Source organism: Balearica regulorum, chromosome 3 (genome assembly GCF_011004875.1).
Source record: "Balearica regulorum gibbericeps isolate bBalReg1 chromosome 3, bBalReg1.pri, whole genome shotgun sequence".
Lineage (NCBI taxonomy): Eukaryota > Metazoa > Chordata > Aves > Gruiformes > Gruidae > Balearica > Balearica regulorum.
This window is the reverse complement of record NC_046186.1, coordinates 54,638,258-54,756,724: the sequence shown is the minus strand read 5'-3', so window position 1 is coordinate 54,756,724 and position 118,467 is coordinate 54,638,258. Positions and strand designations below refer to the sequence as shown.

Sequence of the window (118,467 nt, the reverse complement as noted above, 5' to 3'; positions counted from 1 at the left end):
TTGGTACCTGCATGGTGTGTCTGTGGTAATTTACTGGCACTGTGGAACTCCAAATATGGTCTGCCAAACCCAGGGAAAAAACCCAGGGAGTTGTCCACAGGTTTGTAGTCTCACGTTATTTTCTTTGTCACTTTGCAATTTTCTTTGTAACTTCTTCAAAAATAATGATACCTTCACAGTCTTGGAACTAAAACAATTTCCATAGCTTTGGTCTTCATCTTCAATCTCATTTATTTCAGTCCTTGTTACCTTTTGTTCAGACTATTCCTGCTTCCATCCAGTTCCTGCCATTCTCTTTGTACCACGTCGCTTCCATTTTCAAGTCCATTTACCAGTCTGTTGAGCCAGAGTTCAACTCTGCCTGCAGTGACACCTTTGCTATTATTTCTGTTCATTTGCCTGACTTCCCTAGAGCCTTTGCCTCACTAATGCATTCTGAAGTATCTATTCCAGCATAAGCCAATCTTCATGAGTCCATCTTCTGTTTACTGGACCTTAAATGTGAGAAATTCTCATACCTGCCTATTGAAGGTGTTGATTTGAGGTGACTGAAAAGGTCTCTTCTAAAATAACTAGCACACTCTTTTTATCTCAAGGGGTTAATTCATAGTTTCCTGTTGTTTGATGTAATCTCAGAAGCATTCATCCTGATGGAAAGGTCATATTTCATATAAACAAAACATACTGCTTTCGTTATTGCTTAGCATTCTTATCCTTGTACTATCTGCCAAGGCTAGTATCATGGCTAGAAAAGTGCTCTGAGTCCTTTTTAGCAAACACCTCTGAGCTGCAGCCCCCAAAGCTTCAAAACTTATTCCATGTTAGAAACAAATCTTCAGGATCTAACTCAAGTTTTAAGCTATGGTCCATCTATAGCCTCAATATGTTTAGAAGAATGGACTCTTGGAATAACCCTCCTGCAGCAGGGACTGCTTTTCTCCCTGCACTGTGTGCAAATCAGCACAGCAGCATCTAACAAATAATGCAGCAGATGGGAAGAATATCCCCATACTTCAGCTGACTACAGGTAGATGTTCTATAGGTGTCTTAGGAATCAAAGAAGCAGTAATTTTAGAGCACGATGTTTCGTATTTTGCCTAAAAAACCTCAGATGTTTAAGCTAGTAATGTCATAAGAAAGAAAAGCCTTTACAACAGGTTAAATCTGATTCTCATCTGTGTTTCAAACACTTACTGCCACAGCAAAGAGGTAGGTTTCAGTTTCCCAGGAAGCTGGGAACACAGCTCCCATCCTGTATTAGTCAGGAAGTTGGTTTCTGCTAAGCAGTGCCTTAGACCCGGGATGGGAAGCGGATGTTCCGCATTTCCTGACACTAGAATCAAACAGTGCTGTGCACTGCTGAACTGTCTGGAGATGACGCCAAGGAGGCTCAGGGTGGTTTGTGTTGGCCTGGGATATAATTTTCTTTTTCGCATCATTAACTCCACATTTGAGCTCTTGGTGACTTTGTTGTTTCGTACAGGCTGCAGAATAAAGTGAGCCAGAAGGAACTGGGACCTCCTAGTCCTCTTCTCGCGTTCCCAGGATTAAGAAACTGACCATCCCAGCACAACACTGCTCCTTCCCTCAATCCTCTTTTGAGATCTACAGACCCCCTCTGAGCAGCAACTCTGCTCAGGAGGGACACCAAAAACTATGGCAGGTGGGCAATCTTAACCCTACTGCTGGAGTGGACAGTCCACCCAAGATGTATGTATGTGGAGACCAGTGACAAGGGGTGTTCCTCAGGGTTCGATATTGAGACTGGTGCTGTTTAACATCTTTGTCAGTGACATTGACAGTGGGATTGAGTGGACCCTCAGCAAGTTTGTGGATGACACCAAGCTGTGTGGTGTGGTTGACACACTGGAGGGAAGGGATGCCATCCAGAGGGACCTTGACAGGCTGGAGAGGTGGGCCCGTGTGAATCGCATGAAACTCAACAAGGCCAAGTGCAAGGTCCTGCACATGGGTCAGCACAATCCCAAGCACAACTATAGGCTGGACAGAGAATGGATTGAGAGTAGCCCTGAGGAGAAAGACTTGGGGGTGTTGGTGGACGACAAACAAGGTGCACTTGCAGCCCAGGAAACCAACCATACCCTGGGCTGCATCGAAAGAAGTGTGACCAGCAGGTCGAGGGAGGTGATTCTGCCCCTCTACTCTGCTCTGGTGAGATCCCACCTGGAGTACTGCGTCCAGCTGTGGGGGCCCCAGTACAGGACAGACATGGAGCTGTTGGAGAGAGTCCAGAGGAGGGCCACGAAGCTGATCAGAGGGCTGGAGCACCTCTCCTATGAGGACAGGCTGAGAGAGTTGGGGTTGTTCAGCCTGGAGAAGAGAAGGCTCCGGGGAGATCTAATTGCAGCTTACCAGTACCTGAAGGGGCCTACAGGAAAGATGGTGAGGGACTGTTTACAAAGGCATGTAGGGATAGGACAAGGCATAATGGGTTTAAGCTAAAAGAGGGTAGATTTGGATTAGATGTTAGGAAGAAATTCTTTCTTGTGAGGGTGGTGAGGCACTGGAACACATTGCCCAGAGAGGCTGTGGAGGCCCCATCCCTGGAAGTCTTCAAGGCCAGGTTGGATGGGGCTTTGGGCAACGTGGTCCAGTCGAGGGTGACTCTGCCCATAGCAAGGGGGTTGGAACTAGATGATCTTTGAGGTCCCTTCCAACCCAAACCATTCTATGATTCTACGATTCTATGATACCTCTTGTCTAACTTTGTCTCAGAGTTAGTTTTCTGAGTCTAATCTGGTCACCTCAGTCTCCCTTTACAACCAGCGGAGGACAAGTGTCTCCCAGGCATAATTCATGCCAGGCACATCACCAACAGAAACAAATTGTCCCCTTGCAAATGTGTTTCTCTTCCTTTTCTGTACTGAGAGCCTAGGAGGTCTTGCTTAGTTTTAGGTGAATTTTTTAATGGTGTAATCCCACCAAAATTCAACAGATTCTGCTATACAGCCTGGAGTAAATGCTTAGATACATGTGCTCTGCAGCACAGTAGAATTATATTTCGATGATTTACATGTGAAATATCTTTTATATTGACACTCAGGTATTCCACGATTTCATCTTGCTGCAATGTTCCTTTTTCTTGTTGCCAACACAGCACATCATTGAAACAAAATGTTCTCAACTTTATTTATATCAGTGTGGCCTGCCAGTAACAACAAACTACTTGAGGCATTCTGTGTGTTGAATTGAAAAAGCTTTGGAAGATAAATGTAGCAACAGAAATACAATTTGTTATTGATCTGTTCCTGTGTAACTTCATGATGTTTGCGTAAGTGTTGGAAACTGTTTCACCTCCTGTCCTCCCAAGACAAATGAATTACACAGAAGCTCTGATACAGTGTTGATGTCAGGACTATTTGGTAGACTCTACACCTATTTCTTTCTAAATATGCTGACAGTACAATAAAAGTACGGTATGGTACATACCAGTATTCCACAAGGAAATAATAATTTCTCATTATCTTCAGTACTTGTCATTCTCTCTGCCTTGATGCAGCATGAATCTAGCTCTCTCCAAAGCTCCTTTTCAGATTTCCCATGACTCACTACAAGGAATGTTTTTAGCTACTAACAATTCAAACAAGTTAACTTGCCCTTTTTTTTTTTGGTCCTTGCCACATCTCAGTGTTTACTTTTTGAGAGTATTTTGCTCTTGACAAAAAAAATAATAAAACCAGAATCAGTGCACTGAGCTAAAAGCCCCTGTGCGTTTAGCCCTGATGCTGCCAATGCCTTTTAAAAGGATATAACCAGGAATAATTCACAGTTTTCTATCTGTGAATTAAAGGATCAAAGCATTGAATAATCCTCCATAACCTTAGGTTTGTTGTTTCCAATAGTTATCCAGTCATTCCTTCTAGTAATTAATTGCAATGATGGCTTTAGAACAACACTCACTAGAAGGAAAATTTCTTTGCCTTTGCAAGTTTATTGCAGCTTTTTTTTTTTTTTCCCCAAGCCCTTCCCAAGATGCTTATACCTCAGTAACTTTATCTACATAATTTCTCTAAAGCATTTATTTAGTTCTGGTGGCTTGAGTCACTGGCAGTGTGAATGCAACCAAACGAAGCCTTAGAGAAAGCAAAGGAAAAGAGGAGGACCCTCAAAGTTTTAGGACTTCTCCATTAGATCTTTCTTCTACCACAGCAGAGGACACTTGTATCATCCCTTACTGCCACACAGTGCTGTGGCTTCTCTGAAGCTTGGAGAAAAAAGGAAGTGGGGAGACATGCAAAGGGGGGGCATCAGGCAAGGAAAGGGCCATCCCCAAATGAGAGCACAGGGAGTTCTGTCCTCCGAGGGGAAGGGAAGGGGCACCCTTCACCACCCAGCAGGGCCAGCCCAGCGGCTGCAGCAGGGGAGGGCAACCTGCACCAGTGTCTTTTGCCCTCAGCAAGCTCTGTGAGCCTTGTTGCTAGTCCCGATGCTGTAAAATCACACAAATATTGTTGAACTTCATCTGTGCAGCCAGGAGAGTGAGCAGATAATGTTCAAAACTATGGAACTGTAGTCAGCACGAGCTAGCCAGGGGGATGGCCGTGCAGCTCCGTGCTGTGCATGTGTGTGTCTGCATCTACACAAACATACCCAAAGTAAACAAACTGATTACCCAAAGGATGCTATTGCCTGACTACCACCATCTTCTTTTTTTAAGTTCCCATTGTGGGTTATTAAACTTTTCACAGCCTGTGTTATATCACCCTGAACTTTTTGAGTTTGTTTTCATAATGCTGAAAATCTTTTTCCAACCTGGTTCTGAAAAGGTCCACAAACCTTGGCCTGCCAATAACTGTACAAGCAGTGTCCGACCTGTGAAAGCAGAGGCTTGTCTGATGACTTAATTCAGCATAGAAGCTCAAGGTTCCCTTTGTAAAGAACAAATGTGTTCATCCAGTAGATGGTGATGTTTAATAAAGTATTTCCTGCTCCGCCTCCGGCTGATAAAGCCAGACATGTCTGTCTGTTTCTCTACATTTGAGTGTTTTACTTATTTCCTGTTCTTACAATCTTTAAATGAAAACCTATTCTGTTTTGTATGGCTTCTGTTTTTCTGCCCAGAGACCAATCTTCAAAATAAATAAACTATCTTCATGTATCTTTATGTGTTACACTGACCTCTTCACAGTTCATGTGTCTCCATCTTCTACCAACACAGGGAGACTCTACACTCGGTAGGTATTGGAGGTAAACTGCAGGTAGGGACTTCATAACCTGACCTTATGTAGCTACATGGAAGTAAAAATTTCCTGTGCTTACCTCTCTCTTGAGTTGATGTTAGACAGTTATCTCAGGTTGCTTATCTTGATTTTAAAATGCCATTTTTTCAGTATGCATTCTTTTTTCCTTTGCCAAATTGGGAGAAAATGTTTGTATTCATATAAGTACATGCTCCTACAAGCTTGCAGATTGAAAAGCCACTTCACTATTTGTGTATTTACACTGTGCTTTGGTGGGCAGCATCCAGAAAAAGAAAAGTAAGGAGGCCAGCTGAGTTTTTCCCTGGTCAGCTATACAAACATCTCCAGTTTTGCTGTGAATGATCCAAGAATAGAGCTGAGGTTGGAGAATATGTTCACCTTTGAAGAAGTGGTCTTGAGGGTTTCTGCAGATACTCCAAGCAGCTCTATTAGCAACACTTGTTCTTGTATACCTAGCCTATCTGCAAATAACTGCTAAATAGGTGTTAACAGAAGCAAACCACTAAAGTCAAGGGACTATTCTCTTTATGCAAAACTGAGTCCTAAAGGCTCTGCCACCGGTTGGGTACAGCTCCCTAAGGTGCAGCCAGCATTCTCGGATGGCTCACCGCTGCTGAAAACAGGTTGTTTTCCCCTTCTGTGTCTCTCTGTCCACCCTGTTGCCGGCCACACACTCCCACTGCTGACCTTGTGCCAGCTTCAGCGCTTGTAAGACACGTCTGTGAGCCAGTTTAACTCACTGAAATAATGGAAAACAAGACCAGGAAAAAAAAACAATGAACAGTTTTCTGACATTTCAATGAATTAAATCAGCCAGGGAGTGTGATGAGAGCCAGAGTATGGGTGGGACAGTGCAGCTGGGACTGAGGGAAAGGGAAGGGGGACAGGGTAGGATAGAGGAGGGAGAGGGTGTGTGAGAATGGAGGGGAGCTAGATTTCTTCAGTTCTGCAGCAATAAGATCTGCTGAACTGCCTGTGGAACCACAGACCTATTCATAGTGCTCATGGGTGATGTGCATCTGGCAAAAGATGCTTTTTAGGTTTATGCACAGTTACTGTGTGCAACTTTACAGCTTTGTAATGTATAACTAACCTCTTCCTTATTTTTTCTTTCTTTATTTTTTCTTTTTTTTTTAATCCCAGGCTTGGCTTTCCATCTTTTATGGAGTATTACCAATGTTCTTCCTGCTAGGCGTGAACAGAAGCTTGCTGCGCTAGAAATCTACTAAGTGCTATGACTGGCTGTTTCTGAGTCTGGTGTTCTGTTGCTTTGGATAATTCTGGTTTTCACTCCATAAAATCTTTTTCTCTTGAGATTGATTAGCCACAGCTCACAGAAAACCTCAGGGACAGACAGTGCCTTCACTTTGTAGTTGCTCAGGCCCTCAGTTAACCTGGAAACAGGACTTATGCTTGCTTTTTTGCATATTCCCATTTCTACCATATGCTTTATATTGAGATGCAGGGGTGAGGCTTTGAATCTGTTTCCTGGATGGAGAGAGATTCATGCACTTCCTAGTCTCTGAGTTATAATTACTCCAGAAAAGTTTTCTAGGGTTTGGAACCAAGTGTTTGCAGTCACCTGTCCCTGATTGTTACTGACACAATGGTGCTTGCCAGAAATCGATATATTATAGTCAGTTATTTTTAAATTCTGGGACAGAATAAAAAATCACTATGTTTTTCTGCATAGTATATTTGGACAATATTTTTTAAAGCATTTTTTATATATTTTATACGTAAGGATAGACAATGTCAGAGCAATTCAATGCCTGATCCAGAGGCAATAGTATTCTTCCCACTGCCCTCAATGGGGTCTTGATTAGGTTCTTATTTGCTAAGTAAACAGTAGATAAAAGCTCAGCTTGTCACATTTACACAGTCACAGAAGCATTGTGCTCTAGGTAAAACCACAGGGGTTTGCCGGTAACAGATTCTGGAATCTGCTCAGGAGGAAAATGGACTCTGATGCCCGTGTCAGAGAAGCAATGTTGCTCATTGTCAAAGATCTCTTATCTTCAACCACAAAGTGGCCGCATTGCTTTCAGAGCTTTTGAGCGTAAATCCTGGCCAAAGACAAGGTCCTTGGGGTAGATGGCATAGTGGACAGAAAACCTGGGGAGGGGACAGTGTGAAGCCTCACATGCTTCTCTCACAGGACTGAGAGGTCTGTGTTGATACAGGTTGCTTGGCACAGGGACACTAGATGTAACAGTCAGGTTCCCGGTGAGCAGGGCACTTTCCAAACCACTGGCGTTAAATAATCAAGCTTGCTTGTTTCCTACTCTGCTTAATACACCAAGCCAAAGCAGGGCAAGGATCACCTCAGCCCCAGCCAGCCTCAGCTAGTCCTTTCCTTTACCCAGAACACCATCAGCACCACCTGTTCAACCTGCCACGTGTTTTGAAAACATCAGAAAGGTCTTTGCTGTGTCTCTTATCAACAGAATAAGCGAACAGAATATTTGTGCAGGATTTAGCAGTACATCCCACTGCAATCTGAACAAACGTGTGCTCAAGTTAATGGCGTACTGAAGTGATGGGTGGGTTATTGTGATGGTACTTGGTAAAGGGTGTTACTATAAGAGGCAGGTCTCACTGCTTGCTTCCAGCACGTCTGATTTGCCCTTGGAAAAGTCACCTGTTCCAGCGATAAAATAAAGTCAAATGGGTCCTTGGGTTTAGTTAGCTTGTAAATCTTTTGGGGGAAGAACTGTTTCTTATTACGTGTAGTGCCTAGTATGCTATATATGCTTATAGTCTCAAACTACTGAAATATTACAAGTAATAGTATATGCTGATATTTATGAAAAGGGCTACCACAATTACCTTGCACAGAACAAAGAAGTTCTTAAATTTTTATAAGCATAGATTTTCTGACATTTCCATGCAACCCTCCTATTATTCTTTATCAGGACTTCACCAAAGATTTTCTTATAATAGTTTTATTTCAACAATAAGGGGAATCCCATAAAGAACTTTGTTGATCCCATAATACTTTCTATTTTGGGGTAAGAAAATGATAAGATGTGGTAACAAAGACCAGCCTTTGGTCTTTATCTAGCCACATTTTTAATTTTTCATATATATGCATATAAACTTGCAGAAAACAGACATGGATTTATCTGCTCATTTATCTAAATTCTAATCAAATGCTACTGCTACACTTCATTAAAAACAAGGCACTTGGACATGCACTGTTTACAAATGGGAATTAACATAAATAAACCAGACCAAATAAGAGCTAGTCCTGGTGAGAACAGGAAAGCTCTCATGAGAATGAAATTATTGATCAGAAACTCTGGAGATTATGTTTCTTCAAAATATTTTGTGTTAGATGATTGATGGGATTAAACAATTCTGACCCTAAAATTCACATATGAAACTTTTGTTGAATACCTACATATGCATTTAGGAATGGGTTGGGGTTTTTTGTCTGGTATTTTATATAGCTCACAACAGGCACATTAATGGCTATTGAAACAGCAGCAACTTCCTCAAATCCTCTATTAATGTAGTCCTGGAAAGGCAGTTTGAAGAAATGCTTTTAAAATTTCTGTGCTTAAGTTATTCTTCAAACAAGGATATTACCTATAATGTGAGCATAGAGGAAGCTATGTACTTATTTGCAAAAGGGATAAGGAGAGACAGTGACAGAGACGGTGCATCTCTGTGAAATCCTCTGAAACATACTTTTCCAATTAGTGAACATGAACAAGAAATGTTTTCCGTTTAACCTCTTATCTCACAGAATAAAATTAATTTTAAAGTGAATATTTGTTTGAATAGATCCCCTTTACTTCAATTTTGAATGGCTCTTCAATTTGCATTTTCTGATTACTACGTGGTTATTATGCCAGAAAATGCAGGATGACTCCACGCCTAGAGAAGCATGACTTGGGGCAACATCTGGAGGGCAGAGTTTGGGAATTTCTGTGCAAAACTGCTATAGAGAATTCCAATCATCTTGTTAGCGTAGATCACTGTCCAGAGGTGAAGAGGCCCAGGATGAGTGCTCCTTTTTCTTGTCCTATTATAAAGGAGTTTTGCTGTTGTTGGTAACAGGTAGGCTAGGTGATACACAATCATTGTCTGGCTCAGTGATATCTAGTGTCATGTTGGGCAACTAGGAAAAAATTAGATCAAGTTCACATATTCCTCCATCTCTTCATTCTGCCTCCCTTCAGAGACTACACTATTTAAGAGTTTCACCATTAGCAAGTCTATTTAATTCTTAAAGCACTTCATGCCAGTACTGGCAGGGAAGGGGATTTGTTTTGCCTGTCATCTAACAGTGAACTAGTCAAAATAAAGGCTGTATAATAATTACTACTAAGAAGATTCACTTGCAATTATAGTTGAATTTTTTGTTGTTGTTTTGGGTTTGTTTTTTTTGTGCATGAGAAACAATAATGGTGCCATCGAAGTCTTGGACTATTTAAATACAAGTTGCTCTTTCACTGGCATTCAGACTTGACTTCTCATTTTCTACAGCTCTACTACTTTATATTTTAAACCAGTCCACCAGCGAGCATTGAACATTAGTCTGTGATCAAAATGCATGACCTGTGCAAGGACAGAGGATGGGAGGGGTAGGGAACTGTTTGACCTACATGTACAGAATGATGTGTCAGGAATACTATAACATAACAGACAGCATACTCATGACAAAATAATTTTGTAATTGTTTTCCTTGTTCTAGCTCCTTGCTTTTGCTTGCTACTTGGATACATATACAAAGCTAGTATTTCTTGAAGAGGAGCTATTTCCATTTCTATTCTTTTCTTTTGTTCTTCCATTAACATTTATATCTTAATATTGCAATGCATATGTTACATTGCCATATATTAAAAATGCTGTCTTCAAAGACCTTGGTAGTTAACAGATTGCATTGTGTTTTGAATTTGAATGTACATTGGTGCATTCCTAAACATGATAGTCTCATAGTTAATCTGGAGATCTGTCATGGTACAGTCCAGGAGGATACAGATCAGTCTCGTGTAGCCAAAACACCTTTGTAGAATTAAGCTGTGAATTACTCTGGTGTAATTCAGGAAAGAATTCAGTTTTCTGTTTCCTAATTTCTCACTAATGAGATGATAGGACTAGATGTGGTACCTGTGCAGAGGCCTTTCCTACTGCCTCACTTCTTGGAATCATGTAATTATGAATTACCTTTCATTAACCTCTAGATATATTCACAGACTCTAATGAGAACTAATGGGAATGCTACCTACCACCATCATCATCATCAATAATCAATCATCATCATCATCATCATCATCATCATCATGTTTTTATTGTGCCTGGTTGATGATTTATGAATGCTTGTATGTGGAGATAACAACATTACCTTTTAAAAACCAAACATTGTCTCAAGAACAATGAGAAAAAATTTCTGGCCTTTCAATATACAATGGGCGTTTACAAGAAAGATGGAGACTTTTTACCAAGACCTGTAGTGACAGGACAAGAGGTAATGGGTTTAAGCTGAAGGAGGGTTGATTTAGATTAGATGTTAGAAAGAAATTCTTTACTGTTAGAGTGGTGAGATTGCCAACTGGAACAGGTTGCCCAGAGAGGTTGTGGATGTCCCATCCCTGGAAGTGTTCAAGACCAGGTTGGATGGGGCTTTGGGCAATGTGGTCTAGTGGAGGGTGTCCCTGCCTGCAGCAGGGGGGTTGGAACTAGATGGTCTTCAAAGTCCCTTCCAACCCAAACCATTCCATGAGTCTCAGAATCTGCTGCCCACATACAACTTCTTAGACAAATGTATGTTAAAGAATTTTGCATCCACGTAAACAAGAACATTTATTCTATAGTTTTAGAGAAAGTAACATCTGCATTTCAATGTATTTGAGGTAGATGAAGGATTTTAACAAGTTTTGATATTAAAGTTGTTATTAGTTCATAGTACAACTTTGGCAGCCATTGGTTATGAAATTGCATCTGTAGTTTCCTTTAAATTAAGACTTTTTTTTTAAGTTTATGTTTTGGTTTTCTGAGGTGCCTCACAAATATTATTCTTCCTATCACTAGGAATAAAGTGAAAATAGGACTTCTGCAATGAGTGATGGAAATCTATGTAAACAAGTTGATGTGTGAAAAGAAAAAAACCATACTGATTTAAAAAAAACAACCAACCAACCAAACTAAAAAACCACCCCACAACAAAAAACAGATAGGAAAACACTACATGCACTGGCCTCAAACTTCTGAAGTTCTTTTTTCCTCTCTGCCCCTCAGTATTATAAAGCTGATATAAACCCCTTTCGCTGTTGAAGCAAGGGAAATCTTTAGAGGAACTTGTAGTACAAGGTTTTATGCTCATCCTTTCAGGTTTTAAACTGGGTCCATCTAACAGAAAACAGTGGTAAAGGAAGTAACCTTTTAAAAATACAGATATTCAAATACGCCTCTGGTAATTTTTGTTTTTCTTTTTTTAAATAAAACTTTTTACTATGATTTTTTTTCTATGATTTTTCTATGAAATCATGTGATTTCTGTCTTGTAGTGTGGCAATAACCACTTCATCAACATAGGTCATGATGGGAGTACCTCAAAATTGCAGGAAATTGCATGCCTAAAAGTCTACTCTGGAGAGATGTAAAATAAAAAGCTGAAAAATTCATTTAGCTGATGCCTTTTTCTTTCTGTCCTTTGTTGATTCTAGTCAATTCTCACTGTTTTTGGATAGCTGCTGACATACCTTGTCTCTTCTTCCAATTAATTAAGGTAATGATAGTTTTTCTACCACCCTCAGCTCTAAAGGCTGGGTGATTGCAAAGAGATTTAACACCAAACTTAAGATCAATCATGGTTTTATGTACTGTTAACTACTTTGTATTGTATTCCTAAAAGATGTGGAGAACCAGAATGCTTGGGGATGTAACTGCAGATTAATGATTTTATCCATTCTTGTACGTCTTCAAAGACAATTTCTTGTCAGGGAGCACAAATGACTTAAAGCAATTTTCTTGTTAGCCAAAGTGCAGTATTTTTGCATATGTAAACTCTCCTTAACCAACAGTGCACGATATTCTGTAGGAAGTGTGTAGAGTGATACATTATTCTACAAGATTTTAAGAGTGAACATTTTAGCAGGAACCGTTCCCAATGGTTTTAATTTGTGGAACTTTTTTTTTTCCCCTCAGTCTTTAACTCTGAAGATTGAAGTCAGTCTCCAGAGTGACTCCTGCAGATATGCTGTTTGGGGTTCTTTTCCTTATCTGAAAGGAATTTTTATGAGTGTCACCTGTTCTGCTTGTACTCTCTTTGCAGATGTATGTTTACTTTTATAACACAATCAGTTAAACCTTGTAAGGTGAGCTGAGATCTTTTAAGATCTCAAAAGAAAACCAAAATAAATTAGAAAAGTCCAGAATAAGGGTGGCAATGACAACCTTGAAAAAAATTCTCAAAAAATTTACAAAATAAGTTGAGAGCTGGAGTCCTAGGGTTGAAAAAGTTTTAGAGTCAATGCTAAATGTATTTAAGCATCAAACCTGAACTGAGTTAACTAAGGCATAAAACCTATCTGCCTTCAGGAATCTTGGCCCTTGCCTGCAGATCTCCTTACAGCCGAGTAAGGAGCTCCTAACAGCTTACCTGCTGTGCAAACTGAAGGAGCTTTAGGTTCCCCAAAACAGGGTCCCCCAAGGCCAGCTGGCTGAGCTCAGGACTGCCTACAGTAGCCAGTACTGAGAGGAGCCTCAAATCCCACTCAGATCTTCTACAGTTTGACACCTATGGACACCAGCCCCTCCCCAAAAACACCGCTGGAATTAGCATTATCACAGAATCGCACAAAAGTTGAGGCTGGAAGGGACCATTGGAGAGCATCTAGTCCAACCCCAAATTATCTTTCTCTGTGTCAAATAGCTCAGTGTTCAGGGAGAAGGTAAACACATATGTACTTGCTCAGATACGTGGTTTCAAAATGGTGACAAGATGGTGACTCATATGAAATCAGGGCAAGCGAAAACCAGCCCTTTCCCTGGTGTCCTGTTCCATATGCTGTCAGCCAGCACATTTGGGAGACATGGACTCAATCTGCTTTTCCAGCTGAAGGGGTTTAAACCCTTGTTTTCCAAAAGTGTTCATGATAAAGTGTGCTGAGGAAGGCAAGCAAATGAGCTCTCATTCTTTCCTATGCTGATATTTGCACAGAGTAATTGAAGTCTTGGGATAGAGAGAAATCTAGTATTTCCATGTCTTTTAGTGATGAAGGCATTGCCTTAAAAGTAGGGTCCACCTGACTTTCAGTCCTTCCTCCCAAAACTGAACCTTTGTTCATGTCTCTTATTCTAATTATTGTTTAATATTATCATTTCTGTTTCAGCTCCAAAATGACAGAAGCAAAGTGCCCATATATTTAAAAGAATTTATGTGGGACAAGTACTGTAAGAGTTAAAAAAATTGCTAAATGCTATTTACAAAAGTGATTCAATGAGAATAAGCACAAGGTCACCAAAACAGCTGTTTGGATTTAGGTAGCTAGCTGTCCCTTTAACAGTCTATATCCAAAACTAAGACCCTTAGATCCCCCACAGTCAATTGGAGATGTCTAAAACCTGTAACCACTTATATTTTTAAACTCAAAACCACTGTAAATCTGATTTTATTTTAAGGTGTGTTCAGTATGAATAATGTCGAAAAGTTTGGCATCAACTTCTTATCTGCTTGCCATCAATATTTTCATGTGAGATGATCTCCAGCCTGACTTTCTTGCCAACAGGCATTTCCAGAACACACCTAATATACTAGGCAATACACCCCCAGCAGTTTCTGAATATATCGACTCTCTGAGGAGGGTTCCTAACACTCAGGCTAGAAGGGATTTCTCAAACAAATCATCAATGACATTCCGATGAGTAGAGGGCACTGGGAGCAGAAAGACTTGAGTCCCTTTCTGTAGCAATGGTCTCGCTATAGGATGGTGGGCAGAGGGGCCTCCAGCCTCTCGGGAGAAAGCCCAAATATCTAGGCTAGAGGTTTTCTTTCCCTCTGGGTGTTCCTTTTACTACAGGTTGGGCCCAAATGTTTGCACAGCCAGTAGATGAATGACATTTTTGCTCACTTGTTTTCCAATTGAAAGAAGAGGAGATGGAACAAAGGAGAGTAATAAAACCTAATGAAGAAATCTGAAAATAGCAGCCCAATCAACTGGGTCATGCCTGCCATGCTGGCTTTAATGCAAAATTGTCCTGCATCCATCCTGATACCTGACTGTCTTCTTGGCTGGGTGGGATATGAGCAGCCTTGCTAGATTATTTGAAAAAAAGCCAAAACAAACAAAAACCAACCCCAAAACAGTTCATTTATAGAGAAATTCAATTTTGGAATGGCTAAAAATACTTGTCCTCAACATCAGAAAAGTCAAATCCATTCAATCTTTCTTTTCAAAATTATATTTGACTTGAAGATTAAGCATATAAAAATATTAGAGAAGATAAATGAAACAAAAATCTCTGCTGTGAACCAAAAAAAAAAAAAAAAAAGTAGAATTTAGTTGTATTCCCCCCTTCACAACTCTGCTTCCATTTCTTATAGCTCTTTTGTAGCACAAATAGCAGAGGTGCACTGAACATACACAACACTGACTATCAACTTAAACACATTCTGAAAAAGAAATTACTGTGGGTCTGCCCAGGACTGCCCTAACAGTGTGGGCAGGAGGCTCTTTGAAGGCACTGTCACAGCTCTCCTCTAGGCAGACTTTCCAGCATCTCAGTATTCCACCAGAAATACTCCAACAAGGCCATATGCATCAGGGGAAAATTCAGCTTTCAGAGGAGATCAGGAGGCACATTATAACATTGTGACCTGAGAGAAAAAAACCGGGACTCATCCTCCCCATCATGCAGCTCAGCTGACACGCTCTAGAGGACAAACCCAATGAACTTGAAAATTGAGTTAGTTTGTTTTTCAGGAATTAATGTGACCACTTGGCTTCCATCCAAATTCCATTTTGTTGTTGGTGTGTTTTTAATTTTGAAGTTGTCTTTTTTTATATAACAGACCACAAATCAAAATAATGGGTATTCTCCTTCCCATTCTTTATTTTTAATATTTAATATTAAGCTATGTAGGTTCTCAGCAAATAGAAGAATTTTTAAAAAGATAATTAAAATTAAGTAATGCAATACGTGCTGGTTTTTGGTTTTTTCCCTCTCCATTATTTAAACTTCCTTAAAAGAAACTGAGTAATCTAAAATCATTGGGTTAAATATAATGGTTCTATTGGTCTAGAAAACTGGCAATCCTAACCAATATTTACTCTTCTTAATGTTTTGACCTCAGCACTATCTGCTGTCTTTATTTGTGTAGACGTATTTTATCACATTGAAAGGAAATGGCTCCATGAACTGCTTGCATGGAAAATAAAATTACTTCACAAGGGACAATTCCTTGGAAAGACAATGTTGCTTTCTGTTTCACAGATATGATATGAATCAGAAGGTGAAATCTAGAGTTTCAAGGCATTTTGGCACTACTTCATTTGAGAGAGAAGGAGCCTTGCAGAAACTGGGAAGCCACGACAGTCTGTGCAGATCAGGCACCAGAAGTCAGTGGTAGAACTGGGAACAAACCACTCGGTTCATGGCTCTAAAATTATGGCTCATTTTCCTGTCTCATGTCTTCCCCAGGAACAATACAAGAAGAGGTGGTCACTCTTAGCTTACACGAGCATCAGCTTCCCTACAAATGACAGGATTTTATGTGAATGCTGCTGGGTTGTCCAAACAGGACAATCTCCCTTCTAACAGGTTAGTCCTGTCCTGAGGAAGGAGGGGTTATCCTGCTCTTTTGAATAACAGAATATCCAAAGTCCCCCTGGCTTCTCTCTCACATCTTGGCTTGTGGGGCCTTTCAATAGGTGTGGCACTGCTGCCAAAAAACTGTTAATTTACAAGAAGTCACCAGCAGGATCAGTGGTGAACTTGACAGGGCTGCCTTCCAAAACCCACCTGTTCTGGTCCTTCCCAAAGGGAACCTGCAGCCCAAGTGGAAGAAGTAACCATTTTGGGATGGCAGCAGGTAACTTTGGGGCATACAGAGACACTAACAGAGTATCTCTGTCTCCCACCAGCTCCTCCAAAGCCTCCTGGAATTCATCTGTGGCTCTCAGAGCAGCTCCAGGTGTGGTAGGTCATGTTTTAGTCCACTGAAGGCTGTTTTCTAGAGATGATGGTACTTCAGGAACTCCCCTGAACCTTACACTTGATTCTACCTGCCAGAAAATACTCCTGTACAGATGACTGTGAAAGTCTAGTGATGTTACAGTACTACGTCACTAAATTTTAAGCAAAGAACATATTGTACTATACACTTATTTCTATTGGTATATAAGTGTCAATGAAAACGAGTATTTGCAAACACAGTCAATTCTGCAGATTAGGCTCAGCTATCTCAGTAATGCTTCTAAGTACTTCTCATCTCTAGCAATAATTATGAAATATAGGTCTTGAAAACAAACAGTAACAATAAAAACCCTTCCCTGGGAAAATACTCTATACTGTGATGTAAACTCAATGTAGTTGAATTTGAAGCTCAGCTCATTTCATGGTGTTTTTATAAATAACATGAAATTATGCACCAATTATATGTGATGTTTATTTTGTCAACTTCCACTTTCCAAAGTGACCAAGTAAGGATTTTTGTTTGTGGGTAAAATCCTCTTCTACAGAAATTAATAGCTTTTTAGAGACTGGCCAGAGTACAGTTTCTTTTCTGCTTCTAATCATAAATTATAACAAATTTGAAGTTTCAAATTATCAGTACTGTATTTCCATTGAATCCCTCATGCAATACTTAGTGTTAGATCCTTACAAGTTACATTTTATACTAGAAACATATGGCTGAATATTCTTGTGGCTTGCTTAAGGAAATGACTAGATCCAATCTTATACTTTAACAACATAAAGTATCGTTTGGCAGGAGGTTTATATGCAAAGTCAGGGAAAAGGAAACACTGAGTCCATGGAGCCAGGCTTTAAGGTGCCTTACCTGGACGGAAAGGAATGAGTACGTGAATATTTACAAGCAGACGTCTCATAACTCAGGGTCAGAGTCTGACTACCCTTACGCTGCTGTAAGTCAAGAGGAAAACCTTTGGAATATCTGGAATTTTTGCGAATCAGTGCAGAAGCAGAATCAACTGGTGTTGTCATTTGCCCATAAATGCATGTGATTAGATACCTTAAAGAAAATGCAGGCAGCTATTTACTATATACCCTGACCCAGCGGTGAGCAAACCACATGGAAAGAAAGAAGGCAGATGAAAGAAACACAAGCTGTTATATTATAACAAAGAGGCTGAATGGTGACTTAACTGGGGATTAACATTTGCACTTGCAAGAAATATCTCTGTTGTAAATGGATACTCTACCTATGAAGAGACTAGTGAGGAAAAAAAGCAAGGTATAATAATTCAAATAATTTGTATGGTATGCGTTATGCTTGTCAGAAAGAATATGTAACAGCCAGCCCATTTCTCTTTTTTGCTTGCCAGGAAACAATTCTTGATTCAAATTTTCTGTGTAAACCCCAGCTTTTTTATAGCATAATCATAAGCAATAAACACTATGACTGACCCCATTCTTCCGAAAAGTGTTTTGGCATACTACTAAAAGAAGCATAATCTGAAGAAGCCATTATAAGAAACTAGAGAAATAAGCCAATGTCAAGAACAGAAAAGGATTATTATCAAATCTGTGCCTCTTATGTAAAATGGCATTGTTTAGTAGCATCAGTCATGTTTCTGTCCTAAAGAGGTTCACTTTGGTGTTTGTGGTTGGAAAGCTGAGTCCAACCTCCGCTTTTTTTTTTTTTTCTCTTTTCCCCCAGTTCCCTTCTGGCACAGCATCCAATTCCTGCAAACCTGGGGGGAACGGTGGCACCGAGCACAGCTGCTTCCCGGGCCTCCCACGGCACAGGGGCTGCTGCTGCTCAGGTGCTGGTGTCCTCCCTCAGAGAGGGAAGAGAGCGTGCTTCCCTCCTGTCAAAAAAATAGGACTAGTATTATGTTTTCCCACTGTTCTGTGTTTATCAGGTTAACCAGCAGCAGACGTGGCCTGGCTTGTAAATACAGAACCTGATCCAACGCCCACTGAAGTCCTCAGGAGCTGTGCGTGCATCAGAACCGTGAATATCAACTTATCCAAACCATTTTTATATGAGGATTTTAAAAATTATAAGAAAATCTTTGAGAGAAAAGCAGTCTTTTGATAGGTTTGGGGTGGGGTTTGCCACACTGTGGCAAGGGGGTCTTTTTTTCAGTACTCTCTGGACCAGACCCTTAAAATGCAGTTGCAGGAATATCACTATTTTATTACATGTTTGCTTATTCACACAGTGTGCTCAGTTGGAAGGTATTCAAGACAAACCCAAATTTATACCAAAAATATTTGCTATGTGTTTCAGGTAAGGTATAATAAACTTTGACCACAGCAAAACAGATTTTATGTCCAATATTTCCTTTTAAACTCCTTTATCTTTTTCCCTCCCTCTTCACTCTCACACCCCTACACCCTCACATTTTACGTGACAGCGTTGCTTTAGTACCTTCAATAAAATAACCTCTGCCAGTGAAGCAAATACAAGCACCTTATGAGGTGTGACTAACTTTTGAGTGCAGCCCTTTTCCTTCGCTGCTGTTTATAGATGACATAGGAGCCCTTGCTGGCCCCAGCTCGCTTGACTGACTTAAAGCTGGTAGTGAGCAAGTGAAATAATAGAAACATGGCATTTGTTAGCTTTTTGATCCCCTGCTTTGTGATCGGCACTGATATCGCTTACTCTTGCCAGAATACTGATGATTTTGTGGGCGCTAGTTCTCCGGGGGACATTGTTATTGGAGGCTTGTTTGCAGTTCACAGTGAAATGCTGCGTCCAGAAGAATATCCCATCAAGCCAGTAATTCAGAATTGCGCTGGGTGAGTAATACTGGAAATTACATATACAACAAAGAAGAAATCACTGACATTGGGCATGTATGTCTTATATGAAGATTGATAAAATCTGTTGCTCTCGCATTTCTTAGTCTTTAAAAAGACATTGGACATCACATAAATTGTGTGTAACATACTACAGGATGACAAAGTATGGCAAAGTTACAGTAAAAAATATTGTGGCTGCCTGAGGGAGGCAATGAGTATTTGATCCTATTTCAATCTTTCTTTATATATAATCAAAAAGCCTTGGAGGTTTGTGCTGAACAGTCATTTAATTTAATAAATACTAATTTGTTGCTGTATGTCTGAAGTTCTCTGCCGTGCAGTTGTTCATTATTTGATACGAAGTTGAATCTAGATGACTCGAAAACAGGCAGAATGTTCCGTTTTGTGCTAACACAGTTCTGAGTGTTATAATATCTGCTGGGGATAAGGGGAATAGCTGTACTAACTTCAGCAGGTTTAGAGAGGATTTTAGGAACATTGATGCAACTGCTAGAAGACCTCAATCTCTGAAATATTTTCTTCTATTCTGAAATATTTAGTCTTTTCTCTGTTTCATGCTTTTGGTGAAAATAAATACATTTTTTTAAAAGTTTATTGGGCAAATGGAGTGAACTGGAACAGTCCCACTGACTTTGACAGATGCTTCCTGAAGATACAACTTGCAATTTTTTATGTACTAAGAAAATTCGGGGTTTGGTACCTGTTGTTTCATTTTTATTCAGGTATATTTTAAATTTTGTGTTTATTTTGCTTAATTTCCCACTTAGGTGAGACAAATGTATGATTTCTAATCTTTTGTACACCAGGCAAATCACACAAAACATACTATCCATAATTTCTTTTCAGTAGTTTTCAAGTTCTAAAGGATATGCTCAAAATAGGCTTTGCTTTGGCCTTGTTCCCAGCAATGTTTTCCTAAAGTAAAACTTCTGTGTTTCCTGACAGCTTCGAAATTCAAATTTTTCTTCAGACACTTGCAATGATACATGCTATTGAAACAATCAACAACTCAACGCTGTTATCTGGAGTTACTCTGGGCTACGAAATCTATGACACCTGTGCAGAAGTTACAAAAGCCATGGCGTCTGCCCTGAGGTTTCTGCCTAAGTTCAATTCTTCTGAGGATGTTGTAGAGTTCAAGTGTAACTACTCAGACTACGTCCCAAGAATTAAAGCAGTCACTGGAGCCAGCTACTCGGAGGAGTCGATGGCAGTTTCAAGGCTGTTGGCTTTGCAACTAATCCCACAGGTAGGTTTGAGGGAATTGTTTTGGACAGAGGGCCAGGTTTGCCATGCTCAGAATAAAGTTGTGGCTCTGATCGTAGGGATTGCAAAAGCCGCGTGTTTGCTACAGGGCAGGATTTGGCTCCACCTAAGGACATCAGGAGGGGTGGGATTCAGCTCTGAACGGAGGGCTTGATTCGCTTGCCTAAACAAAGGCAGTAAGGGCTATTTTATATGCCTGAGGCACATGCCTCCGAGGGCTATTTCAGGATGATTCTGGGCTCTTGTCAGCCTGGCAGGGCCATTAGCCAGTCCTGAGTGGCTGTGCCAGTTACTCCAGTGTACCTTGGGTGACACTCAGGCCTTTGTGCAGGCAACCAAGCTACACCCACCATGTCTAGTCTGGCTGGTGGTGAATATGACAATACCTAATGTCAAACTGGGGGCTGGGGGGGGAAGACCAAATCAGATTTGACCAGAAATTTGGAAATTCTCTCCTGCCTGAGAGAGGTTAGATTTTGGAATCTGTTATAACTATGTTCAAGGAAGTGAGGAATATTGCTCTAAAACACAGTTTTACTCCTGTTACTCGTCAAGCAGTTGTACAAAAGAGGGAATACAACTCTATAGCTCCGCACTGATCCTTCCCAAAACATTCTTCTCTATTTCTGACCTCTCCAGCACTGGTAAAGTCCCACACTTGCACTTAAGCCAGTGCTTACATTTCTACTTTCACCATTGTAAAAGAGTTGGAGTCAAGAATAGGACCAACAAGAAAAAAGGAGATCCACTTCCACACCATCCTGTGTTGCCAGTTGGGTTTGGCAATTTGACATAGATTACCTCACTGTAAAGTAGCAACATAGTACACAAACACGTGGAAAAGACATAAAGTCTGAACTAAACATAACTTCTAACTGAACCTTCTCCTCTGCAACAGTAGGAAGTAATTATGACCTCCAGCTCCACCACAGGAGCTATAGTAAGTATGACAATTAAAATGCCACACTTGAACATAATCAAAAGAAAAGTGATGAAACCAATCTGCATTGGGACATAGAAATGGGAACGGTGACCCAGCGGATTTTTCTCATTGATAGCATCTGTAATCTTCTGAAATCGCTAAGATTTGGTATCTCCTCCAGATAGGTGACTGTCATTTTGGTAACCTTAGGTTTATTTTTTAAGAACTGTCAAGCAATGTAGGACATATAAATATAGGGAAAAAAGCTCCTACAATCAAATAGAAAAGAATTAAAAATAGAGGGATTTAAACAACAATGCTATTTTTCTAGCTACATTCACAAGAAAAATGTAATAAATCTTTTATATGAAAGAATTACAGCATTCTGTAGTATTGGTTACCATTTGTTTTTCTGGGAAGTAGTTCTAACAAACTTAATGTTCCTTTTAAAATAGAGTCATTAAGTCTTGGAGAGAAAATATATATGTGGGTGAACCATACTAACATACTCAGTGATAGAAAAATACTGCAAGAGGTAAGGGTACTAGCAATTTGAACAATAACTAAAAAAATACTTAGTGCTTCCAATGTTTTAAATATTGTTTTGAATAGCATGTTGATGGTATCTGAACAGAGTAAAACAAAATCCTTATACCAGCATAATTGTCATATCCATTTTGAAAGGTCCTATTCTCTGCCTTCGCTGAAGTAATTATGTGGATGAGGATGAAAAAGGTGGAACTGGTACTGGGCATGAGTCTGCATCTGAATATCAGGGTGAGGGAACCTGCCCATTTGGCTGCACCTTGTTGATGCTCACTCGCAGGAGGAGGGAGCCTGGGTCAGGCTGCATGAAAGAGCAATCGTGGCAGCTTTGGATCTCTTGGTGTCCTTTGAAGGAGACTGCCTCCATAACTGAATTGTTCACTCTTCCTAGGTCAGTCCTGCATCATCAGCTGAAATCCTCAGTGACAAAATCCGGTTTCCTTCTTTCTTCAGGACTATCCCCAGTGATTTTCATCAGACAAAAGCAATGGCCCACTTGATCTGTGAGTCTGGGTGGAATTGGATTGGAGTAATAGCCACTGATGATGACAACGGGCGGTTTGCTCTGGAGAGCTTTGGAGTCCAGGCCATGGCAAACAACGTTTGCATAGCTTTTAAAGAAATGCTGCCCGCCTATCTCTATGACAACACCTTTCACACCAAAGTTGATCACGCAATTGAGAAGATTGTCAAGGAAACCAGAGTAAATGTTATTGTTGTCTTTATGAGACAGTTCCATGTGCTCAAACTATTTAAGAAGGCGATTGAGAGGAATGTAAAAAAAATCTGGATTGCAAGTGATAACTGGTCGGCTGCAGTCAAAATCAGTACAATTCCCAATATCAGACAGCTGGGAACCATTGTTGGATTTGGATTTAAAAGCGGAGATGTCTCCACATTCCAAAACTTCTTGAGAAACCTTCATGAAAAGCCCACCGACAACAACAAGTTTCTACGTGAATATATTATGCTTTTGTCAGTCTGTGCACACCTGGAATATCATGATTTTCAAATGTGCATTTCAAACCAGTCCCAGGATGATCTATTGGAAAATGTTGAGAATAAACATCAGATCTGGAGACATGATTTTTTGAATGCTAACGTTGAGTCAGGATTTATCCACAGTACTATACTTGCAGTCTATGCCATTGCTCACGCCATTAAAGGGCAATGCAAAGACAGAAACTGCAAGGATCCCTCTGCCTTCACTCCCTGGGAGGTATGTTGTTAATTCTTTCAGGTCTCATTCTCTCTGCACAATTTTCATCTCATGTTTGCTCCCACATTCCTGGATTTACTATCTTGGTCCTTTTACTAAATGACTTTTTATTCCTGTTCCTGCTTTTCTTCACCAACTGAAATCACGGAATGTGTGCTAGAGCAGCAGAATCTAACTGCTGCAGTGATGACAACTAGACTCCAGTTTTGTCTCCCTTTTTTTGGCCCAGGTAGATGCAGAGACTCCTGGTGCTAAGCCATGGCTGTGTTCTGCTGTAGATAGAGAATGACTATTGCATTTCACGTACAGATAGCTAACTGAGGGTGAATAACTGCATACCCACCATCTCCTCCTTCCACAGGTGCAGAAGGGATCTTTAGCTGCTGGGCTTCATTAGCTACCCTAACACTTCCCCCATCACTTCCAAGAGCACACAGAGTAGGCACCAGCTTGAATGAAGGCTCCAGTCTGTAGTCTCCTTGCTGGAACATCTTGCTAGCTACTCACATGGGATAGAATAAAAATGTATAGTCAATCTACAGTTGATTTATCAGCTACTCAGCTACTAATGGTTGGTCCTGTTGCTGCAAACCACTGTAATAATACACAGCAATGAGTGCTCTTTATAGATGGGGATGTTACAGAAGAGGAGCATTCACCAAAGAGTTTCAGTTTCCCTCTCTTTCTCTCTGAACATTGTTTTGTTTTGTCTGAATTCAGGTATTTTCCTCTATAATGAATTTTTACGGGAAAGTGAAAATGCAACAGACTATTCTTCTGTTTGATCTTGATTTATACTGAAGTGACTGGTAGGAAAATTAGACACAAACTTTAAGATGGTTGAGGTACTTGTTATCAAACTCTACTGCGTGGGAAGAAAAATCAGACAAGTAAACCTGACCTGACCTTTTACCCAAGAACCTGCTCGGGAGTATTCACTTTTACACACTTTTACTCAGAGGATTAAACAAAGTTCATTTAAAAGTCAAACAAGCACTGAAGCACTCTGACCTGCTCTGACCGTTTATCCTAGGTCAGGGCAGGTCAAACCAAGATACGGGATTTGAAAAAAATAAAACAACCAGTAACAACCAGATTCTTGCATGAATTTGTAAATGCAAACAGGACAAATTCAGGAATTCTCTACAGGGGATGTAACTTTATAGAGCTGCATTTACATCATTGTGAAGTTAAATCCCAAATCACCCAAATTAAAAGTCCTGTTACGATGCTAAGAACTCATGAAGAAAATTGAAAGAGATAGTTACTCCCCCTGTGCTCTTTTAATAATATATTTGCTCTACACTAAATTTAACCCTCCAGAAATGAGTATGTATAAAGCATAGGATGCAAATAATCCATACCACACATCTCCACATACAGAGAAAAGACAGTCATTAGTGCTACAGATCTTGCAAAAATAACCATCAATTAAATCAAAATGTTGCTAATTATTAGCCCCTTCTGTTTGAAGCTCCAAATGTATTCCCAGAAGCTCTATCGTTCCCATATTGTTAGAGAAATTGGAAAAAGTGTAGAAAAGAAAGCCTAAATGACTAGTCTGAGGATATAGAATACAAAATTTCTCGTTCAGACCCATATGAATATGCAACATCTAACTCAGATGAAATATTGGTTAGAAGCATACTTTGGTTCTTCATAAATTAGTAGAGATGCAATGAAAGTATATGAACTCTCAAAAAATGATGTTGTACATGAAAAAATGACGTTATGTACACCGAATATGTTATATACGTATATATGCCAGAGCAAATGGAAGTGCTATACATGTCAGTATGTTTTTTAAATACTAGAAATTTCACAAAAAGATCCATGTAAGAGTGTGCTTTTCAAGAGGCAGTTAAATTCAGCCTTTCACCAACACCTTGGCGTTTTTTCTTGTAATTAATCCCTATTGCCAAAAATTGTTAGGCCTGCAAAGGGATAAGGCCTCTACTTCAGTTACAAATCAGTGCAGCTAATGGAAGTCCTGTTACGGTCTCCCCAGGAACTGGGAGTGGTTTATATGTGCCTTAACCTGCCCTTTTCTAGATTCATGCAGAACTTTTCAATCTGGCTGTTTGTGATGAGGGAGAGAGAAATTTTACCTTATTGAACAGAATGGCTTGCAATATTAAACCAAACAGTTACCTTATCAAAGCCTGCTTGTTCTAGTAGTTCCTATGATTTATCAAATGTGGCCTTGCTGTTTATTGCCCTTGTGCCACTGATCACTTCACCTGAACAAACTGGCATTTATTGTTCATTTAGCAGTTGAGTCTCACCTTGCAATACACAATATCAGTCAACATCACCATTACAAAGATACCCTTTAATTTTAAGATTTCTTTTACTCCTAAAAAGCAACATTTCTTTTTAACTTGATATTATCATACAGATGTTAAACTATTGCATTTATCACACTGACATGATACTGATGTATGTTATTGGTCCTTATACTTATGTTCAGCTCCTTGAAGAACTTAAAAAAGTTACAGTCACTGATGATGATAAAGAAATCAAGTTTGACTCCAATGGAGATATGAGCACCAGTTACGATGTACTTCTTTGGGAAGAAATTGATGGCCACATGGAAATCACCACTATGGCAGAATATGACCCAGAGAAAGGTGACTTCATCTTTGAAGATGAGGGAAAAAAAAAACAATTTCTAGATTTAAAGGTAACTTTTAATTTGTTGACATAACATGTGAAATTTGCTTCATATGGTTTCTTCTCCCCTCAGTATAGTCCCGGTTTTGGCTGGGGCAGAGTTAATTTTCTTTCTAGCAGTTGGTATAGTGTTGTGTTTTGGATTTAGGATGAGAATAATGTGGATAACACACTGATATTTTGCTGGGCAATGTTTACACCAAGTCAAGGACTTTTCAGCTTCTCACACTACCCCACCAGCAAGAAGGCTGGGGGTGCACAAGAAGCTGGCAGGGGACACAGCCAGGACAGCTGACCCAAACTGGCCAAGGGATGTTCCATACCATATGATGTCATGCTCAGTGTATATACTGAGGGAACCTGGCTGGGATCAGGACCGCTGCTTGGGAACTAGCTGGGCATCAGTGGTCTGTGGGTAGTGAGCAATTGTATTGGGCATAACTTGTTTTGTTTATTATTGTTGTTGTTGTTGTTGTTGTTGTTATTATTGTTTTCTTTTTCTGTCATATTAAACTGTCTTTATCTCCACCCACGAGTTTTACCTTTTTCTTTTTTTTTCCTGATTCTCTCCACCATCCCACTGGGGTGGGGGAGCGAGCAAATGGCTGTGGTTGTTTTAGCTACTTGCCAGGTTAAATCACAACAAGTATTTACAACTGAAGCATGTGTCAGCTAGAAATTCCTCCTGTGGTTTCATGTTCCCCTTTTAGAGCAAAGAATCCTCTCCAGGTTTGTTCAACCACCTTCATGCACCCTGAGAAGCACATGAGCCTGTAGGCAGGCTCAGTGATTTGAAATTGAGCTATTTCTCCAGAATGCTCCTAGAAAGTTTCCTAAGATGAGTAAATCAGTCTGTCCTAAGGGTGCTATTCCACAATCTTGAAAAGGGGTTTTAAAATAAAAAATGACTGTGCATAAAAGCCCCCTCTCCTACACACCACCACCATTTATTTGGTACACAAATTTTCATATCTGTTGACTTTATTTTTTAAAAGAAAAAAAAAAGAAAAAAGTCTTGTTTATATGATTTTTTTGATTATTTACTCCTGTTAGAGCTGGGGTCAGCACAGCTACAGGAGTCTGAGGTATGTGGCACCACCTGGACTGGTGTAGTCAGGACTAGTGGGTGGCCTGGGCCAGTTCCAGCTGGATAATCTGTCATCTGTGCACAGGTGGAGGTCTTGGTTCATCGTGCAGCTCTGGGCTGCAAAGCATCCACCACTAATGGGATGGGGAGAGGCTGCTTAAAAGTGGGCTGAATTTGGGTCTCAGCGTGTGGACTCAGCTGGTAGAAAAGGCTGAGGACAGAAGAAAACCTCAAATCTTGCCCTTCTTTGTGGCACTGCCCAGGATGGCAAGGAAATGTCTCCACCTGTTTGTCAGCACCATCTTGGAGGGAGAAGAAATAGTGGTGTCCCTCAGGACTGCTTCTCCATTTTACAAAAAAGTTGTCTTTGGAAGGAGGACCTGAATTCAGACCTCAAGAGAAAGCCCTGATCACCCCCGCGGAGTGTTGTTTCACGATTCAGGGGTGAGCTGCCGAGGGTCAGGAATGTCAGAGCGGCCATCGCAGAGCACCTGCCGAGGTGTCTCCACCGAGCCCAGGTGTCTCCCCAGGGCTCAGAGCAGCCGAGCAGGGTTTCAGGATCTACCTTGTGAAGCAGCCCATTCGAATCCCCCATCAGGTGCTTCTGGGCTTTCTTTGGAGCTGATCCTCAGCAGTCTAAATTTCAGGTTCAAAGGTGGATGAGACACTTTGATCTGGATTTTAAAGGTATAGTCAGTTCCACTGATAAATAAATAAAATTATCAGCTAGATAATACCCATCCCATCACTTGTTGACCATGTGGAGAAAATACAAGAAATATGAAGCCTACAATGCCTTTTTTCAGCATCATTTTCAGATTCCCTTAAAATATGTTAGATACAAAAAGAGAATGCAAATTGCAGAATTACTGGAGGTTTATTTTAATGATTCTTAGTAATTAGTTGTGCCTGAGATGATTTTTTGTTTGTTTGTTTGTTTGTTTTCTGCATACTGCAGAAAGTTCAATCAACATGCTCCCAGCACTGCAGGCCAGGACAGATGAAAAAGGTTACAGAAAGTCCACACACATGCTGCTATGAGTGTGTTTACTGCCCAGAAAACCATTACAGCAATCAAACAGGTAAGGAATTGTGATCCAAATAAAGGTTTATTTAGACATCAATACAATTATTTTGTTTGGGTATAATGTGCCTTGGCAACCTTGGGTATAACTTTGGAATGGGATTAATGTATCTGTTTATGTTCAGTTTCCCAAATATGAGTGTTTGGCCTATAAAACTTGGTTTAAATGCTTTTTAGAAGACCAAACATAAAGCAATTAGATTTTCCAAGTGACTAGCATTATCTTTTGTTAGGATGGAAAGTCTATCATCTGATTTATTGGTGAGACTGATTCTCATTAAAATAGACCCTTGCTTCTCTGTCTTTCCACAGTACATCCAGTCCAATAAGGAAGAGATTTTTTTTACGATGAGGGTGGTGAGGCACTGGAACAGGTTGCCCAGAGAAGTTGTGGATGTTCCATCCCTGGAAGTGTTCAAGGCCAGGTTGGATGGAGCTTTGGGCAACCTGGTCTAGTGGAGGGTGTCCCTGCCCATGGCAGGGCATTGGAGTAGATGATCTTTGAAAGTCCCTTCCAGCCCAAACCATTCTGTGAGTCTACTAAGTTCAAGAGTTATGTATTTTGCTTACCAGCATATTCTTCATCTTACCAGGGAGTGCTGAGAAGTTTGATATAACTGTACAGTAATATTTTCTAGTATCAAATCTGACGTGTACTTTCATAGAATCATAGAATCACATCAGTCAGAATCAACACCTCCAAGTCCTTCTCCTCAGGGCGGCTCTCAATCCATTCTCCACCCAGCCTGTAGTTGTGCTTGGGTTATAGTTTACCACTGGTTCATTCGTAGGTTCGAGCAGAAATTTTTAAATAGGAAAATTAAATATGGAGGAGAGAGATGGAATTAAGAAAATCGTGGTACAATGTACTTTTAATATCCTGAGGGCAGAAGGAAATTAAATTTTATCTTTTTAATTCAAATAATTGTGATATTTCTCCATATCAGAGGAGACAGCAATTTTAAAGCAAAAGTAACCCTTCAAAGCATAATCTAAAGCAATATTTATTCTTGCTGTTGTATTTCAAAAGATCTCTATAAAGAGAAAGCTGGATCTTTTTTTCTTGTCCAAAGAGGTAAACAAAAGAAACATACTTCCAACTTCTGCAAGAGAATTGATTCACGCTCAAGTCATTGTTCAGGTTTCAGTTAAAGTTTGCCTGTCCAGAGCTCCGGCCAGGTCACATCTCGGGGGTCAGCGATGACCAAGGCAGTTTTAGGTCCCTGGCCATCCCCCGTGTCCCCCCTGCCCTGGCTGCAGGCAGCCGCAGTCCCAGGTGGCAGGCATCCCTCCCGGGCTGCTCCAGCCGCTGCCACCGCTGCCCTGCAGCTCCTCCGCCTGGATGGCGACAGCAGTAGTGGGAAGCAACCATCAGCCCTGTCTGTCCCTGAGCATCCCTTCCCACATTGCTCCTGTATCTCAAGCCTCGATAATCCATTTCCCACTTTATTTACTTCGGGTTTCTAAGTTATCTTGTTTGTTTTGTTTGTTTTTTTTTCCTGCTTTCAGATGTGGATTACTGCTACCGATGTAACAACAAAACCTACTGGGCTCCCGTCAACAGTACCACATGCTACAGAAAGACAATCCATTTCCTTGCCTGGACTGACTGGTTTGCTATTTTCCTCCTCCTCCTCTCTGCTTTTGGGGTCGTGTTGGTTTTGTCAATTAGTGTAATATTTACTAAAAACTTGAACACGCCGGTTGTAAAGGCATCTGGAGGTCTAACCGTCTGCTATATCATTCTCTTCAGCCACTTCTTAATCTTTTTAAGCACTGTCTTCTTCATAGATGAACCCACAGAATTCAAGTGTAAAACCAGGCAAGCCCTCTTTGGCATAAGTTTTGCGCTCTGCATTTCATGTATTTTAATAAAGTCACTAAAAATTTTACTAGCCTTCAGCTTTGATCCCAAGCTGCAGAATTTCCTGAAATGTGTATATAAACCTGTTCCCACTGTGGTCACCTGCACTGGAATTCAAGTTATCATTTGCACCTTCTGGCTAATATTTAGGACGCCTTTTGTAAAGCAAAATTTCTCAATCCCTAGAGCAATAATTCTGGAGTGCAATGAGGGCTCCATTGTGGCTTTTGGGATTATGTTGGGCTACATCGCTGCCCTAGCTTTCATTTGCTTTATATTTGCCTTTAAAGGTAGGAAGTTACCAGAGAACTACAACGAAGCTAAATTCATCACCTTTGGCATGCTAATTTACTTTATAGCATGGATCGTATTTATCCCTGTCTATGCAACTACATTTGGCAAATACCTGCCGGCAGTGGAAATCATCGTTGTGTTAATATCCAATTATGGAATCCTCTGCTGCACTTTTCTTCCAAAGTGCTACATCATCATTTACAAGCAAGAAACAAACACAAAATCTGCCTTTCTCAAAATGATTTACACATATTCCTCCAAGAGCGCAGGCAGCGTTGCTGTTAGTCAGATTTCTCTGGATTCAAAGTCTTCCAGTTCCCGAGCTGCCATCTCAGACTCGTGTAAATCTGAGAAAAACTCTGTGAATGGAAACTGCCATTTCCAGGTGCCTGGGCAGAGACTAATAAAAGGGAAAGTTCTTCCTAAAAATACTGCAAGGACTCTGGCAAGGAAAAGACTCTCCAGCATATGACTGAGCAGCGTTAAAGCACTAGAAGATGAAAAGCCATCTTTGGGAGCCATTCCTCTTTCAGGTCTCTCTCCTTTTGGCATCCCCAAGGAGAGCAGGCCACACAAAATGCCTTCTCCTCCAGTACTTACTTAGGCAGTTATCCATCACCAGATTTCCAAGGCTCTTCTTGCTCACGGAGTCCATCCCCCGCTCCTGCGGGCACCACGAGGTGCAGTCCCCTACAGCAGCTCCCTTCCGTCCCCGGCCCACTCATGTAGACCTGCAGGAACATCATCCACAATCTCAATTCCCTGAGTGACGCAGAAGCATCAGGAAATTATTTCTCACAGACATGTAGGTGGGAACATATGGATTTACCTCACTTTTTTTGCGTCTTTGATGCTCAATTGTTTAAGAAGCTCTTCTTCTCACCTGGCTCTGTTTTACAGATCAAACAGAACCCTCTCCCAGTCTTTGTTTGCTAGGACAAACAAGCCCAGTCCTTTAGTCTCCACTTTTAAGATAGGCTTTCCATTCTCCTGAACATCCAAAAGTAACCCTTTTCACCTGGTATCGTGAATCTTTTTTTTTTTTTTTTTCCTCCCCCAAATTGCACACCTTATTCCAGACAAGTGCTGCAGTAACTTTTAAAGTTCCTTGTATTTCCCTGGATGGTAATGAACTAGAGACAGGTCTATTTAAAAATTTAAGAATTTCTCAGGAGCTCTGTAGTTATATGTATGTCCATCTACTTTTTTCCCCCCATACTCAGAGGAAATAATACACTAATTCACCTCATGCACTTCCTCTGATGTGTAAGGAAAGAGGACCCACCTGTCCCCATGTGTCCTCTCAGTTGAGGATGTAATGTCAAAACTTATAAAATTCATTGTTTCCTCTCATTAGCATAAATAATCTAATGACAAAGATTGGCATGAGCGCATCCTGGGAATTTTAGCTTTTTTGATACATATTTTAAAAATCTGATTTTCAACAAGAAGATGACAATGCACCATTCCAATATGTTGAAATGGCACAAGATTGAACTGATATGAGCTGCGCTGGATGAGTCTCTGCTCTGTAGCTCCATCAGTACAGCTGTGCTTTCCCTTCTGTACAAGAGGCAAAAGGCACAGTCAGAGAAGGAGGAATTTTTCTGTCAGGACAATGATACCACAGAACTTTTTCAAGCTCTAAACAGCAGAGCTATGTTGCCAATCCAGGACCATGAAAAATACTGTTCATAAAGCCCAGGCCATAGAAACTTTGCTATGACAACTTCTGTGCCATGTTACTGTGAAATAATACTAAATTCCTTGAGTTTTGTTCATGTGTCTGTCTAGATCTGGAATAACTGGATGTTGTGACAGGCCAAAATAAAGTTCAGTAGATTTGGTGTTACACAGGTGCATTGTATTATTGTTATGTACAATATGTCTATTTTTCTATCATATCTATGTTGTAACCCTTATCCGTATGATTTTTCTATGCATATTTTGTTAAATACAGCTATAAATCACATTTCAACAATGGACACGGAATGAAATTACTGTGACATGTAGAGTATATATGTGATATATATCTGTGAAGGCGTTTTTAAAGTAATTTGAATGGCAAGGGTGCAATTTACATACATATTTGAGTAATTATGTTAAGTTCTGTAGCTGGTTGGAAGAATGAAGGTTTACGCACATATATTTATATGATGGATGCTGTTCATACATCAGTTGTTGCAAATCCTGTTCTGAATAGGAAGTTATGTATGACAAGGTTAAAATTCCTGCAATTTGACTGCCAATGCAGCAAGAAGTGTCTCCCTAAAAGAGAGGAGCAAAGCTTACATTGCACAATGACTGTCGGCATTCAGCTGGTTAGAAAAGTTAATTTGGCTTAGACATTGTACCTGTATTTATTGTTTTCAAAAGTGTTGAGTATATCATGTCTTGAAGATACATGAAAGGGAATAATTAAAGCCATATTGTTATTTAAAATTGAGTTTGCTTACTTCGTTTCCTTACCTCTCCCCATAAACTTCGGTTTGGCCCTGACCAGCAGCAATACACACACCTGTGCAGTGCTTCCGCTGTAGAGCTCAGTCTGCTCCTTAGAAACGTCCTTAAGGTAGAAAGCCAAGTATGGCTACACGTCCCTAGAGAACAACGGGGAAAGTGCCTTGAGGAACAGGGTGTGGTGACAGCAATGTGAAGGTCTCTACGGAGGTATCTTTAAGGAAAGGTATCACAGATGGCAGAATTTCAAAGGAGTCCTACATGCTACGTCTGCCTCTCCAGCTACTCAGATCTCCTGTGCAAAGCACAGTCAACGGTGGAGCTGAGAGGATGCAACAGATTTGCTAGCTAGACTTGGCAGAAAAAAGAGATGCTATACCAAGCTGCGTTACACATGTTTTTAAATGCTTTGTCTGCAAGAAGCAAGTGAACATGTGCAGGTAGAACACAATGTAGGATTTTGCTACCCTATACAGAGTGTAAAAAAACCTGAAAATAGGGGTTCCTGATGCTAAAGGGAGCATTTGCACACATCCCCCTGCCCAGAACAGTATTCCAGCAATCTGTTACCAAGCATGGGGACATTAAATGAACCTGAAACAGATTTTCATCCCTAGAGCACAGAACAGGAATCACCTTCCTGAGTCATAGCAAAGTCTCGGCACGGCCCCCCTGGAGCCATGGCCCATAGGTCAGACCGTGCGGGGCTGAAGGGTTTGGCTCTTTTTTCTGGCTCAGAGCATGCTCTGCTCCCTTACTTGGGGAAAATCCCAACGCCACTTCCCAAAATGCTAACATCCGTATGTGCCCACCTGCAGGTTTTCCATCTCCGAGAGCAATAGAGAGGACACATGCCCCCAGATAGTGCCGTCCGCAGAGGAGTCAAGTGTGAAAATGCCATTTGTTGACATCATTGGGAGGCTGCTCTGGATGTAACCACTGTTTAACCTTTTGGGGGTTTATGTCATTCATTGTTAATAATGCTAAATGATGCGTTCTGAAGCCACTATGTACACGGTGTACAGCAACTTTAGGGAGAATGAAGACTGTGAAGGCCACTAAGTTTTTCAAGTCCTCTCCTCCAGGGCATAATTCCCTCAGGACTTCAGCAGCTCTAGCTGTGCAGATGCCTTTAGAGCAGCATAATCTTTAGAGCAGTTCTTTGGCGAGTGCTGGGAACCATTTACACGAGCTCCAGGCTTCCTCCCAGCTTTGCTGATGGTGGTTGGAACTACAATGACTCTAAATGCGTGGGCTACCAGCACGACTGGCAACTAACAGCCGTGTTTGGGATGCTGCTCGTAAAGTACGATGCTGAGCAACTCTTCCCAGCGCTGCGTCTCCAGGGACAAGGAGCACTGCTTGACACTGCACCGCTCTCTTTGAGCAGGAAGGCAGCAAAGGGGCTGCTGGCAGACTATAACCCCAGAATCACCTTCTATTTCTATTGAAAGCTATTCTTCATCTCCCCAACAATGTTCTGAAATAGGGCAGAGCTGCGGGGGAGGGGGGGGGGTGTCTGTGTGTGCAGAGAGGAGCATTCTCTTCCTTTTTGCTATTTTTAGAAGGACATGAGAAAGCCGGTGTGGAGTTTTGATTCAGGCAGTTGGGTTCTTCTGTTTAGAGAATGGCTCATTTGCAAACAGAATTTTTTTTTTTCTGAAATGGAATGTGGGAAGATTGATTATTTTTTTAACTTTTTTTTTAAGTTGGTATGAGTTAAATGGATTGGAATGGCTTCGATGTTTTACCAATAATAAGGACATTTTGTTACTTCAGTGAACTTGGAATAACTGTACATGTGTGAATAAGAAACATTAATGTGGGATTACTTACTGAAAAGAAAATACTTTTTTTAATCTCTTTCCAGAATAAAATGTTGCCCAAATAGCATTTTAAAAAACCTTTTAATATCGAGGATGCTGGGACTCACTTTGGTGACAAATTTCTGATTTCCTCTGCTCAAATATTTGCTTTCAGAAGAAGCCACTTCTGGCTCCGCTCCTGAAAATGGATAACTGGCTACGAATGGTTCAAGACTCCTCATTCGTGCTGTCACGTTGTGCACAGGGCTTCAGCTGCTGCCGGGCAGTCATCCATCCCAGGGGAGCGGGGCTTCCTCCGTTCATCCGCAGGCATTCTGGCGTTGGTTGACAGATGTAAAATCCTCCACTGCGCAGTGCGTCGGACACACTTCTGTTGAGACACTGTGTTACGCTGGCACTGGTATCGTGCTGGCACAGGCTGTTGCTTACTAAATATGTTTTCTGTGCAGACTTTTCTGAGTTATTTTTTTCAAGGATATGTTTCTACTGATGATTTTTTTTAATAAAGGTTTATTCTGTCCAAGACGTGAAAGGAAAAAAATAAGGGGTTTCAACTGAAGTAAACAGAAAAGAGTGTTGATGAGAATTGGTAAGTTCGAACCTCCTGGAAGTGGTAAAATGACAGTAACACTGATGCGGGCAGGTCTGTGTGCGGGACCCGAGTCCACCTTGCGCTGAGTCGTGAAGCTGAACAGCGGCGGCTGTTTCTTTAACCGAGTTTTGACTTAACGTTGAAGCGTCCGTGCGGGCGATGCAGCACGTCGGAGCGTTAGCTGAGCAGGATGGCTTCTCAGGAGCACCGACCCCCCCCTCGCCGGGGGCCGCCCCGCCTCGCCTCGCCTCCGGGCGGTGGCTGGAGGGGTCCGCGGGGCGGGGCGGGGGCAGGCGGGGCCGGACCGGCACCGGGACCGGGGCTGGGAGCGGGGCGGCTCCCGCCGAGGCAGAGGGTCCCGCCGCTCCGCGCTGCCCCCCGCCGCCCTGGCCATGCTGCCGGCGCGCCTCCGCCCGGGGCGGCTCCTGTCCGCCGCACCGCTCCGCCTGCCCGCGCCGCGGGGAGCCGCCGGCGGGGACCCCGCCCGGAGCCCGGGCATCACCCGCGGTAAGGGGTGCGGGGCCGCGGAGGGGGCTGGCACCGCGGCGCCGGCAGCGCCTCGGGACTGACAGGGAGGTTTGGCGGGCGGAGCGGGGCTGGGGCTGCCCGCCGGTGGGGCCCGCAGCGCGGCCCGCGGGTGGCACCGCGGCTGGAGTGGTCCCAGGCGTTCTCCTGCTGGCTCGGGTACCCGCAGGCTGCGGGGAGGTCGAACCAGACCCGCAGAGACTCCCATTGCATGCGGGGCTGTTCAGGAGACCGCCTGGAGATAACTCCGCGTAGGGCAGACCTGAATTTGAATCCCTGAGTGACTCTTCCAACGAGCAGGATGGGCAGGGGTTTTCCCCCTCCACCCTTACTACCACCCATCGTTAGCTCTTAGTGCATGGCTTGACAAAGTGTTTTTTCCCTAATCTTTAAGCTGAGCAGGCTCACAAGGTGGTTGCAAGTTACAAACCTTCGAAGTTTGACAAAAAGATCCTCCTCTGGACTGGACGTTTCAAGACCGAAGAAGAGATTCCTCTGAGAATCCCGTAAGTGCGCTGCTCTTGTCTGAGGGGAACATGGAGCTGAAGGGAAAGTGGTGGCCTGATTATGATCTAAAGCTTTTCCACAGACTTTGAACTGGTCAGTTTTTCAACACTGAAAACTTGGAAACAAATTAGAGGGCAAAAGAATTTCCTGTCCTGGTTAGAGGTTAAGATGAAAAAATGTTCCTTACTGGGGTCCCCAGAGCCTGGGATTAAGAACTGGATCCATCTGAGTAGATAGCTTCGGTTACATTTATGTACTGGCTTGTTTATTTTGCTTATTCCTAATGTGCAATCAGAGAAGGATGTTATTGGTAAACAATATTTTCCATTTATAACTCTCATAAACAGTTCTAAGGGAGCTGACTGTCACCGAATGATTACGTCCAACCAATTATGATTTATTATAGAATTTAAGGAAAAATAGACAAGGACGTTATGAGAGAAACATCCCTCACCAAGGAAGACCAAGTATTTAACATAGCCTTAACCCCCCATTCTTGATGACCCACTGGACTAGATGATCTTTGAAGGTCCCTTCCCACCCAAACCCCACTGATTCAGTGGTTCTCTGACTTGCTGAAAGTTAGCAACCCCCGAAGGAGTTGGTCACTGAACACATGAAACCCCTCTAATGCCAGTTACTGCCTTTTTCTTAGGATGTTCGATAGTGTGTTAGATGTCTCTCTCCAGGTCACTATGTTTTATCATCACAGTATGTCCTTGTCTGAAGTGCTACATTGAGCGTAAGCAGTGTACAGGGCTGCGTCAAGCAACAGCTACATCCTCTACCTGTTCCTGTTGGTTCCTGACAGTTTCACTTGCATTTGCTGAGCTGGATGGTGGCTTTCTAAGGGCTCCCACCTCTCTTGCGCTGTGTTAGTCCCACCATCTTTCCCTAGAGAAAGGTTCAGACAGGTCTCAGAAGCTCTGAAAGCTATTCAAGTCATGGGGAGGTGTTTATAAAGACACTCGCGTTCGCCAGTCCGCACGCACGCACACAGATTGCTTGTTTCTGTGTAGCAGTTGGCCTGCCAAGTGCGTGTCACCATTTTGTGCTTTCTGGGAGAGCAAAGTCTTTTTAGAACTGTAAGATCATAGATAGTGATACACTAGAAGTAGTTAATTGTGAGGCATTGAAGCTGAACTGTGTCACTGCTTTCACTATTAAAAAAAAAGAATTGCAAGATATTGTTCCCTGTGAACACAGTCTAGCTGCTGAAGATAGTTTGTACTAAGGGTCAAATCTGCAGTTGTTGGGTTGTTGTGATTTGTTGTTGGTTTTGGTTTGGGTTTTTTTTGAACAGCTGTTATTGACTTCAGCAGAGGTTTACCCAGAGTCTTGATTAAGGACTGAGTAGCAAAGACCCTAATGTGCAATTAGGGAAGAACATAATCAGGCCTGTTTTCCTTAAAGCAGAGGCAGAAAGCAGGGAGAAAGTGAAAATCTGCTTCAGAAGAGTTTCAATTAGTGCATTGTGAAATATGATTAGGCTAACAAGCCAGACTAATAACATTTATGGTTTTGCTTTTGTTGCTACAAATGGATTAGTGGATTAATGATTTTACATGCTAGTCTGATGTGCGGTTTGTTTCAAAGATGACGTATACCATTGCACAAAACAAAAGCAGCTGCTTAGAACTGCAGGCATCGTCAGTCATCTGCAAGAAACGTGGCACGTACAACACGTGCGTGTGCGCGCGTTGGTGGGGATGGGGGTGATATGGCACAGCCGCTCGTCAGACTCGCCCTCTTCTGTTGCACTGAGCTTTCAAGAGAAGCTCTCCAGCCCTCAGGCTTGGTACACGCTTCCCTGGGCAGAACTTCCACTGTGAACGCTCCAGCTCTGCCCCATTCCACCACTCATCCTCTTTGAAGTAAAGGTAAAGGCGTTTTGGGGGAAAGAGATAATTACAAGGGCTTTGTTCACAACATAAAATCAATTCTTTATGCATCTATCCTTTTTACATATATATGTATAAACCCATAATTATATATTATTTATATTCTATGTCTTATGAATACATATATTTATACATATAAAGCGTTCCCATGTGATTTATGAAAGGAAAATAGTGTACAGCCAGCATTATAATGAACATCCTAAAACCAGTACTCCCAAGTATAATGTCTGACTCAGGAAAATGCCTTAGCTGAAGGTTTTGAGACCATTTTTGCAATGGGGAGATTTCCTGTGCTCCTGGTTCTTGGAAGTACGCAGCCTCAGAGCAGAGCTGAGCCAACGGAGCTGCTGGGCCGTACAATGCCTCTCTCGCAGCAACCACCGCCAAACGCGGGGCAGAAGTTTCATTGCTTTTGCCTTTGATGACCAGCAAAAATAATCCCATAGATTGTTCTTGTTTAGGCGTGTGTTCCTGTAATAGTTGCTAAGGCTGGCATCAGCCGCCCACTTGAAATAAAGCTGCTGCTTTTCTAAAGAACTAAAACCTCCTAACTCGTAGCAGTACAAACTCTGCTTTAATCTCCTCCCCCCGAGGGTAAAGTCCCTAGCCTATAGTATACAGGATGCCATCTAAACAGGGTAGATATGACAGTAATTAATTTGTAAAGTTCATTTTGAATAAAAGGAATGTGTGCTCATCACATCCAGTTGACACAACATACACTTCTCCATCTGTTTAAAATAAATAAACACCCTTCGATTTCATTACATTTAAAGAGATTTCTGGTGTATTTACCCCAATTATTAAAGTGCAAATATTTATTGCATGAACTTTTTTTTTCCCCCAACTTAAAAAAAAAAAAAATCACCTTAAATTCATTAAATGTTACTTTTCATTGGAAATGGTTTAGGGTCAGAAAATGCAAAGTTCTTGGGTGGTACAGAAAGCAGTCATGGCAAGCTGAAGGTGATTGTTTTAGGTGCTAATTCTATTTTTATTTTTCAATGGTGATGTTACATTTGTGATGCTTTGAAGAAAAGATACTTCACAGCTTTGTAATGATTCACTAACTTTAATTGCAGGCCAGAGATGCTAGACAGGGCAAGAAACAAAGCTCGAGTTAAAGCTTGTTACATCATGATTGGACTCTCGATTGTTGCCTGTTTTGCAGTGATTGCCTCAGCTAAAAAGGTGAGTACAGCCCTAGCTGGCATGTAGCACGCTTACAAATGTAGTTCTGTGCAAAGCAGACAAACCTGAGCAGGCAGCGGCAGCTTACACCTACCCGAGTTTTAGCTAACCTCTGTCCCCATCACCCTGACACCAAAGTAGTTGTTGGCTGTTCCAGAGCTCAGGTAGGTTTCCCCGAGGAGCATCGTTACTCCTACTATGCTACTCTGAAGTAGATGCTTTACTCCCACAGGCTGCTGCACGTCACGAGTCCTTAACAAGCTGGAACTTGGCAAAGAAGGCCAAGTGGCGCAAAGAGGCTGCGCTAGCAGCGGAGTCGAAGACAAAGTAACTTCGTATGAAATGCCCAGTGCCCTTGGAGGAGAAAAATTAGCAGTTCCTGAGAGCAATTAGTGAATTTCACCAGTAAATGGTTAACTGTAGTATTGCAGAGACTGGAGCCAACTAGGGTAGTTGCACAACCACAGAAAGAAATAGAAGGTCTTTTTTATTAGAGAGATACTCAATGCACTTGTTGCATATACTTCAAATTAGTTAGACTGTTTTTTTGCACATGATTAAAACCAGTAACTAATTTCAAAGGAGATGAGGTGGTTTCCTAAGAACATCAGGTATGGGGCAGCCAAGTCTCCACTATCTTAAAACCTTTCTTTCAGGCTTGAGCTCTGTTACACAGATAGAAGTTCCCTACAGGAAAACTAGAAGTTTTCAACAAAAGGTTAAATACAGCAAAGACCAAGCAGTAGCGAAGTGACAGTACAAAAACTGCAAAACCAAGGAGACTTACGCAATTCACTTTTGTAATTCTAGTTAAAGAACAAGCTGTACTCAGCCAGAATATCACAAATCTTAAACTCTGAGGTTTGGAGAAGCGAGGGGAGGGGAAATGGCCCGATAATCCCACCAACTCTCAAGTCCTTACAACCTTCACGAGAACTCCCATCGCAGTGGCCAGTCCTGCTGGCAGAGACAGGACTGCAGTTATCGTACAAGTATATGCTTGGTTAGATGTGTACAAAACGTATTTAAACCCCGAAAGTTCTCCAGTAACAGTGCATGTTTTTACAGTGCACATATCATCGAGTTTGAATTCATTTGCCTCGATGCTGTATTCAAAATGGCATTTGTGTTTTCTAGTTTAAGAAGCCACACTTAGTGAACCACTAAATAAATACAATAAACATCTGTAAAATAGGTTTTATTGGTTTCTGTATGGTATTTGGAGATTTAACATTCCATAATATTGCATACTACTCATAGGTGTTCTGTTACAGTAACGGGCCTTTGGCCTGGATTTAAAGATGCACTATTACTACCTGAAGTCAGTATAGGTATTTTAGTTTGCACACGTTATATGAAGATATTGTGCCAGAAGTAACTGAAATTTCTCAATCTGGATTTCAGTGAACTCTTGAGGTCACAGTTAAACTTCACATACCAATTGGCAGACCCATTACAAAAATCCTCAGTTGTACAATTTAATAAATTTTAAACAGCTGAGATCTAACCATTTAGGAAAGACAATAGTGCATCTTTTCTATTTTTTTCTTTTTAAAAGACAGACCCGACAATAAATATTTTCCAGTTGCAAACTTGTTCTACAGCTAACTTATTTCTGTGCCAATATTATTACTATTTTTGATTGCTACTAGCAACAGTGTTTAAAGCAAATACTATAAAATTAAAAAGCTGTATGAACCAGTCCTCAGACAAAAGTGCAACGATGAAAAAATTAGATATGATTCAGTGTATCAAGAGTAGGGAACTAAAAAAAAAATAAAATCTTATGCTTTGCATAGTTGCATAGATTAGCTAGTTAGTATTCACATTTAAGCAGAACAAATGGTACCCTTTTTAATTAAAGCCAAAACCATAAAACCCAAACCCTTGTATTTTTAAACAGATTTAGTAATGGATGGGGCACTTGAGAGTCCATATAGAATACCAAACTTTATTTTCTTCTCTCAGTTATTTTTTTTTGTCCACACTGGTTTCATAATGTTTAGAGAACATCATTATATCCATGCCCCTACCTGCAAATGACTATACCAGAGCTGACCTTAAGTCATCACCTCTAGTTTTATATTGTTCATTTATGTGCTTTTAAGAAAGTGTGATGTAAAGCCAGTGATAAAATAGGAGAGGCCATCCTGTACATTTATCCTCTAAAGAAAAATTTTCATTAAAAATTTTTAACAATTTTAGGGTAAACCAAATGTTGAGTTTAAATAATGATTTTCATTAGCCAAAGTCCATCAATTTTAGTTCCCTTTTAAACTGTTACATTTAAATGTATCAGAGGCATGAAATATAGTTAATCTAAATGCATAAAGTGCAGTCACTAACCGTTCACACATACAGAACAATATATCCACAAAACTGAAGGCATTCTTTCAAAACAAATATAATACTTTAAATGTCCCCTCTTCTCTTTATTTTCAAGTGTTTTAATCAAGATTTTTATAGTTCAGATTTGGTTTGAATTCGAGAGGCTTACAAATGCAGTTTTTACAGGGTTCTCCAAATAAAAAGCAGGCACAGCTGGTTATGGTATCAAAACAAGGTTGTTAGAAACAATGGAATACCCTGTTACCTGAATAATTTTCATACACTAGAAGAACATTGAAATTCAGCATTTACTAGTAATGCTGGTAGATTCCATGATTGTTACCCTGTACTTTGAACAGATGGGGGGGCACAGGAGAAGGAAGGTCGGTATTTGAAAACCTAAAACTATGAGAGTAAAAAGGGCACAAATACAATCATCTAACATTATATGAAAATTTGGCAGCTTTACTCAATAATATCACACTATTCAAAACTGTTGTATGCTGTACAAATCTAGGTTTAAAGTGTCATTTGCTAAAATATCTCATTATTCAGAGTTCATAAAGTAACAGCACTCCTATATACACTTCTTACACTTCTATCTTCCACTACAAAGACTTCAAAAAGAGGTTTTTTCCCCTCCCAGTTACATCTTAGTCAAAACTGACCATTAATCCACTTCAAGTCCCACATTCAATTACAATATAGTATATATTGCTGTAACATCAAAGTGAAACATCTTAGAATCTTAACTTGCATGTAAAAAAAATTCTAAATATAAAATGGTACTGTAAATGATACCACCTTTAACCTGTATTTTTCAGTGCATTAAAATATTGTTTAGTGACAAGCACAGTGCCATGGGGTAAGTAATTTGAAGTTTAAATTGCCGCTTTCTATGAAGCATGAAATGCTCTCATATGTCAAGGACTTCACTTAACCCAGGAGTTTGATGTTAATACATTAGTTACAGGTAATAAAAAATAAACATACTTCAGAGTTAACCCAAAGTATTAATTTCTCCAAATGAGATATATTACTAATACACCAGAAACACTACTTTTATGCAAGTCAAAGCAGAGCATACATTTTTCTGTATTCAAAATTGTTAACGCAAATATTAGAATTCTATTTCTTTTAGTGTTTAACAGCAAACACTGTATACTGTAGAGCCTAAATATTTAGATGACAATAACTTCTAGTTAGTTTTGGTGTCCACATACTTAATGCTATTTACAGTACAACAAACTTTTCCTTCAACTGGAAAGGAGTGATTCACTATTCATTCTTCACTGCAGTATTTCTATTGTCTTACAAAAAGAAAACAGAGTTAGTTAACTTAAAGAACAATTCAAGTGGCGGTAGCATATTTGGTCAAAAAAACCCCCCACCTACTGTCTAAACTTTTAAGAAGCTACTGTACTAGAAAGGCAAACACTGCAATGTTTCTCAAACTAAAGTGGTGTTACCACGTTTTGACAGGAGACAGCTGTAAACCATCTGTTTGGCAATTTGTGCAAATCACCATCTCTGTCATTCATAATCGTAACGTTCTTGTGGTAACTACAGCAACTGCTTCCACTGCAAAGTACTGCATTTGCGGCTGACTTTTAACGCCATTTAGCAGCTTTAATTACAGAGCCAACATCAAATGACCAGCAAGCTCTCTGCTGATTCCAATCTGAAAACCTCTGAAATAGTCCTCTTCCCACAGAATTCAGAAAACGCTTTTTCTTATATTCAATATTATATTAGGTAATTAGCATTATATATGTATATCTATTATGTTTTTAAATACATTTTATAAATAAATTCCAACACTGTGTTGTAAAGTAATGCATAAAAGTTTAACAAGTTAAATAAATATTTTTCACATTCCAATTCAGCTTCTTACAAGCTCATCTTTATTTCATGCCTTAGTTCTGAAGCAATGTTTTCGCTTCAATACAAGAGGTAGATTTGATAGAGACTGGGCAAGTCAAGCCTACTGCCAAAAATGCAACTGTCAGTAACTGTATTGCTGATATGCAGTTTGAGACTACATGAAAAATTCAGAACTACTACCTAAAATTCTACCAAGTCTTAGCTTAACAGTTCTTGTTAAATCACATTTAATGCTTTACTTTAGACATGATTACTCACAGTTGTTTTCTGTACATGAGAGATAATGAAAAACACATATACAAAACAAAGAACAGTTGTATCTAACACAATATACGAAAGTGCACGAGCTGCTTCTTCATCTATTTCTGCAAAACATATTTGACTCTTCCTTTAACTTTGGCCATAAAGAAAAGACCTCTGGGGGAAAAAAAAAACACCAAACCACCAACAAACAAAACCCTACAAGTGTTTACATTTTATGCTTGTCTTCACTTGAATAGTTTACAGCTGAAACCCCTCCATTGGAGCCTCCTGCTGTTGAAACACAAACTGCTGCTGACTTTCATCCACCTGAGGTGCAATACTGGAATCCTCTTCTTCAACACCAAAGTAATGTTCTATGAGTTCAAAAGCCTTTTGGTAGATCTCTTGGTTTTCATGCCTCTGAAGAAATTCAATTTTATCGAGTCCTAAATTCAAAACAAAACATATTCAAAATCTAGTTGCTTAAATGAATGATGAATTCAAAGGGAAAAGCTTACAGTATAGCAGTACTACTTAGATTTAAAAAAAAAAAAAAAAAAAAGCAATCCCAAATCATCTCAGTCCATTTAACACCATTGATTCTTAATTTCCTAACCCATGTATTTCTAGTCTTCACTTTCTGCAGCATTTTCTGCTGTCCAAACTAGTTTTAAAACTATGCTAAATAATATCAATTAAACTAAGGACAAAGAGGAGTCTGTAGTATCTCCAAAGAAATATGCCATGTCTACAAAGACATCGAATCTGTATTGAATTAGGATAGAATAAAACTGTTCGCTATAGCAATTTCCAATATCCCCATTTCTTTTCTTTTACTCTTTCAGTCTTCCCCAACTCTAAATTCTATCCCCTATTACAGAGTTGTCACTGGGCACAATCTGGTATCATACCAGTCTGGTATCATACCACTCAGTGGATAAGGAATTGGCTGGATGGTCGCAAAGAGTTGTGGTCAACAGTTCAATGTCCAAGTGGAGAACAGTGACGAGTGGTGTTCCTCAGGGGTCAGTATCGGGACCGGCACTGTTCAACATCTTTGTCAGTGACATGGACAGTGGGATCGAGTGCACCCTCAGCAAGTCTGCTGACGACACCAAGCTGTGTGGTGTGGTTGACATGCTGGAGGGAAGGGATGCCATCCAGAGGGACCTTGACAGGCTGGAGAGGTGGGCCTGTGCGAACCGCACGAGGTTCAACAAGGCCAAGTGCAAGGTCCTGCACATGGGTCGGCACAATCCCAAGCACAACTATAGGCTGCACAAGGAATGGATTGAAAGCAGCCCTGAGGAGAAGGACTCGGGGGTGTTGATAGATGAGAAGCTCAACAGCGTGCGCTTGCAGCCCAGAAAGCCAACCATGTCCTGGGCTGCATCAAAAGAGGTGTGACCAGCAGGTCAAGGGAGGTGATCCTGCCCCTCTACTCTGCTCTGGTGAGACCCCACCTGGAGTACTGCGTCCAGCTCTGGGGGCACCAGTACAGGAGAGACATGGAGCTGTTGGAGCGAGTCCAGAGGAGGGCCACGAAGCTGATCAGAGGGATGGAGCACCTCTCCTATGAAGACAGGCTGAGGGAGTTGGGATTGTTCAGCCTGGAGAAAAGAAGGCTCCGGGGAGATCTAATTGCGGCCTTCCAGTACCTGAAGGGGCCTACAGGAAAGCTGGTGAGGGACTGTTTACAAGGGCATGGAGTGACAGGACAAGGGGTAATGGGTTCAAGCTGAAGGAGGGTCGATTTAGATTAGATATTAGAAAGAAATTATTCACTGTGAGGGTGGTGAGGCACTGGAACAGGTTGCCCAGAGAGGCTGTGGAGGCCCCATCCCTGGAAGTGTTCAAGGCCAGGTTGGATGGGGCTTTGGGCAACGTGGTCTAGTGGAGGGTGTCCCTGCCCATGGCAGGGGGGTTGGAACTAGATGATCTTTAAGGTCCCTTCCAACCCAAACCATTTTATGATTCTGTGATCATTTTTCAAATTTAATTTTAAGATTTGAAGATATTATCTTTCCAAGGGCTTATCGTTTGCAAGCTAGAGGACATAACTTCTGCTCTGCTGGCAGAATTAAGTTCTTGGGAGTCAATTAGGTTAATTCAAAACTCCTTTTTAGCTATTTAAAATAATTCAGTTTTCACTTAAGTTGGATTTGGAAGAGCTCATACAAACCCTTCTGGTGACTACAGAGGCCAAAGCAATGAGGGTGATATAATTAGCTGTTTTCTGCATTTAACCACTTTCCCACCATGTTACATTACTTAATTTATGATCCTTTAATGCCCACTTATGCTTGAATTCTTATACTAATACTAAACTTACCTACAAATTTCACAATGGTTCACAATGGTTATGTTTTTACAGCCTGACATAAGGAAGTTCAGACATGTAGTTTTAGAAGTAATTTCTTACCATATGCTTCCTCTATAAGGGCACAATAAGGATTAATGCCCATTCCATTTTGCTTAGACTCTTGTTCTCCAAGACGCAGAATATTTTCAAGTCCATTTAGAGCCACCTGGACTATTTTTGAATCCATCACAGTCAGGAGGTCACAAAGAGGCTTGGTACAACCTAGTGCTACCAAATACCTTTATAACAGCAGAAAAACAGAGCGGGGTGGGGGGGAGAAAAGAACGACTGAAAATCCAGCATATTTATTCTGACATGCCAGTCTGTCACTATTGGTCCTTATTTTTGCTAAAAAAAGTGGCTGAAACAAACAAACAAACATGTAAAACATTCAACAACACAAAGATAAGCTCAGTCTGAAATTGAATACATATTCTAATTTATCCTAATAAGAAAATTTAATGTGCATATTCCTAACTGGAGTGTGGAATTTGCAGTCTTTTCAACTCCTTTTCACTTATGATCTTCACATGAGTTTAAATGAATGTGAGAGAAAAAGTTTGTTTTACGAGTAAGTTCTTTTCTTCAGCATTTGAAATTTTGTAATGGTAAAAATATCGAGTAAACACACTAGAGACAGATAAGAACACTGGACACTGCTCTGTGCTAATTTTAATTTTTTACACTTGTAAATATCAAAAAATACTAGGATTCTGAGTATGCTATTCCTTTTTCCAATTTTGCACAAAATTGTGTACGAACTTTTAGAAGTCAGAACCTGTGTCCTTGTTTCTAGCGTGAGAGAATGAAGTAAAATGAAGACAATAATGTTTGTCTGCATTAAAAGGTTGCTTAAATATAGTTTTAGTGTCTTTAAAATATCCTACAGTTAGTCAGCAGCACCTTGAGGACATTAGAAGGGCTAAAACTTCATGACACAGATAATGCATCTGTATTTTGTGATGAGAAGCTACTTTTATGTTATTACATGCACATTTACTATTTGAAGTCCTGAACTGAAATTTCTTTCAAATATGCTAAATTTTAAGATGTCGTGTTATGCAAGCAATCAGAATAATAGCAAAAACAAACCAACAAATTTCATTAACATTTATAACCTAGTGGTTATAAGAAAACCAAGACTGTTGATATTTGAAATAAATAAGCATGCACTTATTGCAACAGATCTCCTGCACCAGAAGATTTATCACATCACTTTCAGTTCTGGTTTCCAAATAATACACTGTCATTTACAAATACGTTTACCACTGATTCAAACTGATGGCTATGCTGGCAGTATTCAGAGAAATCAGACAGTATTTTGTTCTAGTTATACAAGTTGTCCAATCTTTGCAGCACATAAATAGGTGCTGACAACAGGATTTTAATCAAACTTAATTTTGAAAAAGGAGTTCAGATATCTGCTTTGAAATAATACTGATGGTGAGTTTGAAATACAAGAAGAAACCACTAAAATTCCTGAAGTCTCTCCACAAAGAGCTACAATCACATTGCACAAGTTTTCTCAACAACCCTCTCAAAGTTTTCCATTTTCAAACACTGAAACCATTCATTAACTGTTCCAGTTGTTTTTGACAATACAGTATCGCCTCTGGAAGATAACCCTGTGAAAGCTTTAGGTGTAATACCACTGACACAAAGCAGTATTGGTCAATTTGTTATTATGTCTACTGCATATATTTCACTCATTTTTCTGAATTTGTACATTTTTAGTCCCTGTATAGACAAGAGTTTCAAGGAATTACAGTTGTGTTTAAGATTTTGTTGCTACGTTTGTCAGGATTCAAATGCAGAAACAAAAATGCCTTAGCGAAGATACTTAGGCAGAGAAAATAGTAACATACACAAATTTACCTAATCTGTTCAGGGGTCCCTCCTGATGTTGCATTAGTTATGGCCCATGCTGCTTCTTTTCTGGTGCGAAATTCAGCTTTTTGAAGAATTTCGATCAATATTGGAAATATATTTGCATCTATAACAGCCTAAGAGAGAAAATGATAATATTTTACAATAATTAATAAAGATTCAGTATACACAAAGAACACTAATACCCTTCACTACAACAGTCAGTGATGCCTTTGTTAGAAGGCACCACGCTAACTACAAACACTAAACTGAAATTCAGAACTATTGCAACATTGCACTGCAGCAGCCATCACAGTAACTTCTCTGTTGATTTCTCTGGTGGACAGAATAGTGCTTACTGGATAGGCCCATTTAAAAATCATACGACACAAACACTGAGTTTTTGAACTGGAGATCAAGAACAAAACTTCACTTTGTCCATTTTATACACGTTTGTGGTCTCCACAGAAACACTGTAACTGGAGACTATATTATATATTTTAAATTATATCAAGAAGTAACATTTTCATCCCTGATTGAAGTAGAAGGGGAAAAAATCATATTGAAACATGTACTCTGATTCAGAATTCTCATTTTTGTTGAACAGAACCTTTTTTCAGGTAACTCCAGCCACTGGAACAAGTCAGGATTTAGTAGTTTCCACAAGAATACAACTCAGTATTGATGACATCATGCAGGTGTTTTATCCAAGCAAAATGTTCAACACTTCCAAATTGGTAGAATTGTCCACTTTTCACTGGACTAATTTGTACAAAATATTTTGTTTCAACTTTCAAAAAAGAAAAATTGCTTATTACTTCAACATGTATATTACAATGCAGAACAAAATTAAAGATAATATACCAGTAGATGATGCTCCCACAGGGAAGAATAACAATTGTTGATATCAGAATATTTTAAGCATCCTTTCATCCATTTCATAAGCATCAACCAAGTCCCTCTGAGAGAAATTAATCAGTTTCTTTTGTGCAAATCATGACAGCTATTGTTAAAGTATTTTTTATGAAGTTATTCATAACAATCTTTCAAAATTTAGAAGAAAATATTTAAATTGGGTAAATTACATACAGTTAGGACTAAAACAAATAATGTGGAATCAACATAGTATCTACTTATTTCTCCATGTAAGGGAGAATCAAGTGAAATAGTAAAGCAAAACCAAAACCATTCAAGTAACACATATACAGGCTTTACCTGAATCTGAGCTCTGTTTCCTGCAGTAATGTTAGAAACAGTCCAACACGCTTCTTTTCGAATAGACTCCTTGGGACTACTAAGCAAGTGCAAGAGACAGGGTAACGCAGAGCAGTTTAGAATCACCTAAAGTAATTTGAGAATTGAAAACTGGGTTGTACAATATACACTTTTATATATTGGCTTGTGCAATATACATATGTATATATAAAAGCACTCTACAGATGACTTCAAAAGAAAATTTTGCAACATGTTTATATTATACAAAGTATGTTGTATACAAAGACATACATGTATGTTGTGTATACATGCAAAGGATGTTTCCTGCAAAATTAAAGTGTTCAATGCTGTAGTGTGTGAATAGACAATCCAGCAATTTGAATCTGCCCTCCATTAAGTTCAGACCAAACGACTGACAACAGCAAGACTAAATTAGGCTCCTTAAGGCTAGAATATGTATAACTGAGAAGTGTAAATCTAATTTGTATAGTTATTTGTTAATTTGTTTTTTTAAAAGACAGATGTTTTCTATTTAATTCCTTAGCAAAATCGTCTCCTATAGAGCCCACAACAAATTACATAATTAACTTATTTCCTTATTTTTCCTTTACATTAGTTCTGTCAACCTTTTAGACACAATTTTCTTGAAAGCAGGACTTTAGTATTTCCTGCATTGCTTCAAACTCAACTCCATTGCCTATAATTAAAAGAAAAATCTTTAGAATAAACTCCATCAGTAAGACTATCACATACAAATTCATGGACAAATCAAGTATGATCATTGCTTACAAGTGAAAGCTTTGAATGCATTTGAAGACTTAAAAATAAAAAGATAATAATGATAATAAATAATTGCACCCCCACTAAGGGAAAAAAAAAGTTACTTTCATCATGAATGGGAAGCAACATTCAAAGTACCATACAGGAATGAAACAATCCACTACATAGTCGTGTAAGAAAAACATTTGTCGTTGCAGTAATTTAACATTTAAAATAGCAACCTAAACTGACTGTCAAATTAACAACACAGAGTTATACAGAGCCTCTTTCACTGATGTATGCAGATACCTGTACTAGACATGTATTTTGTAACAATTAATTTTTACAAAATTCTGTAACCATTTTTCTACCTGCCAATTATTTTTTCTTAAATCAACGAGTCTTACCTGTGTTTGGATATCATCCCCAGTAACAATATTTCCAACTGCTCTTAATGCAGGGGATACCACCTTGTAATCATTATGCCTGGAAACAAATATGAAATTGCTTGATATTACCAAGTGTTAAAGTATAATTTTGCTTTTTCAGTGAAAAACAGTTTACTTCAGGTGGCAAATTTTTAGTTACAGAAAACACTGCATTACTTTCCCCCTATTTAGCCACACTTGACAACTGCAAGCCCATAACTGAATTGCTGATTCAGGGAAAGGGCATCTCTATGGAACAACATAACTTAAAGCAATCTACGTGTCCAGCACATTTATTTCAACCAGCTCAAGTATTATTGAATACAGTACTAGAACCTGCATCATTCAATAGCCACAGAAACAAAAGGGGTGTATACTAAAACTTAGCAGCCCCCCTTTGTAAATGAACTTTCCCCTTTTGTAAGTCAGTAACGTTAAAAGCCAATATGTGAAGCCCGTATTTCAATATTCAGCTGTCTGAGGCGCAGAGGAAGGAAATCTACTCGGTCGTCCTAAAGCATCTATAGAAGAAAAAGCAACCTCACCCTCTCCTGACAGCTATACAAATGAGCTTTTCATGGGGAACTGTGCTGAGCTGTCGGTGCTGGGAACTACTATCCCTGACCTACTCTGCAGTCCCCATGTGAACACAGGGATTTAGTCTCCCTTTCTAGGAAAATAATGAACCAAAAAACAAATATACTGGAACAGTTCAGAAGTAGCACAAGCCTGCCTCTAGACTTCATGAGCCCAAGAACTGTCTTGCATTGCAACTACATCTCCTAGAAAGCTAAGACAACAAAATATAACAGTGAAATAAATAAAAAAAAAAAAAGCTGAGCAATTAATTTACAATTCAAGCTTGGTCTTCAGTCTTCATCTTTCTACTCTTCCATGTAAATGAAATCCTACATTAAATTTTAAAGAATATAAAGGAATACTTTGGAGAAAACTTTTCACCGTCAATCTCAACAAAAATCCCAGGAACCAAGCAACCTAAAATATTTCAGACTGAATTCATGTTCATTGCTTCTCAAAAAAAAAAAAAAAAATCAGACTTGAGGTGAGAAAAAATAACTTGATTCAAATTCATTAATGTTAGCAGTACTGTAAGACATTTATTTGGTGAAGACTTACATAAGCAGCTCTACCAATCTTCGACACACTCCAGAATCAATAACAGCTTGAATTTTATCATTGGGACCATCTGAAAGGTAAGAGAGGGCCCAGCAAGCATCTGCTAACACATCTGGGTCACTGCTAAACAACAGTCTTGATAAAACATTTAAGCAAGGAGCAACCTAGGTTAAACAAAAAATATCACATAGAATTAGGTGTTTCATATTTTTCAAGTTTCAGAGTACATTCTGTAAAGGCATAAAGGTGCAAAACTATTTACTGCCAAAGCACACGAGCTCATTAATGAATCAAGACCTAGGTGGAACACTTCCTCATTAAACTAGATATCGAATTCAAACTGGCAAATTGGATAAATTCTGATTCACAGCCCATTTATCAGAGACATTATATTAGGTATGTAATTGTTCAGCTTAAACAAGAACCATCAGCTTTTACAGATAAACAGATGATCAGGAATTATTGATGCTTTTTTGAATCACTCAGGGAACAGAATTTCAAAGCAATAACATTTTTTGATACTGCTGTCTTTATAGGAGTACTGGAGGTTATTTGTAATAACAAATTTACAATTGCTTTACCACAAAGAAACTCAGAGTAATTCACAGAGGACTCAGCGTTCACTGAACCAAATCAAACAAGCAACAGCTGACTTCAGTTCTCACTGCAACTGTAGTCTTTGGCCTTAATCTCCTAAAAGTTCCACACAGACAGAGCCAAATGAACCAGACCATCTTAACACCACTTGAAACCTGATAGGTTTCAGTGGTACAGTTTGGGAATTTTGTATTCTTTGTAGAACTTAATTCTTTATCTTGCATCAGTTACACAATTCAGCCTTCCTTTATGTGTTCAACTGGTGCTACTGCAAAAAACAAAAAGCAGAGGAAGTATTCTTATTAGCAGCTGCCTACATGGAACACTTTCCCACTAAAGTTAAGTGTTTAAGCAGCAAGAAATCTTGCTGGTTTTTTACTACCTGAACCGAACACTACTGAAGGACATAACTTAGGCAGAGCAATTGTGAGGTGACAGACTGACATCAGAAATCCCCCTTTTTGTTAGTATCTCTCCAAGAATTATTAAGTAGCAATGACAGTAATTACTATTCCATGAAGTAAGCTTCAAGGCATGTAAATTCTCTTCAGATTATCTTTTAATGATCATTTAACCTCTTCTACCAGAATACCCAATGTTCAGTTCCATCTTTTAATGTCATTAACCTTACCAGAAATTAATTTCATACTGAAAATAAAAAGCTAATACCTACTGGCCTCTACAGTCTTAATGTCATTATAACCACATACTGGAGAGAGGAGGAAGTGAAGGGGAGAGCATACAGGCAAATCACCTTTGTCATCACAGGCTGATTTAACTGCATCTCACAGATAAGAAAATTCAAAATTTTATTTCTGCAACATGCGCTTGCAATCATAAAATAAAAATTAAAAAAAGTAATTTTAAAAAAAAAGCTTCAATCGTAACTCACATCCTCTAAAACAGATCTAGAGAAAATACAGCCCCAAGTGGTTATGGGCTGAATGTATTATTTTTACATAATTTCATACCAGTGAATGACTACTTGCATCTGACTAACTACAATCTCAAATTTCTAAGTAATTTAATTTTATTGCTGAAAGGTGTCAAAGTAGATGATTTTGTGCAAATACAACAGATGGACAAGACGGTGTAATTACATTAGAAAGATAAAATTGAGTTTATCTGCAGATTCAAAGATTCTGCGGTTATAGCATATTACAAACATAAGTCGTCTTCAGCTTTCTAATTTCTCAAAATGAATTCTTTCTTATACCTTACTGAAGTCTGGAGGTGGGTTCTTTCCCCTACAGAGATTTGAGAGAGCCCAGACCGCGTTTCTAGTTGTTGTAAGACGATTTGAATTTGTTAACAGCCTGCCAAAAAGACACAACAATTAAAGAAATAATACTTTCTTACTGAATAGGTAAGTCTTTTTATGTCTGTTATTATCAACAATACCTCAAATCAGGAAAAGAAATCCTATTATTGGGCACTAGTTTCCATTTATGTCTCTTCATAGTTTACATGCTGCAAATATTTTCTGACAATCAACTGTATCTGAATAAATTGTTTTGCATAGACATCTCATTCCCTAATCAAGTATATGCATATGAAGTACACCATTGCTTATATGACAAATCATTCAACTAATCTTTTCTGAGGGTCTTCGGAAGGAAGTAGGAGATGAAACCCTCCCTTGAATTAACTTTGATGTTGACAGAGAATACGATTAATAATAATAAACATAGTTCCATAAAAAGTTAGGACTTAAGATCTAAAAAAAATTAATGCTTTACTGTTTTTTGCTGAATAGAATGCGAAAAAGTTAACACCTGAAAAAATCAAGTTGACTTTCAGATACATAGCAAAACATCTAAAATTGTTAATCCTTTAAATACTTGAGGAAGGCAATCACATTCTCATCTATTATTTTAAGCTGTTTTACAAATGTTTTAAAACATTTTATTATTTTAAACAATAATAAATTGAACAAAGTTTGTGTTGTGTAATTCCCTGTGATGAAGCTACCTTAGATCCTATTGTAAGTGTATAGTAAATGCTGGAACACCATTTCTAGTGAAGAGAAATCGTCCGGTGGAACACAGCTCACATAACTACTCTGCCAGCTCACCTCAACAAGCAAATGGATAGATAGATAGCAAGACTGGAGCTTGGAGCTACTAGACAAAGATGGTAAAAGCAGCCTATTGCCCAGCCAGTTGGAATCACATAAATCCAAGTGTAAATTAAATCATCTCTCCCACTCTATATACCCACAACTCTGGCAACACAGAGTTCTGCACAATACAGAAATATCCCTTTGGTCAGTTGGGGTCAGCTGTCCCAGCTGTGTCCCCTCCCAACTTCTTGTGCACCCCCAGCTACTCGCTGGTGGGGTGGGGTGAGAAGCAGCAAAGGCCTTGACTCTGTGTAAGCACTGCTCAGCAGTAATGAAAACACCCCTGTGTTATCAACACTGTTTTCAGCACAAATCCAAAACATAGCCCCATACAAGCTAGTATGAAGAAAATCAACTCTACCCAGCCAAAACCAACACACTGTGAAATAACTCTTCTCTCCTTTTGCAAACACTGAAAAGCTTCCAGTCATGGACTAATTAAAGATATGCACGAAGCTCGGTTAATCAAAACATTAGAGTCATAGCAATATAATAAAAAAGAAACATTCTCAATTCAGCAAAAAGCTTATATTAATTTCAAATAAATTTTAAGTTGAAGTTTACAGCTATCTATATCTGCATAGTTATAGTATTAATTTACAACACTTACTCCAAGAGAGGTGGTAATATTCCACAGTTTAAAACAAAGTCTCTGCATTCTGCATTATCACCAGCAATGTTACCAAGAGCCCACACTGCCTTAAAAAGGAAAGCATCCAAGTAAATTTATACATGCTTGCAAATCAACTTTTACAGATCATCTATATAATATTTACAGCAAATATTATAGAATCAAAAAAGCAGTATCATTCCAAATATAAAATTTCAGAAGACTACTGATTTCTATATTCCAGTTTTGGTGAACTTGTACAAAGTCAATTACCTACACTTGAAGTCATCCTTTCAAGGAAAGTCAGTCTTCTGTTATGAAAATATGTTGATTCATGTGCTTTTCAACAAAAAAGATACTCACACTCTTTTCAATAGTTACATTTGCTCACTATGTATAATAGATTTAATAAAACTGGCTCAAAGTTGCAAACAATGTATGAGGAATAAAAAAAGCTAAATCCTGAACTTTTACTATACGAACTTTCAAACATGCTAAACAAAAGCCAGTAAGTTGCAGCCTCTTAAACAAACAAAAAAACCCCAAAACCAAACCAAAAAAAGAAAGTCCAGGAAAATGTTAATGAAGACTGTAACATAGTAAGATGGAAGAGCAGAAGTATATAGTAAATAAAGTTGCACAGTAACTTTCAGAAAAAAAATCCACATTGTTTTCTACTATTTTCTTTCTATTACGGTGTTTTAGATCCTGTCCACCTGCAAATGCCACAGTAGAATGAGATGCTTTCTTCAAATTACTCAACAACATGAAATAAAAAAGATGTTCAAAGAAAACTGAAAAAATCAGAGGAAAAAAAAAAAAAACCACACAAGGGAAAAAAATACACTGAAGGTAAATTTTTATCTTCCTGGAGCCAGATCAATGGGCTAGTAGGCAAATGGGGCTCCAAACTTCTCTAACCACGCACACCCCCAAAAAAAAGACATTCATGAATTAATTTTAAGTAGTTATAGAACACCCTAAGAAAACAGTTACCTGCTCCTGTACATCTTCATGTTCTGAACTAAGCAATTTAATAAAAATTGGGACAGCTCCGGTTTCAATTACAACTTTGGTGTGTAGAAAAGTTCCAGATGCTATGTTTGTCAAAGCCCAAGCTGCTTCAAACTGTTGAGGAGCACAAAGAGGACCATGTTAAACCACTCAGCAGTAAAGCTTAAATTTATGAAAAACAGTTTGACATGAGAGTTGCAGAGGTTAATTTTCCAATTTTTTTTCCTTTCCACTGAAATGCAATTATTACTATTATTGTACTTTCTACACAATAAAATAATTGGCATTGACAAAATCTCTATTTAATAAGCACCTTCAGTATCTAAATTATTTTTAGGTTTTGGCTTGCAGTGCTAACTGTAAGGAAGATTTCAAATCTCTATTAACTAGTATAAATCCCTTCTGTTTATTCTATATTAAGTTAATTATTCTAGTACACAAGGCCTAAGTGCTATTCCATGGGCTACCACAAGTAGACAGAACTAGTTACGCTTATCGTTAATCATGTATTTTTCAAAGTTTTTCTAAAAGTGTTTCACACAAGCCTTTCAGTTTCCTGTGTTTTTTTCTTTTCTAAGATTTCAAATGGGAAGTACAACAATACACTCAACACAGAGTCTGATGTCTGCTCACATATCAATGCTGATGATCTTAAGATACCTTCCACTCCGGAAACTCTCTTGAACACATTCTGCTTTCAACACCAAAATATTTGACCAGCTGAATACAGAACCCTAAAGACTACTATGAAATTCACAAGACTCAAGTCACAATTTCAGTAGCAGTAACTGATATTTTAGACAACTAAAATTTACAGCTTTGGTGGTTAAAAATACTTAAATTAGGTTATTAAAAAAAATAAAAATCACATGTTTTCCAAAGCTGTTTTGGCAGGTTTCTAATCCCATTCCAAACCGCCCGTCATTACCAAACTCACTTGCAGAGTGTAATTCTCATTCCTCTCTAGAAACTTCACAAATCTCTGTACTACTCCTGGTTTTTGTATTACTTCATCTATAGGTGGATTAGGCTCTAGGGGATAAAAACAAACATATTTGTGTAAGTCTAACAAAAAACCCCAAATAAATTACCTTTTCAGTATGACACAAAACATGAGCACGATTCTTGGTTCTTACAACTTTTAGCATTCAATCATTTTAATCTTAAATGAAGGAGCTAAACGTTTGACTTCAGAAGAGTGCAGGATCATCTCCATAAAGTGCCACAATTTAGTAAACACCCTATTATGTATAATAATAGTAACCCATACTATTATCCACTGGTATGTTAGTAACTCATTACAAAACACTGTTCCCTCAGTCAGTAGCTCAGGTCAGTGTAAGAGCAATTATGATTAGATACTATTTTAAATCACCAAGCATACCTCTACCTATCATGCTATACACGTACTTGCATTAAAGACTGCATGTCTTAATCTCAACAAAAACAAGTTACAACTGTTCTTTGGCAACAATATAATTTTTCTCCCCTCAAATACAGAATGAGAATCAGAAATTGAATCACTACAATAAGTGCTGTAAGTAATGTTAGTGTGCAGTTAGTTACTGCCCTGGACACTTCAATCAAAATATCCTTGCTTTTGTTACTTTGTCTGAAGGACTTAACATTAGAATAATGAAGCCTTCTGTATTTAGCCATTAGGTCGGAATAGATTTGGCACGGTTTCTCCATAAACAGAACTAGAAGTTTCAGCAAGCTCTATTTTAAAGTGAAACAAAACTAAAGGTTAACTGACTCTCTATGACTAAAATTCATAACAACACAGAAGGAACAACAACAAAAAAAAATAATGAGGCAACATTTACATACCTTTAGATAGCAATTTTCTGAATTTCTGAGTTGCTGTGAGCTGCTGATCAGGATCGTCTGAGAAAATCATCTGCACCATATCTACTGTAATAACTTCTTCCTAAAAACAAAAGGAGGATTTCTTAGGTCTAGTGCTATGCACATTAACAGATAACATTCTATACACACTCTAAAGTAACTACCTCTGGAATAGGTACAGTTGAGCTGACATCAGGATCCTGAATTGGACTTTCTACCATAGATTCTTCATTTCCCGGGAGAGAAACGTTTCGGCGTTTAAAGAGCTAAACAAAGAAGAAATTTTTGGGGAGACATTAGAACTCACCATAGAGTGGGTACTGATGACATACACTTGAAGAAATGCTTTCACCAATACTGGTCAAACTATTTCAACTACTCACCTTCCTACTCATCCATGCAAATGGATTCTACATGAAAGTTTAAAGAACATAAAGGAGTAAAACACTACTGTATCTGTATCTTAATAAACTGCCCTGCAACACTTCAGAGAGAGACACTTAAAAACTGAAGTTCTCTTCAATTAGCAAAGATCCATAAATTTTTCAACATATAAGAAAAAGAAGATATAGATCTTTTTACTTTTACTCTTTTATTCCTCATAATTAACATTTATTTTTAAGCAGGAAACAGTATTCTACAAGCTACTTTCTCCTTTTTTAGTTTAAGTTAAAATCATCAACACAGAGTCCATGTTTTGTGTTTCAGCACACTGCATTCCTCCCTTCAACAGAAGGTCTAAGATCTATATACTTTCTCTGCATGACAATTAAACAGCACCTATATTCCATATACAGTTGCAGAAAGATTAAAACAGAAACATTATTTTAATACAGTTGGAGCAAAAATAGCATAGCTTCAAGGTGAACTTTCAAATTATGTAACTTTAAACATTCTCTATGTCTAAAAATCACTTTAAAATTGGCTGCATGCACTGTACATACCTGCACTGTAGTATTTAATAAGCTATGTTTAATGAATGCTTCATTTTCTGACATACAAGCAAAACATTTGTATTAGCCTGTTTTCTTCTAGAAACCAAACCAAACCAAAATTATTATCTTTAATCCAGTAGTACACTTACAACTACTGTAACAATTCTAAGAATATTATATGTTGGTATCTTTAAAAATAAATGTTAGAAACTCAGTCCACTGACTAAGATTTCACCTGTAAGCATAATAATGAAACCTCCTACTAAATCCTGAAGATTTATAGACACCTAGATTTCTGATACTGTACGTGCCCAAAACTGCAGAAGCAACTCTGTGTTTACATCTACCCATATTTCAAACAGGAACCTAAACCAAGGCACTCTCCCTTGTTCAACACACTTCTGGACTGGACACAATCCTGGACCCAAAACAACTGCAGAATCCTGTACATAAACAGAGTTTAACTCAATTTAAACCCACAAAGGAAGAAGAAACAACATTCCTCTTTTGGAAGACTAGCCATTCTTTCTAGCACTCAACAAGGACACAGAAGCTCTCGGTTGAAATGTATTAACTGTTTTTGTTTAGGATCATGGTCTATCTACCATCTACCAATCTCTTCTGGAGCAAAAGCAGTCTTATCTCCCTGTATAAACTTGTTCTCCACAGTTCAAGAGGAGCCAAAAACCACCAATCCAACAAATTAAGATTAAAGAGAAGATAACAGTATTCTCACAATTATGACAGTCAGCATGAGAAAGAAAACACCCATTATTTTCATCATTTATCTAGTGAGTATTTACTACAAAATACACAAAACTTTCAGCAGGAACTGCAATGCAGTTACCCATTCACAAGTCAATGCTCCAGTATCATACTACTTCTTACTCTTACCTCTCTGGCCCAACTAATTTAAATTCTTTTTCCATGCAGTAGCACCACTTTCCCAGGAGAAGGGTAAGCATTCCCACCTCAGAGAAGACTGTAGATCAGTGCCTGGGACACTCTCTAGGTTGTGGGAGACAAATTCAGCCACTTTAGACCAAGCAGAAACACAAACTACATTCCTTACTTTCCTGGCAAGAAACTACTAAACATTTTGGGAAAACGAACTACCATAAGCCATTAAATTATACAATGCTCTAATCACTAAAAATTCAGTGAGGACAACTGCAAATGTTATATATAATAGTTCAGGGATCATTAATCGCTAGCCACATTACTAAGTTACTGGAGAAAAGCTCTTTGACAATTTGAACTATGGCTTCAAAGATGAAAATAATCCGCTCCCTTCTAAGAGTACAACTTTGGCCCAGACTCTAGAAGAGCGTGCAATGTTTCTAATCGTTATCGGAAACAAGTATTCTTTCAGCCCAGTCTTACCTGTTTAAACCTAGACTAAGGATTAAACTTAAGACACGAGTCTCTCCTCTGTGTGCCCTAGTGACTTAAGAGGGCTTCTGTTTATTTTTTTGTTTTATGATCTCGTTGAGAAGTGCCTGGTGCTCCCCAAGATTGCAAAGAAAACAGACATTCAACCTGGCGCTCCGGATTCTGCTCAAGTTCTCAAGTTCACGTATCATGAATTTAGTTTCACAAGCACTGAACAGCTCACCAAGACACTTACTTGTTCTTCCCTTTTCTGTTTCCGAAGCTGGATTCCTTCCTCCTCTCTTCGTCTGCGCATTTCTTGGGGATTAAGTGCATTATTCTTGTAGCTTTTCATTCTGAAGTTATCTTTACCTGGGCTTGCCATGTTGTCTATTAAAAAAAAGAAGAAAAATTACTCCTAAAAGCCAAACCTTGCAAAGCAAACATGCCATCTCTTGTACTACAAAAGCATTTACAGCAGCAGCTATATATTTCTGTAGATGCTTACAACACCAGTTCATCAACATAAATCTGTAAGGTAGAAATCAGAGAAAAATCTTTGCCTAGATAGGCATTTCTAAATTGCAGATTAAACTACGGATCATCTTAGGGATCAGATACTTCATTAAAGGGCATAAGCTACTGCAAAAAGAAGTTATGAGTCTTATGAGCAAGCTGAGAAACAAAAAGCAAAAACATTACATTGCTAAATTTTTATTCTGTCAGCAACTAAACGAATTTGCTTCCTCCTCTCATAGAGATTAAATGTATTAAAAAATAAGGACAAATCCAAGGAAAAAACCTGCAATAATTACTGCTTCATTTAATATCTAACCGCATTGTTTCTTTATTTTTTCAAGATGCGTATCTCACAAACATAACACAGGATTTAAAGTTTATGCTGTGTTTCCTTCTAAACTGTATGCAGAAAAACAAATTAAGGGTCAGTAGCATCCAGATAGCCATACTCTTTTCCATTTTAAACTAATAAAATGATTGACCCATTCTAATTAACAGCTCTTTTAATGGATTAGAAGATTAGAATCTGCCTGTCATTTCAGGTATATCAGTCGTGATAAAATAAAAGTGATAAGAACATGATTCTGTCACTGAAATGATTAAACTGACCAACTGAAAAAGGTTGTTAATAGCATAGTGCTAGTTTTTAAAGCTGAAAGCGTAGCTTCATCTGAGAAAAAACTGTCAAAAACATGATTTAAGACTCTACATGAACTCCCATTTGTCTGGAATTCTTCCACAACAAGAAAACATAAATAAGCATACGTGAACTACAGCTCTTGAGCTGCACACAATTCTCTATCAAATTCCATGCTGGGTCTATTTACTTTTTTCTACGAGCAGTACCAGGGACTGCTGAGCAATAAACGCAAGCTACATGAGGAAAACAGTCCACAGACATAGGCTGATATCAACAAGACACCTCAAGGACTCTACAGCCTGTTTCACCCACACACATCTGCTTCCCAAGAGCCCTACTAAACTACTGCCATCTCTGGACCACGATGTCAAGTGTGCCACCATCTAAAGCAATCTTCTAGTAATTGACATTTAACTTTTGAGGTACAATTTAAGACCATTTTCCCAACAAGGCTACAGGCTTAACTAGTCCTAGAACATCATCACTTCCTTAATCATTCATGTCTTGTTAATTTAGTTGTGCCAATAAAACTGTCAGGACAAGCAATGAACCAAACGAGAGAAGCATGCATTCAAAGTAACCCAGTTTACATCACCAGCTCTATAACGAGTTACAGAAGCACAACTGGAAGGAAGCTGTCATCAAATGTGTTTTCAAAAATAAAAGTTTATGAATTTACAGCTTCATTCCCCCCACAAGGGTTTTGGTATAGACATCATAAGGGCAAAAAGACTGACAGTCCCTGATCTATACAGGCTTCACCACTTTTGCATCTAGATCCAAGGAAGTCTGCACTTCTGCTCTGCAAAACTACGCTCGTTTTAACACTAAATCCCTCCACCCACCACATCCTGCATCTCGCCCACCTGTTGTGCCTAGACTAAGACCGATCCTACTAATAGGCTTTTTTTCTCCCTGCCTACATAAGGCTCCCTAAATACCGCGCCTTACTGTACCACCGCTCCCTCCCCGACCAGCAGTGCGGGCGAGGCCGCACGGGCTTCCAGACACTGCCCGGAGGCTTCGCACCGACCAAGACCCTAGTGCAGAGCCCAGCCAGACTACAAGTCCCCTCGCCGGCTGCTCGGACACCCCCCAGCCACAAAGAGCGACTAGCGAAGCTCTTCACCCGCGTCCCTTGGCGAGGCGATGGAAAAGTCCCCTCCACGAGCGGCAGGGCAGGGAAGCGGGAGGACGGCAGCCCTCTGAAGAAGCGGCGAAGAGCGCGGGAAGACCCCGTCCCAGCACCGATCGCCCCGCCTGGCGCGGACCGAGCTGCCGTGCGCGGCAACGCCCCGCTACCGCCAGCCATCCCCGAGCAGCCAGGAGACCGGCCTGCGCGGGGCAGCCTTACAGCAAGAGGCACGACACTGTACCGTACCACACCGCACTCCGCCCCGGAGAGGGGCGCAGCCCCTCATCCCTCTCCCCGGCAGCTCTTAGCGCTCTTCCACCCTTACCCATCGAAACGGAGACGCACGGCACCCGCCGCCCTCCAAGCGACAAAACCCCACTCCGCTCCGGAGCGCGGCACCTGATCGCAATTCAAGATGGCGGACGCCGCCCCGCCGCGCGCCGCACTGGCCGGGGGGCGGGCCCCTCCGCTCCCAGCAGGCTCTGCGCGCGCCAGGCACTCGCCCCGGGCAAGGAAACGACACTTCCCAGCAGGCAGCGGTGCGCGGGTGGGACGTGACGAGTGGCTGCTGGCGCGGGGCGGCCGTTGGGCAGCAGTTTCGTTTCCCGCGGGAGGCGGGCGGCGGCGGCGCGATGCTGGTGTGCGATGTCTGCGGGCAGGCGCTGTCCTCGGAGGCGGCGGTGCGGCGGCACCTGGGCCGCCAGCCCCGCTGCCCGTTCTGCGGCGCCGCCGCCCCGGGCTGTGACGAGCTCCGCCGGCACATCGAGGCTGCCCACCCGGAGCCGCCGGGTGCCCGCAGCCCCGAGCTCACCGCGGAGCTGCCCCAGTGCCCCTTCTGCGGGGAGGCGGCGGGGCAGGAGCTGGAGGCGCACGTTACGGCGCGGCACGGACACCTGCTGGGTGCCCTGGGCGCAGGTGAGCGGCGGGGGTGTCGCGCTTGGGCCCCGCGGAGGTTGGGGCTGGCCGTGGCCGCCTGGGCGGGGAGCGGAGAGCCGCGCTGCGGCGCTTTGCTGCTAGTGCCAGGGACCGACCTCCCGCACCGTGCCCGCACCGTGCCCGGGGCGCTGCCGGAGTGCCTCCTCCGCTGTGCGGGTGCAGCTGGAGGGCTCCGGAACCGTTTTGCGCACTCAAAATACACCATCCGTGTCAATGAAAATAAAGTGTAAAGCTTTTGTGTGTTAGGGAGGTGTTTTTTACCTATTCGGCAAAATCCACACACACAAGCAAAGCAAAACAAGGAATGCATTCACTGCTTCCCATCAGCAGGCATGTGTTCATCTCCAGGAAAGCAGGGCTCCATCATGCACGACAGTTACTTGGGAAGACAAATGCTATTCCCCAGCTTTATATGCTGAGCATGACATCATATGGTGTGGGATATCCCTTTGGTCAGTTGAGGTCAGCTGTCTCAGCTGTGTCCCCTCCCAACTCCTTGTGCACCCCCAGCTACTCGCTGGTAGGGTGAGAAGCAGCAAAGGCCTTGGCTCTGTAAGCACTACTCAGCAGTGACTAATACATCTCTGTGTTATCAACACTCTTTTCAGCACAAATCCAAGGCATAGCCTCATACTAACTACTATGAAGAAAATTAACTCTATCTCAGCCAAAACCAGTATACAAGCTATGTTACTGACAAGACAGTCAACAAACTATGATGAGGATGCAGACTGTGGCAGTATAGTCAATCACACTGCACAGTATGTGATTAAAAATGTTTATCTTAGAAAAATCCAGATCTTAGCATTGAATATTTTACTTCTATGGGTGCAAATCATACAGAACTGGAATAAATAACTTACTTGCCAGCATGGAAATTTCTTTTTAAAAAATAGTGCATTAAGGGTGTGTTGGTTTTTTTTATGTACATAGTGTGTTTCAGGAAACTATATATATTGCAGTGTTACGCAAAATCTTACTGATGAATTTAGATTATTATACCATTGATGTTCCCTCCAGCCAGTCATGAAGTTTTGGCTTGGGCAAATGCTTTCCAAAACCAGTTAAAATAGCATATTAATTCCTGTGTTTTGTGAACCTAGGAAGGTGTAAGTAAAATCTAGGGACTGAAAAGGAGTGCAGTAAACACGGAGTTGAGCTCTTCTCTGTGGTGCCCAGTGACAGGATGACAGGCAGTGGGCACAAATTGAAATATAGGAAATGCAATTTAAACACAAGAACGCCTTTTTTTTTTTTTTTTTTTTTTTTTTACTGTGAGAGTGGTCAAACACTGCAATAAGTTGTCTGGGAAGCTTGTGGAGTGTCTGTCCTTGGAGGTATTAAAAAACTGACTGGAAAAGGCCCTGTGTAACTTAACCTGTATAGTTTGACCCTGCTTTGAGGGACTAGATGATCTCCAGAAGTACTTTCAAACCTTATTCTATATGGTACTTTTCAATAATAATACTAAAACTGCAGAAAGAATGTTTATTTGAGGACATCCAGGAAGACCAACAAAGTAAGAATGACAGCACATTTTACTTTATTCTTTCTGCCTACCAACTGCTGTGTTACCACGTGAATATTAGTTTTGTAAGCAAGTGTTCTTCTGTTAGCAGGAGAGATCTTTTCATTAATGGTTTGATATTTCAGATTAAGCATTTCTTAATACAAATATCATAGCAAGTTGTTGTCTGTAAGTTAAATGGGCAAAACTTGATTAATAGAAAGAAGGAAAATATGTCTTAAAATTTTCAGGTATTTAGATACAAATTCCTAAACGGTTAAGAGAGTAACAGCTGTTTAGAATTTGCTGCGGAGTTTTCAATGGCAACACAAAATTCAGTACTGTGTATTTATCCTGGACTGTATATCCATTAGAGGGGTGATTCTCACAGAAACCAGGAATTGCATTAATCAAGAAACTGCATTTCTTTTTCAGACACAGGAAATGGTGAACAGCTATATGAATGTCCAATGTGCAGTCTTACCTGTACAAACATTCAGATTCTTGAAGAACATGTGGATTTACACTTAGAGGAACATAGCTTTGTGGAAGGTATGTGAAAGGATACAGGCTTGATAATACTTTAAATCATTTAGAAGTATTTGCGTGTTGTACTATAGAATATCAGACAAAATTTAAACTAAATATTTCCTTACTTAATGAGAACTGGGCACATACATAATCAGGTTAACATAGTTAATAGTGAGTCCTATCACTTATCCAAGTGCTCTACTTAATTCCATATGCTGAAAGAAATATTTGTCTATGTATCTTTAAGTAAATGCACTGTATGTTAACCAAAACTAAATCTTAGCGCGACAAATGTTTAAAAGACAACCATGTTATATGTTTTTTTTCCTAGCTCTATAGAAAATTTATGTGCATGGAATTTAGTATGGCACATTCCAGTGTGATGAGCTGAAAATCTGTAGTTTATGAAAGCTTCAATTCTTTTATCTAAATGCTTGTGCTGATTCATTAGCTATAGTGATAAAGGAATCAAAATTGGTTTCATTTATTAGCATGGCTAATAAAATCCAAGAGAATCCCTGTCCACTTCTCTGATCCTATATTTGTTTTTGTCACTTTCTTATGAGACTGCTGGTAGTGATCCTGGAAGCTAATAAGTGTGTGGTTCAAGAAACTGGGACTTCTTGCTAACAATGAAGTGAAACATAGCAAACAAAAGCTGTTTTCTTAAGAGTAGAGGTACATGCATTATTTGCCAAGTAATTGCTCCTGTAACTCTGCATAAACTTTGTCCAAGCCAGGAGTCTGAGTCTTGGTAAACTGAATGCAGTCAGTCCTGTTTAGTGTTCATTGCTAATAGCTTAAAATAGTGTGGGATGCATCTCTTAAAATTAATGCCCAGTTGTGTTTATGTATGTCTGCTTAGAAAAGAATCTTTACAAATTAAATAAATGATCCATCAGAGTATTGTTAACCTCCTGATCAAGTCCTCTCTCTTTGGAATGTTATTCCTGGGTAGGTGGAAACATAAGAGATCTAGAACTGGCTCAACGGCTCCAAATTGAAGAAGATAAACAGCAGAGATCAGAAGAAGAGAGGCGGGAGAGGGAAGAATTCAAAAAGCTGCAGGTACAGTAATATTTCTAAATGGTAAAATTTTGAACAGTTGTGCCATTAGGAGCTGAGTGTCTTGGAACTGGAATGACCCGGTATGGCCATACATTGCGGTAGTGGTACAGTGCAAACACAAGCTCTCAGCAGCCCCCGTCCTGGCACGGGTGCTGAGCGTGCCTGCCTTGAGTTACTTGGCTTTACAGCTTTGAGTGGTGCTGGCTGAGGATGGGGCCGGGTGCTCCCTGTGCATGCCCTACTGCTAGGTCCTGCTTCCCTCTCCCTCCCACCTCACAGCCCTGATAGCTCTTTTCCCACTCCCGCTACCTCCTGGCCGTTTGACTGCTTCTGTGCCAATGGCTGTCTGCCCAAGAGGGAGCAGAGGAATGTGCCTGCTCTTCCAGGTGTGGCTTTCCTAGTCCTACATTCCTATTCAGGAGTGAAGCGTGGCCTTCAGCTCTAAAATATAAATCTGAAGTTTTTATGTCTTGCTGTTCACTGTTTTTCAAAGTTACTGAAAGTGCATACAGCTTCCCAGAATCACTAAAGGTGAATTTAAAAAAATGTGATTTAAATCATGCACATTTCATCCCTAACAGAGACAATATGGCTTGGATAATTCTGGAGGCTACAAGCAGCAATTTCTAAAGAATATGGAAAGGGAAGTTGACAGAGGAAGGATGCAGCCTTTTGAATATCACAAGAGAAAAACTGACATGATGGAATGTTTAGCTTTTGGTATAGATGATGGGAAAACAAAGACCTCAGGTAAAAATCCTGAAATTATACAACTAAGACTGTACTTTTTAGACCTAGGTTGTAGTGACCAAACCTGTCTTTAACAAAGCATATAATTGGATGTTTAATATTGGTTGCACCCTAGTTCTAATCCTTATTATCTAGATCAATCTATACCATTTTAGTCCTAAACTAATAAGGAAATTAAAGCTTGGTATATTTCTAATTGTATTCTAACCTGAAGGCTTTTTTTCTTTTTCTGTTTTCTATGGAACTTTGGAACCAAGTTGTCTGGTTAAGGGCCCAAATACAATATGTATCAAGAGACACAAATGTCTTATTACAAGTTGGTTGTCCTTGAGTGTGTGCTTGTTTACTACTTAGTACTCATCGGTTCCTAACCTAGTGTAGCTGTTAAAGTTTACAGTAGCTTTTTATCTTGTGCTTCTAGCTTACGAAATACCCGTTTGGTTCTTAACAGGTAAAATAAAATTTCTTCTATAAAATATATTGAGCGGAAATAATATATTTAAAATTTTCATTCTTGGTAATGATTTAGACTTCAGAGAGGAATTCAGAAAATAATCTGTGATAGCTATGGAATTATTGTCATCATAATAGCATGTAAGTTTGAGAACTTACGTTTACAAATTAGAGAGAGCATTCCCAAGCATGTTCTTTCATGTAACAGAGGAGGATTTGGAATATCCTGCAAGTGGATTTTTTTTAAAAATACTTATAGTAATTCTCAAGTTCTATGTCATTCCTTTTCTTGTCTTAGTTTCTCCAGAAAAAATAATTTGGGGGGAATAAAGGTATTACATAGTGTGCATAAGTATTTGCATGTTTTTAAGGGGACGTTGTACTGGAGGTGGCAGTGGCATAGGAATGCTTTATTGTTGACTTTACTTTTCCTGTTTCATTGTAATAGTTCCTGTGCATATCACAACTTATAATGTAGTCCAAGCTGTTTAAATTAAAATACTCATTGTGTAGCAGCAGTGAAAAAATAGGTTGAATTTTGAAAGCTTCATAGTACATAAATTCATCAGACACCATCGAAATGAAATAGGTGCAGTGTCCACTGGTTTTGTGATTTGGGTTCTAGATGTAACGTAGGATCACTTAGAAGATTTAAAATAACTTGTCTTAATCTGTATCTGTTCCAAGCTGGGGAATCTTCTTCTTACAAACTTTGTAGTTCATTTTACAGATAAACTTTATGTTTGGTCATCTTTTAGGGGTCATCGAAGCATTGTGCAAGTACTATCAGAACGAAAACAAAGATGTGAGGCATGTATGGCTTTCAACAGGAGTAGACCACTTCCACTCATCTTTGGGTGACAGAGGCTGGGGTTGTGGTTACAGGAATTTCCAAATGATCCTTTCCTCGCTGTTGCAAAACAGCTTGTATAATGACTGCTTGAGAGGTATTAAACAAAACACTGTCTATTTGTTTCACATACCTCAGATGACTACTGACTGATGTTTTACCTTTTTAATTTACACAGCGAGGCTTACTAGGTCAATGATACCTATTACGCGCTTATTATACCACTGCAACTTACTGTGGAAAGAATCAGAGGGGTGAATACTGGCAAGGCATGATATGGTTGAAGTTTTAACTTTAGGTTTTTTGGTGCATCTTTGTAACATTAACTGCCTCATATAAAAGAAGCTGAATATTTTTAATTAATAGGCTATTTCAGTAATTGTAACCACAATTCAAAAGCTTTTCTGTTCCAGATACTACACTAATTCCTAGTATACCAAAGATTCAGTCCATGATTGAAGATGCCTGGAGAGAAGGCTTTGATCCTCATGGGGCATCTCACTTCAACAACAGATTACATGGTTCCAAAGCATGGATAGGAGCATGTGAAATTTATTCACTGTTAACCAGTCTCAGGATAAAGTAAATATTGCTTTTTTGTTGTTGTTGTTATTAAGTGCTGATTTTAAGTTCTGTACCTTTAAAGGTCAGAATTGCCAACTGTGCAATGACAAAGACACCTTAGTGGCTTTAAATTTAACCAACAGATCTGATTTTGTGCAGCATAAAGCTGTGTAACTACTTATACAGGTACATAAATTGAATAACTGCTTAGAACATTGAGACTTGGTGAAGAATTGTGCCACATATGCATAAAATCAAACATTGTTTAAAAAATTTATCTGTAAGTTTCTTCTCAAGAAGAGTCTGAATTTCAGCTATTCACTTGAATAATTGAGAACTGTTAATTGGATTCTCTAGTGTACATGTATCACTTCTACAAAAAAATCAGAGATTCTAATTTTTGCAAGCTTCACAAGTTCTTGTTAGACTGAACAGAGTAGAGTGTTTCTTTGTTACAGAATAAATTTTCCAGTTTTGAACAGTGTATATTGTATTGCTTTGTAATTATGTGTCCCCTGCTCCTGTATTTAAAAAAAAAAAAAAAAAAGTGGTAATGACCACGACACCTGGAATTGCTGTGTTAACAAAACATTCTTGGTGCAGGAGGAAAGGACTGAGAGGTAAAAAAATAGTTTTAACAAACAATCTGCTTGAAATTTTATTGTTGTTTTCATTCTAAATGTTCTGTAGGTGTCAAATCATTGATTTCCACAAACCAACTGGCCCTATGGGTACACACCCTCATTTATTTGAGTGGGTTTTACGTTACTATTCTACAGACCATGAAGGTGGTTCAAAGGTAGTGTGTACTTCCAAACCACCTATCTACTTGCAACATCAAGGTCGGTATCACAATATGCTGGTTTCTTACTATTCTCTATCTTTCTTTATATGGCTGCAATTCAGAGCAGCATTTTGCATTCCTTCTTCATTTATTTGAAGGCATGACTTTATTTCCTGCTGTTTTTTTAATTAGTAAGAGCAACATTAAAGTTTGTATTTTTTTTAGATTGGGTATGATTGAGATCTCAATTTTCTGACATCTGCTCTTTACTTATATCTACCTTACTAAATGTCAAGTAATATCTCCCTTGATCTGAAAATAAGTAGTATACTAAGAGGAAGTAAATGGGATTTATGTGTTTTTAAAATACTGACAATCTATTTTGAAATTAGGTCATAGTCGTACTGTTGTTGGAATAGAAGAGAAGAAGAATAAAACCTTATGTTTGCTTCTGTTTGACCCGGGATGTCCATCCCAAGAAATGCAGAAACTCCTGAAACAAAACAGTGATGGTACTAGTCTCAAACTACTTCGGAAATTTGTGGGTAGCTTAAAAGAAAAGCAATACCAGATAGTGGCTGTAGATGGTGTACTCTCATTGGAAGAGAAAGCTGTAAGTATTTTGGAAAATAGTTTCTGTCTAAGGAAATTTAAGAGAATCTGCATCTCTTCTCTAATACGGAAATGCATATGCATATATGGTTGCATGGTGATTTTTTTTTATCTTTTCACTTTTTTTGTTGTTGTTCTTTGCTACTTTCTGCTTACTCCCTGAATTGACTAATCTCAGGGTATCAGTACTAAAAAAACTTGCATGTAAATGCATGCCACCTTGATGTAACTGACTTCTACGTCTTTTATGGAGCTTGCAGCTGGTTGCACATAAATTAGACTTTTTTTTTTTTCTTTTCATTTTCTTACAATATTTTCTCCTAAATAACTTATTGTGGGCATATAAGGAACTGCCAAAGCATTCATAATCCAAAATTCTGTTCAGGGGTTTTTGCTGCAACTTTGTAAAGACTATGTGGTATCTACCAGCTTTGATATTTAAAGGACAAGGCGCACAGATACTGTGGCCTAACAATCCAATGCCTCCTCAGCTTGAACACTAGAACTAATGGATTCTGCTTTCTGAAAGTACTTAGAACTTTATAGATTCAAAATACAGCTCTGAGTACTTGTATGTTTGAGCTGTTGGCATTTTTGTAAATCCTATCCTCGTGTTTCACTTTGGGCATTGTAACCTTTTATGACCTTAGAAGTTTTCAGCTGAATGTCAGATTTTTGCTTCTTAAGCTTTCTCTTTCCTACACTGAGAAATTGATTCTGAGCACCCATGTTCTGATTCTGGGGTGTCATGTCAGCACTGTTTAGCGTTTTTCAAGCTTCAGGACAGACTTTTGTTTAAACTATGAAATAACTGGTGACTAAGTCACCTGCTCAACTGTATTTAATAGCTGTATATTGAAATGAGGTATTGTCTTAAGTGTTTTCTGGCCCTGGACATGTCAGAAATATCAGTGAAACAGAGGCATCCTCTCTTCCTCCTACTGGCAAAAGCTTTAAAATTGAGGACACAGTAAAAGGAAGAATGTTGTTTGGGATTGGGGGGGGGGGAGGGTTTGCTTGTTTCTGGGGGTTTTTGGTTGTTGTTTCCACCCCCCCGCCCCTCGTTTCAAAGATTTGATTTATATTTTAAAATATCAGTTGTTTAGAATTTTGTGTTGAATGCTCCCATTTAATTAAGATGAAATATAACCCCTTATGCTCATTAAGCTTACTAAACTACTAATTTGGAAAATGCTCTTTAAAGTGGTATTTTAGGTATTTTCAGTGGTATTTCTTTAAACTGTTCTCTTTCCTCTCTCCCCACCTTTTTTTTAGGCTCGTTGCCACGCTTCTCAGGTCTTAACATCAGAGAAGATTCCTTAAAGGATGCCTTTTTTTACCTCCTTCTGGAATTCGCTGGATGCAAAACATTAAATTTCTGGACTGTGACCCTAACTCAACAATTTCTAGACTTAAACTATGTCTCCATAAATGCTTGGGGGCTCTGGAGAAGCACAACACTGGAGTAAACCTGTAGTTTGAATCTTCAATCAAAATTCTGCCTTCCTGATGAGTCTGTAACTCTGAAGTATTACAGGCTTTGTCTTACTAGAAAATTTGGTATTTTCTTAGTTGCTTAAATTACAAAGCAGCACCTACCATCCTGTAGCAAACTGCACCATAGTTAACTGTCAATAAGCAGTGCATAAACTGCATTATTGGAGTGCCTGGTCATGGTTTACCTCTGTAAATATATTTGTGGTGCCTCTGTGGCCAATGCTCTGTTTCTTACCAAATTTGTTCAACAAATACCTATTATGCCTCAGCAAATTCTCCTGCAACTATTTGCGAAGTAGTTCAGTGATTTCTGTCTGTTCCACCAGAGATTAACTTACTTCTTTACTTCTTTAGTGAACTACTTTTCAGTTAGCTGGCTTCTCTAGATGTATCACTTGTAAACGTGAACGTGTGCTTATGAGGTGGATCAGTGTTAGCATTGGCTGTGAGGTCTAAGATAGCGGTGTCCAAAGTGGGGTGCGTGTGCTCTAGGGGCTACCCAAGACAATCCATTGGGGTATAGAAAGAAAATACTTATTTTGTATCATGAATAAATAAAATACAAAAATATTTTAAAATAGTGTTTATTCTTTATCTCATCCTTTTATTTCTATTTTGGGGTATGTTTTATAATGTATAGCCCCTAGGCCTCAGAGGCACCTCAAAAGGAGATTTGAAGTGTTGACTGCATTGTGCAGGGTTAGTGCCATTTAAGACACCGGAGCCATCTCCTGAAACAAGGATCTTGGGCGTTTGAGGCACCCTACGATGTGTAAAACATGTTACTCCATGTGAATGTAAGAGTCATCCCTCTTCAGTGGGGCGGCTGGAGGCTGGGATGGGTGGTGGAATGTGTTGCAAATAGCCTTTGTTTAAGCAACTGAAGCACGACATGGCATCCATTTACTGTGGGTAGAGTTTAAATATTTCCTTTTCATTTAGACTCTTACATGTTGACACCTAGATGTAGGTGCAGGAGTCTTACCATTAACCTGTTTCTCATGTTTAATATGCTGTGGCAATAAGAATTGGTAATCTTTGGAAGCAGTGAAATGCATGATCTTGTGAAGATATTAGAACCCATAAACAATAATTTTCCTGAAACATGCATGAAGGTAAAAATTTTAGTTATGAAAACGCATTAATTCCAGTAGGTATGTAGAAGCGATCTACAGCCTGTGAAAGAGTTAATATTTAGGACAGTGGAAGGGCTGACACTAGGGACAGTTCTTTGGAATTGGGGGACCATCAGCTCCCACATCAGCCCTGGTCTGTGTGGCACATGTTCTTACGCCATGTGAAGTTTTGCTGCCATGCCATCGTTTAACTTCTCATGGATACATGTCAATCTTTTCTGCACTGTTCCCTCACCTCCCCTGTGACTGGGGTGGAATCTGTTCCTGGCTGAGGCTCTGCTAATTCCAGACAGAGCACGTTCTTTACCAGCATGACACTGCCCAGATGGCCAAGCCTGAGGGGCAGGAACTGCGGCTCAGCCCCAGCTCCTCACTCGTGTGTTCATGCTGCCATTGGGACTAAGCTGGTGTTTCAATGAAGTGCTGTAATGCACCAAATTTGAAATATTTTTTTACTGGCTTGTACGTGCAGTTTTGATTCCTACGTAATTGCTATGGGGCAGCTAGATAATAAATGAGCAGAGGAGTGGGAGTCTCACCTGACCAGCTGAAGATGCCTCTGTGAGGGCTCTTGCAACGGTGATGCCTGTCACCACCTGAGCAGCACCAGCCACTTGAGATATTTGATTCCCTGTGTAAGCATGACCTTATGCCAAGATCCCAATAAATTTCGTTGTCTTTGTTTTGTTATTGGGGGTTTTTCTGTTTGTTTTGTGTTTGGTTGTTTTTTTTAACAAGCACTTGAGTGTCAGAGCAACACCAGCCCAGTTACAGACTGATAAAGGTCAAGTTCCTGGTGTCTCACTTGTTTCAGCTTGACTCTAGGACTGCCATGTAAAGGTAATTATGGTATAACAAACAATAGCCTTTTCAGGGAATGGGGTAACTTTCAAACTGGGTACCACTGGAAAGAAAACAGTGGGGTAGCAAAACGTTAAAATAACCCTAATGAGACCCAGGACTTAGAGCCTGAATTGCTACCAAAACCTTGCCCTGAGAGAGAGAATGAGTGCATTTGGGCTCAATGCCAACTAAAATAACTGCTTAAGGGATGTTTCCTCTTCCTGTCTGACTCCCCTGGGTTCACAGAAGCTGAACTTCTTATCTTCTTTGCAAATAGTTGCTTCAGAGAAACAACAGGATCCTGTTTGGATCTATTCACAAGACCCTGAATATTTGGTTCTTCTTGGGTGAAGAAACTGACAGTGTGTTCCTGAAATTCCAAGAAGGACTTTGATCTGCTTTTCTCCTCCCAGGCAGCAGGCAAGGGAAGGAGTAGTACGCTTCTGCAATGAGAAGTAAATAGCAGAGACTTGTCATTGCTGGAGGTCCTAGCCTCTCATGTTCAGCTGCAAACTGTATTTCCTGAAAAAAGCAGTGAAGGAGTGGCTGTGAACCTAAGCAAGACAGAGCACAAACCTATTACTGAAGGGTCTCCTGAATCTGCCATACATTGTGTGCTGAAGCAGTTTATTCTTTACAAGGAGTAACCTAACTCTCAGAAAAGCTTCAGGTGATTATCATGATAATTGCCACTTGGGATCGTCAGAAGCTGTAACTGTTTTATCATGATTTTGAAAATGTATTCATTTCTTCTTGGGAACAATGACAAACTCTCTGTATATTCAAAATTTTGGGAGCCAAATGTTTCATTCTTTTCTGTCTATTTATATTAAATTTCTCTTCTATATGACTTGTCCAAATACTTTTTATATACTATAATATTAAGAACTTATAGCGACTTTAATGTGAATGTTATTTTGAAGCAAAAAATCAAGTAATCTAATTCTAGTATGCTAGTAATATTCTAGTAATGCCAGTATTTAGTTCTAATTCACATTTCTTTATAGATAGGCATTTTTAGATGAAATATTCTGGTGAAAAATGTGGATTTTGGTGACCCCTAGGTTTTTCTCACAAAAACAATTTTAACACATCCTAATTATTCTCTTGGGTGGTATGGCAGTGAATTTCATTGCACCTTCCAGCCCTGAAAGTGATGATTCCCTCTGTGCAGACAAGAGCTCACCTGTATGAGGTGTTTTCTAGCATATGATTTCAGTGCTGTTCCTCTCCTTTCTGCAGGTGGCATGGGGACATCCCAGGGAGTCGTGCAGGAGGCACCTGTAGACTGGAGAGAAGTGATAAGTTTTATTTCCATCTCATGGTTATTTCATAATAGTTTTCATACGCAGAGAACGCTCAGACAATACCGCATGGATTACACTGCATTTTCCATGCAAGCACAGCAAATAAAGGTTTTTTATGTTTTTTTAATAGCAGTCGGATTCTAGAGATGAAGAGATTAGGGAAGGGTGTTACTATGAGGAAGCACTGCCATTTGAGCCCTAGTTATAAAAACAGTATCCTTCATACCATATGTATTGCTAAGCAGCAAATGCTGACAGAGCTTATGTTCCAGCATTTATTTCCTAATAAAAGCTGTCAGGTGTCATACATCAGCATTTCATTATTCTGTAGTGTCAGCACAAAGTCAGCATGCATCTCTGCATATTCTAGCATCTTGAGTGATAAATTCATTCCCGTGGAGAATTTGTGTCTGTTTCTAAATAACATCTAATTAATGTTCTGAGGCAATATATCTTCCCTGAGTTTTTTTTTAAAAATAAATATTTTCTTGCAGACTATCTGTGTCTATAGAAAATTTAAGGATAGGTTAGTCTTCTTTATTCATTCTTTCAAAATCATAACCAGGTTAGAGAAATCAAATCTGGAGGATTTCCTGAAGAGAGAAAAGATATCCACTGTCACTTAAGCAAAGCAGTTGTTATTGTGTAAAATAATAAGTTTCTCCTAAATAGGTAGGAGAGGAAATTTCATAAAGCTCTTGCTTGGGGAAGGAACAAAATATCAGTATGCAACTACTCCCTCATCAAGTTTCCTGCTTTTCATGCGGCACATCTATTACTGACAATGAATTCTAGAAATGTGATATTTTACTTCTTAAAATATTTTTTCTAAGTTGAATAAATAACCTCTGTATAAACCTCAGTAAAAAATCCAAAAGTAAAATAATAATAATAATTTAAAAAAAATTAAAATCTCCTTTAACTATTTCTCAATTCCTTCTCTCTAATCTTTATCTCCAGAACTCATCTTTTCCCTCTGAATTTTCTCTTCCTTTCCCTCTCCCCATTATCTTAAAAAAAAAGGTAATGTTAGATGTGTGAGGCTTATGGCAGCAGTTCCCTGTTACCCTCCTACCTGGCCTATGAGACTCTCATACCACGAGTTCACAGTAGTTCATACATAGTTCATACAAATAGATTATTTGTTTCTTTTTTCTCCTCTACTTGTTATGGCAATCTCATTGTTAGATCAGGGTAAAGGTTAGTGTATGCACAGGAATGACTCTTTAAAGAAGACTCTTACAAAGAAAGTATTGAGCAATAAATAGCAATAAGCTACTTTTACAATCAGATGTGCCAAAAGCACATAAGCAGCTGAGATGCATTTAATAAAGTGTTGATAGTGGTACAATGAAAACTATTGCTTCAGATCAAAAGAGGTTATTGAAATGATGTAGGAAAAGTAGTCAAATCTGCACAAAGTGTCATAACCAAAGTTGTAACCTACACATAGGTTTGATCATGAGACCTACGTAAGACTGATCCTGATTGTCTTGACTCTGGTCCCTTTTCATGCAACTTTCAGTTACTGCCTGGAAATCCCAAGAAAAAAAACAAAGGCTGGTCAGTTTGAAACATGCTGTTGGTTCTATTAAACCCTCCCAACTTTCTCCATATATTTATGCATCAGCATTCTTTTGGTTTATTTCTTTACCTGCTTTTGTTCTGATCACAGGAGCAGGGTGACTGACCCCGTGGCATTTTCTCCATTTTACATCTCCATCTGAATGCTCGTTCCTCTCTCTTGAGATCACAACAGTATCTTGTACGTTGGTTTCACCTGTGGCCAATGTAGTTAGGTGTATGCGTTTGTTTTGCCTATGGTATGATAGAAGGAAGAATGTCCCAAAGTTTACATTTTTTTATTAAATTTACTATTGACATTTCTTTTATCAATTTATTATAAAACCCAGTATGAATTTATACTGAAGCAATGCCTAAAAGCCCAAATACCTAGGCAAAGTCCAGAAAATTAACAAGTACACACACAGATGATTAATGCATTTACAATCTAAAAATAAGATAACGAACAACAGATGGACATAGGAAATAAGGAGACAGAATTAGTCACTGTGATAAACAATGATCACAGCAATGACTGCCCATCTGCTGTCAAGTGGTTTACAGGTACCATAGCATAGGGTCATCTGAAGAAGGGATTTAAAGAAGAAAAATTGTCTTGTTTTGTAGGTATTTAGAAGGAATTTGTCTTAGGCATGATGAAGAACATCATAAGAGAGTGATAGAAGATGACACGAAGGTCACTTAAAGATCCTTAATGCTGAATGAGAGAAAAGAGGTAGAAGGAAATAAACTGTCTAAATCTTGAAAGTGCCGGCAAAGTTCCTTCCTCCTTCTGCTGAAAAAGTGGGACTTGGACAAGCAAAGGGTATTGACTTCACAACTTTAAGGGAGAAGAAGCCAAATATGTTGAGCATGTTCTTGCAGACCCATAGAAGACATTTATATCAACTGACATGTACTTTAATTGATGGCGTCTACATTGATGGACTCTCTGGAATTTGTTCCTCCTTGCTCTTTTTTAGTGGTGACTGTTACTTATAAGAGCAAAAATTGGAAGGTCACAGTTCAGATGACTAACAAACGATCAGTTTGAGCTTCTTTTACAAGAAGTAACCAGACAACTGTTTGTTATGCCGTACTCTCAGTGTCTATTTATACCCATTCTTTTTCATCAAACATGCATGAGCAGCTTCATTTGCTGATTTCTTTGAATTTTGTCAAAGGCAAAGATTGAAAATGACTCTTTTGGACCTTGTTATTATAATAGAATGTCTAATGTACAATACGATACACAGATAAAAGGTCTTATCCTTTTATTGACTGTGTGGAATCACAGAGACATTGAGATAGACTGTCGCACGGCTTCCATCTGACCACGCATGCCCTATCCTAGCCCAGTAAAAACACATGGGAAAAAATTGTACAAACCGCCAGGACAGCTGACTAACATGGATTGCCATCTCACTTTGCTAGCAGTGGTGGGAAGCTCTTAGTTTGACCATTTAAAGGGCTGCTATGCACACAAGGATGAATTTCACATTCTCTTCATTTCCCAGGACAAGAACAAGGTAAGAACAGTTGCAATGCTTGTATCAAAGATGAACAGCAATACGCACTCAAAGAACCACGAATATTTTTTAAAAAGAACTTTTCTGAGATGCTTTCCAGTAAAGCCCAACACTAAATGTAAAATTAAAGGACCCTGTGATTAAAATGTGGACATCTGTAGCTGCCTTCCCCCATGCCACCCCCGGAGGAGCGTATTCCCTCGGCAGAAGGTAATCTCTCTGGATCCCCTGAGGCACTGGAAAAATATTGTTAGTCCCAGACAGGTTCATATCACAGCTAAAAGCAGAAAGAGCTGTGACACTGCCAGAGGCTTTCCCATCCGTTCACTTAGGCCAACGCAATCCTATGCAATAGCATAGCCAGATGCGTAGACTTCTTCATCGCTTACCTGTGTTCAGTATACACTTTTAAACTTTTGGTTTGCTGGTAATTGCAGCTGTGGTGAATCTTTTGCTGATATGTAGGACCTCTAAGTATATTACTAGCTTGTTGAAATGAGACTGCTGCTGATAGGAGTGCTTTGATATGGAACTGGGACAAAGTGACCTGAAACTAGGATGATTTCATTGTCTTGCCAAATATAACTATTCTGATAAGGCCTAATATGTGTCTGTAGATGGTAAAAGGAGTTACTGTGTAGGTTGAAAGGCATGCCGCAACAGGCCCTTCACGGAAGGAGGAAGGACAATTCACTGAGGTCCCATCTCTTCCCACCATGGAGAACAGCTCCTGTGAGGGGGATCAAGCTGTTTGCAGCTTGTTGTGATTTGCTCTACTTGTATACACTACACCTTGCTAGGAAAGGCTCCTAGTGCCTGTGCTTCTGCCTTCCAGGGTCATCTCGGTGCTATAAAGCAACTCCTGTTGCAAGAGCCTGGCCTCTGGCATGTGATGGCAGCTTCCCAGGAGATGGGAAAGAGGCGGGCAGGGACGTAACAGCAGCTGCCATGCCCAAAGCATACAGGCTCCTCTCACAAGGCCACAACAAGGGGGAGTCAAGCTTTCCACAAAAAGCAATGATTGTTTTATTTTCCCTCCTCCTCCATGAGGATTTTATAAATAGTGTTGTACCATTTTTATGTGCTCTCTTACCAGCACATCAGTTTCTGCTAGAAGAATTCAGAGGCGTTATGGAAAAATTAATTATGTCCTCTGTTGAGTTTTGAATTCAACTTTTTCCTAAAGAACTAGCGTGTTTTTCAGTCTTTTACAAGGGCTTAACCTCTGGGTCAGCACTGGGAGGAACATAATGTAATAGTCGTATCCTCTAGATACAATCCTTCATCTGCCTTGCCTGTCTCAAAGGTTGGGCTGAGCTTTGACCATATAATCACACCAGCTGGTCCATGGCAGTCCACAATATTTTTCAGGCTCCTTTAAATTGAATAGTATTTTCAAATGCTTTAAAACAGAACATATCCTATGTATCAGTGACATCTGCATACAGAGGAACCAGGGAGAAAACTCAGTTCTTTGTCATTCTTGCCCTGTCATGGAGGTTGGCAATATAATGCTTGTCAGATGGTGAGGCCATGGTTGATCTGCTGTGCTATCATAGTTTACCAAAATGTAATGCTTTCCAGCTGCACAGATGAATTCTAAGACTTTATCACTTTTTTACCTTTAAACGTGTACTTTGACTTAGATAATATGAAACCAAAGGTAGCTGTTAAGAGATGTGTTTATGAGGTACCGTTGCACCTAAATAAATAAAACAATATGATCATAAAATAGTCCTTTATTTTCTTTCAAGACACATTTTATGAAGAACAGAAGGTATGGAAACAAGGGCTAGGGATCTATGGCAAGGGTTTATTTTAAATGACATGGGCCATCACCTCATGTGTTTGCTACGCACTTGCTTTACCATTTAGATCCAGGAAAGGAAAGAGCAGAGAAGTCGGAAATAATGTTATTTCTGCAACTTGTTTAGAAATAACACATTATCAGCCCTTGTCCTTAACACATTCCCAGCACAAACTTCTCCTCTTCCAAGTGAATGGTGGATGTAGGAGCTCTTGAAGCCTTGCTTCTTCCCTGTCCCTTCTCCACCCTCCAGGGCCTGCCAAAAGCAAAAAGAGCAAACCAAAACAGAAAAATAAAAGCCTCAATTCAAAGAACTCTTCCCTTGGATGTGATCTGATAAAGAAACTGGTTTTGCCAGAGGGTTTACTTGTGTATCTGTATACTGTAACTCAGACCTGGTTCACATTTGCAGCTCATATAGCTACGTAAATCACAGAATCATAGAATCATATAATGGTTTTGGGTTGGAAAGGACCTTAAAGATAATCTTGTTCCAAACCCCCTGCCATGGGCAGGGACACCCTCCACTAGACCAGGTTGCCCAAAGCCCCATCCAACCTGGCCTTGAACACTTCCAGGGATGGGGCCTCCACAACCTGTCTGGGCACTGTTCCAGTGCCTCGCTACCCTCACAGGAAAAAAATTTCTTCCTAATAACTAATCTAAATCTACCCTCCTCCAGCTTAAGGTCATTACCCCTTGTCCTGTCACTACATGCCCTTGTAAACAGTCTCTCACCAGCTTTCCTGTAGGCCACCTTTAGGTACTGGGAGGCTGCTATAAGGTCTCCCCAGAGCCGCCTTTTCTCCAGGCTGAACAATCCCAACTCCCTCAGCCTGTCCTCAAAGGAGAGGTGCTCCAGTCCTCTGATCAGCTTCATGGCCCTCCTCTGGACTTGCTCCAACAGCTCCATGTCTTTCTTGTGCTGGGGCCCCCAGAGCTGGACGCAGTACTCCAGGTGGGGTCTCACAAGAGCTGAGTAGAGGGGCAGAATCACCTCCCTCGACCTGCTGGTCACGCCTCTTTTGATGCAGCCCAGGACACAGTTGGCTTTCTGGGCTGCAAGCGCACACTGCCGGCTCATGTTGAGCTTGTCGTCCACCAACACCCCCAAGTCTTTCTCCTCAGGGCTGCTCTCAATCCATTCTCTGCCCATCCTGCATTTGTGTTTGGGATTGTGCCGACCCATATGCAGGACCTTGCACTTGGCCTTGTTGAACTTCATGCGGTTGGCACAGGCCCACCTCTCCAGCCTGTCAAGGTCCCTCTGGATGGCATCCCTTCCCTCCAGTGTGTCAACCACACCACACAGCTTGGTGTCATCGGCAAACTTGCTGAGGGTGCACTTGATCCCTCTGTCCATGTAGCCGACAAAGATGTTAAACAGCACTGGTCCCAATACTGACCCCTGAGGAACACCACTGGTCTCTACTTGAACATCGAGCTGTTGACCGCAACTCTTTGGGTGTGACCATCCAGCCAATTCCTTATCCACCGAGTGGTCCATCCATCAAATCCATGTCTCTTCAATTTAGAGACAAGGATGTCTTGCAGGACAGTGTCAAATGCTTTGCACAAGTCCAGGTAGATGACATCAGTTGCTCTTCCCTTATCCACCAACACTGTAACTCTGTCGTAGAAGGGCACTAAATTTGCCAGGCATGATTCGCTCTTAGTGAAGCCATGTTGGTTGTCACCAGTCACCTCCTTATTTTCCATGTGCCTGAGCATAGTTTCCAGCAGGATCTACTCCATGATCTTGCTGGGCACAGAGGGGAGACTGACCAGCCTGTAGTTCCCCAGGTCTTCCTTTTTTTCCATTTTTAAAACAGGTTATTTTTCCCCTTTTCCAGTCAGTGGGAACTTCACGGGACTGCCAGGATTTCTCAGATATGATGGAGAGTGGCTTAGCAACTTAATCCACCAGTTCCCTCAGGACCCACAGATGCATCTCACCAGGTCCCATGGCTTGTGCACCTTCAGGTTCCTTAGATGGTCTCAAACCTGATGTTCTCCTACAGTAGGCAGTACTTCATTCTCCCAGTCCCTGCCTTTGCCTTCTGTGACTTGGGCAGTGTGGCTAGAGCACTTGCCGGTGAAGACTGACACAAAAAAGTTGTTGAGCACCTCCGCCTTCTCCATATCCCAAATAACCTAGTCTTCTGTTTTTTCCAGAGAGGGCCCACATTTTCCCTAGTCTTCCTTTTATCACCAACATACCTACAGAAGCTTTTCTTGTTGCCCTTGACGTCCCTGGCTAGATTTAGTTCTATCGGGGCTTTAGCTTTTCTAACCTTGTCTGCTCAGGCAATTTCTTTGTATTCTTCCCAGGCTACCTGTCCTTGCTTCCACCCTCTGTAGGCTTCCTTTTTGTGTTTGAGTTGGTCCAGGACCTCCTTGTTCATCCATGCAGGCCTCCTGGTGTTTTTGCCTGACTTCCTCTTTGTTGGGATGCATCACTTCTGACCTTGGAGGAGGTGATCCTTGAATACTAACCAGCATTCTTGGGCCCCTTTTCCCTCTAGGACTTTGTCCCATGGTACTCTACCAGGCAGATCCCTGAAGAGGCCAGAGTCTGCTCTCCTGAAGTCCAGGGTGGTGAGCTTCCTGTGTGCTCTCCTTGCTGCCTTAAGGATCTTAAACTCCATTTCATGGTCACTGCAGCCAAGGCTGCCCTTGAGCTTCACATTCCCCACCATTCCTTCCTTGTTGGTGAGAACAAGGTCCAGCATGGTACCTCTCTTCATTGGCTCCTCTATCACTTGGAAGAGGAAGTTATCATCAAGACATTCCAGGAAGCTCCTGGATTGCTTTTGCTTTTTCTGTTGTGTTGTCCCTCCAACAGATACTGGAGGGATTGAAGTCCCTCTTGAGGACCAGGGCTTGTGAACATGAGGCTGCTCGTATCTGTCTATAGAGGGCCTCATCCACTCCATTATTCCTGGTGGGGTGGCCTGTAGCAGACCCCCACTGTGATGTCACCTGTCCCTGCCCACCCTTTAATCCTGACCCATAAGCTCTTTGTTGGCTCCTCATCCATCCCCAGGTGGAGTTCCATGCACTCCAGTTGATCATTGACAAAAAGGGTGACACCTCCTCCTCATCTCCCCTGCCTGTCCTTCCTAAAAAGCCTGTATCTTTCCATCCCAACACTCCAGTCATAACAGCCATTCCACCACACCTCCATGATGCCAATAAGATCATAGCCCAGCAGGTGTGCACAATGTACTGTGCTACCTACATATTGGGTGCATCATGCCCACAGTTTTGTACCAAGAAAAAGGGAGGGTTTTGGGGTGGCAGATGTGGTGAGTAGTGATCTCACATCCTCCTTCTTCTTGCAGAAGTGTTGGAGAGCAAGGAGGATTCTGCATCTAAATCCCACAGAAAATTTTTCTGCAAATGTCACTACCTGGTTCTTAATTTGGTACTGTTTATCATCTTTGTTTTTTTTCCAAAAACTTTGAACAAAACCAGACTTTATGCAAATTAGATCAATAGCTCTTGCTTACTCAAGAGTTTCATATATTTCAGTCTCTTGTATGCTGGGTCTAGTACTATGTTGTGTGAGCAAATTAAAAATAGATACAATATGTTAAGCACAGCGATATTTCCTGTTTTACCATTCTTAATCTCCTTGAGGATTAGGAAGAAGATACTTGAAGTCATACCTATGGCTGTATCAGCCTCTGATCCATGATATGATCCATCCATGAGCTTGGCAGTACTGAAGAAGGATTATATTAATTAAAAGATGTGAATCCTCTGTAACAGAAGAATAAATAAATAAGCTATAATCCATAAAAATAATTGCATGATAGTGACACAATAAACAAGCACGGATTTTGTCACCTTTCCAATCTCTTCCCTTGCTATCCTCAGAGGCCAGGGCTATGGAGTGAATTCTACTCTCTGCAGTTTGCAATTTTCTTTTGTGTGCACTTTTCAGGCAATAATTTTCCTCACAGGGATATAATTTCATAATATGTTTTCACTACAGCTTTTTTCTCATTTATCTTTCACCTCAAACTTACAGTGCAATGTAAGCGATGAGGCGCAGCTTTAACTGGACAGTTGGCTATATGATAATATAGGACAAATCATATTCTAAGTGGGATCACAGTGTGCCAGTCTTATTGGTGAAAAACATGCAGAGTCTTGTCCTCATTCTTAGATGTTCAGCAGTTTACAATGGGGTAATATTTTTCATTCTTTTATGGACAGCTAGTGGCCACAAGATTACAGCTCTGTTTTTTGTGTGTTATGTCCCCTATAATATAGCTTGTGGCATCCTGGCTGTGGTGGGTTGACCCTGTCTGGAGGCCAGGTGCCCACCACAGCTGCTCTATCACTCCCCTCATTCACTAGACAGGGGAGAAAAAGTATCATGAAAGGCTTGTGGGTCGAGATAAGGACAGGGAGAGATCACTCACCAATTATCATCATGGGCAAAACAGACTGAACTTAGAGAGGAAATTCATCTAATTTATTACCAAGCAAAACAGAGTAGAGGAATGAGAAATCAAACCTTAAAACACCTCCCCCCACCCCTCCCATCTTCCCCGGCTCAACTTCACTCCCGGCTTCAACCTCTGCCCCCCCCCCTCAGCGGCACAGGGGGACGGGGAATGGGGGTTATGGTCAGTTCATCACACGGTGTTTCTGCCACTCAGGGGAAGGACTCCTCTCATCGTTCCCCTGCTCCAACATGGAGTCCCTCTCACGGGCTACAGTCCTTCATGAACTGCTCCAGTGTGGGTCCCTTCCACAGGGTGCAGACCTTCAGGAGCAAACTGCTCCAGCGTGGGTTCCCCACGGGGTCACAGCCTCCTTCAGGTGCCTCCACCTGCTCCAGCGTGGGGTCCTCCACGGGCTGCAGGTGGAATCTCTACACCCCCCTCATCCTTCCTCCATGGGCTGCAGGGGGACAGCCTGCTTCACCATGGTCGTCACCACGGGCTGCAGGGGGATCTCTGCTTCGGCGCCTGGAGCACCTCCTCCCCCTCCTTCTGCACTGACCTTGGTGTCTGCAGAGTTTCCTACATCTCACTCCTCTCTCCGGCTGCAAAAGCTCTCCCTAACTTATTTTTTTTCCCTTCTTAAATATGTTATCACAGTGGCACTGATGATTGGCTTGGCCTTGGCCAGCGGCGGGTCCGTCTTGGAGCCGGCTGGCATTGGCTCTGTCAGACACAGGGGAAGCTTCTAGCAGCTTCTCACAGAAGCCGCCCCTGTAGCCCCCCTCCCCCCCGCTACCAAAACCTTGCCACAAAAACCCAATACACTAGCTTAAATTCCACAGAAAAAAGTCTGTGTCCTTCCCACAGAAAAAAAAAGCCTGTGTCCTTTGCAATGTTTAGCAAACTGAAGAGTTTTTAGAATTTTGAGAAAAAAATTTGAAGATTCTAAAGTCCAAAATGAACATGAGCCCATCACTTCGAGGAGAATAGTCACAAAGCAGACAGACTAAGCAAATAAAGATTTTTCCATCAGTTGGTTCTAACCCAGAGACACCGAGAGTTCCTCTTCCCAAAATATAGCTTTGGGCACTTAATCTTGTTCAAAGTGGCACTGAGAGGTAAAATAACAAAGTGCCTTGATAAACCTGGTCTCGAATGGAGTATAATGGAATATTTAAAGATATACTCCTCCAGCCCCCATCTACTCCTTCCGTTGTAGGATCTGAGAGATGCTGTGTTGAAAATCTACAGCTCTGAAGAAAAAAATCTGAATAAAAGACGAACCAGAGACTGCGGTGGGAACAGGTTACATCCAAAGATATGAAAAATGATCTCAAGGCAAACTATGAGGTCTTTCCAAACATACTGAAGGAGAAAGGTTTTAATTCAAATGGCAAACAAGAGTGTCATCTGACATACCAGAAGTTGAATCAGGCTAAAGGGAGAAAAACAGAGCTGTAAAAGACAAGTGCTTGTAAATATCCTGAATATGAGAAAGTTAACAGGGTTAAGCAAACAACATTACAACAGTGTAAGCCAGCAACACTTTAAGTAGTTCTGGAGAAGGTGGAGGCTTGTGGAGAAGATACAGAAATTTTTGAGGGGAATAGCCAAGACAGAAGTAATAAGATATCTAGTTGATAATTTTGTGAATGTGATTCTCACTGTGCAGCATATACATTTGGTGTTGTTTGGCTTTGACACGGTCCCTGTAACTCTTTCCAAAACTTCTCAGGCCTCAGTTTCACCCTGTTCATTTTTCTGCAGTGTGAAATGCACCAAACTCTTCCCTCTTTCTAGTTAGAAAACTTTTGGGACAAAACACAAACTAATGGTTATCAGAGAGAAAACTATCTCTCAAAGAAATTAAAAATGTACCCTCAAATTAACAGCACTTGTTTAAGCATCTCTGCTGGGATCCTGCTGTGGTGCATTAGTGAGGATACACAAACAAAACTGTCCAAAAAACACCTAATCTTCCAAAGACAAATCCATCTCATGGTGTTTTAGAATTGTGGCAACCTAAAATCCCCCTGCCACTTTGCTGAACTTGGGAACTTGGATACAAGACACACAGGTAAAACATATTCAGGTGTGAATTACAGGAGTGAAAGAAAGAGGGAGAGAGAGTATGCCGGTGACAGAAATCCTGTAGGAGAGAGCAGACTCGATATTCATGAGAAATGGCTACTTTTAGCCCTCCACACTGACTGTGGCCCTTAGGCCATACTGACTCCTGAGAAGCTTCTCTAGTAACTCAGGCATCATGTGTCTTTGGCACGAATTTTGTGCAATAAGAGTCAATACTAGATGTTATTGGTATGTAATAGTACCTGAGGCATGTCTAACATAAAGGAATGCCTTACAAACCATTTTTTTCCCCCTTCAGTTGGTGGGCAACAATCTATTCCTGTGCAGATTCCTAAAATGAGTGTTGAAGTGGTCTAATTTAGTTTGCCCTTTTTTGCTGTGACATGTTAAATGTATTTTGCAGTAACTTATACAAAATTTATTGTGGGATTCCATGTGCCTAATTTAGGCATTTACTTTACATTTTAATTTTACAGTATAGTTAGGCAGGACACCTGTCTATTGTCTGTATAGGGAACTTCAGAGCTACACCAGTGTGCTGTCACTGTAGAGGCTTGTGCAAGAACTATGATTAGTATGTACAGAAATGTATTGGCGTGAAGTACCAGAGAAAACAATCAGAGAAAGGCATAAGATGTTAAAAGCACTGAGAACACTGGTTTTGTTTAAATTATACAATAAACCATACATTTCCTTTCCCAGTCTCCCACTGAACTTTGTGCAACTGCACCTACAATATAAGTATATTTGAGGTATTTGGATCCCAAGGTTAATTATTAATATTGCAATGGACTATTTATCCTGAAAAAGATAATATACATGAAACCTATGTTCAATTAACTGCAGATGGACTGTAATTCAGTGTTACTGATAAACTGGGACAAATCCTAACTTTAGGATGCTGACGTTTTACAATATGCTTAGGATTCATATTCTTTCCCCACTCACTATCTGTCCAAAGGCCAAATGGCTTTACACGGTATTTCTTGTCACTGGAAAATATCGCTTCTTGCCCTAACTCACACTTTGTTGGTTTTCCATCTAGTTCACAAACTGACCTGTGACCATAGCTGTAACTCGTTGGATTCTTCAGAGCTATGTGCCAGGGGCTGCAACATCTGGTTGAGCACTTTCCCATCTAGTTTTGGGATGAATAGATGTTGTTTTTCATTATTATTAAACACTTGGAATAGAAACTGCAGTTACAAAATAGTAGAGACATGCCTGATTGGAGCAGAAAGCAAAGCAGAATAGGCTTAATCTTTCACCGTAAGGGTTTACTCTGTGTTAAAAAAAACCCTCAGCCCTACTCCTCCTTCTGGCTCATTCACATGCTGACCAACCTGACTGATCGGTTGTGCAAGTTCGGGGACTACCTGGGGAATTGATCCAGGTTAAAAAGTAATCCTATACAAAACACAACACAGAACTGGAGAACAAAATGTTCTGCTTTGTGATGTTGGAGTGTAGGTTTCAGTGAGAAATGTCTCAGGTGTTATTTTATTTCAGTTATAAAATACCTCACAGGAAAACTTAACATGAACACATACACGTGATTAACCCAAGTAGCTCATTCCAGGCTCATGGGTGAGACCGGGTTGGATCAGTCTGATTAACCACTTTGGTGGAGGAGTGGATTCAGGCTATTGTTTGGGACTACTGTCACACATAGCTTAGAGATGAAAACCAATTTGGGCAAAAGTTCAGTGAAAGCTGAGAAAAAAACCCCACAATCTAGCAAAAAGCTAGATTTTATTCCCTTGTGCTCCTCTCCAATCTTCCTCAAAAATGTTGTTGATTAAAAAAAAGAATAACAGAAATCAAAATGAGCATTTAAACAATGTCAGAATTTTTTCTGGACTGCTTTCCCTTTTTTGCAAGTTATACTAGTTCTCTAATCTCTGTCTGCATTAAAGATAAGCAAATATTGAAAGCAAGCCAATCAGCACAGTGTTCATGGGTTCACATCACAGTTAAAAAGGAAATGTGACAGCTCCTGCATCTCTAGAATTACTCGCGTTCACCAAGCTGGGAAGTAGTAGCATACATCTCCGTGGGCACTGAACGGAGAGCAGAGGAGGTAAGTATGCCTGAAATTATTAGAATGGTAGACCTGTGAGCTAAATGATGCTCTACTACCCTCTCAGTAAAATAGTAATAATCGTACGTAGACCTCTTTTGTAGACCATTTTCGCATGCACTGCCAGAAAGAGTTGCAGAGGAGTAGGGGCTAGAGCTGGTCCATGCTTGAGAGCAGGATGGCTGTCCGGAGCAGGGTTGTCTCAGTGCTGGTGTGGAACACGGGGTCTCACATGGGCTTTTCTGTGTCACTCAACAAAGAAATCGGAGTCATAGCTGTGAGACAGTTAACTAAGCAGAGTAAAAGTCTGCGGTCACTGTGGATCTAGGAGATTAACTGCAGACACCTTTGTGTCTGCATTTGGAGACAGATTGTTGAGATGTGTTTTTGAGATGCGTAGCCAGCTGGTATGAGCATACCTGAATGTTTATTTTTTCTCCCATCATATACACTAGATCATGAATAGGCTTTCCAGGAAACAGGGCAAGGCTTTTTTCCCATGGCATATTTTTTCATGGTATATTCACACATCTGTAAGAAACAAGCAGTGCAATAACCTTTGTCCCAAAGTGATATAAAACCTCATGATTTTGACTGAAAAAGATCAGGAAGGCATCTGTATACTGTGCATTGAATGTGTCACCTCTTTGTTTCCCATGAATTCCTTGCTCTTTCTCTTGTATCAGTAACATTTTTCACTCATTCTCCATACCTTTGCATTCTTAGGACTTCCCCAGCTTTGATGTCACAACTTGAATTTAAAAGTGTACCAATCCCTCGGTTTCTAAACTTGGGCTTTTCTCCATTTAGAGCTCTGATTCGCTGGGGGTTGTTTCAGTCAGTGAAACGCAGGATTTGCCGTGCGGCTGAAGCGTTGCCGTGAGGTGAGGCCGGCAGCCCCTCACCACAAGCAGCTGCGGCTCCCCTCCTGCCCTCCCTGTCCCAGCCGCGGCCCACGCTGCCCTCCTGGCCCTCGCTGCCCTCCCTGTCCCGGCCACGGCCCACACTGCCGGCAGGGCGAGGGGAGGGCAGCGCAAGCCCAGGGGTCGGTACTGCCAGACAGGAGACACGTCCAGCTGCGTTTCTTTGCCCGCGGGCCTTTGGCAGTAGTACTGAGCTTCCGCATCCCCCAAAGCAAAGGATTTAATTGTTGCCTAATGACACCAAGTGAGGGTGGCAATAGCGGAAATTGAGTTCGATTAATCTCATAAAACAAAGGCATGCATTTGTCTTAAAACTTGGTAGTACTTTATGTGCGAGGGGTTGTTTAGATCACGGCCTGCCACGGTCCTTATTGCTTCTGCGGGGCGTCCGTGCGTCCTCCTGCGGCCGCTGGCGGTTACTGGCCCCATCTGCCCGGGGCAGGGCAGGCAGCGCCTGTCCCCGGTCACGGCAGCGGCCGCAGCACCCCATCGGCTGCCTGCCAACCAGCCCAGGGCGGCCGGGGGGGCCGAAGGCAGCACAAGCCCCACAGGCAGTGCCTGTGCACGCACACGCTTTACCACGGCCATGCCGGCAGTGATGCGCAGGTGCTTTCTGAGGCATCCGAGCGGGAGGGCACGTCCTCGGCTGCGCGGGTCCAAGGGCAGCGCTCCCGCCGCAGGCAGCGGTGTTGGTGCAGCGCAGCGGGACGGCACAGGGCCGGGCGGGGAGCAAGCGCCTGGCCGGGGGACTTCACGGACCAGGAAGGCAAAGGGGAAGCAGAGCACGAATGGGAGAGAAGCTAATGATAGCAGGTGGCATCAGAGGCCTCATTTCCCAGGACTGCCTGTGGTGATGAATTCACATCACTTGCTGGTACGTCTTGGGCAGTCGGCTGATTGGACAAATCTGAGCAAGGGTGGTATCCCGATGGTGGAGCACTGGCAAACACAGCAGTCCAAGAGGGTATGGCAAGGGTCGCAAGGGGAAGGCAGGGGACAGAAACCCAGACAAAATTTCAGATAGGAAAGTCTCTCTTTCCAAATGTATTTTAACCCACATAAGACAACGCTTGTGATATCTAAGTCTAGAAGTCAACTTGCTGCCAAAGCTTGTACATTGTCTGATGGTATTAATAAATAGTTCATCTACTGAGCAGGGAGGGAGTGACCAGGATGTTAAGCTCACTGAAATCCATGGATGTGTCGTTCAGCTCCAAGGCTGCAGAAGAGACACAGACCTAAACCTTCAAACCTAGATACTCCACTTGGCTCTGGCCCAGCTGCGAAAGTCGGTCTCTCTCCAGTCTCTCCTACTCTTCCTGTATCTCCCCAAGAGTTTGTTCTTCCCTAGTCACCACAGTAATGATGATTAATGTCTTTTTCTGGCAAATACGCGACAATGGTGTTAGTGAGACACAAGACAACAATCTCATAAAACCAGTAGGCATGTTTCAGAAAATAGCACACATTCATGCTTACCCATCCCAGTTTGCAGAAATTTTGCTGACTGTGGGAGGAACATTAGTAATGAAATGGAGAATAAGTATAAGGAGGCAGAAATTGTAATAAGACATTCTGAACACAGTTTCAGTCACAAAATTCAGAATGAGAGCTTGGTAGTGAAGCTAGCTCTGTGCAAGAGCTACTGACATCCCAAAGAAAACTCTAGTCACTCAGATCCTAGAGAAATCTTGACAAATTATTTTTACATAGGTTTGCCTTCAGTTACATTAGTTTTCACATGCATGTAGCATACATTTGTATATGAGTAAAGGGTATTGATATACATCTTTTTTTTTTTTTAATTAGAAATGTATCCTGAGTGATGTTCTTGTGAAAATCTGAAAAGTAAATTTCAGTATATTGTTTCCAGAATTTTGCTGAAATGCATTTTTGCTAAAATTTGCCAGCACTGGATTATTTCTTTGAATTACTCGTTTGTTTTTTTGTTTGTTTCTTTGTTTGTTTGTTTATGTGAGATGACAACCAAAGAAAAAGATAAAACCTAACATTTTCTTATTGCAGGTTATTCACCTAAAAGGAGAACTGATTAAAAATGGAACCATCAAAAGAATTTCTATTCAATTACAAAGGGTTTTATTTTGGTGTAAATACTTCACTTGAGTACGTAGCTTCCTTGGAGGATTTTGAAATCAAAGATAGTGACATATTTCTAGCTACTTACCCAAAATCAGGTAAGAATGGAATTGTTTCTAAAGAGGGGAAAAATCTGCCTTTATTCAGCCATCTAACTGCAGAAGTACCGGGGTTGTTAGCTTTGCTTTTAGACCTGAATCAGCTCTGATTATATGCAGTGTAGCGTTATGTACAGACCCTGCATAGCCATGGCCTCAACAGCCAGACACAAGGTTCCTACATGTGTCCAGCCAAATTGGTCTAACTCGTTCTTGGACTCAATCTTGTAGGTGTATTCAGAGCAAGCTACGCACAAACTGATCTTCTGTGCCTCACAGAACACGTACATAGTTTTGGTAGGGCTGAGTGCATGAGTGCTGGAGATGACTGTGGGGTATCTGGAATGATTTGTGGGCTTACATGGTAAGTAGTTTGGGGGTTGCTGCATCCAAATTACAACCACGCAGGAGATCTGAGCAAATGTGAGTCAATGATACATACCTTCTTTCACGGATAATGAAGTACTATTTACCTACATATTAATACGGGACACTAGTGTGATGAATTCTGCATTCCTATTTCTGAAGCAAATGCAACTGAGCAACCACCTGGCTTCACTGTCATCTTACATGAAATCTAAAGCCTTGTCATGCCTAGACCTGTATGTTTCCGTATAAATTCACTTTATGCTCTAAACCTGGTCTACCCATTTTTCAAGACCGTATTTCTTTAGTGATTGGTAATTAATGACTCAATCATGCAATACGCAGTGATTTTTTACTAAAGCCTTGACATCTCTGGTACCAATCTGTGCTTGTACTTTCAAGGCCTCTGCTATCCTCCTCTGTTTATGCTCTTGGGAACCTCTGTCATTATCCTTTGGTTTTCTTCAGCAGCCTTCAAGACGCAGCCTTTGGATAACATAACAACTGTTTCGTTAGCATACATCTTTTTTCTAGGGTCACTGAACATCTTGCTGGAATTCACTATTCAGTGAACTACTTGAGGCAGAAAGACATTCTTGAGCGAAGCCCAGAAGGAGTAGCAGGGAGCACCAGGTGTGGTTGTGGTGAAGGTAGATGTGATACAGGAAGCCTGTGGAGGGGTCGTGTGCGAGAGGGCGAGGGGACAGGGAGCCCAGGTGATGTTAGCTCATCGTCAGACAGCACCGGGATGAGCTGTCCAAGTAAGGCAGAGAGGGAGGATGAGAAAGCAGTATTTAAGGGGTGGAGATGTTATAGCACTGAGATGAGCACAGCTTTGGAAGTAGGAGTTTCATGTTGCAAAGTGGTGGGCTACCCTGGGACGGGAAGAAGTTGGAAGATGATTTTGAGTTATGAATTGCACAGAATGTCATCTCTCTCTCATTCACCCCTTTCCCTCTATCCTGCCCCACCAGTTATCAATCTAAGGTACCTTCCAAACCTTCAGCCAAATCTTTACTACTGCACAGAAAAGTTGTCCAGGTTGATTATACCAAGCAGAGCAAGACAGTCAACACAGCTGTGAAATCACTGGGTATTGTTCTCTGAATCCTAGGGCTATTTCTTTTTCTTGCCCAGTTACTTTAAATCTACAGCATGCATACAGTCTAATCTCCAGAACTAAGAGCTTCCTTCCTAGGTGAGGTCTTAACAACTAGGCTTCAATTTCAGATGTCTTTGTTTCTCTGTGCTTGTTCACAGTATCCTACAGCAATAACTCGATGCTCTTCTGCATTGATTTGAATTCTCTCAAGTGTCCATCTTCACTGGCCTATGGTATAAAAGGGGAAAGGAACCCACGCTAGTGTAGTGCTGGGAAGGCCAGAGGACCTGGAGCTAAACAGTTCTGCTCATTGCCCAAGTGGTTAATCAGTCAGGATTTGCCTCCCACCATTACCAGCTGGCACATGAACACACACTGGCACAGTGGTCAGCCACCTTCAGGGTCCTGCCTTTTTCAATAATCCTTGCCAGTAGCTGTGACCCAGGAGTCAGACCTTCCTCAAAGAACTTTAGAGAGCCTGTTGCCACAAGCATTTGCTTTGTGGGGCTCATTTGTGCTTTACAAATATGGTGTTATCAGCTATTTGTTTCATGACATCTCACAACACCTTGCAGGAGTTCTGGAAGTAAAGGTCTTTTCCAGATCCGCTCCGTATGAGATGTGTTTAGGTGCGTGGCCCACAGAGATGCAGCAATTCATGTTGCCACAAGAGGGTACGGACAAACATTGTTTGTGTGGAAGTTGAGTATACTGGGTAAAGAAACTGAAGGTTTAGTTAGTGGCCATGACTTTTTTGCAGGCACAAAACAAAAATATGCTTCCCTTCTCAGGAAGGTCACCCAGACAATGTTTGCTTTCTCCAGTATGTGAGGTTGCATTTATATTCACAAATTGAAACTCATTATAGCTGTGCAGAGGCTCTGTTTATAACAATATACTATCTTCAATCAAAAAAAAAAATCAAGCAAGGTTCAAATAAAAAGGTTTCCTTCTCAGGAACTGTGTGGACTCAGAACATTTTGAGCTTAATTATTCATGAAGGCCACCGTAATGGAACAGAAAATATGGAGACCATGGACAGAATCCCATGGCTGGAATACAATATAAAAAATAAGGATTATGCAGATCTTCCTTTGCCTCGTGTTTTTGCCACTCATCTGCCGTACTACTTAGTTCCAAGAGACCTGAGAAACAAAAGAGGACGTGTAAGTGATGTTATTTTTACAATTTCCTTAAAACCAATCATGCCATTTTGCCTCAGTGAATTGGTCCGAATCCTACCTTTTTTCTCTTTCAGTTCCCCATGCCTCAGTATAAATATCATCTTCATATACGTGGGGAGATCAGGGACCTTCTAAAGCCCATTTTTTCTGTTTCCTTTTGCCAAATCCCTCAGCACCAACATTGTTAGAGAGAGGGGTGGTGCATCTCAGGAGGATCTACCAGGGTCAAAGACTTGCACTGATTTTCCCTTTGCGAAAACATCTGATTTCACTGAAGTTGTAAGTCTGAAAAAAAATCTCCCAAACTGAAAATAGGAGTAGGATGGGACTATAGTAGGTAGAGAGGGAATGTGAGAACTGCCTTTTCTTGCTGTGAGTTTCTAAATAGGACTCTCCATCATGAACTGTGCCATAGCTCAGGGCCTGTCTCCCATGGAAAATGCCTCCTTAGAGAAAGGTGTAACCAGGCTACTACACTAAGGCTCACTGACAGAACATGGATATATGGGCAAGTCTGAAAATGTATATGGCATGTATACTTCTAACAGCACACCGAGAATTGCCTTAGCTGCCTTAAGGCAAATTCTTACTTTGCTCCCTGGCAAAGGATCTCATACTTCTGCTAGTCTTTCTTATAGTGGTCCCGATGACTTCTGCCCCTTCCATCCTTTTTTCTGATGTAAGGCTTCCCATGGCTGAGTAAGTGGAGAGCTGTGGCAGAGCACTGCCCACAGGGGCTATGGAGACAAGCTCAGTGCTGCTGTTACCTTCTTCACAAGTACAGGTCATGGGAAACTGCAATGTGCTCACTGTTTTCTTCACAGTACCAGTGAAGTTTGGAAGAGAAAGTTCACATGCAGAAAATGTGAAATCCAAATGATGCCCAACAAAGAATGAGAAAATTGCCCCAAAATCACACAGAGCACGCATGTCAGAAAATACGGAAATTGTTCTGACTTCAGGAAAATATTGCTTGGGGGGGTGTGGGTCTTTTCCATCTCTCTTAGAATATGTCACTCAGGTTGTTCGTATTTTGTATCAAACCATAGAATAACTTCTGTGATTTCAGGTCAGAGCTTTGGAACTAGTCGTTTATTGAGTTTTCCTGTAATGCATTTAGGAATCCTTATTTTATATACCTCAGAAATAATGGTTTTGGTTTTGCTAAAGATAATCAGATAAATTTTCAATTAAGCAGGAATAAAAAATAGTCACTTTATCCAGTTAGAAGGGCAGTCCGAGAGGATGATTCTTCTGTCTCTCCCTGCAAACATTTGTAACCTTCTAAGGGTGACAGGCCAGACACTGTTCTCTCTCCTTAATTAGCCACTAAGTGTTAAGGAGCAGAAACTTAGTAGAAGCTGGCACATGCTGCCAGTGGAGAGGCAAGAGGCTGCCCATCTCACTGGTGGTGCCTAGTCTGTGCCTGAGGCAGCAGCTCTTGTGTGGCCAGGAGTCAGCAGGAGCCAAAAGAAACCTCCTTCTTTTAAGATGCCAGGGTTTCCTCTTACATGTTCAAAATCTGCCTGCCTGCTGCCCGGCACTAGCACCACAGGCCAGGAATTTAGGTCACAGATGCTGTTAACACTACCAAAGCTGAGATTTACAAGAACTCTTCTTCATTTCATCGTGACTGTACGCAGAAATGTGAAGCTGAATCAACCTAATGATTTTCTAGTGTTGTTACTGCAACCTTGCCTTGCCCAAGTGAGCAGTATCACTGAAGCGTGTAACGCTGATCCTGTGACGAGAGTTAGCTGCAGGCACTGAACAACTGCAACTACAGAAATACCACCACTTATAAACAAACACATTATCCAGAATTTACCTAATGTGATTGTCACCTTCAAACTGCTTTCACACATTTTTAGTGGGACCTATATGGAGAACTGCAATGATGGTCAGAGTAATGGGGTTCTGTAATACCTCTGAGACTCGTCTTCTTACTGTTTTGCAGGTTATTTATGTTACCAGGAACCCTAAGGATGTTATGGTTTCTTACTATCACTTCTCCAAATTCATGTCCACACTAGAGGAAATACCAGATTTTAACCTTTTCATGGAGAGATTTTTAGCTGGCAAAGGTAGGATATCTTTTTTACTATGGAGCCCAAATCCTGTTCCATGACCTCAGATTGAATGGAGATTAATTATATCAATAAATATCAATTAATTACCAGAATCCTCAGCTATGCTGTAACCTGAATCCAAAGTTGCAGAAGGCTGTCTGAGCTTGACACCATTTTCTGATAAAAGCTGGTCCAAAGGGAGTAGCATAGTCAAAGTTTTTTGCTTCTGCCAGTATTGGTTCAGGTTACTAGAAACAAAAGGAGTTTTGCCACATTAGCTCAGAGAATTGCCACAAAGACTGTGAGCATGCATCCCTCAAATTCTCAAAAATATAATTAAAAAAACCCTTTCCAAGACCTAAATGTCTGATTATGTTACCATTTTACTGCTAGCTGTTAATGGTATTTCTCTTTATTCTTTTGTTTTTAATAATTTCCCTTGCTAAGTACTTGCCAGTTCATGGCTGGATCACGTTGCGGGCTGGTGCAGTCACGCAGAGGATTTCAATATACTCTTCCTTACCTATGAAGAAATGAAAAAGGTGAGGTCAATTAGTATCACTGTATTCAAGACATTTTCTTCTATGATGAGTGCATTTTCAGACAGCTCTTTATAATTACACTTTGTATTGGAAAGTGCTTAATCTGTTGTGGAGTAGATTCAAATTGAGACTTCTGAGAGAAGGAAGTCATTTGGCTCATTGGTTCAAGGTCTTACCAATTACTAGATAATTATTAGGTAAAACACTTTCCAATATGACAGAAGTGATCTTCACTGTCACCACAAAAACCCCTTTCTGAAATAGTACAGAACAAGACTTCTGCAAGTATCTTCAACAGGAATGTTGTGCTCATAAGGACAGTTCCATTAAAGGAAAGAAGTGCTGAAGAGGCAGGCTCTAAAGTACTCAAGGAGCTCTCAAATTGCTGACCAGAAGTTTCTTGCTTGGTGGCTGCCCATGCCTTTGTGTAACTTCCTATTTCTCCGAGGTGGCTGCCCTTCTCCTCACGGGCAAGCCCCAGAGTGCCCCGGCCATGGCAGCGCAGCCCACATCACGTGCCACTGCACTGGTCCCTCAGCCTTCAAAGACAGGGGTTGCTCACGTCGAGTCCCTCGCTAGGACAAAAGACTGACAAAACCCCCACAGGTTGAGTGCCTTCATGGTGACAGGCACAATTCCAGGGGTGACTTTGCCAGGGCATCTAACGCAAGATGCAGATTTGGTTTGCAGCGTCGGGAGCAGAAGACAGAATTCCCCATCTCCAAGGGCACGCTGCTGCAGTGAGCTGCAGTGTCACCGCTCTCCAGTATTCAACTGATGCAAGTGAGACTATGCTCACATAAAAATGATGGTCAATTTTGCACCCAAATGTGTGTCCTTTATTATCCTGTATTCCACTACTGTTTGCATTTAGTTCTTTGCATCATCAGGACTCTTCAAAGTACCATTATTGCAGGATCTCAGAAGTGCTGTGCTGAAGATCTGCAACTTCTTAGGCAAGAAGCTGAGTGAAGAGGAAGTGGACAGTGTTGTAAGACAGGCTACATTTGAAAACATGAGAAAAGATCCCAGGGCAAACTATGAGAACCTGCCAGATGACATCGTAGCGAAAGACAAGGGTCGTTTTCTACGAAAAGGTAAAGTGGAAGCAGTCTGATGCAACAACTATTTAATCTCACACTTCCTGGTGAGATGAACCTAGGGTTTCTAGTCTCAGCTGGGAAGCCTCATTTTCAGAGGGAGAATTCAGATTAGTGGCAAATTAAATTTACAAGAGCAGTTTTATTGCCATGGCATCAGTGATTTTACCATATTTTCCTAAGGACAATAAAAAGGTAATGTTTTACTGATTGTAATGCAAGTTGTAACATGCCTGTCAGATACAGGAAAGGATTTAAGGATTTTACCAAGCCGAGGGTAAGATAATACTTTTTTTTACTGCTTCTTACTTTTCAAGGCAAGAGTCACCTTAATTGCACGAATATAGACCTTCTTGACCAACTACCCTCTGAGTCCATACATGGCATCCCTGGGCTCCTGGGCATTGCTAAGATGTCCTAACACTCAGTGTAGGAGGGGACCTCCAGGGATTAAAGAGAGTGGTGCACTGAGAGAAAAATGAGAGGTGTTGCTTTTAATAATTTCCTCTTTGATCTCAAAGGAATCAGTAAAACACCATAACAAATGAGTTGAATAACTTTCTGAGGAGTCGAGATTATAGGCCTATGCTGTGTTTTATTCACAGCACCTAGATTTGGAAGCGTGTCCTCAAAAGAGCACGCAGAGCCTAACTCAGCAGGCCAGTGACAAGGAGATGCTGAGGAAGCCACGAATTGCTTCCCAAGACTAGCACTCACTGTCTGCAGTGGACTTCAGAGAGTTGCACGTTCTGCTTCTCACCTCCCTTTGCTGCCTCTTTCCTCAGGCACTGTTGGAGACTGGAAAAACATCATGACAGTGGCACAGAATGAAAGGTTTGACAAAGTTCTTGAAGAGAAAATGAAGATCCTGCCCATCAAATTCATCTGGGATATTAATGATGAAATGTAGGCTGGTTTTGAGTTTCATCATCCTTTGGTGTTTATACTGGAAGGACATATCTGAAGTTCTGTAAGAAGAAAATACATCCATTTTCAGCTATGTTATAGAAACAATAACGATGACAACTCAGTCACAAAATGTGAGCTGAGGAAGCTATTCAATTCTACTAGTTTCCTGTTTGTAATTTTACAATATATTCTAATTAACTTTCTTAGTAAACTGACTTCCTTTCTTCATGTTTGTTTTTACTTTCATTTGCTTTATTAATACCAGAGTTGTAGACAACCAAGTGAGGATAGATTGGTGTTGCTAAAGCTTTCTAAAAAATGTTTCACTCATGAATTTCATGAGGCTTCTTTTGGTAGAAGCTTCAATGTCCAGACTGAAGTAAGACTGACCAGCTGTGCTATAGTTATGCTTTGATACGTTTGAGTTCCTGTTTCTTTGGTAAACACTGATACTCAACCATTTGCTATTAAAGTGACCTTACGTTGCATTCTCTGGTGTTGCCCATTGACTGAAACACTTCATTGCATTGTCTATTATGGTTCCTGAGGTCATGTCTGACAATTTGCTACTTGAAATACAGAGAAAAAACACAAGACATAGTCATAGCAGTTTTTAACTGAACGTCCACTCTATCATATCTAATGATCTGCTAGATGTACTGATGTAAAAAACTACCAGCTATCTATGCATACGTCCTTCCTCATATATTCATTGACTCACGATCAGGGTTTAATCTGTCCATGATTCAGCTCCATGCAGTGGCTTGCCCATGGGTTTCCCCTGAGAAGATAACTACAGAAGACAGAGGACAGTATCTCAAGATTTTTTCTATCAACAACTCAAAAAATATTTGCAAATTCAACAGCTCCACTCGTGGTCTATGACATATTCACCTTTGTAGACAGTAATGCCTTTTATGTTGCTTACAAAGGGAAGTCCAACTCCTGCACAATTCTCAACTACTCACAAACTAGAGTTGTAGTTCCTCTCCTCCCCATATACGCACTGTTAAAGTCTCTGATACAGCTCTAGCATTTTTTTTCCCCTCCAATAATCTTCCCTCCCTTTCAGCACAGCCTCAGTTGGGAGGGCAGAGGGAAAGGACGTGATCTGAGGAGGAAACATTTTGTTCCACCTTTTTTTCAGATACCAACTGCACTTCCCTGGTGGGGAAGGCAAGTTTCGGACGCTCATCCCTGCTGTGTCATCTACATGATCAAACTATGGTGACTGCTTTTGGTTGCTATTGAATCAATGTCCTAACAACCAGCCACAGCAGGATATAACTTCTAATTTCAAAAGCATTTCAAATAATCATTTTGATTTGACAAAGAACCACTAACCTGGGCTTTCCTATGAACTGTTTGAAAAAAGTACAAAATCCTTCCAATTCACATACTGGCTTGCTTGTTTGTCTGCTTCCATCACTGGTCCCAAGGGACTAGCTCTTTCTTCTCATTTTCAATCCACCCATTTTAGCTTTCTGATGCACTGTACCTGCTTTTTTCCTGGACAGAATTACTTCATGGACAGCATGCTGTTAGCTGCTATTAGGCACAAGGTGACCTCATATAATTAGCCTACAAGGAGAATATTTCCATGTCCTTCAATGGTACAGCCAGACCACCTTTCCTTCTGGAACTTTGCATCCCCAATACAACAAAATAAATTACAAAAACAAACAAACGAACCAAAACGAACCCAAAACACCCTTATGTGGCTTATGTAACCACTGCATCCCCTGACCTCTGAGTTTGAACTTCCCACAAGGGGACCAGTGACCTTTTCCACCTGTACATATTTACCTTTGCCACTGAAAAGGTAAAACTAGTTCAAAGTCAGAAGCCTAACACAGGACTTTTGCTGAGTTTGCCGTAAGTACAAACAGAACTCCTGATTACAGGTAGGACCTTGATCTTTACATTTTTTCCAATAACAAGAAGTCCCAGCATAGTAATAAAAGCCACATAAACCTCACACTACACTATGCCACAGCCCGATGCTATAAGCTGACTCAATCAGTTGCAGATTTCATAAGCATGCAGTGCAGAAAATAAAATTGAGATCATGGCAATAAATGCAATTATGTCAAAGAATTGAACCTGAAAAGCCTCTTTGCTCTCCTTCTCCCTCTTACTTCACGTCAAGTTACAAAGCACTGAATGGCTAACTTAAAAAAACCCAAACAACAAAAACCACAAACCAAACCCAAAACCCACCCAAAAACCAACCCCCCAAAAAAGTAGTATTTCAGGCACTGTCAGATTCTGCAGCACAAGAGAGAGCACTCACACAACAGCTCTTTTTCTCAGGATCCAAGGGCATCAGCATCTTGGATCCAGGTACAGTCTACTGTCTGGTCCAACAAGTTCTGAATTTATTTCAGCAACCACACAGTTTAAAAACTGGAGGCAGCCTGATGGTTCTAAGTCTCTTAGAAGAAAGACTGAAGATTCAATGACAAAGTAACCTGCTTGGTTGATGTTAGGTGAGTGGTGTACGTTGTCTACCTGGATTTCTCCAAGGCCTTTGATACAGTTTCCCACAGCTTCCTCCTACAGAAACCAATGTGTGATGGTCTAGACAAGTGGTCCCTGTGGTGGGTGGGAACTGGCTGACAGGACGCACCCAGAGGGTGGTTGTAAATAGCTCTTTTTCAAACTGGCACCCTGCCACAAGTGGGGTCCCCCAGGGATCGATACTGGGCCCAACACTGTTTAATGTCTTCGTAAGTGATCTGGGTGATGGGATCAAGTACACCCTAATGAAGTTTGTGGATGATAACAAATTGAGTGAGAAAGCGGACGCTTCGGAAGGGAGAGACACTCTGCAGGAAGACCTAGATAGGCTGGAAGAGTGGGCTAACAAGAACCTTTTGAAGTTCAACAAGGACAGGTGTCAGATCTTATGCCTGCACATAATCCAGGAGTGCAACACAGACTGGGATCTTCCCGGCTGGAGAGCAGCTCTGTGGAGAGCGACCTGGGGGTCCTGGTGGACAACAAGCTCAATATGAAGGAACAGTGTGCTGCAGTGGCAAAGAAAGCCAACAGGATGCTGGGCTGCATCAACAAGGGCATCACCAGCAAAGATAAAGAAGTCATTATCCCACTCTACTCAGCGCTTGTCAGGCCACACCTGGAATACTGTGTTCAGTTTTGGTCCCCACTATACAAAAAAGATACGGACAGGCTGGAGCGGGTCCAGAGGAGGGCCACCAGGATGGTCAAAGGACTCAGAAGCCTGCCATATGAGGGAAGGCTGAGAGAACTGGGTTTGTTCGGCCTTGAGAAAAGGTGACTTAGGGGTGACCTCATTGTCATGTTCCAGTACCTGAAGGGTGTCTACAAAGAAGATGGAAAAGACGAAGGGTAATGGGTGCAAGTTACTCCTGGGGAGATTCCAATTGGACACTAGAGGAAAATTTTACACACTGAGAACAATCAGCCATCAGAATAACCTCCCCAGGGAAGCAGTGGATTCCCCAACATTGGACACTTGTAAGATTCAGCTGTAGAGCGTGCTGGGCCATCTTGTCTAGACCATGCTTTTGCCTAGAGGTTGGACCAGATAATCGTTGAGGTCCCTTCCAACCTGGTCTTCTATGATTCACCCCACAGGAATTGTACTTCAAGCTCCCCATTTTCGGCCAAAATACACTGACCACTGACCTATTAGAGAAAGGAAAAAAAAAGAAAGGAAAAAACCCCAAACATATACCACAACTAGGTTTTGTTTGCTTTAAAGCAGATCATAAGACAGTCATAATTTGGATGCAAAATCCTTGGCTTTGCGGTATGCCCAAGATTGTACTCCTACAGCATCTTGATGTGGTGGGCACCACCCTCTGGATTTTAATAGCGTTCAGGCACCAACTATTCATAAAGTTCAGCATGATCAAAACTAAATTAGCTTTGGTAGTGCAATGTTGCAACTCATAATAATCTCCCTACATGCATTACAGTGTATGCTTTGGTCTTGAGAGATTAAAGCAAGATACAAGCAAGGTTGTCGGCACTATGATTTTGAATTACTAACTTTCCATCAAAGTTTATCAGTGGAATTTTATTAGATTAATACAAATTAGACTTCAGTCTAACCCAAAGTGTGTAAGTTAACTTTAAATATCTCACCTAGACTTCTTCCACCAAAAAAACCTTCTCTCAGTCCATTTCAGCAAACTAAAACACGCAAACAAAACCAAGCTCACTCTCAGTCAAATTCCCTTTTATTTCACAGATGTTAACTGCTAACAAAGCTAAACAAATCTGAAGTTCAGATTGAGTCACTGAAACTTGTTCCAAAGACTTGAAGGAATGGACTTTACGCAAATTTTTGTCACTTCAACCCTTATTTTCTCTGCTTTGAATTAAAAGATGTAGTGAAAACACATTTTCACATTTTAAATGGTTTGACATCATTTTAACATTTTTAAGCTATACATCCTCTGCATGAAAACCAATAAATATGTTAGTGTGAAAACAGACTAGAAAACCTTATTAAATATCATTAATGAGAAACTTTTTTTCATATGTAGATGGTTCTCATCAGTGACCCACTTGGTAAATTTTCTCAGATTACCACATTCTGCACAGACTACACAGCATTCTTGGATTCAGTCCAGATTTAAAGAGAACTAATTAACTCCTTTTATGAAAAAAGCCAGTTTTAAACACACCTAGCTGAAAATAGAAAGCAGCCTTAGGAGTTAAATGTTTTTTATGCAGCTGAATTGAGACATACCAGAAGTAAAGTAAGTTCAGTGCTGAAGAGCATTTTAAAACATCCTAGTGATTACACAGGAAGCTGGATGTAGTCACTATGAAGCTTTCGATCCAACTGTATCTTTGGAAAAGTCAGATTTAATATCACATTTGTTCACAATTTTTAAATATATTTGGTAACTCTGCTGGAACACAGATCCTGCTTATTGCTTTGAAACACACATTACTTGTCTAGAGTTTTTAGTAGCCAAAATTAAGATCAAATAGAGGACAGTAGGAACAAAGGCACATGATTATTTTATAAAAGTATTTACAGGGTACTCAAACATTTATTTATATCTACTAGAAACTCATTCATCTTGGATAGAAAAAGAAAGGACTACTGAAACATGTTGAAGGAGATCCTCCTAAACAGATGTTTTCAAGCAATATGAGCAGAGAATCTTATACACCATTAAATTATTTCCAGAATTAAACATCTCACTTTGAATATGGAATTTCCAAATATTAAACTTCATATATTTATTATTCTTCTAAGCACTGTGATACTTTAGTGCAACTCTCTTCAAAGATTGAAGCTGGTGCAGTTAAGGCAGTCTACTAACAGTATTTTAAAATTCAGCACACAGTGATTAATCATTGAGGTGCCTGGCGGTTCTCTGTTCGGAGAGCTGTCTTTTGAAACCTTCATCTATACTGCCATCCTTCCAGCTGATGCAAACACAGCATGTTTAAACACCACGGTTCTCAAAGTGGTTTAGGTTATTTCGGAGGTGGGAAGGGTGAAGGAGTCTAACATCAAGCGATTAGCTCTATAAACAACTCTGCAGGATGGTTAACATCCACAAGTTGATGTGTAGCTTAACTGTACGCTGCGCTAACCTTTTTAGAAGTATCCGGTTGGCAGCCTATAAGAATATCCATTACATTAAACCTATAAGCACTCTATAAATCCTGGTACTGCATTCTGCACTCCAGTGATAGTGCTTTAACATAGTCTGTTGCCAAAAGCAAACTAATTTTCCTAGGGTGGTTTGGTGGGGTTTTTTTTGGGAGGTTGTGTTTTTTTGGTTTGTTTTTTTTTTCCTTCTTCCCATGGAAGTTCATTGATGCACAAGTTCAAAATAAAAAAAAACCCTCCCTGAACAAATCAGCCAAACTTTTTAAGAGGACTTCATCTCATTCTGATTTCTTTCCTGCGGATTTGAACTAGTCATTTTGAAACTATTATCCTCAACTATGGCAATAGTATGGAAATGGTTGCCATTAATAAGGCTATGCCTTATTATCAGGTGACTAGTGCTGCCTATCTACAGCTGAGAGGTGGGGGCACCAGAACTGGCCATTCTTGAAGCATTATAAAATTCCACAGAAGAAAGAAATAAAAAAATAACTGCATAGTATGTGATCCCTTTTATTCACCAAAGCTGTCCACGTATATCCCAGGTGGAAGATAGCTCAGCCTTCAGAAGTAGGCACTTGCTGTAACATCTCTCCTTCTTGCTTGTTGTCACGTCTCTTCAAAGGACAATTACAAAAGTGGGAAGGAAAAAATAAGAGAAAATAGAATAGCATTTTCAGACAGATCAATATTCCTCAAATTTTTCATGTGAAATATTAAAGTAAATTTATTTACGATGAAAGTCATCAGAAGACCATTCTCCTGGATTTAAAATATTTTGTTTTTTTCTTTGGAAAAAAGAAAAAAAAAGAAAACCAATGCACATTACTAAAACCACAGATGCTGTGGCTTTCCTGTCTATCCCCCTCTCCATACATATGTCCAACACAGCCAGTTCAAAAAAGTCTAATCACTATCTAAATTAACAGGGTTGTAGTCAGGGTCATCCTCTTCATCCTCCAACTCTAAATCATCCATTTCTTGGAATAAAGATTCATCAACCTCCACGCTGTTTCCAGCTGCAAAGAACAGAAAAATAATTTATTTTCATGCATGTAGGAAAACAGTACCTGAACAACAAAATACACAACACTTTCATATTCATTTTTCAATGTAGGTAGCTGTTAACTTACTTGGCTTTTTATATATCAAATAGGTATGGAAAAGGAAATGAAAGGTTTTATATTTGTACAGCTAAAGTGAAGCTTTTTTTCCTCCTACCAAAACCCAGTCATGAGAAATGTCCCACAGGACCTCAGAATCCATTGGAAGAATGAAATTAACATTTATAGTTCCCAGGCGCAGAGATCCCTTCTCCCAGGTACTGTCAAAGTAGGAGCTCAGGACCTCACAGCTGGAATAGTTAAAACTATCACAGCCACAGAAACACAGAGGGTTTATAAAAAAAACCTCTTATCATTTATATGCCTACATACATACATTTGTTTTCAGATTTAAATTTTAAAATCAAGATAAAGCTTTGCATGCTTTCACATTTTCTTCTGAAAGAGATGATGCTGCCCTAAGGATAAGGCTTGAGGACTATTTCTATTTTATTTCTGTGCATCAACAGTGACATCTTCCGGCCACCCAATAAGGTTCTGGCCTTTCTCTGGATTTGAAAGAGCCTCTATAACAAGTTTCCATCTAAAAGATAAAGCCATCATCCCGTTTAAGCTGTAAAAATTAGTATTACCTATCACACAGTAATGTAATATTAAATTGCAGTCAGTAACCTGTTGCATTAATGACAGAATGCAAACAGCAATAAAAACAAGAGTTTTTAATCACCGATAGCAACAGGACTAAAAGTTAATACATTAATCCCAAGTCATTTGGGCACAGAGCCCAAATACAGAAGTCCATTCCTCCCTTGAGACAGCCAAATGTCCTATCAACAACTCATCTTCACTTCAGGCATTTTGGAGGAAGAGGAAGACGAGGTTATACTATGCCCTCTAAAAGAAACTCAACTCCCCCATGACTGCCATTTTGAGTACATACTCACTGATGTTCATAAACAACGTTTTTTTTTAAATTGTTACTTGCAGAGAAAATTCTGGACTCTTCTGCATGTATGTTTTGCCATACAGTAGGTAATGCAGCTACATTAAAGAATTGCTTTAACTCAAAATCAGTCTTTTAAACTAGGATACTAGTACAGAAAATTAAATAGATATATGACTGTGAGTAGATTTGATTTATCTCCAGCAGATTTTCCAAGTTTAACATCTTTTGGCACATGTTTACGAAATTTTCAGCTGGCATCAAGTTATTTTTTCCAGTGAGATAATAGACAAACCTGCATAAAACCACAAAGAAGAACTGGGTGGCACAGAAGTAAATAGGATTTAATTTGACCTGCAAGATCATGGAATCACAGAACAGTTTGGGTTGGAAGGAACCTTTAAAGGCCATTTAGTCCAACCCCCCTGCAATGAGCAGGGACATCTTCAACTAGATCAAGTTGCTCAGAGCCCCATCCAACCTGACCTTGAATCTTTCCAGGGATGGGGCACCTACCACCTCTTTGGGCACCCTGTTCCACTGTTTCACCTCCCTCAATGTAAAAAATTTCTTCCTAAATCTACTCTCATTTAGTTTAAAACCATTACCCCATGTCCCCTAGGGCAACAGGCCCTACTAAAAAGTTTGCCCCCATCTTTCTTATAAGCCCCCTTTAGATACTGGAAGGTTGTTAGAAGGTCTCCCTGGAGCCTTCCCTTCCCCAGGCTGAACAATCCCAACTCTCTCAGCCTGTCCTCAGAGGAGAGGTGCTCCAGCCTCTCTCCAGATCATCTTTGTGGCCCTCTTCTGAACTCTCTCCAACAGCTCCATGTCCTTCTTGTACTGGGGCCCCCAGAGCTGGACGCAGTACTCCAGGTGGGGTCTCACCAGAGCGGAGTAGAGGGGCAGGATCACCTCCCTCGACCTGCTGGTCACACTTCTTTTGATGCAGCCCAGGACACAGTTGGCTTTCTGGGCTGCAAGCGCACACTGCCGGCTCATGTTGAGCTTGTCGTCCACCAACACCCCCAAGTCTTTCTCCTCAGGGCTGCTCTCAGTCCCTTCATCCTCCAGCCTGTATTGATACTGGGGATTGCCCCAACCCATGTGCAGGACCTTGCACTTGGCCTGCTGAACTTCATGAGGTTCACATGGGCCCACTTCTTGAGCTTGTCTAGGCATCCCGTCCCTCAGGCGTGTCAACTGCACCACTCAACTTAGTGTCATTGGCAAACTTGCTGAAGGGTGCACTCGATCCCACTGCCTATGTCACTGATGAAGATATTAAACAGTACTGGTCCCAATATGGACCCCTGAGGGACACCTTGCCACCAATCTCCATCTGGACATTGAGCTGTTGACCAATACCATCTGGATGCAACCTTACAACCAATTCGCCAACCACCGAACAGGCCATCCATCAAATCTGTATCTCTCCAAATTAGAGACATTACAGAAGTCCAGATAGACAACATCCATAGCTCTTCCCTTGTCCTCTGATGTAGTTCACTCCATCATAGAAGGCCACTAAGTTGGTCAGGCAAGACTTGGCTGTGGTGAATCCATGCTGGCTCTCTTGTATCACCTCCCTGTCCTTCATGTGCCTTAGCATAGCTTCTAGGAGGATCTGTTCCATGACCTTCCCAGGCACAGAGGTGAGGCTCACAGGTTGGTAGTTCCCAGGGTCCTCCTTTCTACCCTTTTTAAAAATGGGTGCAATGTTTCTCTTTTTCCAGTCACCATGGACTTCATCTGACTGCCATGATTTTCAAATATCATGGAGAGTGGCTTGGCAACTACATCAGCCAGTTCTCTTGGGACTCTGGGATGCATCTTGTCAGGTCCCATAGACTTATGTATGTTCAAGGTTCCTCAGGTGGTCACAAACCTGATCTTCTCTTACAGTGGGAGGTACTTTGCTCCCCCAGTCCATGTCTTGTGGTCCATCCACTTGAGAGGTGTGGGAAGAGAGGTTGCCAGTGAAGACTGATGAAAAGAAGTTGTGAGTACCTCAGCCTTCGCCTTATCTGTTGTTACCAGTTTGCCAGTCTTGCTCATCAGGGGAAGTACACTTTCTCTGACCTTCCTTTTCTGGCTGACATACCTGTAGGAGCCCTTCTTACTACTCTTTGTATCCCCTTGCCAAGTTCAGCTCCAGCTGCGCTTTGGCCTTCCTGACCCCATCCCTACACAACCGGGCAGCGTCCCTATACTCTTCCCAGGATCCCTGTCCCTGCTTCCACTGCCTGAGCATTTCCTTCTTGCCCTTTAGTTTGACCAGCAGGTCTCAACTCAGCCATGCGGGTCTCGTGTTTACTATTGGTGTTGAGATTCACAAAGAAGATGACAGAACTTCAAAGATCTGTGACTGAAACTGTGGGTAGGAAGGCTGGCTATTAGAAAAAAAGAAAAAGCAGGGTTTAGTTGTGGGTTTTTTGTTTTGGTTTTGTTTGGTTTTGCTTCCAATCTAAACACTTGAATAGAAGCAACAGAAATTAGATCAACTCAAGCTCAAAACTGCAAATAAATATGCTTTAGGATCTTGAAAATGTTGTTTGTTTTTGAAAGAAGTTAAAAGTCACTTCCATTCAATCTGCAGAACAGTACGTCTCAAAGTTTTTCCAATGTAAAAGTGATACTGAGGTAAGATGTTAACTCAGAAGTATAAGCCAGATTTTGCTTAGGAATTTTGACCTATTTGAAGTCACTGTCTTTCAGTTATGGAAACAAACAGGAATTTACCTTCCTCCAAGAACTGAATGTCAGAGGTGTCAAGGTTGTGATCCATTTCAAACAGCTGTTTCCCTAAAAAATAAAAAAATACATTAAGAAAGTAGAAATATGAAATAAAGTCAGAAAGATTTTGTGCTACATGGAGGACAATAATCAAATACTGCATTAAGACTTTATTTACTACCATCATCTTTCGATGTAAAAATTACTTTTAGGCTTGTCATTATAGTCTGGTAATATTTCAAAAACATCAAGACCAGGTTTAAATCATACCGCTTAATTTATTTTTGCCCGCTTGTTCTTCTTCTTTCATTTTTTTCCTCTTTATTTCTAGGAGTTCTGCATCAAACTTTGCTTTCCAATTTAAGAAATTCTCAATGGTAACAGGAGTGCCATGAAAACGTTGCTAAAAGAACAGAAAACAAGACTGTAAACACAACTTGCAAAGCTACAAGTGAAAATGAGCATTCTCTTAATTATTTAAATTACAACATTCCAGAAACACTGCTTGCTGTGAAGTATTCTGAGAAATTAATCCTACCCTGAGAATACACAAACCCCGCATTCTTCCTGTTTTTGTCATGGGACTTTAACTTCAGAGAGCTGTACCAAGGTGGAAATTCTTATGGAAAAACCTTGCGTACTACTTTTGGACCTACAGGGCAATAGTTAGCAACACACCACTAATACAGGTTATCCATAAGTAGGCAGTGCTTCTTATCAACTCTTAAGTGCAATCTACACTGAATTAAAATACACTAACCCTTTTATCTTGTTGAGACAAAAAAAGGGTTCTTGTTTTCCAGCTATTTTTCTGCTGTTTTCAAAACCACTGAACCTTCTGCCCTCTAGCTATTTCTGAGGAAGAAAGTGAAGATTCAGTAGTTGGACTTGTCACAGCACACTCAATGAATGGAAAAACTATTCCACTGTGGCTGGTAGAAAGGACACGTGCAGGGAGGACAAACCAGATCTTGAAGACTGGTCCGACCCTACCCAGTCTACCAAGGAGGAGAGACTTAGACCATGGAGCCTGTATGCAGCATTCTAGCCCTTTTTGCTCCCCATCCCCTCTTGCCTCTTCAAACAAGAAACTGGCTACAGCAACTTTGATTTAATCTGGGAAAAATCCCTGCCCCTGCCTTAGGAAGTAATGCTAGAAGGGATTGTGAACATGCATCACATCTCTGAAAAGACTGCTTTAGAAAATGGGGGGAAGGAAAAATCACTTAAGCGCACCAAACAATCTTCCAGTCCTCAAGTTTTAATTACATCAACTTTGGGAGAGATGTTCCTCTCCCAGTGAAATCGAGAACTGCTCCTGCATCAAACCCATGCATTCAAAAAAACCAGGAAAAAAAAAAACCCAGGAAATTTTTAGTTGAAAACATTTTACATACTTTCTCTTCTTCTTCTGCTTCTTTTTCTTTCTGTTTCTTTTCCTCTTCTCTCCGTGTTTTTATTTGATCCACTATTTCATTTAATTTCTCCTGTACTGCTGAGACTAGAGTGAAGATCATTACCATTCCTAAATTTTCTTCTGCCTACAACACAAAGAATGCAACCTCAAACAGGAGAGCCTCAAACCTCAAGCAGTTGAATGCATAAATACGTTTAAAAAGCAGTATGCTGTGCAAATGCAGATAACACAGCTGAAGCACTCTGTGCCGATCTCAAAAGCACACCGCAAAATTCAAGTCAATTGGCCAGTTAAAATTACTCCCAAATGGGTGTGCAGCAAAACACCACTGATGACCTCTACGTTCAGGTTATCAACGTACTATAGATATCAGGAACGCTTTTTCATGAATAAAACAAAACCTATAGTAGGAATACAACTCCAAGATTTGAATATTATAAACCTTAGAAGACAACAGACACTCAGAACTATTCTCCTGAAATGGCTTGTTCCTTAATCCCATTACATGCCCCTTTGAAATGGGAGAGTTACCCAGGAAAACCAGAAAACATCAGTTGATGGAAGGAAGGTTATATGAAGTAAACTGAAAAGAAAGAATGTCTGCTGAAGATATTGTGGCAGTTTTAAGACAGGGAGGACTTGTCAAGAATTCCTGAAACCAAAGAAGTGTTTCCTTTTCATTCCTTTACAATGCACCCTTATTGATCCCAAAGGCTGAAGAGACATTCCCTCTCCCCCTCCAAATAGTTGTGTTATTAAAAAGAATCAATGGAGCATTTTTTAATCTTTCCAAATAAAATTGAAGTGGTTTATTTTCACAAATACTACATATACAGTTAAATTCACCTTAAGCTAGAACTGCAAGAGGACAAGCCCTAGAGCACTTCCATTTCATTACTGTACCTGTGTACACTGAATTCGGCCTGTATTTTTACCTCATTAACATAATTTATCTCAATAATGTCATTTACCAAACTCAAACTTCAAAGTCAGTCCTTACAATATGGAATATGTTTTAAATCAGTAGCACATGCCTCAGGAAACAACTGACTTGAGAGAGAAATTCTGGCTAAAGTGTGAAGTGATTATCAAGCTGAATTGAGATATCCCATTTTCCTTACCTGTTGTTCTAGTAGTTTTATTATGTCTGTGACATCATTATCATCAAGATTCTCCTGTGAGACAATTTCATAAAGTGGAGTTTCATCGGGATATTTTTCTCTATAGGTAAATTTAAGTGTTGTTTGGACAGCTACAAGATAAAAAAAAAACCAAAACATATTCTTCAGGTGGTAAGTTTATATAGCTCTGACTGTATATTTTTCTATTGCATCAGCAGCCTAAAGATTTTAAAATACAAAGTATTCTTATCTTAAAGGAACAGTCATCCTACACAGATGTTAAAACTGTATGAACAGATTTAAATATAACGCAAGAGTTTTGAGAAATTAAGACGATGACGTTTAGCCTTACATAAACTATTACAGGCTATTAATGTCTGAAAGGTCTTTAGCAATACTGGAAAACCTCTAGTACCTACTGTACCACAGAAGCAGTAATCTCTTTTCCCTCATATCCCACTTAAAGTTGGAGAAAATGAGGAAGAGTCCTAACAACAGATCTAGAGAGAATCTCAGTATATTAAGGCTTTAAATTCTGTGTGCTTGGCTGGAGTATCATCCTCTGTGTTGGGTACCAGGGCTCCCCATAAATCATATGACAAGGACATAAGTATGTCAGTGATGAAAGGAGGACGAGGGAAAATGTGGGTCCCCTCCGGAATGAAACGGGTGATCTGGTTACCCACGATATGGAGAAGGCTGAGGTACTCAATGACGACTTTGCCTCAGTCTTCACTGGCAAATGCTTGAGCCACACTGCCCAGGCCACAGAAGACAAAGGCAGGGACTCGGAGAATGCAGAACCACCCACTGTAGGAGAAGATCAGGGTCAAGAACATCTAAGGAACCTGAAGGTGCACTAGTCCATGGGACCTGATGAGATGCATCTGCAGGTCTTGAGGGAACTGGCGGATGAAGTGGGCAGGCCACTCCCCATCATATTTGAGAAGTCCTGGCAGTTCAGCGAAGTTCCCACCGACTGGAAAAGGGGGAACATAACCCCCATTTTTAAGAAGGGTAAAAAGGAAGACCCAGGGAACTACAGGCTGGTCAGTCTCACCTCCATGCCTGGCAAGATTATGGAACACACCCTCCTGAAGACTATGCTCAGGCACATGGAAAATAAAGAGGTGATTGGTGACAGCCAACACGGCTTCACTAAGGGTAAATCGTGCCTGACAAACCTGGTGGCCTTCTATGATGAGGTTACAGCATTGGTGGATAAGGGAAGGGCAACTGACGTCATCTACCTGGACTTGTGCAAGGCATTTGACACTGTCCCACACAACATCCTTGTCTCTAAATTGGCTCGGTGGATGAGGAATTGGCTGGATGGTCGCGCTCAAAGAATTGTGGTCAACGGCTCAATGTCCAAGTGGACAACAGTGACAAGTGGCGTTCCTCAGGGGTCGGTACTGGGACTGGCACTGTTCGACATCTTTGTCAGCAACATGGACAGTGGGATCGAGTGCACCCTCAGCAAGTTTGCCGACAACACCAAGCTGTGTGGTGTGGTTGACACGCTGGAGGGAAGGGATGCCATCCAGAGGGACCTTGACAGGCTGGAGAGGTGGTTGAACGCACGAGGTTCAACAAGGCCAAGTGCAAGGTCCTGCACATGGGTCGGCACAATCCCAAGCACAACTATAGGCTGGGCGAGGAATGGATTGAAAGCAGCCCTGAGGAGAAGGACTTGGGGGTATTGATTGATGAGAAGCTCAACATGAGCCGGCAGTGTGTGCTTGCAGCCCAGAAAGCCAACCGTGTCCTGGGCTGCAAGTCCAGAGGAGGGCCACGAAGCTGGTAAGAGGGATGGAGCACTTCTATGAGGACAGGCTGAGAGTTGGGATTGTTCAGCCTGGAGAAAAGAAGGCTCCAGGTAGATCTAACTGCGGCTTACCAGTACCTGAAGGGCCTACAGGAAAGCTGGAGAGGGACTGTTTATCAGGGAGTGTAGTGACAGGACAAGGGGTAACGGGTTTAAGCTGAAGGAAGGTCGATTTAGATTAGATGTTAGAAAGAAATTCTTTACTGTTAGAGCGGTGAGGTACTGGAACAGGTTGCCCAGATAGATTGTGGAGGCCCCATCCCTGGAAGTGTTCAAGACCAGGCTGGATGAGGCTTTGGGCAATGTGATCTAGTGGAGGGTGTTCCTGCCCCCAGCAGGGGGGGTTGGAATTAGATGATCTTTAAGGTCCCTTCCAACTGAAACCATTCTATGATTCTATGACACAATGTCCAGTATAAGTTAATAAGCAAAGAGGAGAACCTCGTAAGGAGGATGCACTCAACTTGATTCTCTTTTGCCTCCTTTCCATGTTATCCTAGCTCTGGGTGGCTTCAAGTTCCTTTCACATATCCTGCCAGAATAGCAGGGAGAGGCCTTCCTTCAGTTCCTCAAGACTCACAGCTCTGGCAGTCCAGCAGTCTCAAACACAGACACCTACTCTGAGCAGAACTTGCTCCTTTAAAACTGAAGGAGACAGAAGCAGTTTTTCCCTTCTGATACAGTAACCCGAAACAGCAACTCTCAAACTTACTTGGAGCAAGACTTGCTTAGAACAAGCCCATGCAACCATTGATGCCAAAAAATACAAAGGTACTTGGGACTCACAGCTCTTTGTTCTGGGCTTTAAGGGCTGCATATTTATGATACACAGACCTGACTTTCCCATGTAGCTGGTATACATGCAGTTGCTAGGATAAAAATAAATCACCTCACAACATGGCTGTAAGCTCCTATGGCAATGGCAACCCATTATTTTTGAAGCTACAGGCTTCAAAGCATTTGAGATTCAGCATGTCAGAAAGTAGCCAGAGTGCGAGTGCGCAACATTTCTGTGAACTAAACACAGAACCCCAGAACTCTTGACCTACATTTTCTGAGGAATGCCTGCTGGATCAGGCCCCTAAGAGGACTTAAATGGACATATATCTAGTTGTTCACAACAGAATTAGGCTTACACAGAAACTCCTCCTATATATGTTTAAGACACAATCAACTTACTTTCATCATTTTCTCCTGCTTCAGATGTCACAGTGATTGTGAAAGTTGTTGGCTTTTCTGACAATACTGTTCAAAGAAAAAAAAAAACAGAGACAGATTCCTTAAATCAGACAACTACTTGTTCACATCATTAAAACTGAACTTCTCAAGGATTTAATGAAGCAATGAAGCTATTGATACAGTGTTAAGGGCCTTTTACCCTATTAATAAATACTTTTCAGTTAGCAGCTATCTTCCACATGATCTGATGTTTGGAGTGCTCTTTAAATGAAACCATATAACATCAAGAATATAAAAAAGTTTTTCTTTTTGAAAGTTTTTTCTTTTGGTAGTTTCACTTTTCCAAAAAGTGCAAACCTACCTACTATCAAATGACTTATGTTAATACACTGAATGTGTGCAGAAAGCTCCCAAAGCTAATTTGCTTTATTGTGCTAGATATGCGTGATGAGCATTGAGTGCACTCTTGACCCTGGACTATTTTTACAGTATGTCTGCACTTATTTCTATATTTAGGACAGCTTAATGTAACAAATGCTTCTTAAAACAAAAAAGCAATACACAGTGCTTTCCTTCAAGAATGTCCTACCCAAGTAATGTACTACAATGAAATTGCATGAATGAGGCAGCTAGAAGACGAACAACAAGCAGCTCTATAGACACACACAAAATGCAAGCCCTGTAATCTAAAGTTTCATAGACTAGAGACCTCTTGGCACAACTGTGGGTCACAGACTATATTCTCAAATAAGGACTGCTCTGTATTACTGTTATAACCTATGTCCAATCTAGTATATATGGTCTAACAGTATTGATCGAATTTCGCCCAATTGCTAACATACTACTACAATCTTTTTTCTTCCCTCTTCTTTTAGGCGTAAAAGCATTGCATGAATGAAAGATAACTCATAGTAAGCATTAGAACAGAGGCTATATGAAAGTATATTACAATAAGTGATTCAGCATCCTCAGCTAGCAGAGATCAATTCATATACCTTTACCATAAAACTGAAGAACCTAAAAGATTTTCACATTAAAGCAATCGACAAATTGTACTGGGTAAACGTCTGCGTGATGAAGTTACTACAAGTAAGATATGGTGGGACCTTGAGCAGAATAGATACCATGCAGGAAGGAAACAGACAATGCACCATTGTTTTCATTGTTAAAATTCTTTGGATACTGAGCACCATAAATCACATTAGATTAGCTAGCATGGTCTTAATTGTTTATGGTAACTAGGAAGTCCTAAAAGTCTGAAGATCAAGGTATCCACCATATGAAAGTTTTAGCACTATAACATAGCGCACCTGGGAACTGCAGTTTGCTTTTGTTCCACCACAGATCTGCAATGGACTAAGGCGGATACTGGCAATGCACTTACAGAGGAAACGGCACCTTGAAGTACCCCAAAACACCCCGTGCTTCACGGCTGTGAGAAGCTGCCACCAGAACGGAAAACTGGTCGACGCATTCCCCGATTCCCACCTAGGGCCGCATCTTTTGAAAGGTTTATCCAAGGTACATCCTTCTGCCAGCCACAGCGCGGGCTCAGACACCGGAACGGGGGTCCCCGCTGGGCTGCTGTACCACGGCGTGACTCACCGCCGGGGCCGGCATCGCCCACGCCAGCCGCCCAGACCCACGCGTACCGGGCGAGAAGCGCCACCGAGCGCTTTGGTTTTCCCGCCTAAGGAAAACAAAACAAAACAAAAAGCCCCCCCCAAACCCCGAAAAATATCCAACCCGTGCAGCTAACAGCAAGGGGACACCCGAAGGAGCCCGGGCCGGCACGGCGCAGGGGGCGGCTGCCGCCCGGCGGGGCCTCCCGCTCCTGCCTCATACCGGCTCGCCGCGGCCGTGTGGCGGAGCCAGGCGCGGGCGCCGCCGCGGCTCACCTGTGAACGAGTCCGGGTAGATGGACTCCAAGGCCTCCAGCTCGTTACGCTGTTCCTCGCTGTAGTCGGTCATCGTCGCCTGCCGCCGCCAACGGCCATGGGCCGCCCGCACCGCGAAGCGACCCGGGCCCCCCGCCGCTCACCGCCAGCCCGCGCCTGCGCGCTCCCCTCCGGTCATCGGCTAAGCATGCCTAGCGCCGTCCACGCGATCGGCGGTGGATGGTTTTGGGCTGAAGGGGAGGAAAGCATCGTGAGGCGGGCGGCCGCGCTTGAGCTAATGGCAGGCGGGTGTGCGGCTGTGAGGGGAGGAGCCCTTATCCTTGCTGAGTCTCGGCTGCCTTCGTAAAGAGCGATGGAGTGCGCTGCTTTCTGGTCGGTTAATTCTAGTCCTCGCTGCTTAGCGTTCAGCTCTGGGCAGAACGGACGTGGTGTGTTTACCCGTCTGTACCTGACGTGTTAGAAAAATCTTGTCTTCGTCATCTGCAGCACACCTGCTCTGGCTTCCCCTCCCCTGCAGTGGTTTGAATAGGTGAGGCGGTCAGGCCGTGTTTCTTAGACTTCTGAAGGTACGTAGGCTCCCACCTAAAGAGGCAGTCTTCAGAGTTACTATAAAAAAATGCATTGTTGTTAGGATAGTATTCACTGTTTTCCATTCTTTCACTGAAAATTTATAGGGATCAGCAAACTGTTGCTCTCAGACTGGCTTAAGGGTGCGATGGAGGCAGCTGAATGCCATTTCAGCCTGAAAGTGGAAGTTCATTTGAGGCAGGTGGAGAAATCAGTTGGTGGTACAGCTTGGACTTAAAAAGCACCTGCAAACGTTCTGGGACACGTTCACAGTGATTTCAGAAGTTGCACTGCACAGGCAGCTCATTGTGCAAGTGCAGAACAGGAGTCATCACAGCTAGGCATCTTGGGAGCCCCCATACTTGGGAGTTACCTGCAAGGATGAATTTAAGACTGTTGAGGGTTAAACAACAGCAGACCCTGATGGGTAGTTGCTGTACAAAGTAGTTTCAAGGTGCATCAGTTTCCAGTGCTTAGGGCCAGCACTTTTCCCTCAGGTACATTTTACAAGTCCAAGGTTTCCAGAAAACTTACCATGAACATAAAGACAATGATTTTCACTTGAAGTGAACAAGCTGCAATTCTAAATTGATTTTGGGTCAAATGACTCAGGTTTTCACAGGTGCAGTTAGACTCACACATTGATTGAGACAACTCATTGATTTTTCTGTAATCATGAATTCTTTTGAAAACCATGCCTTTACTACTGATCCATGACACATTGCAGAGGCAGAGGAGTGTAGAGAAATACACCAAATCACCTATAGTACTGCATCTGTATTTAGTACTATGGATTAATACATGCTAACAGGGTGACAGTCTATTTGTATATCGGCAGGCTGACTTCACAATGACAGATACAGCTAGTACTTCCACTCTGTATTTTAAATTATAAACTATAAAAAAATTACAGGGCAAATAGTAATTGGGACAAAATCAGAAAACAGTTTAATTTAAAAGTTAGTTTAGCAATTTAAAAGAATTTGACAGCTCACTCAACCACAAATATTGCATCATTTTTATAGTGGTACTGTAAAACAAGGGAAGAAGTGGAAAGAACCCACATAGAATAAAGACAGCAGCTGCTACTTCGTTGTTTGGATTCAGACATCAGCATAGGGGTTTTTTTTGCCAAAACTTTCAGATACACAAATCAGTTGCACATATTCCAAATTAC

General features: G+C 40.8%; 6 protein-coding genes across 7 annotated transcripts; 4 read left to right on the top strand and 2 right to left on the bottom strand.

The window, feature by feature from the left end:
- The first annotated feature begins 18,936 nt into the window (after positions 1-18,936).
- Positions 18,937-32,580, top strand: GPRC6A (G protein-coupled receptor class C group 6 member A). The gene is made up of 6 exons (XM_010312805.2): positions 18,937-19,159; positions 20,129-20,432; positions 22,309-23,136; positions 25,607-25,819; positions 27,855-27,978; positions 29,490-32,580. The coding sequence occupies exons 1-6, from the start codon at positions 18,966-18,968 to the stop codon at positions 30,608-30,610; spliced, it is 2,784 nt and encodes a 927-aa protein (XP_010311107.1). The 5' UTR covers positions 18,937-18,965; the 3' UTR covers positions 30,611-32,580.
- Positions 32,581-35,292: 2,712 nt separating this feature from the next.
- Positions 35,293-41,903, top strand: FAM162B (family with sequence similarity 162 member B). Its single transcript, XM_075747950.1, has 4 exons — positions 35,293-35,523; positions 35,936-36,047; positions 39,032-39,140; positions 39,373-41,903. The coding sequence occupies exons 1-4, from the start codon at positions 35,409-35,411 to the stop codon at positions 39,469-39,471; spliced, it is 435 nt and encodes a 144-aa protein (XP_075604065.1). The 5' UTR covers positions 35,293-35,408; the 3' UTR covers positions 39,472-41,903.
- Positions 41,904-43,349: 1,446 nt separating this feature from the next.
- Positions 43,350-62,612, bottom strand: KPNA5 (karyopherin subunit alpha 5). Of its 2 annotated transcripts, XM_075747947.1 has the most exons (14): positions 62,479-62,612; positions 60,116-60,249; positions 57,718-57,819; positions 57,536-57,635; positions 56,643-56,737; positions 55,688-55,819; positions 54,692-54,780; positions 53,176-53,275; positions 51,363-51,526; positions 50,205-50,283; positions 49,039-49,164; positions 47,833-47,960; positions 46,018-46,196; positions 43,350-44,041 (listed from the first exon to the last, which is right to left on the bottom strand). In XM_075747947.1, exons 1-14 carry the CDS (start codon positions 62,480-62,482, stop codon positions 43,854-43,856), a joined length of 1,620 nt encoding a protein of 539 aa, XP_075604062.1. In that variant the 5' UTR covers positions 62,483-62,612; the 3' UTR covers positions 43,350-43,853. The 2 variants fall into 2 exon arrangements, with proteins under 2 accessions (XP_075604062.1, XP_075604063.1); XM_075747948.1 differs by lacking the exons at positions 60,116-60,249; positions 62,479-62,612 and adding an exon at positions 59,383-59,494 and having other exon boundaries at positions 43,710-44,041.
- A 61-nt stretch (positions 62,613-62,673) lies between these two features.
- ZUP1 (zinc finger containing ubiquitin peptidase 1) lies at positions 62,674-72,283 on the top strand. The gene is made up of 9 exons (XM_075747949.1): positions 62,674-63,068; positions 65,032-65,148; positions 66,086-66,195; positions 66,777-66,945; positions 68,157-68,345; positions 68,662-68,830; positions 69,503-69,654; positions 69,989-70,209; positions 71,484-72,283. The coding sequence occupies exons 1-9, from the start codon at positions 62,786-62,788 to the stop codon at positions 71,529-71,531; spliced, it is 1,458 nt and encodes a 485-aa protein (XP_075604064.1). The 5' UTR covers positions 62,674-62,785; the 3' UTR covers positions 71,532-72,283.
- A 16,101-nt stretch (positions 72,284-88,384) lies between these two features.
- LOC104640764 (amine sulfotransferase) lies at positions 88,385-99,399 on the top strand. Its single transcript, XM_075747946.1, has 7 exons — positions 88,385-88,521; positions 91,470-91,639; positions 94,065-94,273; positions 96,249-96,375; positions 96,808-96,902; positions 97,819-97,999; positions 98,788-99,399. The coding sequence occupies exons 2-7, from the start codon at positions 91,501-91,503 to the stop codon at positions 98,910-98,912; spliced, it is 876 nt and encodes a 291-aa protein (XP_075604061.1). The 5' UTR covers positions 88,385-88,521; positions 91,470-91,500; the 3' UTR covers positions 98,913-99,399.
- Positions 99,400-103,124: 3,725 nt separating this feature from the next.
- RWDD1 (RWD domain containing 1) lies at positions 103,125-116,899 on the bottom strand. Its single transcript, XM_075747933.1, has 7 exons — positions 116,724-116,899; positions 114,826-114,891; positions 111,819-111,949; positions 110,678-110,821; positions 109,551-109,683; positions 109,287-109,349; positions 103,125-105,556 (listed from the first exon to the last, which is right to left on the bottom strand). Exons 1-7 carry the CDS (start codon positions 116,794-116,796, stop codon positions 105,444-105,446), a joined length of 723 nt encoding a protein of 240 aa, XP_075604048.1. The 5' UTR covers positions 116,797-116,899; the 3' UTR covers positions 103,125-105,443.
- Between the last annotated feature and the right edge of the window lie 1,568 nt (positions 116,900-118,467).

Coding starts and splice junctions, on each gene's coding strand:
- KPNA5 (XM_075747947.1), bottom strand. Junction 53,276..54,691: donor ATATTACCACCTCTCTTGGA/GTAAGTGTTGTA, acceptor TCTTTTTGGCAG/GCTGTTAACAAATTCAAATC. Junction 46,197..47,832: donor GGGACCCCTGAACAGATTAG/GTAAATTTGTGT, acceptor GCTGTTATAAAG/GTATTTGGTAGCACTAGGTT.
- FAM162B (XM_075747950.1), top strand. CDS start 35,409: ATGCTGCCGGCGCGCCTCCGCCCGGGGCGGCTCCTGTCCGCCGCACCG. Junction 35,524..35,935: donor GAGCCCGGGCATCACCCGCG/GTAAGGGGTGCG, acceptor CTAATCTTTAAG/CTGAGCAGGCTCACAAGGTG. Junction 36,048..39,031: donor GAGATTCCTCTGAGAATCCC/GTAAGTGCGCTG, acceptor CTTTAATTGCAG/GCCAGAGATGCTAGACAGGG.
- ZUP1 (XM_075747949.1), top strand. CDS start 62,786: ATGCTGGTGTGCGATGTCTGCGGGCAGGCGCTGTCCTCGGAGGCGGCG. Junction 68,346..68,661: donor GTATAATGACTGCTTGAGAG/GTATTAAACAAA, acceptor TTTCTGTTCCAG/ATACTACACTAATTCCTAGT. Junction 68,831..69,502: donor TTAACCAGTCTCAGGATAAA/GTAAATATTGCT, acceptor AATGTTCTGTAG/GTGTCAAATCATTGATTTCC.
- GPRC6A (XM_010312805.2), top strand. CDS start 18,966: ATGGCATTTGTTAGCTTTTTGATCCCCTGCTTTGTGATCGGCACTGAT. Junction 23,137..25,606: donor CTGCCTTCACTCCCTGGGAG/GTATGTTGTTAA, acceptor ACTTATGTTCAG/CTCCTTGAAGAACTTAAAAA. Junction 27,979..29,489: donor CCATTACAGCAATCAAACAG/GTAAGGAATTGT, acceptor TCCTGCTTTCAG/ATGTGGATTACTGCTACCGA.
- RWDD1 (XM_075747933.1), bottom strand. CDS start 116,796: ATGACCGACTACAGCGAGGAACAGCGTAACGAGCTGGAGGCCTTGGAG. Junction 111,950..114,825: donor AGCAGGAGAAAATGATGAAA/GTAAGTTGATTG, acceptor TTTATCTTGTAG/CTGTCCAAACAACACTTAAA. Junction 109,684..110,677: donor AAGCAGAAGAAGAAGAGAAA/GTATGTAAAATG, acceptor CTGTTCTTTTAG/CAACGTTTTCATGGCACTCC.
- LOC104640764 (XM_075747946.1), top strand. CDS start 91,501: ATGGAACCATCAAAAGAATTTCTATTCAATTACAAAGGGTTTTATTTT. Junction 94,274..96,248: donor TGAGAAACAAAAGAGGACGT/GTAAGTGATGTT, acceptor ACTGTTTTGCAG/GTTATTTATGTTACCAGGAA. Junction 96,376..96,807: donor GAGATTTTTAGCTGGCAAAG/GTAGGATATCTT, acceptor TCCCTTGCTAAG/TACTTGCCAGTTCATGGCTG.